This window comes from Capricornis sumatraensis, chromosome 8 (assembly GCF_032405125.1).
Source record: "Capricornis sumatraensis isolate serow.1 chromosome 8, serow.2, whole genome shotgun sequence".
NCBI lineage: Eukaryota > Metazoa > Chordata > Mammalia > Artiodactyla > Bovidae > Capricornis > Capricornis sumatraensis.
In genome coordinates, this window is record NC_091076.1 from 23,699,669 (window position 1) to 23,825,603 (window position 125,935).

Consider the following 125,935-nt stretch of genomic DNA (forward strand, 5'->3'; position numbering starts at 1 on the left):
AACATATGGCAACAAAGCGGTCATAGGCCATTACCGTGTACAGGAAACACTCGGTGCAACCCAGGAAGTGGTAGAAGAAGAGTTGGGACATGCAGCCTGCATAGGAGATGGCTCTGCTGTTCCCTGCAAGGTAGAAGAGCATCTTGGGGGAACTCACAGAGGGAAAAAACATGTCACACACAGACAGTTTACACAGGAAGAAGTACATGGGAGTGTGCAGCCGAGTGGAGGAGACAATTGCCAGTAGGATGAGCAGGTTCCCCATTAGGGTGAAGATGTAGAAGGACAGAAACAGGACAAAGAGCATGGTCTCCAGGTCCTCTGTGTGCGGGATGCCCAGCAGAATAAACTCAGTCACTGCCGAGGCATTCCTCATAGCTGTGATGAAGTCAAACCTTAAAAAGGGATCAGGAACACTGAAGTCTGAACACCAATATCAAATTATTAAGCTTTTTGACGATGAGCACATTGACTGTGTTTTTAACAAGCAACAACCCACCTTCCTATGAATGGCAGGTTAAAAATATCATGTATTAAATATATCATATCTTAAAGTATCATATATTAAAAATATCATGTATTAAGAAAAGGCTATTTTACAACCAGTCTATCAATCTCTTGGAAGGAATGTCTTGAGAGGCTGATGGTTGTTTATGACAAGACCAGAAGTTCTGAGATATATTCAAGTCATTTTCAGGTCAAGTTAGAAACCACCTTACAGTTGTATAATTCATGGATTCACTCTTTTCAGGCACATTTATATTTTGAAATCTCACAATATCTTTGAGAGGCAAACCCCCACTATGCATTACCCTCTGAAAAATAATCAGGAAAAAACTGTGTTAGGAATCAGAACATTTAATTTTAATTCTGGCTTTGCCACTTATTAGATATAGTAGTTCAAACAATTTATACAATATCTTCCATAGACATAGTTTTGTCATACACAAAATGAAACTAACAATTACCTTAGCAAAAACATCAACAACAAAGATACTCTGGTGTTATAGTAAAGTTAATGCAATTTCTATGAAAGTATCTGTGGAAAACATAAATCTTAATGAAAAGTGTATTTTTATGTTTCTTAAATATATGTTTAAATACCTTTCTTCAATGTTGGCATTATAAAATTATTTGCAAATACATGTTTTATGAAATAATATTATTAAATAGACTTACATCACATCCTCTTCAGGTTACATCCTTCCAGACTTGGGAGGTACAATGTCCCCAACTCTATCAGGAGATGCTGCTCTGGTTCTTCTAGTCCTTTTAACATTTTCTGAGTGGACTTAGAAATATTAAGTCCTAAGGTGACTTTGGAATATTAAATAAAAGAAAGAATAGCAGCAAGTAGAGTACCAAATACTACAATAACATATGATTCTATAATACTGTTTGATTTTTAAAGTCCATTTCAGGAAAAAGAAGCCTCAAGGACCAGGAAGGTCCCTTTATGTGGTCCCCAAGCATGTGTCGGGGAGCAGAAGCTAATGATAAGATATGGCATGGGCAGAGGTTGAAACACTCACATAGTCCACCTGAGAATGGAGTCACATTTTCCAGCGTTATAACAGGACCTCATGTTTACTGCCTCTGACCAGAGAACAGAGTGCTCCAGCCAAACAATCTTTAACTCTCCTACTTATAAAAATGGAGTCTCTTAGGGTTTGTGCATTCGAGACCTGTACACACCCCTGCTTCCAGGAGTGCTTCCTTGGAAGTTGATTCAGATCCCCTGAAGCCCTATTTGGGAATGAGTGATAGCTCTGAGGGAGCAATTAGTTTGTCGATCTATTCATCATCCAGATATGAAATAATAGTAGTGCAATCATCAGAAAAGAATTCTCTGAAGTGGAAATATCTGTGTTCCTCCAGGAGTATTTGCATGGTAGCATGAGTTCCAATTCTAACCTTAGATCACCTGCAGTGCTATCTCTTTTTTGGTTGTCTTTTACACCTTCAAACTTTTTCTTGTGATATCCTTTGTCTACTTTTTTTGAAATTATCTATACATCCATGCAACTACGTGGTTATCTCTAACAAATATCACTTCCAGGTAGAAACTTCATCAGTTATTATTCGCTTTATATCTACTATCATTATTCGTCCTTCAGGTCAATACTTCTAAAGACAAATGTACATTCATGGAGGGTGATCAGTGTAAATAAAGGGGTTGGCTGCAAACCTTCTCCAAAAAAAAATAATTGACTAAATAGCTAATGTTCAGTTAAAGACTCACAGTAAGCCTTTGTCACATGCTAAAGAAAAGTGAAAGTGTTAGTTGTTCAATCATGTCTGACTCTTTGCAACCCCATGAACTGTAGCCTGCCAGGCTCCTCTGTGCATGGAATTCTCCAGGGAAGAAGACTGGAGTGGGCTGCCATTTCCTTCTCCAGGAGGTCTTCCTGACCTAGGCATTGAATCTGGGTCTCCTGCATTGACAGGCAAATTTACTGTCTGAGCCATCATGGAAGCTCTGACACATTCTAAGTGTTACGTTAATTCTTAAAATTTATTACCCCATTTATTCTCCCAAAGAAACCATATAACAAAGAAACTGAAAAGCAGATTAAATAACTGATCACACAACTAAAAACTGACTGCACTGAGACTGTAATTTTAAAGCCAATGTTTTTAAGGTCAACACTATGATGAACTCCAGAGATTTGAATTTTGTACCCAGACAGATTTGGGAGAATGGCACTGAAACATGTATAATATTATATAAGAAAAGAATCGCCAGGCCAGGTTCAATGCAGGATACAGGATGCTCGGGGCTAGTGCTCTGGGATGACCCAGAGGGATGGTACAGGGACGGAGGTGGGAGAGGGGGTTCAGGAAGGGGAACACGTGTACACCCGTCATGTATACATGTCGATGTATGGCAAAACCAACACAATATTGTAAAGTAATTAGCCTCTAATTAAGATAAATAAATTTAAATTTAAAAAAAAAAAAAGGCTTCCAGGGCTGATAAACTTTGTATGCACTCTTCCATGTGATGATTCAGGAATCATGGGTGTATCTGGTAGAAAGATTTATTTTCGATGCAGAAAGTTTAATTATTAGAAATTGGACTCAGAGCAACTGTGACTTTCCTAAAGTTAGACAGCAGAACAGTCATTTCCAAGCTTAGCCCTCCTTCACTGCATCATCACTGCTTCCCAAAACAACCCCATGCAGAAAGCAGCTGGCCCTGTGTGAGAGTTATTAATAGATTCACTTGAGGGTTTTGGAGGAGTGTTGTGTATGCCCTTAGTGTATGCCTTATTACCATTTTTATTGTGTATTCCATGGCAAGATTTTATGAGAAAGAGAAAAAGAAGAGAACCTGATCAGAATATGTCTTGTTTCATAGGAATCAAGTCTCAGAAATTTCAGTAGGTATTTCTCAAGGGAGCAGTCTTGCTACAATTTATTTGTAGGAAATCTTGCCTTATTTGGATCACTTTTGTTTTAATCAGAAAAAAAAAGCCCTGCCTTGTTCAATGCCTTTTATCTTCTCTCTGAAATTCAAGTAAGTCACTAGTACATTCTTGCAACAACTGATTTCTCAACTAATCATTCAGCAGAACTTTCTGATTATAAATAGCAGGGCTAAGTCCAGGCATTCTCGGTCCAGTGACAGGTGCTTTATTGTTTGTTGGTAGGGCTGGGGTCTGGCATGAGTAACCAAGTGAAAGTTTCTTCTTTCATCTGCAAAAACTCAGCAGTGAAGAAGTGGACTGTGAGCCAAAATGGAAGAGTAAGATATGGCTACTTACTGGGTCATAAATTTCTTAATCTGTTTTCCCCCTCCCTTTCTTTTTCTTTTTTTCCTTCTGGTAAGAAAGTATTCAATTGCTTTACTGGGCTCCCTAACAATTTAATTGTTTCTATGGAAGAGGTGGAACCCAGTTAATGGAGGAATTAAGTTAATAAATACAGGAATGAAACATACTTTCTGCATTTTTGTTGGGGAGAGATGGGTATGAGAGAAATATCAGGGACTTGAATCCCAGGAAACTCTCTTGAGTGGCTTGGTGTCCTTAGTTATTACCAGTTCTTAAGTGATTCCTCGCATTTCTTTGTGGTCCCCATTCCCATGATGAGAGCTGGTCAACTGCTGGGATATGGTTCAGGTATGCTCAGAAGGCTACAGTACTGAAACAGCCCTGTGTGTGATAGAGCAGACCAGGTACTAGCAGAAAGATGACTGATCTAGCAGGTTTGAGATATAGCCCAGTCTGTCAAGCAAACTACAGTATCCAGTTTCCAAGGCACAAGCAGACAAGTAGGCCATGGTTCAGAAAGAATAAAACTTTTAGTAACCGCTATCCTGAAAGATACAGTAGAGCATCCTTACAAAAGAAAAAAAAATGTATAAAAAGATGCACCTTTGTGTCACATATATGTAAATATATGTGTGTGTGTGTGTGTAACTATATATATTCAGGGTTCAATTGCTAAGTTTTTTATGTTTATATTCATTCCTGTTTTGCTCTCTTTCATTCTAACAATATTAAATCCTGCCTTCATTCACATATTTATATTTCTAGCCCAGGTTTCCCCCCTTGAATTCTAGACTTGTTACTCAATATCTCCATGTAGGGGTCTGGATGTTAGGCATCTCAAACTCACTGTAACCAAAGAGGCACTATTGTTTTTCCATTCCAAGCTTTCCCACAACTAACTCTTGCTTAGTAAATAAAATGCTACAAGAAACAAAAACAGAGAAAATCTTGAAAAAAGTCAGAGTCAAGCAAAACACTTCATCCACTAAATAAAAAGGATAAGAATTACAACATATTTATTGCCAAAAATTATACAACCAGGAAAAAGTGGAGTGAAATGTTTAAAGTGTTGAAATAGATAAGCACAGAATATTGAATTGAATAGCCAGTAAAATTATCCTTCACAAGTGAAGGAGAAACAAATACTCTCAGACAAACAAAATCTGAGGAAATCTATTTCCAGGAGAACTATTCTGCAAGAAATGTTAAAAGGAATTCTTCAGAAAGAAGGAAAATAACATAGGTCAGAAACTCAGATCTACATAAAGAGAGAGTGTCAGAGAAGGAATAAAGGTGAAACAAATATTTTATTTTTCTTAGTCTGAAACATAACTTTTTAAAGTAATACTAATGCATGGGACATCATGAGAAATGCTGGGCTGGAAGAAGCACAAGCTGGAATCAAGATTGCCGGGAGAAATATCAATAACCTCAGATATGCAGATGACACCACCCTTATGGCAGAAAGTGAAGAGGAACTAAAAAGCCTCTTGATGAAAGTGAAAGAGGAGAGTGAAAAAGTTGGCTTATAGCTCAACATTCAGAAAACGAAGATCATGGCATCTGGTCCCATCACTTCATGGGAAATAGATGGGGAAACAGTGGAAACAGTGGAAACAGTGTCAGACTTTATTTGGGGGGGCTCCAAAATCACTGCAGATGGTGAATGCAGCCATGAAATTAAAAGACGCTTACTCCTTGGAAGAAAAGCTAAGACCAACCTAGATAGCATATTCAAAAGCAGAGACATTACTTTGCCGACTAAGGTCCGTCTAGTCAAGGCTATGGTTTTTCCAGTGGTCATGTAAAGATGCGAGAGTTGGACTGTGAAGAAAGCTGAGCGCTGAGGAATTGATGCTTTTGAACTGTGGTGTTGGAGAAGACTCTTGAGAGTCCCTTGGACTGCAAGGAGATCCAACCAGTCCATTCTAAAGGAGATCAGCCCTGGGATTTCTTTGGAAGGAATGATGCTAAAGCTGAAACTCCAGTATTTTGGCCACCTCATGTGAAGAGTTGACTCATTGCAAAAAACTCTGATGCTGGGAGGGATTGGGGGCAGGAGGAGAAGGGGAAGACAGAGGATGAGATGGCTGGATGGCATCACCGACTCGATGGACGTGAGTTTGAGTGAACTCTGGGAGATGGTGATGGACAGGGAGGCCTGGCGTGCTGCGATTCATGGGGTCACAAAGAGTTGGACACGACTGAGCAACTGAACTGAACTGAACTGAATGCGATGGATAATTATAAATAAATGAAGAACAATGCCACAATGAATGGGATGAAAGAACTATGAAAACTCTGTAACTCATCAAGGTACCTGAAGTACATGTAAAGTAAGATAGCGCTATTTGAAGGTGGAACTGATATTGCAAATTCTAGGGAAACAACTAAAAATTACATATAAAGAAATATAATTGATATGTTGAGAGTGGAGATAAAATGAAATCACATATAATGCTTAACTGAAACCAAAAGAAGTGGGAAAATGTTTAAAAACAGATGTAAGAAATAGAAAATTTAGTAAATATTAAGCCAATTATATCGCTGATTACAAAATGTGCTAATTAAAACTCAAAGATGGTCAGAGTAGCTAAAAACACAAGTGAAGTGAAGTCACTCAGTCTTGTCCAACTCTTTGAGACCCCATGGACTGTAGCATACCAGGCTTCTCTGTCGATGGGATTTTCCAGGCAAGAGTACTGGAGTACTCTGAAGCCATGTGTCTACTCGCCCTTGTAGAGCCAGTGTCCCTTGGTCTCTATGCCCAGCCCATGCCGTCTGCCCTGGCTCCAGTATCCCTCGAAGGGATACTGCCAGTGGTTAAGACTCCATGCTCCTAAGAGGGCACAAGTTCACTCCCTAGTTGAGATTCTAAGATCCTGCATGCTATACAGTGTGGCCAAAAAAAAAAGTGTGTGTGTGTGTGTGTGTGTGTGTGTGTGTGTACCACTAGAAATCCGATTTACTTATAAAGACTTATGTTAAAAGTAAAGGAATAGAGAAAATTATATATCAGGCTAAAACTAATCAAAAGAAAGCTGGACTAACTATATTCATTTTAGACAAAGCAGATTTCAAAAAAGGGAAAATAATCAGAGATAAAGGTGCATATTACAACATAATCATTATGTATCATTATGTGCATAATGTACATCATTACATAATGATAAAAAGTGCATATTACATAATGATAAAATCCAAAATGTGTATGTGCCTAATAAGAGAACATCAAAATTCATGAGGTAAAAACTGATAGAACTGAAAGGAAAAACAATATATGGGGCATTGCATGGAGTTTTTTTTCTTGTCAATCAGGTACTTCAAGCAGATGGACTGATTTTAAGGGAGCCATGGCTGAGTTGGGAGAGAAACAGCAGATGCTAAATAATCTCCAACATGACTATGTTGTTGTTGCTAAGTCACTTCAGTCGTATCCAACTCTGTGTGACCCCATAGATGGCAGCCCACCAGGCTCCCTCATCTCTGGGATCCTCCAGGCAAGAACACTGGAGTGGGTTGCCATTCCCTTCTCCAATGCATGAAAACGAAAAGTGAAAGTGAAGTCACTCAGTCATGTCCGACTTAGTGACCCCACGGACTGCAGCCCACCAGGCTCCTCCGTCCATGGGATTTTCCAGGCAAGAGTACCGGAGTGGGTTGCCATTGCCTTCTCCAAGAGGATCTTCCTGACCCAGGGATCCATCCCTGGTCTTCTGTATTGACAGGAGGATTCTTTACCATCTGAGCCACCAGGGAAGCCCTTAGTAAAAATACCAATGGGTTTACTAATAAGTCCCTGTAGAACAGCGTACCCTGCCCTGAAGGCACTAGACTCAGTCTGAGTGGGAGAATCTCGAGGCCATGTTGTCTGCCTTCCCTCTGGCCAAGTCTGCAGCAGCCAGGAAACAGCTACAGGCACAGGGTGAGGAAAACCAATATGAGAGCAGCTTCCTTCCCAGGCTCCTTGCCCAGATCATCAGTTCCTGACAGCACAGATGGTGTTTTGACATTTTTCTAAAACATGAAGCACCACCCTTGAACGTGGGCTTCAGTGCAGGTGATAAAATATCTTTGTTGGTTCTGAAGATAGACACTTGTTTAGATCTGAGGAATGTATAGTTGGTACAACATTCTATAACGCAAGAGCACAACTAGAAAAATAAAAGCATGGGTGTTTATAGTTTATACTTTAAAATGGGAGTTGATTCTGCAGTTTAAAGAAGACGTAAGTAAGATTATCCTTTGTTTTGTTTTTTTGGTTTTTGCTCAGTTGCGCAGTCCTGGCTCTTTGCAACCCCATGGACTATAGCCCACCAGGCTCCTCTATCCATGGGATCTTCCAGACAAGAATACTAGAGTGGGTTGCCATATCCTTCTGTTTTTTTGTTTTAGAAGTTCCTAAGTCTCAAGTCTGGAAACTGAGGGTGAGCAAAGGAGAGATGAACAATGAATGGAATAGTCTATGTCCTGCACGATAAATGTAAAGGACTGTCATTTTGTGGAAGAGGGTAATTGTGCAAGTGCCATGGTCCTTAAGAACCTGTCTTTTCTGTCATTACATTGATAGGGACTATCTAGATCATGGGTCTCCAGCTTCTGGGATCTAATGCTTGGTGATCTGAGGTAGAGCTGATATAGTAATAATAGAAATAAAGTGCACAATAAATATGCTTGAATTATTCTGAAATCAACTATTCCCATCCCCATCACCCCAGGTCCATGGAAAAATTCTTCCACAAAACTGGTCCTTGGTACCCAAAACTTGGGGGACCTCTGATCTAGATGACAAACTTGAACGCAAGCCTATTTTATGAAAAGACTAAGCCCTTATTTCTCTATGTTCAATGTGTGTACAGATCACTTGGTGAACTTGTGAAAATGCTGGATAAGCAAGCTGTGGTATATATACACAATGGAGTATTACTCAGCCGTTGAAAAGAATACATTTGAATCAGTTCTAATGAAGTGGATGAAACTGGAGCCTATTATACAGAGTGAAGTAAGCCAGAAAGAAAAACACCAATACAGTATACTAACACATATATATGGAATTTAGAAAGATGGTAATGATAACCCTGTATGTGAGACAGCAAAAGAGACACAGATGTTTAGAACGGACTTTCGGACTCTGTGGGAGAGGGAGAGGGTGCGATGATTTGGGAGAATGGCATTGAAATACGTATACTATCAGGTAAGAAATGAATCGCCAGTCTATGTTCGATACAGGATGCAGGATGCTTGGGGCTGATGCACAGGGATGATCCAGACAGATGATATGGGGTGGGAGGTGGGAGGGGAGTTCAGGATTGGGAACTTATGTACACCCGTGGCTGATTCATGTCAACGTATGGCAAAACCAATACAGTATTGTAAAGCAAAATAAAGTAAAAATAAAAATTTTAAAAATAAAGAAAATGCAGATTTTGATACTGTAGTTTCTGAGGTTGCCTAAAATTCTGCATCTCTAGCAAGCTTCTCAGTGATGTCAGGGCCATATTCCATGGGTTGCACTCAGCTGTAGTAAACTTGGAAGAAAGTCTTGGGAGGTGAGTCACCACTGTGCAAGTCAGGCAAATCTTCCTAATGCCAGTTCATGCAAGAGCCAAACAGGACTCAGCTCTGGGCCATTCTCCACCTAAGTGAACAGATATTGTGGTCTTGCTCAGAATGCTTGAATAATCAAGATGAAAGTGATAACAGAATTCTAGTTTAATCCCTTAGTTGTAGGATGGGAATTCTAAGGTCCTGAAGGTAAAATCATTTGTCCCTCCTCACATGACTATTTAAATGTGTGGTCAGGATTCCAACAGTAGTTTTCTTGCCAGTGCTCTTTACCTGCCTCATATAAGATAGGAAGCCAGAGACTTCCCTGGTGGTCCAGTGGTTAAGAATCCACTTGTGATGCAGGGGACACAGGTTCAATCCCTGGTCAGAGAACTATGATCCCATATGCCTCAGGGCAACTGAGCCCACGCACCACAACTAGAAATTCCATGTGCTGCAACAAAGATTACACACGACACAGTAAAGACCTGCATACCATAACCAAGACCCAATGCAACCAAAATAATATATATATATATACATATATATGCAACAAGGATTACACACGACACAGTAAAGACCTGCATACCACAACCAAGACCCAATGCAACCAAAATAATATATACATATATATATATACATATATATATACATATATATATATACATATATTTGCAACAAGGATTACACACGACACAGTAAAGACCTGCATACCACAACTAAGACCCAATGCAACCAAAATAATATATATATACACATATATATGCAACAAAGATTACACACGACATAGTAAAGACCTGCATACCACAACTAAGACCCAATGCAACCAAAATAATATATATATATACACATATATATGCAACAAAGATTACACACGACATAGTAAAGACCTGCATACCACAACTAAGACCCAATGCAAAAAAAAAAAAGATATGTATATATATTTATATATATTTCTCATTTTAAAAATGACAGGAAACCAGCCTACAACAGAAGATAGGAGGAAAGGACACAGCATGAACAGTAGAAGCACCAGAAAAGTTGGCTGGAAAAAACAAGGGATAATAAAAACTGATGCAGGTTCAGTGGGTAACTCTATAAATAAAGACCAAATACAACAGAGTGCAGGGTAGAGATAGCCATTTTAATATTGATATGATAGCATTTTAGGAGGCAACACATCAAAAAGGGTCATTTCCACCAGGATAGAGTATATGGGACATAAGTTTCAGAAACACGAGGAGCTTCTTTCTTCCTCATGGGGTGAGTGGTCTAGGTGGAGGTCTCAGAGGAAACTGCCCTTCAACTTGCTTTTTCCTATATTATATGAGGTCAGATCTGGACTTAGAAGCTTCATGAGTTCAGACTAGGACTAAGGAGTCCATTAGTGATTTCTTACTAAGATGTTTAAGCATTAAGGAAAAACAGGTCTCTATCAGACATAACTCAACCCAAGTCACCAAGGCAGTGGGAGGAAAGGCATGTAGCAGAGGCAAACAAAGCCCAAGCAGGATCAATCAAGAAAGTCCCCAAGAAATAAAGGGTGGGATGAACTGGGATAGTAGCATTGAAACATACATATTACAATATGTAAAACCAATAGCTAGTGGGAAGTTGCTGTATAATGCACACAGCTCACCCCGGTATTCTGGGATAAGCTAGAGAGGTAGGATGGGGTGGAGGGTGGAAGGGAGGTTCAAGAGGGAGGGGCCATATGTATACTTATGGCTGATTCACACTGTTGTATGGTAGAAACCAACACAACACTGTAAAGCAATTATCCTCCAAATTAAAAAAATTTTTTTTTTAAAGAAGCTCCCCAAGTGCCAGATCTCACAGTGGACCCCTGAGTCTCCCTCTTTGTGATCTTAAGCTTATATTTATCCCAGTGTTGGCTTTCTACCTCCCCTCCAACTCTTCTTCCTATCTAAAAATAGAAAACTGCATAGTTCTGGTCCAGTCTGGTCCTGATAAGTACCTAAGAACAAAAACAGACAGAAAAAAAGTGCAGAGAATTCTCTAACTCAAGCATTCCCTGAACATGATTGCTACAATCTTTAGTCTGGAGTCCACATCACCTGTGTTCCATGTGGTCATTCTGGAAAATTAAGGAGGAACGTTATAGCCTGGGAATGCTTTGAATTCCTCTAAGAAAGGGAACAGATTCTGGGACCCATGACACTCGGCTGAGAGTATGAGCTGGGGAAGGAAAAGCACATTCGAAGAGAACCTGACACTAAGAGGCAAGAGGGTGTGGCCGCCCACTGCTCGTGTAATAAGGAGCTGCCAGGACAGGTGTAAACTACAGAAACTTCAGAGAAGAGACGGTGAAGGCAAGGACTGTAGCGTAGCAGAGGCACTTCTTCTAGACAGTCTCCTCAGGGGCCGAAGATGGCAGGATCCACAGAAGATTTCACGAAAGCAATTGCAGCTTTCACAAGCTCATGCCTGACGGACCCTGGTAGAGGAGGAAACAAAAATGAGGGCTGAGGGACAGCGATGAGAGGACAGGCTCTTCTCCCAGGCTCCCCTAAACTCTTCAGCATCTTCCCTGAGCCCTACTTAGCAGTCTTCAATACCCCTGACTTTTTTCTCCCTAGTGCCCAGGCTCCCTTTAATCTTCTCCGGCCCCAGAAATACTCAGCAGCAGTGAAACGATAAATACCCAAGGAATAAGGGCTCCACATCCAGTCTTACACTCAGTACAGCACATTTTCACTACACGTCCTTCTCACAGCTCACACTCCCCACCCATGTCCCCTTCCCTCTACACCCACCTCCTCCACTCCCCTAATTTCAGATTGCACCCTCATCCAACCAGTTGGGGCATCAGGAAAGGTCTGAACCAGGATGGTCGGGAAGGGAAACATGGGGACCCTATCTTGGTAACCCTCTATCAGGCTTGGAGGCTCAATGCCTGGGATGATGGCTAGCTTCCTAAACACGGGGAAAGATGGGGTCTTAGGACTGGGTTCCTACCTGCGTGGATGTGAATCCAGGCCACTGCCTTCCTTTCCAGAAGCTCCCACTCACAATCCATGTCCTTAGCGTTGTCATGCAGCCAGAGCACTGCCAGGACTGTGGCCCAGCTTGAAGAATTCGCATCCTGTACCACAGAGAGAGATTTCCCTGAGGCCCCCAGGTTACGTTCAGGGACTGCCCTCATGGCCCAGTGGTTAAGAATCTGCCTGCCAATTCAGGGGATTTGGGTTCGATTCCTGGTCAGGGAACTAAGATCCCACGTGCTGCGGGCAACTAAGCCTGTGCGCCCCGCAGCCAGAGTCTGTGCACTGCATCGAAAGATCCCTCATAATTCAACTAAGACCCAACACAGTCAAATAAATAAATATTTTCTAAAAATTGAGATTCCTTGTTGAAGGACTCTTCATTCCCCTGATTTATTGATCCAGTTACCACGAGAAGGAAGGAAATGTTAGTCAGACACATCTTGTTCTCAATGAAACCAAGTTAGAACTTCATGATTCTCATATCTTCTTCCACTTATTCGTAAATTATCCCTTTAATTATTTGTTTTAGAATAATTATTTCCAGAGAAATATAATGCTAGACACATATATAACTTTAAATGCCCAAGCAGCCACATGTAAAAATAAAGACATTGAATTATTTAATATATTGCATTTAACAATATATTCAAGTATTATTTTAACATGTAATCACTCAGCCGTTAAAAAGAATACATTTGAATCAGTTCTGATGAGATGGATGAAACTGGAGCCGATTATACAGAGTGAAGTAAGCCAGAAAGAAAAACACCAATACAATATACTAACACATATATATGGAATTTAGAAAGATGGCAATGATGACCCTGTATGCAAGACAGATGTGTATAGCGGACTTTTGTACTCAGAGGGAGAGAGAGAGGGTAGGATGATGTGGGAGAATGGCATTGAAACATGTATACTATCATGTAAGAATCGAATTGCCAGTCTATGTCCGACGCAGGATACAGCATGCTTGGGGCTGGTGCACGGGGATGACCCAGAGGGATGTTGTGGGGAGGGAGGTGGGAGGGGGGTTCATGTTTGGGATCACATGTACACCCGTGGTGGATTCATGTCAATGTATGGCAAAACCAATACAGTATTGTAAAGTAAAATAAAGTAAAAATAAAAATTAAAAAAAAAACATGTAACCAATTTAAAAATAATTATCAAGAATGGTTTACATTTTTATGTTGTCTTTGAAATCAGTTTGTCTTTTACAACTCTAGCACATTTCAATTCAATGGAAAATTTAATTTCTCACTTGCATTTGTCACAGCTCAAGCTCTTAGAGGACACAGGTGACTAGTGGATACTATATTAAATGAGGCAATTATAGAATATTTAAAATTTAGTTAATCACCTTCCACATTTTGAAAATTCAGCATGATGGGTGTCCTTCAAGTTTTTGGCATTTGTCTCATATGTCTCATTTGGTGTATATCTCAATATTCAACAGTTTCTCAACTAGAAGATTCAGTAAGTTACCTTGAAATTCTTGAATATAATTTGTCCTCATCAGCATACTTGAACACAATTGAAATAACTAAGTTGTCCCTATTGATACTTCACCTATCTTAACTTTGGTAAAATTCTGTTAATTTCTGGACCACCCTGTTTAGTAGAAAGAACATAGATTCTGAAGACAGATAGTCCTAGATTGAATCCAACTCTGCCACTGACTAGCTGAGTATACTCAAAGATATTGTCATACTTCTTTGAACCCTGGTTTATTCATCTATTAAGTACGGCATGAGTAGGATATACCATATTTAATTGATTGATGAATAAATAAGGTCATGAAGGGAAGTGCAATGCACAGGGGCTGGCATAGAGTAATTGCTCAATAAATATAAGTAATTATAACTAAGATGACTGGCAGAAAATGTAGTTAAAGAGGATTTTTGCTTTCCCTCTGTCATCCATCAACTCTAAACCATCAACTTCTACTAGCACACTAATTCTTTGTTCTTTCTGCTCCAACCCAGCCAGAAAAATCTTCAACTTCTATTTATCAGAAATTAGCCTATGACCTCTTGTATTCTCCTTCCTCAGGTGATTCATGATTCACCCCAATTCTCATTACTCACCTTAACCTCACAAAAATATACACACTCTCTTTTCTTCTCTGAATCTCACCTTGTCAGGAAGTGCAGCCTGTATGTCTTCCAACTTCATACCCAGGACCAAAGCCAGACCTTCATTCAGATCCCAGGAACCATCTGCCTTTTGAAGGGAAATCAACTGTGCAAGACGATTATCTTCAACAACTGTGCGGGAGAAGAAAAAAGAGGATGGGAGATTATGGCGCTAATGGCCCCTGAGCATCCTGAGAGACAGGTCTGAATTCAGAGACAGGATGCAGTGAGAGCCCAGCACTAAACAGATACCACAAGATCCCCATTTTAATCTTGTCCCCTAGGACACATGCCCTCTCTCTGTGACAATGCAGGCCACTCCAGTGACACACTGACAGCACTGAAACATTCAGTGACAAGGGAAAGATACAGGCCACTAAAGAACCCACATAATGGTGCTGTTTAGGTCTTACCCAGTCCTGTTTATTTTATTTTTATTTTTTTAATTAATTTTTATTAGCATGTAGTTGCTTTACAATGTCATGTTAGTTTCTACTCTACAGCAAAATAAACAGGACTGGGTAAGACTTAAACAGCACCATCATATGGGTTCTTTAATGACCTGTATTTTTCCCTTGTTGAATTTTGAATTTCCTTTCCATGTAGGTCACCACAGAGCATTGAGTAGAGTTCCTTGGGCTATACATTTGGTTCTCACTAGTTATCTATTTTATACACAGCATCAGTCATGTTTAAATGGGCCTTAAAACTTTAGGTATATTAAAAAAATTCTAGACAAATGTGGTTTGGATTTCAATTATCAAAATTTCCAAAGAAAGCAGATATTATGGAAGCTCTCAACAGTCTACCTCAAAGAATAGCCTAGTGTCCAATCCTGGCGGTATGAAAATTGCTTAAAGGCCACAAAATTTTCATAGAAAGTATCTCACATCTGGCTATCAATCCTATGAGATGATGTACTTACAGCAACTTAGAAAATTAGTAGGTAAGAAAAACTGTAACCAGAGAAACAGTTCCACTCCAATGGAAAAAGAAAAAATACCTAAGGCTCTGATTTCAACAGTCTTAGTTTGAAACTCAGCACTGTTAACACTCAAAATGTAACAGTTCTTTAACAGGAATCTCAGCCTTCTCTGTAAATTCAAGACAATAGAGCCTAACACACGACAAAGAATGTGAAGTACTTGGAAGGCCACTAATTAGCTCTCTATAAATAGTAATCGCTAATTAATTCATAAAAACCAGCAGCTTATTCTCCTGGGTAATTTTTCTTTCTACTTTGGTAAAAAGATTCATAAGTGAGAAAGCTCAGAGCAGGGATATTCTAAGTTACTGAGATAGTAGGACACTACAGACAACCAACACAAACTAGTGGTTTGTCCAAAGAGTTTTCCAAAAGATCTTATGGAAAAACCCAAATGAACTTTGTGGACAACCCAAGAAGGTTCTTGTGACAACCCAAGGAGGTGAGGAGCTGTGCAGATGAGCGAGCTAGCTAGCGCTAATAAGTGAACTAATTTGCCTAAAACTCCACAACAACTGGGAGTACAGAGCTCTGAATCCACCGTAGACCCTGAAGCTGTGATAACTGAATGAGAATGAGTCCCAAATAAGATTTTAAAGAATGAAATAATTGTATAGCACAAACTCTGGCTACAAAACTGGGGAGACTAGAAAGAAATGTCCTGTTAGCCTATTTTAATAGAAAAGACATCTCTTCATGGTGAAATGTACTTAGATTCCATTTGTTATGTACATGTAAAGCCAGCTACTTGAAACAAAAGGCAATGAGCAAGGAACACTCTTTAGTGACAGACAATCATCAGACAGTATCTGGAAGACCCATTTGTAAACCCAGTCTGTACAAGAATGGCAGTGTAGCAGGAGCCCACACATGGTGAGTTGTGCGGGAGGAGGGCCCCAGCCCATAGGCAAGGAGTGTGAGCTGAGATGGCAATGTGGTTTATCTATCTAGGGCTCAACTCAGACTCTACTGGGTAGGCTTCAGGGTCATAAGCTGTAGGAACTGACCCTGGCAAATATAGGGACTGGACAAATCTCACCCTCTGCCTGCTGCTTTTAAAATAGGTAACTTCCTGGTAGAGAAAGTCACAGGGCTCCCCTGGTGGCTCAGGTGTAAAGAATCCACCTGCCAATCCAGGTGACACAGGTTCGACCCCTAGGTCGGGAAGATTCCGTGGAAAAGGAAATCGTAACCCGCTCTAGAATTCTTGCCTGGGAAATTCCATGGACAGAGGAACCTGGCAGGGTACTGTGCAGAGTCAGACATGACTGAGCGACTAAACAACAATAACAAAGAAAGCCACAAGATAGCAGAGAATTGAAGATCTGCTCTTCAGTTCCCATAGAAAAGAGGGTAAGACTGAGGCCCATCTCACCTGGACCGTGAGTTTCAGCATTGGTCTTTTTGGCAGAAGCACGAGACTTTGGCTTCTCAAGACAGGCCTCTGACAGGCATTTCTTCTCTTGTCTATGACCAAGACACAGCCATGATCTTCGTCCTATACAGGCGGTAGACAAACACTGGTCAGAAAAAGTCCCTGGAAAGATCCTCAGGTAGAAAGAACAGGCTCTGTTTAATCAGAGGCTTAAAAGGATCAGGATCACGACTATTCTGCTGGTGGGACACCCCTCAGTAATGAGTGATCATCAGTGGGCCGAGAAGGAGGATGGAAGCGGGAAAAGGCCTCTGAATGAGCTGAAAAACACCAGTGTAGACATGGAGACCAAGGCGCCCTCTATGCTCGAGTGTAGCCAAAGGCCCTGGATAATTTGAGACCCTCCTATCCAGATCAGTTCCGCCACTGGCTCTATTGTGCATTGTTTTCTTCTACCACGAGCCCACAACCTGCACACAGTGTCACCCTCTGAGTGCTTTGTACTTTGTCTTCTGGAACTCTTGACACAGGACAAAGACCTCTTCTGCATCGTGAGTTTCATCACAAGAGGCTTCTTCAGACTATTTATCTTAACTTAAAACTGTTAAAACCTGTTCCTGCCCTACCCCTCAAATTGCTCAAAGTGCCATATCCCAAGTCCCCAGGTTTGGGAGGTGTGTGTGGAAACCACTTCATTTCCAATTGCTGCAGCCAGCTCACCAGCCTGCCAATCTCACCTGGGTTACCCTCCTCATATCCTTGCTGCTGTCAGCCTCCAACCTCTCTGTCACTTCCCATCACCCACTGGAGTGTCTGAAAGATCACAGACTTGCACTTCATTGCAGGCTGCATCCCCTTGAGAGACATCAACACCTATCTATGCAGATAACCTGTCCAACACCCTAATTTAAAACTTCGGGACTTCTTCAATCAAATGGCTTCAGCCTCCCCTCTACTTCACCACTCCCTCTCAAGTCAGAATCTTATTATCAAGCAAATTGTTCCACTTATACAAAATAAACTTTTAAAATATTCTACTTTTAAAATACAGGATCCCCTTCTCCCAGTTTCTTTTCTTTTTTATTGGTTATGTTTTTTAATTGGAGAATAATTGCTTTAGAATGTTGTGTTGCTTCCTGCTGAACAATTCAATCCCGTGGTGTGTGTGTGTGTGTACGTGCATAGCTCCTACATCTGGAGCCTCCCTCACCCACTATTCCACCCCTCTAGGTCATCGCAGAGCACCGGGCTGGGTTTCCTGGGCTATGCAGCAGCTAGCTATTTTACACATGGTAGTGTATATAAGGCAATGCTACTTTCTCAACTTGATCCACACTCTCCTTCACTTCCTGCGTCCATACGTCCATTCTCTACGTCTGCGTCTCTATTTCTGCCCTGCAAATGGGTCCATCAGAACCACTTTTCTAGATTCCACATATATGCATTAACAGAGTGATATTTGTTTTTCTCTTTCTGACTTACTCCACTCTGTATAACAGGCTCTATGTCTTTGACCTCATCTGGATTCTAAATCTGTTTCCTCTATTTTTTTTTTTCCTATGTAACACTTCCTTCTATCTCAACTTTCTCCCCTAATTACCTTAAATCTCAGGTCCAACAGTACTACTCTCTTATCAATATCAACTCCATGTCCCTAATGTCCTTTTCATCACACCCATCTGACAAAACCCCAACCTCAGTATTAAGCCAACACTCTACCTGCTTCATTCTTATACCAAAGCTCCTGATTCCTTTTAGTAGTTTGGTGCCACTAAAAAAGTCAAGGAATCAAAACTAAACTGGACTTTCAACATCATGCTGGGTCTCCATTGCTGTGTGTAGGTTTTCTCAAGTTGCCGCAAGCAGGCTTCTCATTGCAGTAGTTTCTCTTGTTGTGGATTCCAAGATGAGCAGGCTTCAGTGGTTGCAGCACATGGGCTCAGTAGTTGCAGCTGCTGAGTTCTAGAGCACAGGTTCAGTGTTGCCACTCATAGGCTTAGTTGCTTCACAGCATGTGTGATCTTCCTGGACCAGGGATCAAACCCGGGTCTCCTACACTGGCAGGTGGATTCTTAACCACTGAGTCATCAGAGGAGCCTCACTTATACCCTTTGTCATCCTGTAATATGGACTGTTTCCTGATCCAAGCCAATAAAACTGTTCTTCATTAGATTGGCAAGGGCTTCTTTGATATTTATCCAGTAGCTCTTTTTCAGCTTTTACCTTGACTTTTCTGCAGTATCTAACATTTTGATGAACCCATCTGAATATCCTTTGTTTTGAATATACATTCATTTATTGTCTTCCCACTTCATTTCTTCTTAATTTCATATGGAAAATCCTCCACCATCTATCCCTAGATACTTGGGATACCTAGTCCATGGGATTGCAAAGAATCAGACATGTCTCAGCAACTGAACAACAAGGACCTTTCACAAACCTTTGCTTTAAATGCTGTGTTCAGATGTCCAGAGGCCCTTCTTTTGCATGAGTTTGAGGGGGGGTAAAACTTACCAGTTGCACACCTCTGTGGTGACAAGGATTGCTTCATTGGGGCAGCATACAACAGCATTGGCCTTGGAACATCCCGAGGAGCCAGTGGCCCCTGAATTGGCTTGCTGAGATCCTTGTTGACAGCAATGAAAGCTGTGTGGGAGCTTATGACTCCACACTCCATGCTAACTTTCAACACATCTTTTTTATCACCTGCAGGAGTTTCCCTGAGGCCCATGTCCTTGGTCTGCAGAAAGGATTTGGCTGCAAGTCGGTGAATGGTGAGGCTAAAAAAAAAAAAATAAATCCTGTGACTTAGAGACTCACACAAAAGTCAGTTGTATGGGACCCTCAAAAGTTAAGGCTGAAAAGGAGGGGAAAACCAGATTAGGGGAAGAAAAAGAGATAAATGGGTTAGGAAGGAGACGTGATGGTAGGGCCACTACTGAACCCCAAAATAAGAGAAGGAAATCAACCCTGAAGGATGGCAGAGACCAAACAAGAAAGAAAGAAAATAGCAAAGGAACACTGAATTCTCACTTGGCATCGAGCTTGGGTTGTAGGGAAAATGTCACTTTATTCTCCAGACTCTCTCCTTGGAGTGTGTACTTGAGGCAAACTTCTCCTGTTGCCTCTGCTGGCTACAAATTAGAGAAGGGTAAAAATGGCAGAGGAAGAGGTTACCAAAAGAAAGGATAGATATGGGGCAGCTCCCCAACCCAACCCATTAAATTTCTGACAGGGAACCAGGCCACTCAAGAAATCAGAGACTTGAAATAATAGAGAAGGGCCGGGCTGACTCTACCTGGCAAGGGAAATCTCCTGATGAGACTCTACCAGCTTTCATGGAATTGCCCAGAGCAGAATTTAGGACAATAGCTACTCTGACTAGAGGAACAGACAAGAATGAGAACTCACCGGCATTGTCCCGGTCAACTGGGCATACAGGATTAATCTCTGACCCCTAAAGAGGACAGTCTGTTCTGGGGAAAGCATTTTAGCAGACAGACCATCAGGCAAATCCCAGCTGAGAGAAACATTGTCTACCACGGGCTGCAGAGAACGTTTAAGGGCTCTAAGTGCCTGGTGAAGGAAAAAGACCAGAATAAGCACAGAACATAGAAACAGCAACAATACTACTACAAACTGAATATCACATACCTAGTGTTAGGCAATACAGTACATGATACACCTATTCCTTGATACTATCTGCACCAGGACATGGGCATTATTACTCTTGCTTTACAAATGAGGAAACTAACATTGAGAGATTGAATGACATAATTATGAAGGAAGGAAGGAAATGTCTGGGAAAGGAAACCCAGGAGAGGTAGGGATTGGATAAGAGATCTGGCAAAGAGGAATTTAGAAATATAACGAGAGGTGGAAGATGCCTTCCCTTGTGTATAGGAAGCAAATGGACTATCATTCTACCACCTCTTCCAGTCTACCAGACCTACGACTGCTGTTCCTTCATCTTTACTTTGTAGTATTTGCACAGAGGATGGGGTTCAATACCAAAAGAGGCCCTAAAGCAAACACCTGGAATCTCAATCATGACATTCAAAATTCAGTTTCTCTGTTTCGGGTCTTAAACCCAAAGCCCTAACCTATTCCAGCATCTTGGCTCTGGGCCTCCAACTACTAGAACCAGATGCCATTTCTCCCCAAACTATATACTGGGCTCCTTCTGCATAAGGCTGAAAGTAGTCCCATTAAGTATATAGCCCAAGTCCCTGGGGATATAAGAAAATGAATGCTGGCAGGGAGTTGTTGCCCCACTCTGCTCCACACTCTTCTTATATTGCCACCTCTAGACACAAGGCCTGTCCCTCACCTTGGCCTGCATTCTCTCCTTGCCTGTGATCAATTCTGAAGTGCCCCGTGACACCCGGGCAATGCCTTTTACTAGGCTGGTGGAGACTCCTTCACCAATACCAAATGAAAAACATCTGGAATTATAAAAGAAGATGTTAGAGACAGGCACTATAAAATTAACACAAAATGATCAAAAATACATAGTTTTCTTCCTTGACCAAAAGTATGAGCTACCATTTATTGAGCATATTTCAGGAGACCAGATGTCTTAAATTAATGATGCAATTTAATCATCACAAGGTTCCTAAGACATAGGCTAATATCTCATCTTCGCAGGTAAGGAGCTAAGGCCCGAAGGACTTAAAAAATATGTCCAAGATCACATATCTACGAAAAAGCAGAAATTGCATTGAGCACTAGTCTGATCATAAGATGCCCCTGGCAAACCATTATATATTACACTGAATCTAGAAGCAGAAAAAAAATAAAACAAACTAATAGGACTGCATCCTCATCAATTATTTTAATAATCAATCCAAAGAACTAATCAGAAATCAGAAGTTAGGAAAAACAGACACTGCCATCAGTGTTTGACTAACACTGTAACGAAACCACATCTGCCCTCAAAAGGCCAGTCTTACGAAAAGTGAAAGTGTCAGGTGTTTAGTCATGTCGACTCTTTGCAACCCCATGGACCATAGCCCACCAGGCTCCTCTGTCCATGGAATTCTCCAGGCAAGAATACTGGAGTGGGTTGCCATTCCCTTCTTCAGGAGATCCTCCTGATTATTCAGGGATCAAACCCTGGTCTCCTGCATTGCAGGCAGATTCTTTACCATCTGAGCCACCAGAAAAAAAGTGCCTCCTGCTCTTTTAACTAGAGGGTCATCTCCCCACCCTTGTCGATGTGCACCAAATAGCTTTTAAACCACAAACAGATTCCCAAATAAGACTGTCTATAAGCAGAGATACTACAAATATAAGCATTTTTAAGAGCATGAGAAATAGTTTTCATTATATGAAATTAATACACTATAATTTTGGCCTATAAATCCATCTCTTTTTTATCAGGTTAATGTGAGTCATCATCCCCATATCTAGTGATATCAGCCTCAGGATTAATGCTCTTAAACATGGAGAGCTAAGAACCTGACATCCAACTGTAGGAACCTAACTGTGATCAAGTCCTCCAGAGACCACAGCCTGCCAACATACTGGTATTATCTTCTTCAAATTCTCAACAAGATCTCTAAATTGTCTTTTTGTTGTTGTTTTTGGTAAGAAAAAAAGAACATATTCATAAACAAGAGATAAGTGAAAAAAGACACAGGAGCAAGTTAAAAGGGCTTCCACTGACCAAACCTAGAAATTCTGAAAATCTAAATAGATAATGAGAGCAATGAATCTTTAAAAAATGAAAAATATAGAAGAATCCAAAAGTACACATTGACACAACAACAACAAAAAAGGTTGGGGGGGGGGCGGGACAGAGGTAGTCAGGAAGAGAAAATTCCTCTTTACAGTAGGATGCCAAGTAATAAATATGGAAACGTTGACAGAATTGGAAAAAAATCACCATTTTGTAACCACTAACAGCAATCTGGGCAATAATCGTCAGTGAATGCTAAAACTACTGGGTAAACATTGGCTGAAAACAAGATGTTTACAAAAATGTCAAAGTTATATGTCAGATACCATCTTTAACTAAGTGACAAAATTCACAGCCAGGCCCAAATTCACTTTGGAATATTTTTTACAAAAATATTTTACTATTAATCTAAACATAAACTTAAATAGTCAAACAAACATAATTGCAATTTTACAAAAATAACTAGCTAGTAATCTTTTAAAATGTCAGTGTCATTAAAGATAATGAAAAACCAAGAAACTACTCTAGAGGAAGAGAGATTAAAGAGGCATAATAACTAAATAAAATGCTTATTATTGGATTTCCTCCTGAAGAAAAATAAAAAAGCAAGCAAAATTCTATATGACATTACTTAAAAATTGGCAAAATGACCTATATTTAAATAATGTATTATATAAAAATTAAATATCCTGAATTGAGTAGTAGGTTTTTTTAATTTACTTATTTCTTTTTGACTGTGCTGTCTTTGTTGCTATGTGTACTTTCCTCTAGTTATAGTGAGAGGGGGCTACTCTCCAGCTGTGGTGTGTGGGCTCCTCACTGGAGTGGCTTCTCTTGTTGTGGAGTGCAGGCTCTAGGGCACACAGGCTTCAGGAGTTGTAGCTCCCGGGCTCTAGAGCACAGGCTCAATAGTTGTGGCCCATGGGCTTAGTTGCTCTGTGGCATGTGGGATCTTCCTGGGTCAGGGATTGAACCCATGTCTCCTACATTGGCAGGTGTATTCTTTACCTCTGAGCCACCAAGGACACCCAAGTAGTTTTATTCTGGCTATTTGTCAGATACTCTTAGTTCTTAGAAGATGAATGCAAAATGATATGCATAAGAAAGGTCATGGCATCTGTGGCTTGCTTTCAACTATTTCAGACCAAAAAAATTAAGTGAAATCAATATGTTAAAACGTTGATGACTGCTGGATGTGAGTGAACGGTATATGAACATCTATTGCTTTATTCTTGCAACTATTTGCTAGGTTTGATAAATATTTCAAAACAATATATAGGAAACACATATTTAGAAAAAATGAAGAAAGACCCAAATGAAAGGAAGGACATTTCATATAGAGGAAATGTTTGATACAGCAAATATTAAAGTTCTCCCAAAACTGACTTACAAAGAGAATACAATTCTAGTCAATATCCAAACATGTTTCCTCTTTTGGTAAAAACTGACAAGCTAATCATAAAATACAAAAAAAATCCAAGAATGACTAAGTCTTGAAAAAGAGCAAAGCTGAGGACTTACTCTACTAGAAATGAAAATTTATCAGAAAGTAACATTAGTTTATACAGTGTATTGCTGGCACATGTCCAAATAAACAGACCAACAGAATGCAACAAAGGATCCAGAAACAAGCCACACATGGATAGATGCTTGTTTGTGACAAAATGGCTCTGTACATCACTGAGGAAAGGACAAGCTTTTAAATAAAAGGTACAAGGTCAACATAATATCCACATGAAAACAAAAAAGAGAGAGAAAAAAGAACCCTGACCCCTAACTCATACAATTCACAAAAATAAATTTCAGATCAACTGTGATTCTAACTGTGAAAGAAAATACAATAAATCTTCTAGAAAATGACAAAGGCAAATAGCTTGAAGACCTTGGATAATGGAAGACTTTTTAACAGAATAGAAAAAAATACTAACCGTAAAGCAAATTACTAAAAGAGAAAACTATATCAAATTAAGAACAATTATTAATCAAAAGATACCCTCTTGAGGGAAAGCCATAAAACAGAATACTATATTTCTAGAACATCTCAGAAACTGTTTGTACCTAGACCATAGAATGAACTACAGATCAATTTTTAAAAAAAGAAAATCTAACAGAAAAAAATTGGAAAGAGACTTGATCACAAAAGGACATCCAAGTGATCAATAACTATGAAAATGTGCTCAACTTCATTACTTAGGAAAATGTAAATTAAAACTATGATGAGCTAGTACTACACACACCCACAATATTAGTTACAGTTTTAACAGACAAATGCCAAATTTTGGATAAGTAAAGCAGCAACTGGAACCCTGATACAATGCTGGTATGTATTATATTAGCACAGTAACTTGGAAAACTATTTGGTATACCCCCAAAATTTCACAACGATGTCAGTGTGTTTAAATTCTATATTATATGAGCATAGATATGTATGTATATATTCATATATATGTATACACATGTTCATGTCCAAAAAATGCATGTACAAGAATGCAAGAAGATTCACAGAAGTATAATCAAAGACCATCAGCAGTAGAATCAATAAATAAATTATGGTATAATCACCCTATGGAATACTATATACCATTGAAAATTATGGTTCCATGAAAAATACGCATGAATCTCAACATATAGCTGAGGGAAATAAGCCAGATACACAGAAACAAAAACATGCTGCATAACTCATTTATTTTCATTCAAAAACAAGCAAAAATAATCCACAGTGTTATTTTATTTCCTCTTTGGAGAGGAAAAAAATGAGTAGAGATTAAAATTAGGATGTGATGGAAATGGATAGAGAAGTCAGAACCATTCTGGTGCTAGACTTGTGTGGTGGTTACACATGTGTGTAACTCTGATAATTCACCCAACTGTATATTTAAAGTTGCATAGTTTCTGTATTATTTTGATTGCAATGTTTATAGTAAAGAAAAAATCTTACTGGTCAGTTTTTGTTTCCATTGTGGTTTAGAGACACCACAAGATAATGATTTCCTTGTGTTGTTGATATTATTTAGAAAACTACTTTTTTCTTTTAGTAGGAAGTGAAGATTATATAGAAAAATATTTTCAGTATTAAAACTAAAATACTTGAATCATTCTGTTGTCTGAAAGGAATATGAAGACTGTTATCAGGTGGCACTAGATTGCATGTGACATTATGTGAGTCCAGACACACTAACTCATACCTGTGCCTTAGACAGTGGCTCTTAACTTCTCTAACGACAGTAAATGTATCAGTAACTTCTCCATCTGTGAAGACAAAAAGCTGTAGAAAGAAAACATCCATCAAGTCTCTGAAGTATATTTAAAGACATCAGAACTTGCCCTTGAAAAACCCCAACTATTTCATTTCAAAGACTCATGTCACTTCAGACAGGTCAGTTCAGTCGCTCAGTTGTGTCCAACTCTTTGCAACCCCATGAATCACAGCACGCCAGGCCTCCCTGTCCATCACCAACACCTGGATTCACTCAAACTCATGTCCATCATGTCAGTGATGCCATCCAGCCATCTCATCCTCTGTCGTCCCCTTCTCCTCCTGACCCTATCCCTCCCAGAATCAGAGTCTTTTCCAATGAGTCAACTCTTCGCATGAGATGGCCACAGTATTGGAGTTTCAGCTTCCACATCAGTCCTTCCAATGAACACCCAGGACTGATCTCCTTTAGGATGGACTGGTTGGATCTCCTTGCAGTCCAAGGGACTCTCAAGAGTCTTCTCCAACACCACAGTTCAAAAGCATCAATTCTTCGGTGCTCAGCCTTCTTCACAGTCCAACTCTCACATCGATACATGACTACTGGAAAAAATATAGCCTTGACTAGACGGACCTTTGTTGGCAAAGTAATGTCTCTGCTTTTCAATATGCTATCTAGGTTGATCATAGCTTTCTTTCCTTCCAGGGAGTAAGCGTCTTTTAATTTCATGGCTGCAGTCACCATCTGCAGTGATTTTGAAGCCCAAAAAAATAAAGTCTGACACTATTTCCACTGTTTCCCCATCTATTTCCCATGAAGTAATGGGACCAGAGGCCATGATCTTAGTTTTCTAAACGTTGAGCTTTAAGCCAACTTTTTCACTCTCCTCTTTCACTTTCATCAACAGGATTTTTAGTTTCTCTTCACTTTCTGCCATAAGGGTGGTATCATCTGCGTATCTGCAGTTATTGATACTTCTCCCAGCAATCTTGATTCCAGCTTGTGCTTCTTCCAGCCCAGCGTTTCTCATGATGTATTCTGCATATAACTTAAATAAGCAGGGTGACAATATACAGCCTTGACGTACTCCTTTTCTTATTTGGAATGAGTCTGTTGTTCCATGTCCAGTTCTAACTGTTGCTTCCTGACCTGCATATAGGTTTCTCAAGAGGCAGGTTAGGTGGCCTGGTATTCCCATCTCTTTCAGAATTTTCCAGTTTATTGTGATCCACACAGTCAAAGGCTTTGGCATAGTCAATAAAGCAGAAATAGATGTTTTTCTGGAACTCTCTTGCTTTTTTGATGATGCAGCGGATGTTGGCAATTTGATCTCTGTTTCCTCTGTCTTTTCTAAAACCAGCTTGAACATCTGGAAGTTCACGGTTCATGTACTGGTGAAGCCTGGCTTGGAGAATTTTGAGCATTACTTTACTAGCGTGTGAGATGAGTGCAACTGTGTGGTAGTTAGAACATTCTTTGAAATTGCCTTTCTTTGGGATTGGAATGAAAACTGACCTTTTCCAGTCCTGTGGCCACTGCTGAGTTTTCCAAATTTGCTGGCATATTGAGTGCAGCACTTTCACAGCATCATCTTTCAGGATTTGAAATAACTCAACTGGAATTCCATCACCTCCACTATCTTTGTTTGTAGTGATGCTTACTCACTTGACTTCACATTCCAGGATGTCTGGTTCTAGGTGAATGATCACACCATCATGATTATCTGGATCATGAAGATCTTTTTTGTATAGTTCTTCTGTGTATTCTTGCCATCTCTTCTTAATATCTTCTGCTTCTGTTAGGTCCATACTATTTCTGTCCTTTATCGAGCCCATTTTTGCATGAAATGTTCCCTTGGTAGCCCTAATTTTCTTGAAGAGATCTCTAGTCTTTCCCATTCTGTTGTTTTCCTCTATTTCTTTGCATTGATCACTGAGGAGGCTTTCTTATCTCTTCTTGCTATTCTTTGGAACGCTGCATTCAGATGCTTCTATCTTTCCTTTTCTCCTTTGCTTTTCACTTCTCTTCTTTTCACAGCTATTTGTAAGGCCTCCTCAGATAGCCATTTTGCTTTTTTGCATTTCTTTTCCATGGGGATGGTCTTCATCCCTGTGTCCTGTACAATGTCACGAACCTCTGTCCATAGTTTATCAGGCACTGTCTATCATATCTAGTCCTTTTAATCTATTTTTCACTTACACTGTATAATCATAAGGGATTTGATTTAGATCATATCTGAATGGTCTAGTGGTTTTCCCCACTTTCTTCAATTTAACTCTGAATTCGGCAATAAGGAGTTCATGATCTAAGCCACGGTCAGCTCCCGGTCTTATTTCTGCTGACTGAATAGAGCTTCTCCATCTTTGGCTGCAAAGAATATAATCAATCTGATTTCGGTGTTGGCCATCTGGTGATGTCCATGTGTAGAGTCTTCTCTTGTGTGGTTGGAACAGAGTGTTTGTTATAACCAGTGTGTTCTCTTGGCAAAACTTTATTAGCCTTTGCCCTGCTTCATTCTGTACTCTAAGGCCCAATTTGCCTGTTACTCCAGGTCTTTCTTGACTTCCTACTTTTGCATTCCAGTCCCCTATAATGAAAAGGATATGTTTTTTGGGTGTTAGTTCTAAAAGGTCTGGTAGGTCTTCATAGAACCATTCAATGTCAGCTTTTCAGCATTACTAGTTGGGGCATAGGCTTGGATTACCATGATATTGAATAGTTTGCCTTGGAAATGAACAGAGATCATTCTGTCATTTTTGAGATTGCATCCAAGTACTGCATTTCAGACTCTTTGTTGACCACAATGGCTACTCCATTTCTTCTAAGGGATTCCTGCCCTCAGAAGTAGATATAATGGTCATCTGAGTTAAATTCACCCATTCCAGTCTATTTTAGTTCGCTGATTCCTAGAATGTCGATGTTCACTCTTGCCATCTCTTGTTTGACCACTTCCAATTTGCCTTGATTCATGGACCTGACATTCCAGGTTCCTATGCAATATTGCTCTTTACAGCATTGGACCTTGCTTCTATCACCAGCCACTACCACAACTGAGTATTGTTTTTGCTTTGGCTCCATCCTTTCATTCTTTCTGGAGTTCTTTCTCCACTGATCTCCAGTAGCATATTGGGCACCTACCAACCTGGGGAGTTCCTCTTTCAGTATCCTATCATTTGCACTTTTCATACTGTTCATGGGATTCTCAAGGCAAGAATACTGAAGCGGTTTGCCATTCCCTTCTCCAGTGGACCACATTCTGTCAGACCTCTCCACCATGACCCACCTGTCTTAGGTGGCCCCACACAGCATGGCTTAGTTTCATTGAGTTAGACAAGGGTGTGATCCATGTGATCAGATTGGCTAGTTTTTCTGTGATTATGGTTTCTGTGATTCAGACAGGTATGAGGTTCCTAAAGTTCACATCTCTCACATGGTCTGATCAGAACCCTGAGAATAGCATCTCCTCTGCTAGTTTCAGGCAAGGCTTCTGTCGCACTTCCCAAAAGAGCTTCCTTCATCCATAGTCCATAGCATGGAGCTAAGGGAGAGGAATTCCATCAAATGCCTCTTGTCTTAGTCTCTTTATTATAGGACGTAAAGCTAAATTTGTGTTCTTGTTTAGTCGTCATGTCATGTCCGACTCTTTTGTGACCCCAAGGATTATAGCCAGCCAGGCTCCTCTGTCTACAGGATTTCTCAGGCAAGGATACGGGAGTGGGTTGCTAATTCCATCTCCAGGGCATCTTCCTGACCCAGAGATTGAACCCGAGCCTCCTGCATTAGCAGGTGGATTCTATACCGCTGAGGCTATACCACCAATGATTCTATACCACTTCACCTGGGAAGCCCACGGCTAAATGACTACCACATTTCAACAATCCTGTGAAGAAGCCCAGAGCTATGTATTCTTGATCAAGGATTCTATTCCACCCCTTTTTTGAGCTCTGTTCCAATTCTTACCTGCAGGGGGTGGCCTGGGACAGAAGGCTGCTTGTAAATGTGTTGGAGTGGTGTCAAGATTTCCGTACCCCCGAGGTTAGCCCTCATAAGCTTAACTCTTCGCAGTGCCTCCTCCACAGTACTCTGAGCGTACTTCACACTATTCCTGAGAAAAACGAACACTCCCCAGTGAAATGAAGGCTACTGGACATAGCCCAGTATTAAGTCCCTGAATTGTACACAACTTTAACTTGAAATCTCCAAAGCCAAAGTCAATTCTGCAGCAACCCCTTTAACAATCTAGTCCTTTCTTTAAAGTAGCCTTTTTAAAATTTTTATTTATTTTATTTTTTGATTGATGGAAAATTCCATTGATGTTGTGTTGGTTTCTGACATCCGACATGAATCAGTTATAGTTTTATATATATATATCCCCTCCCTCTTAACCCTCCCTCCCCTGTCTCCATACCAGCCAGAGTGCCAGGCTGGGCTCCCTGTGTGACACAGAAACTTCCCACTATTTTACACATGACGCTGTATATACTGTCAGTGCTACTTTCTCAATCCATCCCACCCTCAACTTCCCTCACTGTGTCCACAAGTCTGTTCCCTACTAGGTTCATCAATATCATTTTTCTAGATTCCATATGTGTCAATATGTGATACTTGTTTATCTGACTTACTTTACTCTGTATAAGGGAAGAGAGCAGTACTGACTCAAATCTGTTCCTTTTCCTGATTAATATTTCATTGTATAAAGTAGCTTTTTGAATTCTCTATGGACTTTCTGGAAACTTACGGAAAGAATGCCTCATAAGTAGATCCAAATTCATAGATGTTGAAATAACAGCCTAGAGGCAAACTCTTCAGAAGCAAAATCAGTGTTTCCTGAAGGAAGACCATGTGAGAAGACAGTGAAAAACGATCCTCTCAATCACATGACCCTGCTAATCTAACTCAGGAATGGGTCTTCACCCCTTCATTCCCCCAGACCCTTCTGTTCCAAGGCTAACCTCACAGTAGTCATGTTAACTGTAACTCAGATGGGGAACAGACCTATAGCTCCAATGGACCCTAATTTAATCCCCAAGATTCACTCCCACTTGAGCAGGTGACTAGGAAAAGAAAGAAACTACTTTTACCTTGGCTACATCTATGCGCAGCTGAGATTTCCTCTGCTTACTTATGGGGCTCTGCATGCTTCCTGAGCAGTCCATGAGGAAGATGAATTCTCCACAGGCAATTGATGCCTGAGCTTCTGGGATGTTCGGGTAGAAAGTCACCATTGCAGCTGGATCTCCCAACACACCATCTACTCAGAAAGAATAAAGACGTGGTAAGAAAAAGGGAACTCAAGAATCAATTGTAGTGAGTTACCTAAGGAGCTAAGAAAACACAAATCTAAAACAGCTTAATCTTTATACGATATCTGCTGGCAAAGAATTTGAGGTGAGTTACAAACATATAAAAGATATAGATGTATTACAGATATGAAAGAGAAGAAAGAGGGTAGAATTTACTATATACAAGCAATATTAAAATACTATATCTGGATGTTAATCGCCTAGCAGTTGGCAGTGAAATACGTCATTAAAATGTCCCAGCATTTGCCAGAGGAATCAAGCTAATTTATTTGATATCTTCACATCAAATCAAAGGGAAATTTATTTACATGGGGTCTTAATTCTATTTTTTCTAAATAACTTTTTTATTTATTTTTGGCTGTGATGGGTCTTGGCTGCTGCACGTGGGCTTTCTCTAGTTGTGGTGCATGGGCTTATTGCAGTGGCTTCTCTTGTTGCCCAGCATGGGCTCTAGGGTGTACAGGCCCAGTAGCTGCAGTTTCCAGGCTCCAAAGCACAAGGTCAATAGCTGTGGCACATGGGCTTAGTTGCTTTGTGGCTTGTAGGATCTTCCTGGACCAGGGATCAAACTGGTATCTTCTACACTGGCAGGTCGATTCTTTCACTGAGCCACCAGGGAAAAGAAACTGTTAGTCGCTGAGCTCTGTCTGACTCTTTGCAACCCCATGGACTGTAACCTGCCAGGCTTCTCTGTCCGTGGAATTCTCCAGGCAAGAATACTGGTGTGGGTTGTCATTTCCTTCTCCAGGGGATCTTCCCAACCAGGAATCGAACCCAGGTCTCCTGGCATTGCAGGCAGAGTCTTTACCATCTGAGCGCCCAGGAAAGCCTGTCCTTAATTCTTAATTACAGCTTTGAAAAAAAAAACAATGATGACTGTGTGGGAATTTTTATGCTGACAATTTACAAGAGCTGAGAGTGTAATGAGTGTCATACAGGACAAGGAAATCCATCTGTGCTTCATTTGGATACAAAGCACTTATGATACTCTTCAGAACAAAGAAAGAGAAGTACTTAAATGCGTGTTGCACTCTAACACTAGCATCATCCAAATAATGGTATGGAAGAGATCATGGGCATCTAGCCTATGTTACCAAGTTGCAAAAGCCAGAGCTGTGATTCTATTTTGAGGAACAAGTGAAAACAGATACAGGAGATGAACTAAGAATGGCTGGGTTATACCAACTCTAGCTTTACTGTTCAGAGAATATAAAAAGACACAGAATTAAATTCCAGTATCCCATTTTTATAAAGTGATTCTAGGATTACAGCTTTAAATTATCAGTACCCCTGGGATTCAGAATGATAACAAGATCTGGTTCAGTTTAACCTCTTACCTCTGAGATATCTCAATAACCAAAATGGCTTCCAAATAAAATGGGTGTGGCTCTGCAAATATTGGATAGAGCACTGATTCAAAAATAATTTTTATACAATCCAGGATCTCTGGATATAAAGGAGTAGCTTTTTTTTTTTTAATGAGCAAGGTAGATAACTTTCCATTCTGAGACAACTCGTTACAGCGGGACTACCACTGTGCTAGGAGGTCAGAGAGGTTGCCACAACAGTGAAATGAATCCATATATAACTTTAGAACAATGCCAGACACATAGGAAATACTATATATGTGTCATTCACCATTATTCTTTTGTCATGACCCAGATTATTTTCATCTCCAGAGTCTCCACTTGCTCTTTTTTAAATGAGGCATTTCAAACCCTAGCTCCTCTGCTTGCTAGCCTGTTTCCTGTGAAATCAAAGTAGTAATACCTGCCTCAAGATTATTTTAAGAAACAGAAGTAGATGGATGTAGGAAACAAACTTATATCTACCAGGGGATAAGGTGGGGGAGATGGATAAACTGGGAGACTGGGATTGACACCTACGCACTACCATATGTAAAATAGACAGCCAGTAAGAACCTGCTGTACACAGGGAAATGTACTCAGTACTCTGTAATGGCCTACATGGGAGAAGAATCTAAAAAAGAGTGGCTATATGTACTTGTGTAACTGACTCACTGTGCTGTATACCTGAAACACAACATTGTAAATCAATGATAGGCCAATAAATTTTTTTTTAAATATTATTTGGAGAGTTAAGTGAGGGAAGTCTGATACAGTACCCTTGAGAAACTCAGTCTGTGGCTCAACTTAAATTAAGAATCGTTTTATAAAATTATTTATAAATTGTTTTATGTGATTATTTTTATTAAATTATACATACCATTTTTTAATATGGAAAGTACAGTCTAAGTTTTTGAGAAACACACTATGCATTTCTCTCATGTAGTGGTATGCTTCATTTGGTCGAACTACAAACTGTTTTCGTGAATCAAGCAGTCAGCTGTCATTTGCTTCTTTGTATGGATGGAAATAGCAAGTCATCTTGATCAAATACATGATCTAGAAAGCAAGATGTGAATGACCCTGCTGGACGGGATTCTCTAGATTTGTAAGGGGTCGCCTGAAGTCCTCCTAAGGCTAATAGAGCTTGCAAGAAGAGGGCTTGACATCTCAATCCTTACCACTTGAGATTCAACATCATAGAACTTTCTCCAGAGGATTAAAGTAACTGAGTAAAGACCAGGTCCAGCTTCCCAGGTGGCTCATTGCTAAAGAATCCCTCTGCCAACACAGGAGTCATGGGTGGGTTCAATCCCTGGGTCAGGAAGATAGCTTGGAGAAGGAAATGAATTTCCCAGTATTCTTGCCTGGGAAATTCCATGAACAGAGGAGCCTGGCGGGCTACAGTCTCTGGGGTTAAAAAGAGTCAGACACAACTGAGCATATGAGCACACACATACTCACACAAAGACCAGGTCACTGTTGCAGGAGAATTTCAGGGGCACTCGAGGGGGAACTCCCCAAAAGGAAAGGACAAAGCCAGGCAACTAATGTACAAAGACAAAGCATGGGGCTTCCTGGAAGAGGGGCTGTTATAGACCTCTTTGAGGTCCCTGCAATCCAGTGGCCTGACAGCCCAAGAAGGCCCCACAGAACGAGAGATGGATATGGGCTATACCAGTTATAATTATAAGGAAACTACACATATATTAAGAAAAACTTAGAAAATAAGATAAATTGCTATTAATATTTTTTTAAAGTTTTTTTTGATGTGGACCATTTTAAAGACTTTATTGAATTTGTTACAACATAGATTCTGTTTCATATTTCTGTTTTGGGGGCACAAGGCATGTAGGATCTTAGCTCCCTTACTAGGGGTCATACCCACAACCCCCTACATTGGAAGGCAAAGTCTTAATCACTAGACCACCAAGGAATTCCCCCCAAAAAGACACATTAAAGAAATTACAATAATAATTTGTATATAATATATTATAATATAATAATAATAAGCTAAGCAGTAAGAAAGTAAACATAGTCTCAGAAATTAAGTAACTAAGACAAGATGAAAAATATCTGCAGATGGATAGTGATGATGGTTGAACAGCAAGGTGAATGTATGCAAGGCAATGGGATTTTATACTTAAAAATAGTTACAAGGGTAAAGTTGATGTATATAAATTTACTACACACACAAAAAAAGAATTCCAGGTAAGATTACGTGAAGGTATATGAATCAAGACCAACAGAAATTGTTAGATTTAAAAAGTAAACTTACTTTGAAACTAATCCCAGTTACTTCTTGCATACTTTCTCTGTTTTAAAGTGGTTTTTCCCCATGCATAGATTATTTTCTAGTGGTAATCTACTTCTACAACTCATTTTTACCTTAACAATCTTTGGAAAACTTTTTCCCATATTGTTTCAATCTGTTAATGTATATTATTTTAGTAATTACATGGTAACTCATCAAATATACCTAGCATAGTGAATTTAACCACTGTAAGACATTTTGATTGCTTACTGGTCTTTGATATGATTAAATTAAAAGAGAAGAGAACTTTTCAATCCATATTCTTACCTATATTTAGATTCATTTTCATTTGTAAGATTCCCAAACCTAGAATTACTAAAATAAACATTTATTTTGACACATGTAGCCACATTTCCCCTCAAAAGCTTGATACCGAATTATTTTGGTTCAGGCAACCTCTGAGTACCAAATTCACCACACTTTTTAAAGCATGATTTGGAAATCTCTGATAACTTGAAAAATGAAAATGTCACATTATTAGTTTTATTTTTATTTGCCTTTGTAGAGACTGATCATTGTCACATGTTTGTAAACTAGTGTTTCCTCTGGTGAATTATTTGCTCATGTCCTTGGTTCAATCATCTACTGATGCACTTAGATTTGCCTAAAAGATATAACCACAAGATATTCATTGAACTTAACCATTTCTTTCACATCATAATGTAAGCTGTTTCAATGTTGCACCTACTACTGGATAGAAGGAAATAAAACTGAGGATAATTTGAAGATAATTCCAAATCAGAAAGTTACTCCTCAGGAGGTAACCACAGGGGAGAAAGACAATACCTGACTTTGTGGTAGCTTCTCCCATCTCCACGACTACACTAGGGGTGTGCACTGCTCTGTAGTAAATCAGGAATTCCACATCCCTGTCAAACTTGTGTCCATCGGCCAAGGAAACCTGAATTGGGAACAGACAAAGATGCCATGTTAGAACTATCGCTGCCTTTGCCCTGCCTTTAGATAGAGCTGAGGGCTACAGGCTTCTTCCATGAAGGAGAACAGCCAAGGGCAGGAACAAGAACAGAGAGGAGGCTTGGGAAATTAAAGGTGGGGGGGTGAGGAGGGAGCACAGTGTGATCCCCTCTGGGTTAATAAGAAAAAATAAGGAGGGAGAATTGAGTGAGGACCAAGGTCAGGATCTAAAGGAAAAGGGTACCAGCAATGATAATGCTCTCCTGTGAATTACCTGAGCAGAAGTCTTGTTATCTCCAAGGTACTCAATAGGACTCAAGGAGCAGTTGGATTGAATCCTGTCAATACCATGCTGGGAACTGATGGTCACCACCATGCTGATTGTGTAGGGCAGGTCCTCCAAAGAGACTATAGGAGTCTTCATATTAAGGCAACTGTCCTCAGAACATCCTACAAAAAGTTATTTTAGTTCTACGTTCCCTTCCCACTCTTTCTAGCACCCTACAGCCTTGAAGGGGTTTCCCCAATTACGTCAACTCCCCCAGGAGTATTTGGAGGGAGAGGAGACTGACCAGAGAGTTGGTACCGAGGATTCAGGACAGCAGGGAGCACGTAGCGCAGAGCCCCGTCTGCTTCCAGGGGCAGCTCCTGCACGTACTTCAGGGTGAGCTCCGCCTGCGACCCGGGGAGGAGGTTCCCCACGTTACAACAGAACACATCCCTGGAGCACATGTCCTCCTCTAACAGGAAGGCTTGGTGGCCCCGGATGATGGCATTCTCATAGTTGGCATGTGCCTGAGGACAGAGAAGGAAAGCCGACACAGTCGGTGGAGGTACGCAGGGTACAGAAAACAAAGACTAGCAGGGAGAAACGGTGGCTGGTATTGCCAAGTTCACACCCGCACTTTATTTTTAAATTGTATTATTTGCTTTTATTTTTGGTTTCAGTGGGTCTCTGTTGCCTGCTCGGGCTTTCTCTAATTGTGGTGAGCAGGGCCGACTCTTCACTGAGGTGCTTGGGCTTCTCAGGGTGGTGGCTCCTCTTGTTGTGGCGCACAGGCTCGCATGTGGCCTTCCGCACTTGCATCTTGTGGGCTTAGTTGCCCCGTGGTGTGTGGAATCTTCCCAGACCAGGGATTTAACCCATGACCGTGCATTGGCAACCAGATTGTTATCCACTGTGCCACCAGGGAAGTCCCCACAGCTGTACCTTAAGTGACTCTGATTGACTTTCCCTCCAAATGATTTTAGGAAATTAGCAGTTAGAGGGGAATAAAGGAAAGAGCATTCAACATCAGCATATTTTGTGAAGTTGCATTTGCTGGAGATCCTGAAGAGTATGCATTAGGGAAAGGAGAAAGGAGGTAATGTACTTATCCGCAGTACCGTCATCTTGTCCTGTAATTCTGCTTTAATATTCTTTCCATCCACCATGGCCTCGAAGCTGTAGACAGCTGAGTCTTCATCCATGGGGAATATAAAGAAAGCCTCCAAGGGAACTTCCTCCTCATTCTTGTAGTTCAAGGTTGCAGACACACCAGCCACAAACTCACAGAAGGACAAGGTCACAGAGATGCTCTTCAGTGGCACTGGAGATAGACCAGAGTCCAAGAGTTCAACAAAATGTAATTGAATACCTCCTATAGGCCAGGTTAGGTATGAAGGCAAGTAAGAGTTATGAGTCAGACTTACCTGGCTTCTCCTGGGGGGTTAGGAGACCTCCTGGGTACACCATGGTGACACAGGGTTACTGTGGAGAAAACACATGATGAACAGAGTAACATGCTGGGAGCTATTCACTCAGAAAATTAAAGTGAAAGTCACTCAGTCGTTTTTGACTCTTTGTGACTCTTTGTGACTATATAATCCATGGAATTCTCCAGGCCAGAATACTGGAGTGGATAGCTGTTCTCTTCTCCAGGGGATCTTCCCAATCCAGGGATCAAACCCAGGTCTCCCGCATTGCAGGCTGATTCTTTACCAGATGAGCCACCAGAGAAGCCCAATCACTCAAGTACCAGCATTTTATTTGCTTCTCTCTGGCATAATGGTGGAGGAAGGAACCTAGAAAAAAAGACTGGATAGGTGAAAAAGTTGCTAATAGTAAGAAAAAAGTCAGTTGCACAGTTGTGTCCGACTTTTTGTGATCCCATGGACTGCAGTCCACCAGGCTGCTCTATCTATGAACCCTTCAGGCAACCCCTTCTGGAGTGGGTTGCCATTCCCTTCTCCAGGGGATCTTCCTGAGCCAGGGATGGAACTCAAGTCTTCTGCATTGCAGGCTGATTATCTACCATCTAAGCCACTGGAGAAAACCCGGTAGTAAGGCTCCTTCTAAACGCCAGACCCAGGTGGGGAACCTGCAAGGTTCAGTAAGTATATACTAAATAGGAAATCTCTGAAAAACCCTGAGGTTTGTTCAAAGGCTGGCTCCAGTTTTTTCAAAAGCATATTTAATACACCACTTGTTACATATATTGAATCAGTGTAATTAGTTTAACTCCTCTGAATCTCAGTATTCTCTTGCTAAAATGAAAACCATAATAGCTGTATATCATATATGCATATATGAATTAGTACATGTGAAGTTCCTAGAACAGTGCCTGACTTATAGGAAACAGTTAAGCAATGTTAATAGACATAAGTATTGTTCCCATTATTCCTTTTACTATTATTAAATAGACCTCTGGTGTCACTTTGATCATGCTATTCAGACAAGTAGGAAGCTACCAAATTCAAAATGGACCCCCTTACAATTTGGAGCAATTATCTTGTAGCTTTTCTTTTGTGGTTCATAATTGAAATTGCTGATGGATTCTCCTGTTGAAGATATATTTATATATGTGTGTGTGGTTTGTACACAAGTATGTGTCCAGCGCTCTGGACTGTAGCCTGCCAGGCTCCTCTGTCCATGGAATTTTCCAAACAAGAATACTGGAGTGGGTTGCTATTTCCTTCTCCAGGGGATCTTCCCCACCCAAGGATCAAACCCTTGTCTCCTGCATCTCCTGCAATGATAGGGTGGAGCCTTTACAACTGAGCCACCTGGGAATCACCTATTTGCACTGTGTGTGTGTGTGTGTGTGTATATATATATGTATGTATGTATGTATATTACATGCTACATGTAGCATGTCCTCTATTTTAAATCATGCCATTCTAAACATATCTTCCAAGTTTTACTATAACCCTAGACAACCATTTCATGTGACATATTAACAAAGAAATCAATGTATGCACATATACTGTGATTTACATTATGATTCCTTTATGCAGAGAAGTAATAGGTGGAGCTGGTCCTACCCATTGAAGATGCCCTGGGACTTTTCTGAACCCAAGCATTTGTGAGATTGCCTCTAAGTATTCTAGACCATCTATGCTCATCCCAATCACCATTTAAGGTATATCACACACTATCCACACTCCAGAGCAAAGTCCAGGTTGCTCCTCCAGATGATGGCAATCCTGTTTCTTATCGCAGTGCCCCTCCTCACAAATCAGAGCCAATAAAACAGGCTCTTCCTTCCGTGTCTGTTTTTATTTTGAGCAACTGAGTAAAACCTGAGTGTGGTAAAATGGCACACTATCTGACAGAGAAACACAGAGCACAGTACCAGCTGTAGGGGAGGAGAGGTTTCCATGCAGACTCCTAACTGGGCTAAATTTCCTGCTAGAACAGGCTGGAGCTGGGGACAGGAAGAATTGCTAACCACACCAGCAGGGCGCTTAAAGCAGGAGGAGGACACCGACCCGGGTACAACAGCTGAAGAAACTGCGTCACATGTCAGGCCACCCATGCTCCAAATTAGGTAATACTCACCTAGGGTGGTTTTCAGATGGGGTGAGAGAAGCAGAGGGACGTCTCCTATAAAGAAACAACCCTATTTATTTCCTGATTATGACCCAGAACAAATCCCTCTTTGCCCGTCATTTGATTTCCTGCACCCTCTCCCCTACCCTTTTCAAACAAATGATGCTGCGTCAGAATTAGTTCTTCCTTCAAGAAGGCACTTCAGAAATGCAGCCAGCAACAGGTAGGCAGACTGGCCACAGCGGCTGGCCAAGGTCAAAGCCTTGAATCCCAGGCAGCAGGAAGAGCAGAAGATGGCTCACTGAGCCGGGGGCGGGGGGCCTCAGTGCTAGGCTGACCCTCAGGAATGCAGGCGCCCCGGCAGAGCGGGGCGGGAAGGAGCAGCTGGGGGTGGCGCAGAGGATCACACCCCTGCAGCCTGCTGCAGGGCAGAAGTGGAGAACCCGGAATCCGGAGGAGTGGGTGAAAGCGGGACTCCTCTAGAAACGGAAAGTGACTGAGTCTTTATTCAGTCCGAAAATTTCAGCATCCAAATACTAACGGAAGGGATCTGAGTCAGTCCTCAATTTCTATATAGACACCTTTAGGGGCTGCAATCCGACTGGGGAGGGGGTTGGGGGTCGGGGGTGGGGGGATTTGGAGAGAGAAGGCTTGAAGCTCCATTTCCCCAGCATAAAATCACATAAAATTGAGAAACATCAAGTGTCCACAGGAAACAAAGGAAGGAAGAAAGAACGAGAGAAGTTGATCAAAAGTAAAATGAATTAAGAGAAGTGAAGTAGAAAGAGGGGTCTTGGGATTATCCGGAGATGGCTACACCCTCCTTCCACATTCAGCAAGATTCCCCTGACCCACCAAACCCGCAGATACCCTCTGGGCATCGCACTCCAGGACTGAGGTCCCTACCCTGGGCTTGCAGTTAAAACGAGCCCCGAAAGATTTAAAGACGGGGAAAGGGAGTTGTAAGAGGCAGGTCTCAATCCTCAGGAGAAAAGGGTGCCATTCAGCGCCGGCGCGGGCACCCTACTCACTTACCTCCAGCTGTTCCCAGCACTCTGCGTCGCTGCAGGCAGAAAACAGCTGCAGACAGAATTTCCAGAAAGCCACGCCCCCTCTTAGGGACCGGATGTAAGGTAGTGACTACGTGACTAAGGGATCGACGGAAAATTCTTACACAGAATATTGAAAATTTCACTTCTCTCTGGGTCAAGTCCTCAACCCTGGGACGTTTTTGTCTTTGTTTTTGTTTTCCTTTGTCTGGTCTCAGTTAAGGAACAAACAGGAGAGGCAAAGGGAAGGGATTTTTTTTTTTTTTTTTATGAAAACACTGTAAGAAACTACATTAACATCAAAAATTACGTGTTTTTGTAATAGACTGAATTAGCGTTTCTTCATTCTTACTGTGCTAGACCCCAAACTCTATTGGCTTTATATCATTGATTCATTTCTCATTTGAGTCGTTTGTTCCAAGATTGTATCCCTTCCTACAATATGTGAGGAAAATGAGGAGCCAAGGAAAGGCACCCACAGACCAAGTCTTCCAGTCATGAGTCACTTGTGGGTTTTTCATTCCGGCTATAAAATCAAATGATGGGGGCTAACAGTGCAAATAACTGAGAATATTTGTGCTCATTCAGGCCTTAGGTGCATTTTGGAATTCAAAATCAGTTTAGCAATTTAAAAGCTACGTTTTTAAGCATTTCCATGAACTACATACTACTATTAAAACTATGAGAATTGAAAGTATTTTTTCAAAAGTAAAGTCTAGGGGAAAGCGGAATCTACACCTTCCCCGCCAGCGGAAGCAATTGCAGAACTGCAGGAGACAATCTTTCTAGACAAGGCAGTTGAGGAGCAGGGAGCGATTTGAAGGGGGGGTTGACTTGGTGTGCACTGCACCCCTCGGGAACATTATTGCGCGTGGAACGGCTGCTTTTGGAAGGCTATTGCCCAAAAGAAAAGATGTTTGGTTTTCACAAGCCAAAGATGTACCAAAGTATAGAGGGCTGCTGAGCTAAATCCTCCAGTTCTCGATTCACTGACAGTAAACGCTATGAAAAGGATTACCAGAGCTGTTTTGGGTTACATGAGACTCGTTCAGGAGATATCTGTAATGCCTGTGTCCTGCTTGTGAAAAGATGGAAGAAATTGCCAGCAGGATCAAAAAAAAAAAAAAACAAAACTGGAATTATGTGGTAGACGCAAGGGCAGGACCCAGTCTAAAGACTACACTGAAACCAAAGACAGTGAAAACTCTATCTAGAAACAGAATAAAAAGTAACCAGATCAGTAAACTGCAGAAGGAATTTAAACGCCACAATTCTGATGCTCACAGTACAACCTCAAGTGCCTCTCCAGCTCAGTCTCCCTGTTACAGTAACCACTCAGATGATGGCTCAGATACAGAGATGGCTTCTGGCTCCAACAGAACGCCAGTGTTTTCCTTTTTAGATCTCACATACTGGAAAAGACAGAAAATATGCTGTGGCATTATCTATAAGGGCCGTTTTGGGGAAGTCCTCATCGACACACATCTATTCAAGCCTTGCTGCAGCAATAAGAAAGCAGCTGCTGAGAAGCCGGAGGAGCAGAGGCCAGAGCCTCTGCCTATCTCCACTCAGGAGTGGTGACTAAGCTTTATGTAGAAGGGGAGCAAAAACATTTAAATTTTGGAAAACAAAGCAACAAAATGACCCTCCTATTTTTAATTTGGATACCTGCTATTCTGCCAAAAGATGGATTTGTAAAGTAGTTTTGAATGGGTTATTTTTCCTCCAGTTCCACAAGAGTTTGTGAAGCCAGTGAAACTTACTAAGAGATAAAAAAGAAGTGTACATAATATTTAAGATGCTGAGTATTTCATAGGAAAGCCGAATGCTGCTGTAAAGTGCTCTTTAAGTCTTTTTTAAAAATCCCCTTCTAATGAATGAAACTGGGGGAATTTTCAGGGGACAGAGATGGGATTTGTTGTATGATAAACATATGTAGTTTTAGTCTTTCTATTTTGAGAAGCAGTGGTTGGGGCATTTTTTAAGATGGCTGGCTACACTTGTTTTCCTTCATTATAATAAATTTGTCATAACTCAGTAAACATGGACTTGCCCCTAGAGGTAGTTGTTAATAACTGAAATATTAAGGTCTTCCCAAGGTTCTGGTGATTCAAACCTGTACTACTGAATATTAAACAGGACAGGCAGCTCTCTGGTGTGAATATCTTGAAGGAGTAATTTCTAAATATGCAGAGATAACTTGACTATATATGTTGCATCCTATGTCACCTCCCTCCATATTGATATTCGATACAGATTTTAATTTATATGAAACTTGAAAAGCAGAATCAAAACTTAAAGCAGAATTAAAGTTCCTCTTGGGGAAATGTCAAGTCTTTAGGATAAGCAATCCTATATGAATAGTACCAAAGCATTACCACTTGGTAGAGAACATTCTCTATTAAAAATGTTAGGTTATCTGAAAAATAACAATGTGCAAGTCTTTAGGATGGCACACGAGAAAAACAAAGGTTAATGCTTCTTGGGGCATGTTTCTTAGAGGGCTTGCAAGTGTGTAAATAATTTGTTTATGTTACGTGACTGGTGACTTCACTGAAAATCTGCACAATTTAGTTTTAGCTCTGGATTACTTCAGTTGACCTTTGTGAAAGTTTTATCTGTGTAGAATGGTTGTTTGACTTGTTTTAACCTGTTAGGGTTTGGGGATTTTTTTTTTTTCATTCTATATTAAAGTAAAATTCTACTAAAAGAAAAGAGGTGTGTGTTAATGCTGAGTGGGTTGGTTTTGGTCTGGCTTCTTTTAGTCAGGCTTTCTGAACACTGAGGTGTTAGATGATACATCCTAAATGTGGAGCTCTTCCATTCTAAAACCTTCATTAAAAGCCTTTTACTTGAACCCAAACCAAAGTACTATCTATTGCCTCTTGTCTAAAAGTACAGGGAAGTATGCAAGACAGGAAAAAAGACACAGCGGTGTATAACGGACTTTTGGACTCAGAGGGAGAGGGAGAGGGTGGGATGATTTGGGAGAATGGCATTCTATCATGTATACTATCATGTAAGAATTGAATCGCCAGTCTATGTCTGACGCAGGATACAGCATGCTTGGGGCTGGTGCATGGGGATGACCCACAGAGATGTTATGGGGAGGGAGGTGGGAGGGGGGTTCATGTTTGGGAACACATGTAAGAATTAAAGAATTTAAAATTAAATTTAAAAAAATTAATAAAAAAATAAAAATAAAAATAAAAAAAAATAAAAGTACAGGGAAAATATATCACCTGTTTTCATAATGAGGAAGCATCGTTTACCTCCCTGGTAAAACATGACTCGGTACTTATTTTTAAAACTGGATTTTAAAGATTGGATATTATACATAACAAGAGAGTGAGCCACTTTTTATGGGCACCCTACAGTTTTATAGTTCTTAATCGAAACTTTAAGTTTTATATTTCTTCCTTTGGAAAAAAACTACAAGCCACCGTATGCGCAGACTACACAGTGAGTTGGGTCAGTGCTCCCGCAGACTTTGAGGTGTATTACAAGAACCCCAGCCATTATCATCTTCCTCCTGAGTTATTTTGAAATTCTTTTTTGTACATTTTGGCTGCAGTATTGGTGGTAGAATATACTAGAATATGGATCATCTCTACTTCTGTATTTATTTATTACTAGACCTCAACCACCGTCTTCTTTCCCCCTTCCACCTCTCTTTGCCTGTAGGATGTACTGTATGTAGTCATGCACTTTGTATTAATATATTAGAAATCTACAAATCTCTTTTGTAGTTTTTATACTGTTGGATACTTATAATCAAAACTTTTACTAGGGTATTGAATAAATTTAGTCTTATTAGAAAATTTAAAAAAAAACAAAAGTGAAGTCTAGATCATCATTGCTTAATAGAAAGATAATGCGGGGTCTTTCCTGGTGGTCTAGTGGTTAAGACACCACCCTTCCAGTGTAAGATGTGCAGGTGTGAACCCTGGCAGGGGAACTAAGATCCCACATACCACATGGCCAAAAAACTAAAAAGAAAAAAAAATTTTAGAAAAGGAAAGATAATACATTCACATGAGTGATTATAATGTCCTAGAAGCCCATTTTTTAAAAGCAAAGAAAAAAAAGTAGCTGAAATCAATTTAATGCTGTATTTAATATGATATATACCAAAACTTATATTTTAACATATAATGATGTAAAACTCCTTATGAAGCATTTTGCATTTTTTGTATGAATTTTTGAAATTAATAATGTATTTATATTTACACTACACCTAAAATCATACTACATTGCAAATGCTCAGTGACCACATATAACTAGTGGCTATAATATCCCACAGCATGGGTCTTGAATATAATATTTTAAAAATCAAAGTTGACTGTCAAATAACTGCCGCCTTTTAAAGAAGGGAACCATTAACACAAAAGTGGCAGAAACAGCACTGAATCATGAGTCAAATACATTTTGTTTCAGTGCCAGCTCTAACACAGGGTACCATCTGATCCATCAGAGAGGCTCTCTGAGCTCATGTTTTAACCTGTAAAAAAAAAAAATTAAATACTTCTAAGAATTGCCATACAAATTAAACAAGACATTTTGTGCATTGTCCATTGTGTATAAAAATATTTCTAGTATTAAAATTTCTATTTTAGAGGCTGATGATGTCACAGACTAATTCACACACTAGACTCTATGTGACTTAACTAAGCATTAAGCAGACACTACACATCTGAGTCTAAGATAGGTGTCCACAGGCTCTTCTCTTCACTTCCGTGGCTCGATGGCCTGCAAACATCAGAACCTCTAGCTTACGGGAAAATCAGAAGTTAATTTAGAACCTGTTTGTTTTGATTCCTATACAACATAAACATTGTGACTGAAACTCACCTTCCTCCTCTGAAACTAGCTGAGTATCTTTTCTTTCCCTAATCTCATCATTTTGAGAGGAAAGATGTCAGTTATTCCTTTTCATCTTTACGTTAAGAAGAAGCAGGTTTAAATGAATGTGACTTCTGTTCTCAGTTCAAGTATTTTATGCCAAGAAATATAAAAGCAAGTGTCCATCAAGGAATTCTGATCTCTGGGGTTTAGTGGCCTAAATATTTGTAAGAATATATCTTAAAATATTATTTTTACATGTGGAAACCTGTGTAATATCATATTTCCAGAACAATCCAATTAATATAACCTAATATCAGATACATATTTAGAACACAATGATCAAAAAATAGAATGTGTAAAAGAAAGAATGTAATATTCTCTTAAGAAGTGTTTTAAACTATAGTGGTAGATTTTCAGTCATATTTTTAAGTAACACATGGATAAAGTTTTAATTTAAAAATATACGAATAATTCAAATATTATATAAATTTATTCCTACTCCAGAATTATATAACTACTCTTTCTCCTTTAAAAATTTTTATTGATTTGTAGTTGATTTGCAATGTTGTATCAGTTTCAAGTGTACAGTAAAGTTATTCAGTTATATATATATATATGTCTGTATATATGCATTCTTTTTCAGATTGCTTTCCTTTATAAATTACTACAAGATATTTAATATTGAATATAGTTCCTTGAGTTACATGGTAGGTCCTTGTTGTTTATCTATTTTTATATGTAGTAGTGGGTAGCTATTAATTCCAAACTCCTAATTTATCCCTCCCTCCCTTTCCAAACCTTTGGTAGCCGTAAGTTTGTTTTCTATGCCTATTTCTGTTCTGTAAACAAGTTCATTTGTGTAGTTGTTTTCGATTTCACATATAACTGATATCATATTTGTCTTTTTCTATCGGACTTACTTCACTTAGTGTAATAGTCTCTCAGACCATCCATGTTGCTGCAAATGGCATTTTTCATTCTTTTTTAATGAATGAGTAATATTCCATTGTATATATTGTATATTCCAATCTTCCTCATATAGTCATCTGACAATGGACATTTAGGTTGCTTCCATGTCTTTTTGTTGTTGTTGTTTAGTCACTAAATCATGTCCGACTCTTTTGTGACCCCATGGACTGTAGCCTGCCAGGCTCCTCTATCCATGGGATTGCCCAGGCAAGAATTCTAGAGCAGGTTATCGTTTCCTCCTCCAGGGGATCTTCCCAACCCAGCAATCGAACCCGCATCTCCTACTTGTCAGTCGAAATCTTTACCACTGAACCACGTCTTAGCTATTTTTAATAGTGCTACTATGAGCATGAGGGTGCATATATCTTTTTGAATGAGTTTTTGTCTTTTCTGAATATATGTCCAGGAGTGGAAAAAATTCAGTTATATAATTGTAAGTGACAAATGATGGAATTTTTAAAATTTATTTATTTAGTATTTTGGGGAGTTCTCTCACAGTCCAGTGATTAGGACTCAGTGCTTTTACTGCTATGACTTTTGGTTTCAATCCGTGGTTGAGGAACAAAGATCCCACAAGTTACAGAACATGAGCAAAACAAGTATTGAGGATATCTGTGATGTGATGTGAAGTCGCTCAGTCGTTCTGACTTTTTGCAACCCGATGGACTGTAGCCTACCAAGCTCCATCCATAGGATTCTCCAGGCAAGAATACTGTAGTAGGTTGCCATTTCCTAGATAGCATATTTAAAAGCAGAGATATTACTTTGCCAACAAAGGTCTGTCTAGTCAAGGCAATGGTTTATCCAGTGGTCATGTATGGATGTGAGAGTTGGACTGTGAAGAAAGCTGTGCGCCAAAGAATTGATGCTTTTGAACTGTTGTGCTGGAGAAGTCTCTTGCAAGTCCCTTGGACTGCAAGGAAATCCAGCCAGTCCATCCTAAAGGAGACCAGTCCTGGGTGTTCATTGGAAGGACTGATGCTGAGGCTGAAACTCCAATACTTCGGCCACCTCATGCGAAGAGTTGACTCATTGGAAAAGACCCTGATGCTGGGAAGGATTGGGGGCAGGAGAAGGGGACGACAGAGGATGAGATGGCTGGATGGCATCACTGACTCGATGGACGTGAGTCTGAGTGAACTCCGGGAGTTGGTGATGGACAGGGAGGCCTGGCGTGCTGCGATTCATGGGGTCGCAAAGAGTCAGACATGACTGAGCGACTGAACTGAACTGAACTACAGATGAGCTCACTGAAAGATGATGCAGCCTCATTCTCTTCACAACCTTGCAGTCTAGTGAGGAGAGGACTGGCCAGCACATGCCTCATGCTGACCAACTGCTGGATGAATGAATCACCGTATCCAGTGCTCTCTTTGACTTAGAACCATCACTCCTAATATATCAAATCCATCCCTGAGGAGACCAGCAAGTCATTATAAAAAGTGGTAGGAACTGGTTGAGTTTCAGAGATGAGGCAGAACACTACTGTCTATAGCGATAGTAGCAGTCTTTCGGGAAGGGTAGATTTTAAACTTTCAGAAGTAGGGAGAATTCACTTAGGCTGGAGGACACAAAGCTACATTCAGATGAAAGATAAAATAATCACCGCCAGATTCCTAATTCAATCAGAATACTTTGTTTTTCTCCAGCTTAGAGATTCATGGCCTGAAAACGAGGTAAGATACACTAATTTATACAAGAAGTTTTTCATTTCCTAGAAAAATCACAAAATGAGATTGGGTGTATCCCCCAGATTTACTGACATATAACTGACAAATAAATATTGTGTACGCTTAAAGTATAAGCTTCCCAGGTAGCCCAAGTTTAAAAGTATCCACTTGTCAATGCAGGAGATGCAAGAGTCAGGGGTTCAATGTACAGGTTGGGAGGATCCCCTGGAGAAGGAAATGATAACCCACTTCAGTATTCTTGCCTGGAAAATTCCATGGACAAAGGAACCTGATGGGCTATGGTCCATGGGATCTCAGAAAGTCAGACAAGACAGAGCAATTGAGTACTCACACACATACATACTTAAAGTGTACAAACTGATGATTTGATATAGTTTGAGATGATTATCACATTAACACATTAACCACCTTATATGGTGACTGTTTTAAAATTTTTTCAGTTATAAGATAAACTCATGGAATCTGATGTACAGCATGTGAATCTTATTCATAATACTATTTGTATACTTGAATTTGGCTAAGAGATCAACTTTTAATGAAAAGAAATGAGTCCTCAAAGATATGGATTATGGTACTAAAAGAGTAGACATTTGACACAGTATTCTTGCTTATCCTTAAAATACTGCAGATAAACATCTGTTCTCCTTATATATGTTCTAGCAAAATTATTGCATAAGGTCTACTAGAGTCAATATTTCATTTTTTATTTTTATTAAAAAAATTTTTTTTGGAGTTAAGTATTTTAAACACAAAGTTCCAAGCATACCCAAGACCTATATGAGCCCTCCACCAGCCCATGAATCACGCATATTGTGAATAATGTTTAGTAAAATAAATCTCAAATCAGACTATTATGATCCTGTGAGTGTGAGTGTGTGTATGCGTCACTGTCTCACCATGCAAGTAGTTTGTTTGGAACTAAAAATTATTTGTAATTTGCTGCAAAATTATTTTGAGGGGTGATACCAGATTGCAAAAAACAATAAATGTAATTCAAAGGCAAGGAGAAGTGTTCGAACTATCTCATATTCTTTTTGTAACACCGATAAGTCAAAGTGAAATGAACTAAAGCAATGTCTTCACAGTTATGCCAGGCATCCCTCCTAATGTGAAAGAAGATAATTTAGGTGATTCGCTCTGTGTTCTAACTTCTGCTTGTTGAATTAAAGGTGAGCTGAGTCCCTATATATAATTGTCAATGTGTTATTTGACTTAGAATATATATTTCAAATATATCAAATCCTTCTCTGTGGGGCAAAGCAAATCATTGATCTTACTCTCATACAGATAATTACATAATTTATTTTCCACCATGGTTGGAAATTCTTCTGGAGGAGGGCATGGCAACCCACTCCAGTATGCTTGCTTGGAGAATCCCATGGACAGAGGTGCCTAGCAGGCTACAGTGCATGGGGTTGCAAAGAGTCAGACATGACTGAGCAACTGAGCACATATTCCAGCACTGGCATGGTGCAGTCATCCAAGAAATACTAAGGGGTACATGTACCTCTAGGAGATGTTTTTCTTTAATCCTTAGACAGAAAATAATATAAGACTTTGGTTATTAGAATTATGTGAAATAACATGTGAAAATCAATTTGTCTGCTGCTTTGGGGATATCAATATAGAAGATTTTATTGACTTTATACCTGTCACTCTCCTTTGCTTCCTTGGGGAAAGTTTCTGAAGTGGAATAAAACTTTGAGATCAAGAAGTTACACAGAGAGACAAGCACTAAGAGTAAACACAGAGAATGACTTGGATGCCGTCTCTCTTCTTCCTCTTTTCCTTTATCCAAAAGCCATGGTTTAGGTGCTGTCTAAAGGTAGAGGAAAGAAGAGTCATGTGAGCTAGTGAAAAGCCTGGACACTAGAGAGGTGGTTTTTGTTTTTTCATCTTCCTTTCAATTTTTTAGCTCTTTTTAATCTATATCTTCTGAAGTTTTCTGTTGGGGCGTTCGGTTTGGAAAGAACCGCTGCTCCCTCCAAACCCTGCTCTCACTGTCCTAAGTACAAGCCACCTGGGAGAGTGTCCACTCCACCACCCCCAACAGTGCCTGGCAGCCCCCATGGGCACCCTGGGCTTGCTGCTGCTCCACCAGACATGGCTGCTTTAGTCTGAAGGGAGCCGTGGTCAGTGGAGTGAAGACATGTTCTTACACTTGGTCTGCATGACTGTTACGCTTTGCTGGTATTTATCCAACAAATGGTAATGTGCAGCAACATCTTGTAGAGATTTCTACCAAAATCAAGTGTGGGTTTTTAGATCCCTTAGATACTGTGAAAATATGAAAAGGAAATGGTCCAGAGTCCAGTCTCAGTGAGAGCTTCACACTGTCCTCAGGTTTTGCCTGTTGAAGGGGAGATAGAGCTAAAGTGGCTCCCTCTAATTCTAGTTGTCTGATTATGCAAATCGGGGGTTGGAAAATGAAATTTTTAATTTCAGTAGCATTCCAGTTCAGTTCAGTCACTCAGTCGTGTCTGATTCTTTGCGACATCATGGGCCGCAGCACACCAGGCCTCCCTATCCATCACCAACTCCCGGAGTTTAACCAAACTCGCGTCCATTGAGTCGGTGATGCTATCCAACCATCTCAGCATTCCAGAGAGGTACATAATCAAGAAATCCTTGGCTATAATGTAGCAAAATGCCACCGTCCAGTTCTGCAAATCAGAGTCTGTCCTGAAGGTCAAAGTCCACACCTCAGAAAGACATCTGATAAAGAAGGGAATGGGGAAGCCAAGTGACGTGAAAAGTATCTGAGTGGAAGCACAGACATAGACCATAGAGATGCTGTATAGAGACTCTCCACCCATAAACACTGCAATCATCACCTTTGCTAACCTCCAACAGGCAGAAGGGGATCTTCTGCCTATATATATATATGCTCCAGCGTTCGGGTTGACCCTCTATGCCTTTTTCTTCAAGATGATGTTAGGAGGAGCTGTTTCAGCTAAAGGGATCATGATAAAGAGCTATGTATTCATTTGCCTAGAATACGTATCCCATGGGCAGGAATCAGACCATCCAGACTGTTAGCCTATGGTCTCTCACTCCCAAGCTGAAGGGTATTCCAAGTATAGTAGAGGAAGGTAGCTACCATACTTACATTTAGAAATAAAGGAAAACAAATATCCAGGAGAGAGACCCAGAAACAACACAGTCCCAGACTTGTCCATGGTACCCTAACCCGGGGGACGGAGTCTTAGAGGATACTCTTGTCTTAAAATTGTTTGGCTCACAGAGGCACCTAATCAAGCTGATAAGTGACAGAGACACTGCTTTAGAGCAATAACGATTCCATTTTTCTTTTTGATCTCCAGTGTTCCTGGTGTTTAAGAAAAGATTCTGTTTTTTTGAGGGGAAGTGGGAGGGGAGCTGGGCTCCAGGGAGGTGGTGGCGAGGGACACAGAGAAAGGCAGAGAAGAGAGGCCCAGGTAGCCTGGCCACTGATCTTCCTGCCTGGCTGAGAACCTGCATTCATTCCTGCCCCTCAGGTGTGTGAGAGGAGCTGGTTCCTTTCTTTCTTTTTTAAAAATAATTCATTTACTTTATTTATGGCTGTGATGGGTCTTCCTTGCTGCATGCAGGCTTCCTCTAGATGCAGCAAGTGGGGGCTACTCTTCATTGCAGAGGACGAGCTTCTCATTGAAATGGTTTCTCTTGTTTCAGAGCAAGGGCTCCGGGTGCAGGGGCTTCAGTGGTTGTGCTGCACTGGCTCCGTAGTTGCAGCTCACAGGCTCTCGAGGGCAGCCTCAGTAGTTGCGGCTCACAGGCTTAGTTGCTCCTCAGCATGCAGGATCTTCCCAGATCAGGGATCAAACCCATGTCCCCTGCATCAGTAGGAGGATTCTTAATCACTGTACCACCAGGTAAGTCCCAGGAAAAGCTTTAATTGCCCCAGATGGGACTATGTTCAGTTATTTACTAGTGAATCTTGCAATCATGAATGCTACAATACTATGGTTCCTACTTTCCAAGATACGTTCAAGTGGGAAACATTTGTACATGTGAACACAGTCCCAAATAGATTTCAACGGTGAAGTCAAAATTAACATTAAGAACTGTCTAATGTGGAAATATATGAGACATAAGCCAAGAGTGAACCCTCACAGTAACCATGGACTTTGGACAACAATAATACGTCATTGTAGGTTTATAAATGTAACAAATGTACCACTTTGGTGAGGATGTTGAGAACAGGAAAGGCTGTCCCTGTGTGGGATATACAGGGAGTATATGAAAAATCTCTGCATCTTCTGCTCAATTTTGCTGGAAAAACATAACTGCTCTTTAAAATATTATTTTCTTAGACTTGTTTAAATAGGAAAAATTATATGAGATATAGCAAACTCTGTGCACAGATAAATATGGGTGACCTTAAATCCTGGCATATTAAAGAAGTTTTAACTATTTTAAGAAATTGGAGGGATAAAAAATTAATTGGAAAGGGAAATAATGAGGTAAAAACTTAAAGTAGTAAAATCTATTAAAAATAATATTTTCAAATGGATAAACATGTAAAGGGATCTTGAAAATTATCAACAAATTGATAACCCTTTAATAAACCAGATTAAGAAAACAAAGAGGGAGAGTAAGTAAATCAATGAGGAAAACTTAGTCCTTATCTTTTAGTGATACCAACAAATATTTAAGGATGAGATTCTCTGGGTTTGTTTCAGAATAACTCTGGGATGAGCACTGAGGCAGGGTAAAGGGTACACAGGAATCATCCCACCAATCTCTCCTTTTTCAAAATTGCATACTTACCTTTTGAAACTAAAATTATGATTTTCTTTTTCCATTTATTGTTATTTCTTTAATCTAGTGGTCTATTAAAAAAAAAAAGGAAAACATAAAACCTAACAATCTCCCTTCTACTTTCACTTCTCCCGTTGTTCTGCAGAGAATCCCATGCCCAGAACCACCAGTGACATTCTAATCATCAAATCAAGTGACGTATGTTCAGCTTCCACCTAATTAGATTTCTCTGCAACATTAGGAATCTAATCTCTCCTCAAAACTCAAGCTTCTTTAATTAGTCAGCAGCATTTGTATTTTTCTAGGTGGCTTTAGTGGTAAAGAACCCACCTGCCAGTACAGGAGACATAAGAGACAGGAGTTCGACCCAGGGTGGGGAAGATCCCCTTGAAGAGGGCATGGCAACCCACTCCAGTATTCTTGCCTGGAGAATCCCATGGACAGAGGAGCCTGGCGGACTACAGTCCATAGGGTCGCAATGAGTCGGACATGACTGAAACGACTTAGCACGCAAGCACACACACACAGCATTGCTCTGACCTCTCATTCTTTCCTCTTTCTCAAACCTACTATTAAGTTTCAAGACTAATTCTAAGCAAGAGTACTGGAGTGGGGTGCCATTGCCTCCTCCATCATATGCCTTCAAGGCACCTTAAATTTAACCAAAACTGGTACTTACTAAATTCTTTCTCACAAGCAGACTTGTGCTTGCTCCCATGGCTTACATCTTATTTAATGGCATCTTGACTCCTGTTTTCCCTAACTACATACATAATTTCTTCTCTGACCTGTGTCTCACTAATCTCTCTCACCTATCTTCAAAATACCCCAAATAATGAGTGGGCATTCTCTTTTGTGATGCTAGCTACCTGACATCTCACGTAATGGTCCAATTACCTTCTTCATTTCCTTGATCCTTATCTAATGTTCATCAGTCCTGGAGCATATAATCCTAATGTCTTCCATCACACATGTTTAACTTCTTTCAGGACCTCTAGTTGCTCTTATAGCTGATAGTGTTCTCTCTGTGTGTGACATCATATCTCCTTCTGTATCTGATTCCTCTTTCAGGGCCTCTAGGCCCCTTGCTGATTCCACTGTAGTAGGTCTCAGGGTCAAGGGTCAGACCAAGATGATCCCATGGCAGTTGGCAGCCATGACAACAGACTAGCCCAAATGGAGGAGTCAGAAACAGTAGGATTTATCTGCTCTGTTCCATAGGCTACTTCCGTTTCTGCCACTGCCACTGCGTCAGCAATCACTAAAAGATTTTGCCCTATTTCTTGTGATTAATCCTATCTGAGAAGAAGCATGTGAGATATTCGTGACAGTCTCCGCTTGAAAACCCCAGTCACAATGGTGCACATACTGGCCAGAAAGGTCGAGGCCACCAACATGTTCTTCTCCTCCTGGGTCTTAGTCTTCTTGGCGATAGGACTCATCATAGAAGAATGGGCTGAATTAAAGTTGGGACCCCAAAAACCTACAATAACCCACAGTTCGTGGATATGTTGTACTTCCCTGTGGCCATCAGGTCAGAGCTATTACATGGAAAGAAATGTGTGGAGAATGAGGGTTCATCCTTCGTTGACTTCCGTTTATCTCACCATTATCCTCTAGTGCAACCACCTGTAGCCGCAGTGTGCCCACTTTCATAATCAACACAGTCAAGGCTACCCCAGAAGCTCAGTATTAGCATGTTTTGGAGAAAGGCTTAGAAGCTCACAGGCTTACCTGATGGATCTCTGAGAAGCCCTGACAGTAGCAACAGGGAATCTAGCACATCTAGAATGTGAGGATATAAAAGAAAGGTGACTGGCAGCAAAGAAATCACGTTACACTGCCACTAGAGGAAGCCAAGAGTGTTTAGCAAGAAATACATTTTGAAAAAAATAGAAGAGAAAGAAGCTTACAGAGATACAAAGATAGAGAACAATTTCTTTTGGTTCCATCTCCCATTTAGCTTAAGACCCCTACCTCTTTCATTCCCTACCTCTGCTCTTTATTACTTAATCAAATGTTTCACTTCATCCATGTTTACCTAGAGATTTGTGTGCCCCAGGTAGAAATGAGCCAGAAGAAATATCTGTCCTTGCCTCAATACAGCTTCTTCTTTTCAACAGATGGCCTGGAAGTGGTCAGGAACATTCTGATTGTGGTGTTCAGCTTTTCCTTCATGCATAACTTGCTCCTGGGTTTTGAATTCACCTATATGATTCCTCAAGCCAAATATACTCTCATGACTTGCCTGCCTCTCTTTCCTCACAGGTAACTTCCTGTCTTCAGCCACCAGTAACTTCCTGTCTCCCCTGACATAGGATCGGAGGCATACTTGGTTTGTAGGTCCAGGCTGTGGTCTCTGACTAACTCAGCCCTCCCAGTTCTTTGGCTTAGATATGCAGCTGCCAAATTGGATCCATCACTCAAGTGGCTTTGGCCTCTGGACAAGGTGCAGTTGTGCATGGTAGGGGTTTGGAAGTCAAGCATATCTCTGGTTAAGACTTAAGTACGAGTGCCAGGGTGCCTCAGAAGGGACTTTTCTTTCTCCTTTTGTCTGGACATCAGGCATCCTTCTGCTCATTGCGCTCCTACTGTATCACCACATGCTCAGGGTGAATCCGCGTACTACTCGAGTTACAAGGTCTCCTGGATCATTTTCACTGCATACTTGAACACTTTATTGTTATTTGCCTCTGATGAGTATCTTCAGGGCCCTGAGCTAAAAACCAATCTCTGATAGGCCGGAGAGTGAGAGGACGGGAAAGAAGATAGAGGGAAAGTTACCAACCTTTCCATTTTAAAGGGCTATTGGGGGAGTTAGACTCACTCTGAAGATGGTTCCTACAAGGATGTGGGCTGAGTGAGATGTTCAATACGCTTGCCACCAAGGGAACCCTTCCTTTCCGCCTTTTCTTTCACACCTGCCCCATTCAGAGTGGAGATAACCGCTAACTTCAAGACTAAAGAGCTGGTAGGGAATGTTCACTCATGTGGAGGCAGTGACCCTAGGAGCATAGTTGTCCTGCCAGGAGAGCCTGAGGTCAGAGAGAATCAGTGTCTGATGCACAGTGACCACTTACAAACACCAGAGACTCTTCTAAGAAGCCTTTAAAATTTCCCTTGGAACTAAACTTCCTAACTCAGAAGCATGTCCTCTGTCAGAAAGAATGCTCAATTGTGTTGAGCACTGCCTGTGTGTGTGCTCAGTCACTCAGTCGTGTCTGACTCTTCTGCGACCCCATGGACTGCCAGGTTCCTCTGGCCATGAGATTTTCAGGCAAGAATACTGGAGTGGGTTGCCATTTCCTCCTCCAGGGGATCTTCCCAGCCTAGGGACTGAACCCAAGTCTCCTGCATCTCCTGCATTGCAGATAGATTCTTTACCTGCTGTGCCCTCAGGGAAGCCCCAAACCTTGTGCATGTGTGCTCAGGTGAGTCCAGCTCTTTGTGACCCCATGGATTGTAGTTGGGCTGCATTTAAGCTATTCTGCACACACTTTTAAAGTGAAAGAAAGAAAGTGAAGTTGCTCAGTCGTATCTGACTCTTTGCGACCCCATGGACTGTAGCCTTACCAGGCTCCTCCGTCCATGGGATTTTTCAAGCAAGAGTACTGAAGTAGGTTGCCATTTCCTTCTCCAGGGAATCTGCCCGACACAGGAATCGAACCCGGGCCTCCCGCATTGTAGGCAGAACTGTCTGAGCAACCAGCACTCTTCTGCTAAAGCACCCCCCTCCTGAATGGCTTGGGACTGTTCAAAGGGAACCATTAGGCTTTAGAGCTGGGCCTCGTGGCCCATAGGGAGGGAAGTGTTTCTGTGACTTTTCTGTTGTTCCTTCATCACCCTCCCCTGGCTTCTCTTTTTCCCAGGATTCCTCTCTCTCTTACAGTACAAGCAGTCTATTAATGGTTCTGCTAGCCTGATCACCATCCCCAAATCTGCCAGAGAAAGTCAGGTTATGGAGCAACATGGAGTTTCAAAGTTGTCTCGTTACCAGCAGGTACTGCATTGCCTCATAGTATTGTCGGGATACACTCTGCCCACATGAAAGAAGATTCTCCAAAAAGACCAAACATCCAAGCACGTCGTGTAACCAGGGCTCTATGATTTAACAATTTATCTTTCTGTATATGTTCATCTTAATGGCAACATCTTGTGCATATGTGGTGTGTGAAGGTCCAGCTGTATGGTCTGGTTTGGAATTATGTAAATGACTATAACTGGATTGGGGTCTACAAGAAGATCCAGAAACCTTTAAAAAAATTGTTTTACCCTGACCAGCTTTTATTTGCTCTCACCATTTAATAGCATCTGTTATTAATATAGTAAATATCATCATATAACTGATACTTGCTGTACTACTAACTTTATATATCACAATGATTTGGAATAATGTATATTACCTTTAGTCTCATTGATTTTATTGTAAAATATTTCAACCTTTCAGAAAAAAATACAAAACAACATGATAAATACCTGTGTATACATCACCCAACTTTCACATTATAGACATAACTGATATTCCCTTAATTGTTTTTTCTAATCTTAATTCCCTCATTTGTTTTACTGTAAAACACCTTTAATGATGCATTGTTGATAATTGTACATTCATGTCATCTTTCCTACAACTTTATACATCTATAAAAATTGTAAAGATTAGCTATCGAAGCATTTAAAGATCATTAAATATTGTACTTTACAGATCATTTTTAGTAAGTCACCTTTTTCACTTGACTTTATGGTTTTGTAATTCATTGATAAGTTTTGTTCTACTTCATTGATTCAGACTACTGTTAAGTTTTTCCCTTTAGGGATATAATGTGAAATACTCACTTTCCAGTTGATTAAAAGCTAGCAGTTTTCTTTTGTTGTTTTGTTGCTAAGTCATATGTGACTCTTTTGTGACCCTATGGATGGGGGGTAGCCCACCAGTCTCCTCTGTCCCTGGGATTCTCCAGGCAAGAACACTGGAGTGGGTTGCCACGTCCTTCTCCAGCGCATGAAAGTGAAGACTGAAAGTGAAGTCGCTCAGTCGTGTCTGACTCTTAGCGACCCCATGGACTGCAGACTACCAGGCTCCTCCACCCATGGGATTTTCCAGGCAAGAGTACTGGAGTGGGTCTCCATTGCCTTCTCCTGCTACAAAAATAGCACTGAACAAAATAGACAAAATCTATGCCCTTATGGAACTTAGATTCAAATGCACCTGAGCATATCAATGTGTGTGTGTATGTGTTGTGAGAAAACAAACTAAGTAAACAAATAAGTGACTAGTATTTCACAGAGGGGTAGGTGCTGTGTATTCAGGAAAGGTCACCTGCTTTTCTATTTGAGGATGCGCCCCATATGGCAACAAACAAAAATGTATGCAAAATGGTTTACCTCCAATACATCACTGTTATAGTGAACTCAGCTTAAACACAGAGTAATTTCCCTTTGCTACATATCATGATCTCTAGGGAAAGCACAATGAAAACCTAAGACTTCTAAGTTTTAATCAGGTCCCTAGGATTTCCCATTCACAATAACCCTTGGGTCATATTATCAGGTGGCTCCCTGGGCACCAGCAGATGCTATTTCCACCCCCCTGGACTGGAGAGGACACTCTGGCAGAGCCACCATCAGAAATCATGACCTGTAACTCATGTCACCTTAGAGCCTGGTGTACTGAGGTCTGTGCTCTGACTCAGTCCAAACACACTCAAAACAGAAACAATAGCAAAGAAGAATCTCTGTTCTGGGCTGTTCATCTCTAAAATTCATCAGAGCCACTTGCTCTTCCTTGAGAATAAGGAAGCAGAGGTAGCAAGTCCCAACGCTGAAGTCTCCATACAGAAGGGTGAGTGTTGAGTTTTATCTGCCCTGTTACTCATCTTCCAAACCTCATCTGTGGAAGCCAAGAATTCCTTAAAATGACAGCTTTCTCTCTGCTGAGATAACTACTGATCATTGGGTAAGTCTGGTAAACTGTCAGAGCAGAAGTGGAAAAGAGATGCTGTTGTCATGAGTCCATGGGTTACTGAATTTTATCCCTGTAGAACTTGCCCAATAGTGTTTTTGATACACTTCTTTAAAAATTTCCTCAGCCTTTATACAGAGGAGAAAACAAAGGTACACAGAAGGGTGGGTGGGGGTTTCTTCTCAAATTCTGGGACTGTCTCAATAGACTGGGATTGAGTGGAGAGAGCGGGGTACTCATTTTAACATTACCCTCTGTCCTGTTCCCACAGGTATGTCCTAGGGAAGAATGGCCCCAGGGAATGAATCTTCAGTGACCGAGTTTATCCTGCTGGGTTTAACACAGCAGCCAGAACTCCAGCTGCCTCTCTTTTTCATTTTCTTAGCAATTTATGTGGTCACTGTGGTGGGGAACGTTGGCCTGATTATTCTTATTGGTCTGAACCCTCACCTGCACACTCCCATGTACTACTTTCTCGTCAACCTTTCCTTCACTGATCTCTGCCACTCCTCTGTCATTACCCCTAAAATGCTGATGAGTTTTGTAAGCCAGAACATCATCCCTTATGCAGAGTGCATGACTCAGCTCTGCTTCTTCTCCTTCTTTGTTATTGATGAGTGCTATATTTTGACGTCAATGGCCTATGACCGATACGTGGCCATCTGTAAGCCCCTGCTGTACAAGGTCTCCATGTCCCATCAGGTCTGCCTCATGCTGACGGTGGGTGTATATGCGATGGGTCTTGTGGGTGCCATGGCCAACACTGGGTGCATGCTGCGACTCTCCTTCTGTGATGGAAACATCATCAATCACTACATGTGTGACATTCCTCCTCTCCTCCAGCTCTCCTGCACAAGCACCTCCATCAATGAGCTGGAGATTTTCATTGTGGTGGGTGTCAATGTCATAGTGCCCAGTATCACCATTTCCATTTCTTACACCTTGATCCTCTTGAACATCCTTCGCATCCGTTCTACAGAGGGCAGGTCCAAAGCCTTCAGTACCTGCAGCTCCCACATAATTGTGGTATCTCTTTTCTTTGGATCATCTGCATTCATGTATCTTAAGCCTTTTCCTGCTCGGTCTCTGGATGAAGATAAAGTGTCCACAATTTTTTACACCATTGTGGGGCCAATGGTGAATCCTTTCATCTACAGTTTGAGGAACAAAGATGTCCAAATTGCATTGAGAAAGACCTTGAAGAAAAGAGTATTCTGAACTAAAATTTTGTTAGTTATTGATGCCACATCTTAGTATGGATACACAATGTATAAAGACATGGAGAACATAGAAATTAAAGTAGAAATGTAAGTGATTTAAATCATAGCATATATTAAGTTCATTATATAAATCACTTCATAAGAAAAAATACTGTATGGAAAAGGGGGATCAACCCTTCATCCTTTCATAGAAAATAGGGGAAGTAGTCATTGTGTCATTGTTCAGCTTATTTTCAGAGACTATAAGGTTTTAAATCGAGAAAGTTGAATGATAATGTATCAAGGAATGGTAAGATTGTCAGGTTTTTCATGGGAAGTAGGGAAGGAGAGGGTAAGGAGAATAGAGAGAGTATCATTGATATATATACACTACTGTGTGTGAAATAGATGGCTAGTGGGAAGCTGCTGTGTAGCACAGGGAGCTCAGCTTGATGTTCTGTGATGACCTAAAGAGGTGGGGTACAGGGTGGGAGGAAAGCTCAAGAGAGAGGGAATATATGTATACACATAGCTGATTCATGCTATTGTACAGCAGAGACTAACACAACATTGTAAAGCATTTATACTCCAATTTTAAAAAATAAATAAAGTGAAATAAAATTTTAAATAAAGATTTCAAAAGTTTCTCTTTAGGTATCCCCCGGACATCAGGTACAAATAATATAGTTTAGTTAATCAATAAATTGAAACTGAGCACCTATTCTGTATCAGTTTGTGTTTTTAAACAGCAGAGATACCATGGTGAACAAGGCAATGTTTGTGCTTTCATCAGGCTAATTATCTATGGGAAGGTGGAGGTGGGGTGCAAGCTGGAGGAGTCAAATTATGAGCAAATAAACATGTACACATGTATAGATGGAAAATGCCATGTAGAGTCTTGAATTAAGGAGATGGTACAATAAGTAACTATGGTTACTTCAGACTGGGTGTTCAGGAAGGATTTTTCTGATAAGCAAACATTCTAACTGAGAAGAGGAAAACTGGACACAGAGAGATAAGAATATTCTTTACAGGGGAAAATCCACATGGGGACACTGGAACAGAGTGGCCATCTGCAAGCCAAGGAGAAAACAAATCTGCCAACACCTTGATCCTGGATTTAAAGCCTCTAGAACTGTGACAAATAAATTCCTATTTTTTAAGCCACCTAGTATGGTATTTCTTTATAATAACCCTAACAAACTAATGCATGGACTATTTACTGAACACTATGAAATATTTTTAAAAGAGTTGGGACTCATGATATAAACATCTCTTTTTAATGCTAAATATAGTCACATAAAATTTGATGGTCAAAAAGCCATACCTAACAAACTTACTTTTACTGAAATACTAGTCTCTCTTTACTTGAGTCTTTGCCTTAATTCACTGAGTTTCAAAACTGTATTAAAAATAATATTCATCAAGATGTCAGGAAGCGAATAGTTTTATGCTTGTGCAGAATTAGTGCTTTTGGAGCAAATTTCCCTGGAATTCAGGTCATAGGACAAGTGTTGGAAAGGTCAAGATGGAGGAGGCAGGCTCCACTCCACCCCCGATTTCCTGGGGGGAAGGCTAGTCTCAGAGCCAGCAGGCTGCAGCAACCTCTTTACTCATTCTGCTCTTCTTAGCTACCACAAGCATCCAGGCTGTGGTTGAAAGAGAAACCCATTCGTTATTCCATGTGAGCTTGAGAAAAATATACATACTGCTGTTGTCAGATACTATTCCATCTCCCAATTTCAGCTAGATCCTTACAGTGCTTCTGCCTGCTTAATTATTAACATTCTGTAATTCCTCTTCTTTATTAAAGATTAAATGTCCCTCGTAAGCTTCCTGTGTCCTTAATGTAAGTTTTCTGAACTTGATATAGTGACTCCAGCTTTCTTCTGAGTGTTACCATGGTATGTATTTCTCCATCCTTTTACACCTAACTTAAATCTTTACATTTAAAATGAATTTCTTCTAGACAGTGCATATTTGGTGTTTTTTTCATTATCCACTATGAAAATTTCTGTCTTTTTAATGTACTTGAATTTTTATTTTTTTTATTTTACAATATTTTATTGCTTTTGCCATACATCAACATGAATCCCCCACAGGTATACACGTGTTCCCCATCCTGAACCCCCCTCCCTCCTCCCTCCCCGTACCATCCCTCTGGGTCATCTCAGTGTACCAGCCCCAAGCATCCAGTATCATGCATTGAACCTGGACTGGCTATTCATTTCATATACGATATTATACATGTTTCCATGCCATTCTCCCAAATCATCCCACCCTCTCCCCCTCCCACAGAGTCCAAAAGACTGTTCTATACATCTGTGTCTCTTTTGTTGTCTCACATATAAGGTTATAGTTACCATTTTTCTAAATTGCATATATATGCATTACTATACTGTATTGGTGTTTTTCTTTCTGGCTTGCTTCACTCTGTATAATAGGCTCCAGTTTCATCCACCTCATTAGAAATGATTCAAATGTATTCTTTTCAATGGCTGAGTAATACTCCATTGTGTATATGTACCATCGCTTTCTTATCCATTCATCTGCTGATGAACATCTACGTTGCTTCCATGTCCTGGCTATTATAGACAGTGCTGTGATGAACATTGGGGTACACGTGTCTCTTTCAATTCTGGTTTCCTCTATTTCCAGGTTTTTAAGGAATCTCCACACTGTTCTCCATAGTGGCTGTACTAGTTTGCATTCTCACCAACAGTGTAAGAGGGTTCCCTTTTCTCCACACCCTCTCCAGCATTTATTGCTTGTAGACTTTTGGATTGCAGCCATTCTGACTGGCGTGCAATGGTACCTCATTGTGGTTGTGATTTGCATTTCCCTGATAATGAGTGTTGTTGAGCATCTTTTCGTGTGCTTGTTAGCCATCCGTATGTCTTCTTTGGAGAAATGTCTATTTAGTTCTTTGGCCCATTTTTTGATTGGGTCATTTATTTTTCTGGAGTTGAGCTGCATAAGTTGCTTGTATATTTTTGAGATTAGTTGTTTGTCAGTTGCTTCATTTGCTATTATTTTCTTCCATTCAGAAGGCTGTCTTTTCACCTTGCTTGTAGTTTCCTTTGTTGTGCAGAAGCTTTTAATTTTAATTAGGTCCCATTTGTTTATTTTTCCTTTTATTTCCTTTACTCTGGGAGGTGGGTCATAGAATATCCTGCTGTGATGTATGTCGGAGAGTATTTTGCCTGTTTTCCTCTACAAGTTTTATAGTTTCTGGTCTTACATTTAGATCTTTAATCCACTTTGAGTTTATTTTTGTGTATGGTGTTAGAAAGTGTTCTAGTTGCATTATTTTACAAGTGGTTGACCAGTTTTCCCAGCACCACATGTTAAAGAGTTTGTCTTTAATCCATTGTATATTCTTGCCACCTTTGTCAAAGATGAGGTGTCCATAGGTGCATGGATTTATCTCTGGGCTTTCTATTTTGTTCCATTGATCTATATTTCTGTCTTTATGCCAGTACCATACTGTCTTGATGACTGTGGCTTTGTAGTAGAGCCTGAAGTCAGGCAGGTTGATTCCTCCAGTTCCATTCTTCTTTCTCAAGATTGCTTTGGCTATTCGAGATTTTTTGTATTTCCATACAAATTGTGAAATTATTTGTTCTAGCTCTGTGAAAAATACCGTTGGTAGCTTGATAGAGATTGCATTGAATCTATAGATTGCTTTGGGTAGTATACTTATTTTCATTATATTGATTCTTCCGACCCATGAACATGGTATATTTCTCTATCTATTAGTGTCCTCTTTGATTTCTTTCATCAGTGTTTTACAGTTTTCTATATATAGGTCTTTAGTTTCTTTAGGTAGATATATTCCTAGGTATTTTATTCTTTTCGTTGTGATGGTGAATGGGATTGTTTCCTTAATTTCTCTTCCTATTTTCTCATTAGTGTATAGGATTGAAAGGGATTTCTATGTGTTGATTTTATATCCTGCAACTTTACTATATTCATTGATGAGCTCTAGTAATTTTCTGGTGGAGTCTTTAGGGTTTTCTATGTAGAGGATCATGTCATCTGCAAACAGTGAGAGTTTTGCTTCTTCTATTCCAATTTGGATTCCTTTTATTTCTTTTTCTGCTCTGATTGCTGTGGCCAAAACTTCCAAAACCATGTTGAATAGTAGTGGTGAAAGTGGGCACCCTTGTCTTGTTCCTGAATTTAGGGGAAATGCTTTCAGTTTTTCACCATTGAGGATAATGTTTTCTGTGGGTTTGTCATATATAGCTTTTATTATGTTGACGTATGTTCCTTCTATTCCTGCTTTCTGGAGAGTTTTTATCATAAATGGATGTTGAATTTTGTCAGAGGCTTTCTCTGCATCTACTGAGATAATCATATGGTTTTTATTTTTCAATTTGTTAATGTGGTGAATTACATTGATTGATTTGTGGATATTGAAGAATCCTTGGTGTATCTATACGACATACATTTAATGTGATTGCAGAGTTTTCTCAGCTCATGACAGGGTTCTGGGGTCATGTCATGATTTAGCCTAGCCTACCTTCAATGTATTCAGTGTACTTACATTAACCGACAGTTGGGCAAAATCATCTAACATAAACCTAGAATGTTGTTTTGATTAAAATATGCAAAGAAAAAATGTCATTTATAATAAAGTGTTACATACCTCATGTAATTTGTTGAATACTGTACTGAAAGTGAAAGGCTTTGCAATTGAAAGAGTATGGGCTGTTTACCGTCATGGTCAAATGATTGATGGGGAACTGCAGGTTGTGGCTTTTGACCCGTAATTATTTTAGGCCCATGGTGAAGTTGAAAAATCATAAATCAAACCGTCCTAAGTCGGGGACCAGCTGTATTAATAAACTTGAGTTAATATGTTTATAAGTGTTTTCTACTTGTGCACATGTTGTATTCTTTGTTTCTTTATCTTCCCCTTTGTTTTCTTATTCTCCAGATTTAATTGAGCATTTTCTATTATTCCATTTTATCTCCTATCTTAATATATCAATTATCCTTCTTTTAAAATATTTACACTGGTTATCCTAAAGTTTACGATACATGTTTTAATTTAATCAAATAACTTTCAAATAACTCTATTCGACATCATCTGTTGTACAGGGAGCTTGGACAGTTTCTACTTATTTCCTTCTGTGCTTCTATGACACTGATGTTATTCATTTCACAGAACCATGTTGTAATTACTAATGCATTGTTGCTACTATTATTTTAAACACTCAGTTATCTATTAGATAAATTAAGAAGAATAAGACAAACTTTTTATGACTATTTTTCCCCTCTGATGCTCTTTTTTAAATGTCAGTTCATGTGTCTGACATATATTCTTTCTCTTTTGCCTAAAAAACTTCTTTTAGTATTTCCTGCAAAGCAGTTCTGTTGACATCAAACTCTCTTAGATTTTGTTTGTCTGAGAATGTCATCATTTCACTTTCAAGTTGAAGGATAATATTATTGAATTTAAAATTACAGATTGGTGATTTTTTCGTTTCAACACTTTAAATATTTCACTCCATTATTTTTGTTTGCATGGTTTCCAATGAGAGTCTCTCTGTAATTTTTTTTTTCATTTTAAAAATAATTTATTTGTAAAAAATGCTAACCATCATCTGTGCCTTCAGTGGATCATAATCATTTAGCTGCTGGATAATCTTGCCTTGATGTTGATGGCTGTGGCAATTTCTTTTTTTTTTTTTTTTTTTTTTTCAATCTTTGTCCTTATGGGTAAAACACTTCTCGCACTTTGCTTCTTTAAGATTTTTTTTGTTGCTGTTTTGTTTTGTTGAAATATACTTGATGTACATATTGTATTATTTTCAGGTGTACAACATAGTGATTCAATATTTAAACACATAATGAAATAATCACCATGACAAGTCTGGTAACCATCTGTCCTCATACAAAATTATTATAGTTTTTTTGACCATTTTTCTTATGCTGTGTATTCCCATGACATTTATTTTATAACTAGATGTTTGCACCTCTTAATTCTGTTCACCTATTTCTCTCATCCCCCACACCATCTCCTCTGGCAACTGCTCACTTGTTCTCTTTATGTGTGAGTCTAATTTTTGTTTTGTGTTTTAGAGTTCACATATGAGATCATACATTATTGTGTTTCTCTGACTTATTTCACTTAGATGCATCCTTAACATAAATGGCAAGATTTCATTCTTTGTTATGACTGAGAGACATTGCAGTACTCCATACGAACTTTATCCATTTGTCTGTCAGTGGACACTCTGTCACTATCTTGTCCTTTTTTCATTTTAAACTTCTTAATTTTATATTTTACATGAGTACCTATGATTCATTTTGTGACAATTTTGTTAATGTTGTGAGGTACACATTGAATATCTTTGTATATTTGTTTGCTTTTTGTGTATTTAATTATTTCTGCCACACTGTATTAAAGGCCTGTCATTTCTCCTTTAGATTGCCTTTGTTTTTTTGTCAAAATTATTGTTTCTAATGTATATGGATCTATTTCTGGACTCTGTATTTCATTCCACGGAACTATGCATTCTTTGGACTATTTGCATTTTTTTATTATTGAGTGAAAGAGTGGTTTATGCATTTTGGATGCTAAAAACATGTGCATGCATGCTCAGTTGTGTCCCACTCTTTGCAACCCCATAGACTATAGCCTACCAGGCTCCTCTGTCCATGGGATTCTCCAGGCAACAATATTTGAAGGGGATGTCATTTTCTCCTTCAGGGGATCTTCCTAACCCAAGCATTGAACCTGTGTCTCCTTTAAAAAAAAAAAAAATGTGCTTCCCAGGCTACACTAGAGGTAAAGAATTTCCCTGCCAAAGTATTTTGGATACTGTGGTGGTTTAGTAACTAAGTTGTGTCTGATTCTTGTGACCCCATGGACTGTAGCCCACCAGTACCGACTAAACTACTAGGGAAGCCCATTTGGCTACTAGGTCCTTATCGAACATATTTCTCTCATTCTATTTGCTGTTTTTTGTTTTTTTAACCATCTTGATGATGTGTTTTGGAGGCACTCGTATTCTGAGCAGTGTAAAGAGTTAAAGAGCCTGGTACTTCCAGACTAAGAAGGAAAACTTCTCTATTTAGTATAGTATCTCTCTCACTTGACTTTCTTTACTTTTATGCAAAACTTAATCATAGTTTTGATAGTTATATTTTTATTACAGTGTTCCAGTGTGCCTTTATTACAGTGTTTCAATTGCCCATTAGGTTGCTTAAGATCATGGAACATTTTAAACTAGGAAGGAACAGATCTGTGCTTTCAGAACTTATTCCAACAGCTGTGTACATAGCGAAATAAGAGGGAGTATGTGGAAAAATCTAGAATAACAGCTGAAATCACCATATTTCAGCATGTAGTTCAGTGATTCAATAAAAACCTAAGGTCAGTGTGGCTGTAGACCCTAATGCTGAGCATTGTGAGAAATGTGAGAAACACTCAGGAGGCTTTCACCAAAGAACAACATAGCTTATTTATGTTATTTATGCAGTGCCTACTGTGTATTCTGCACTATACACAGCACTGTGAGAAAAGTAATAAGACAGAAGACATGTTTGTCCTTATAGAACTTATAGTGTCTAAGAGGACACAGGAATTAAAGGAGAAAATGCCTGGTGAGTGTTATGACAGAGGACCTATTGGAAGTTTTGACCACATATATAATGACAGCTGATACTGTTTGACTATATACCACTTGACTATTCTAACCAATTTTTGTACAGTTTTTAATTTCATCATCAAGACAATGCAATGAAAAAGATGCTATCATTATCATCACTATTTTAGAAATTATGAACCTGAGGCATGGAGTTTAAGCACTGTGCTCAAGTTAGTAAGTGTGGCAGTAGGACTCAAAGCCACACCCTAACTCTGTATCCCCTAGTAGTTTCTATGATGAGAAGGAATTGATGACCTCAGTTAATGAAATAACTTAATACATTTAAGGGCTCAGCTAGATCCTCAGAAATTTCCAGTAGGGCTTTAATCATAAAAACTTTAGAAAGGAGAAAGTCACAAAAATTTTTGAGATAACCCATGAAAGACAGTAACTGAAATTAGTTACTAGGGTCTTTGCAAAATTTATAGTGAAGATGTGAAGAAACCTATAAACACTCTCTGGAAATTTTCCATTTAGGATGTGGAAAAACACAGAGTAAGAATCTGTAAATAGATTTTTCTAAAGTAATGAAGATGATAGAAAGATGGGAGTCTACTTTTGCCTCTGCCTTGGGGGATGTACAGTCCCTGGAGTGATGTGTAAACTGGATTCAAATACTGAGTCCCTAAAGAACTAAACAGAGAATATGGTCCAGAGTGTAAAATCAATTCCCTTATTTCTTTGCACACATATAAACTCTATTCCCTGAGGAGAGACTGAGTAAGCTTCCACCCTGTTTATAATCAAGAGCCACTACATCATTAAACCACATTCAATCTTCTGTGTCTTATCAAGTGGCAAACCGGATAACAATGCTGTTAATTTTTTCCTGATTCTTGAGAAGACTCAAAGTCATAATCTGAAATTAATATATGTAGGTCAGGAATATTTCCAGGGCATGTCTGAAATTCAGTCTGGGCTACATCCTTTTAGAATTTAAGGAACCTCAAACCTGAAACTGCCTTTCCAGGACTACAGGGGTAAATACCAAGGGAGAGCACCAAAGAGGGTGAGTTTATGAATTTTGTTGATTTAATGTATGTTCTGTTTTGAGATGGAAGGCCAGGGGTATCAGATCTGCCACTTTCATTCCCATTGTGGGCAGTCCTGAGATTTAAGTGAAACTGTCAGGGGAGTATGTTCATGGGAGATCAAAGTGTTCAGAGGTTAAGAGGCTCAAAAAATGCAGTATCTCAGTCAGTAAGTTCCTTCTCCCTGAATGAACTCTCACTTTTCTACATTTATGGATTTTATTCTGTGAAATAGAGCAGTAACTTAACCTCCTCTGGCCTTTTGTCCCTTAGTTTTTGTTCGGAGACAATGTGGTTCCCATTCCACCATGTATTAGTGCTCTAACATATTCATCACCAGGGAGCTAGGGTCTCTGTCTTCTAATTTTACTGGTGAGGGGAGGGCTTAAGTGAATGAAGAAACGATGAGATGTGAGAAGGCAGATTCTGTCCTGGCACATTCCTCTCTTTTCACTTTAGTTTGTTTTTTTTTTGTTTTTTTTTTTTTTTTAATTTTAAAATCTTTAATTCTTACATGTGTTCCCACACATGAACCCCCCTCCCACCTCCCTCCCCATAACATCTCTGTGGGTCATCCCCATGCACCAGCCCCAAGCATGCTGTATCCTGCGTCAGACATAGACTGGCGATTCAATTCTTACATAATAGTATACTTTTTCCGGCATATTTTACATATGGCAGCACTGCCCTCTCTCTGTAGGCTATTTGTGATGTTCTTTGTGTAATTAACATCTTAAGCCTCCAGTAAGGGAATGTCTATGTCACTCACTATCATGATAATGATAAAGGCAGATTCTATGGGTCCAGGTTGGCTAGTCTCAGACATGTTCGGTATATACACTTTCATGTAGGATAAGATATTGTCAGAAGGGCTGAGTTGTTCTCTAATGTCCCCCTTTTCTCCTGTGTCAACAGATTCCCTTAGCGAAGAATGACTCCTGGAAATGGTTCTTTTGTGACTGAATTCATTCTGGTGGGGTTAACAGACCAACCAGATCTTCAACTTCCCTTGTTCTTCCTGTTTCTAGTAATGTATATGGTCACTATGTTGGGAAATTTTGGCTTGTTAACACTAATTGTGCTGAATTCACACCTACACACCGCCATGTACTTTTTCCTCTTTAACTTGTCCTTCATAGACCTGTGTTATTCTTCTGTATTTACACCCAAAATGCTGGTAGATTTTTTATCAAAGAAGAATACGATCTCTTATATGGGATGCATGACTCAGCTCTACTTTTTCTGTTTTTTTGTCGTTTCTGAATGCTATGTGCTAACATCAATGGCCTATGATCGGTATGTGGCCATCTGTAACCCACTCTTGTATAACATTGCCATGTCCCCTAAAATGTGTTCCAGCCTTATGCTTGGTTCCTACTTGATGGCATTTTCTTGTGCCATGGCTCACACTGGATGCATGCTGAGACTGACCTTCTGCGATGCAAACACCATCGACCACTATTTGTGTGACATCCTCCCTGTGCTCCAGCTCTCCTGCACAAGTACTTACGTGAATGAGCTGGTAGTTTTCATCGTGGTGGGCATCAATATCATTGTGCCCAGTCTCACGATCTTTGTCTCTTATGGTCTCATCCTCTCCAACATCCTCCAAATATGCTCTACAGAGGGCAGGTCCAAAGCCTTCAGCACCTGCAGTTCCCACGTAATTGCTGTTTCTCTGTTCTTTGGTTCAGGGGCAATCATGTATCTTAAACCGTCATCTGCTGGGTCCATGCATGTGGGGAAAATCTCTTCTGTCTTTTACACCAATGTGGTTCCCATGATGAACCCCTTAACCTACAGCTTGAGGAACAAAGATGTTAAACTTGCTCTGAGAAAAACCCTGGGGAGGGGAAAATTTTAATTAGAATCAATGTCTCTGTGCAAGTTGTCATAAGACAGGAGATTCCATGTGTTTATTTTTAATAATTTTAGTGGCAGCTTTCTCATCCTATTTCTCACCATGGGAAAGGAAATCTGACTCTTCTCTCAAATTGTTCCTATTTTTAGGCCTTTTTATCTCCATTTTCACAATTTCCTTATGTTTTCCTTGTTTCTCATTTAAGAAAAGCATTAAGAAACAAGTTATTCTCTTTTATTTTAAAATTATCATTACGGATTTTTTTCACTTGGAAGATGAACGGTACTGCTAACAATCAATAAAGTAACACTAGTATGAGTTTAAAGTCTTTTTAAAGTCTGATTTTGAATGATCAATAAAGTAACACCTTGTACTATGGGGATCTCTTAAATGCCACTAGGGCCAGCAGAAGCATGAATCAGATAATCTGTCCTAACTCTTTTCTTTCTCCCTACTGTGGTCAGTACTATGACTCAAATGCCAGTTTCACAATTATAGCAGATCCATAAAAACTATGTAATATACCCCATTTTGTAGCTGTGAACATCATTCATTAAGCTGGTTTCATATTTACTTCAGAGATTTCATATTTACTTTCTAAAGTCAAAGAAGCACAATAGATTTTTAATATATATTTAACATATGGATAGAATACTGAGAGAAATATCATTCATTTAGTTAAAATCACACAGCTGCTTTATTTTTTAAAAGCCTCATATTTCAAATCTACCACTCTTTATATTATACTATTTGTATAACACGTATGAGAAAAAAATTGCTTTGAAAGTTGACTTTTTATATAAAAATGAAATATTTGGGGGATCTTGTAACTTAGAGAACAAAGCATGGGATGAAAATTTTTCATGAATGTGTCATTTGTCCACGGTCCAAAGAGACACAGTCAATAAGTAAGAAGTCCCTCAAGAGAATGGACAATGAGATTTAGAAGCTGTATTTCATTCTAAATCTGTATCTTGAGCTGTAGAATACTGTAATTATCCTCCACTGTCCATAAAGCTTCCATTAAAACTTATAATACACAATGACCACACATTAACAGTGATTTTTAGAATTAAGACTAATTTGTGGGGAACAAGAAAGAGAAAGGATGACCTTTTAAAAAGATAACATAGTTACTGTTAATCAAAACTCAAATTAGGAAGAGTGAATAGAAAGTAAATGGTAAAGAAAAAAACAAACTTTTTCTATGACTCTCTTCTTTCTGGAAGATTCTCAAAATCTTATGAGAGTCATAGGATTTCTCTAGATAGGATGAAAGCTTAAGTTATTTGATATTAAAAAGTTAAACTGAAAGGACTTGTGGGACCCAGGAAAAATAAAACCATTCCTTGTTATGTTGGCTTATTTAAACTACCCTTATATGGATTTTTTTAGTACAAAATCCACAAATGGCACCTGGAAGAGCAATGGCAATTTGAAAGAAGTATTTAATGAATAAGCTAATTTTTACAACATCTTTTTTTAGAATTAGATGGTTTTTTTTTTTCTTTTGAGAAAACAAGCAAAAAGATGAAAAATCAAAAATCCATATTATGATGCCAAGGGAAAATTTAAACATGTAAGAAGTCAACACTGAATATTCATTGGAAGGGTGGATATAAAGCTGAAGCTCCAATACTTTGGCCACCTGATATGAAGATCCAACTCATTGGAAAAGACCTTAATGCTAGGAAAGATTGAGGGCAGGAGGAGAAGGGATAATAGGGGATGAGATGGTTGGATGGCATCACCAATCCAATGGAGGAGTTTTGACAAACTCCAGGTCTTCCCTGGTGGCTCAGATGGTAAAGAGTCTGCCTGCAGTGTGGGAGACCCAAGTTCAATCCCTGGGTCAGGAAGATCCCCTGGAGAAGGAAATGGCCACCCACTCCAGTATTCTTGCCTGGAAAATCCCATGAACAGAGGAGCCTGGCAAGCTACAGTCCATGGGGTTGCAAAGAGTCAGACATGACTGAACAACTTCTCTTGAGCAAATTCTGGGAAATGGTGAAGAACAGGGAAGCATGACCTGCTGCCATCCGTGGGAGTCACAAAGAGTCAGACACAACTTAGCAACTGAACAACAACAAGAGAACATAATAACATTTATTACTTTGTTGTTTTTCTAGTTTCCACTCAATATTTAGATATTTTGAAATTTAGCATATTTGGATTGTTGGCTTGGTTACTTGTTTTTAGATGTTCAGCACTGCCAAACCCTTGACTTCTGGTTCTAAATGACCACTCATATCTCATTCCCTGACTCCAATATTAATATGCTTGATTTTCACTTAACTAGTTCTAGGTATACGAAATAGTTCATCTTGGTTTGATTTTTTCATTTTGCTTTTCTTTTAGTAATTGTTCTGAAAAAAAATATTTTCCAGATTGAAAGAAAAGTGTATCTCAATAGGCAAACAGTTGTGCTATTTGAGAACCTTGGTAGATATCACAGAGTATGTTCAATCTGTCATATAATTCATTAGTATTTGAAGTGACTCAAAGTGTGGGTTTAAGTTGTCATTAATCTTTTATTTGATGAGACTCAAAATACAAATGAAACCTATTTAATCTCAGAAAAAAGTTTTTTCTTTAAAATTAGGTTTCATTCTTTTGGATTATTTTGCATAAAATTAATCAGAAAAACAGACATGCATACAGATTAAAAACTAAGGGATGGCAAAGTTTCAGCAGAGGCAGTTTGATTTTTTAGTGCATATAAGTACTATATGGCTATTTGGACTTCTTTCAAAAGGAAGGGATGTGTCAGGGAAAAAAAGGTCAGTTTTACAGGCACAGCATAAAACTGTCATTTGCAGAGCATTTTTTTTTTTTTTTTTTTGCTCTTTTATAAAATGGGAGTAAAGGAGCTATGGGGGAATATATGATTCTGTCAAAGTTGGCAGAGCTGAGAATCAAGCAGGTATGACATAGGATCCTCCTGTGCCTATGTACCAGCCTGGTCAATTTGAAAGCTCTGGTTTTCAAAACATAACAAAGTCTTCCTCCTCGTTAAGGACCAGAAAATTCCCTGAGGATATTCTGAATGTGTTTAATGTTCAGTAGCTCTAAGTGAGCTATTGTTGTTGTCAGGATCTGCTTTAGAATGAGTATGACCAGAGTGCACTGTAGCTAAGGGCTGAAGAAAACCGGAAGTAAAAGGCATTCTGACTCCTATGTCCCTTTAGTTCCTGAACTCCCAACTTTATTGAACCCCATTATACTCTCCTCCTTATTCTGCTTCCCTGCACACATGCACACACACACACACTCAGTGTCTTCAAACCTTGCATTTTATTAGATCACTGCCTAACATCAATTGCATGGCACACAACCCAATTTTTCCCTTTTATTAAAATTTATATTTTAATTGAAGAAAAATTGCTTTACAATGTCGTGTTGGTTTCTGCCATACGACAATATACATCAGTCATATATACATCCACTCCCTCTGGAGACTCCTTCCCCCTTCCCATCCCACCACTGTAGGTCATCACAGAGCTCCTGGTTGAGCTCCCCGTGTACTATGGCAACTTCTCACCAGCTATCTATTTTACACATGATAGTGAACACATGTCTATACTACTTTCTCCATTCGACCCACTCTCTCCTACCACCACTGTGTCCGCAAGTCTGTTCTCTATGTCTGTATCTCCACTGCTGCCCTGAAAATAGGTTCATCAGCACCATTTTTCTAGATTCCATATATATGTATTAATATACAATATTTGTTTTTCTGTTTCGACTTACTTCACTCTGTGTGATCTTCCTTGGTGGCTCAGATAGTAAAGAGTCTGCCTGCAGTACGTGAGACCCAGCTTCGATCCCTGTGTCAGGAAGATCCCCTGGAGAAGGAAATGGCAACCCAGTCCAGTATTCTCTAGGCTTATCCACTTCACTAGAAATGACTCAAATTTTTTTCTTTTTTGTGGCTGAGTAATATTCCATTGTATATATGGACCACATCTTCTTTACCCATTCATCTGTTGATGGACATCTAGGTTGCTTCCATATCCTGGCTATTGTAAAAAGTGCTGCTATGGACACTGGGGCATGTTGCTTTTTCAGTTATGGTTTCCTCAGTATATATACCCAGTAATGCAAATGCTGAGTCATGCTGTAGCTTTACTCCTGGTTTTTTAAGGAACCTTCATACTCTTCTCCATAGTGGCTGTATTAATTTATATTCCCACCAACAGTGCAAGAGGGTTCCCATCTCTCCACATCCTCTCCAGCATTTATTTTTTGTAGATGTTTTGATGATGGCCATTCTGACTGGTGTGAGGTGATACCTCATTGTAGTTTTGATTTACATTTCTCTAATAATTAGTGATGCTGAGCCTCTTTTCATATGTTTATTAGCTATTGCTATGTCTTCTTTGGAGAAATGTCTGTTTAGGTCTTCTGCTCATTTTTTTATTTTTATTTTTCCTGGTATTGAGCTGTATGAGCTGCTATTATATTTTGGAGGAAAATCCTTTATCACTTGTTTCATTTGCAATTATTTTCTCCCATTTCAAGGGTTATCTTTTAATTGTATTTGTTGTTTTCTTTGCTATGCAAAAGCTTTTAGGTTTCAAGGTCCCATTTGTTTATTTTTGTTCTTATTTTCATTACTCTAGGAGGTGGGCCAAAGAGGATCTTGCTGTGATTTATGTCAAAGAGGACACACAACCCACTTTTAATTTTTGCAAGCACATTTAAGTACATGGTTCTTGGTTTCAGCACCTGAGGAGAAAGACCAAGCAGGAAATATTCATTGAATCCAACGATAAGAAATAGCTATTGAGTCAACCATCCATTTAATTGTGTAGTAGCTACAACAAATGAAACACCCATTTTGTATGCATTTTTGGTGATTTGTGCACTGGGCTGAATGTCACAGCTGAGAGAAAGCCATCAAGGTATTTTTTTCTCATTACAGCATAGTGGAGTTGCCTGCAACCCATAAATAGAATCTAAAGTCAGTCATATTTACTCAAAATTATTACTATATTCTGAAAATTTTTACTGAAATTTGACTCTGGTGAATTGATGTCCATGTTGAGGACAGACACAGTGTTTCCCCAAATCTGGCACAACTGACTTTTCTCTCAAGCAGCAGGACATTTACGTGTAATATCACCCTGGCACCAGATGAAGTTGCAGCTTTATATGCTGGGTTTGGTATACAAAATAAGTTCAGTTCAATTCAGTGACTCAGTCATATCCAACTCTTTGTGACCCCATGAACTATAGCACGCCGGGCTTCGCTGTCCATCACCAACCCCCAGAGCTTGCTCAAACTCATGTCCATCAAAATAGGCACCTTTAAAGATTAAAAGCTTGCTCAATGGAGAAGTTTTACGTTCTAAGGCAGAGACTCCCTCTTCCTCAATAAGTGGGAGACTGGTGGAATCACCTGGGCTGTTTGAAGCCCCCCTGTGGCATGAGGTTTAGTAGACCCACCTCACACATTAATAGACAGAATCCATAGGGTGTCACGATTGCTCTTAGAGGTCGTGTTGCAGTTTCCTCTACACTGTTGCGTCTGTCAGGCTGTGTGTTCCTCAGGGAAGAATAGTGAGGGAATTAAGGAAGGGGATCCTAGTTCCCATCTCATGGATGATGAATTGAGGCTCAGAGATGTTCATGCTTGCTCCAAATTATGATTTATAAGTGGTAGAGACTTGAGTATTTTGATTCTAAATGTATAAAGTAAATGATTTCAAAATTCAGTGAAACATGAACAGCAGTCTTAGTGAATGAAATGACTCAACTCAAAGGCAATGTTCTAAACTAAGAAAAATATAGGTACTTCCCTGCTGGTCCAGTGGTTGGGAGTCCAAGAGAGGATGAAATCAATGACATCAATCAATGAAACCAATGACAGCATTGGCAACACAGTTTTGAAAGGCAGGGCTGACTTCATGACAACAGGGATTTAGGGGATACTTGTGGTGATGGTGGCCCTCTGTGGGGCTGAGCTCCATGGAGACAGCAGTGGACCTGCACCAGATATTCATTAGGTGTGATTTTGGAATAATTCTACCTGATTCCTGTTCCTTTTACAAGTTTGGTCTTTGGCTTTTCTGGATTGTTTGTTATGTGGGTGTGTGTGTGTGAAAGAGTATGTTTTAACTGAAATATGAGATTTTGTTTAGTTTACTTTTTTCACTTAAATTCTGTATTATGGACTTCCCTCCAAGTCAGTAGATCAATATACAATTCTTATATTTTCTGATTGCTTTATGCATACAGCAATGCACATGATTTAAAAGTAATTACATCATTAATGTTATATTACTATTTTTGTATGTTTAAACTTTTTTTAGTCACTCACACACCTCAACCCCAGATTAGTTTTATAAGCTCATTTATATCCTTCTACTCCTGACATAGAGAACAAACATATGGATACCAAGGGGAGAGGGGAGGGTGCAGTGGATTGGGAGATTGGGATTGACATATATACACTATCAATACTGTGTATAAAATAGATAACTAGTAAAAACTGACTGTATAGCTTAGGGAACTCTACTCAACACTCTATGGTGACCTAAACAGGAAGAAAATCCAAGGAAGAGGGGATATATGTATAAGTATAGCCGGTTCACTTTGCTTAACAGCAGAAACTAAAACAACATTGCAAAGAAACTATACTCCAATAAAAGAAATAATATATCCTTATGCTTCTTTCTCTATGCTTTGATGACACACAAATTGTCTTTCTGGCTTTACAAAAATGGCACAATCTAACTACACTTCTGTATATCACATACCATACCCAAAGAAAATACCATGGTATCTACTGAAAACCACTCAAAGTTAACTACTGTTGTTATATTTCAGTATTTTAAATAACTGCTTTGTATTTCATGATGTAGCAGTACCATATTTTATTTACCCATTTCTCTTTGGGAATATTCACTAGATTTTCAGTTGTCTTGTTATCATAAAACATGTGTTAACACAGGAGTTTGAATATATCTACTTATGTACTGCTGCTTTTGTTTTCATGAGATAGATTTCTGGTGTGAAATTACTAGATTTGAGAGTGTATATAAATATATTAAAATTTGGAAACTATCATCATTTTTTTTCCAAAGAATAACCTACAAACAGATGTCAGAGGAAACGTTTCTTTCATCTAAGTCAGTAAGATGTTGATATTTATAACTTGAATTATTACTTTCAATTTGAAAAAATTCAGATGAATCAACAAAATGATTATTACTCTAAAAGAAAGTTCATGAAAACCTAATTTGCAAAATAAGATACCCTTAAAGAATATCATGTGTTTTAGTCATGCTTGTAAAAGCAATGAAATGACAGCAATAGAATCTGATTATTAATTGTAAACTTGGAAATAATTAAACTTCTTTAGATTTCTTTATGAAAAGCCACACTAAAATTCTATGTATTAAAAAAAGAAATTTGGAAGATGTTTACCTGAAGGTGTTTACCTGAAGAAGATGGTGGAAGAGAGTGACAGTGAGACAGAGAGTGGCAGCTGGGGATGAATATTATGGATGCTGGGCCACTTGAAGTTGAGAGGAATCTGTTATGAGTCTACTTGCATTACCTTTCTTCTTAGATATAAATGTTAGTTCCAGAACGACACGAACTCAAGAAGGTTCAAATAACAAACTCTTAGGAAATATAAGTATGATTATTAAAAACCTTTTATTAATCTCTTTCTTTTTTTTTTTTCTGCTCATCAAGGGAACCTGAAGACCCAAGAGTAATTCTATCCCCTGAGACACTAAATCAAATTAATCTCCTACCCATCTAGCTGTGTTAGTTTCCATTCTCTGCACATAAACTAGTTGGGGCCTTGAACAGAGAGTAATCATTCTTTCTCACCAAGCAAATAGAACAGTACCTGTTCTTCTATTAGTAACCTGCAAACAAATACCACAACATAGCATATAGAAAGCTTAAAATTTTGGTTAAAAAAGAACTAAAAAGGGACATGAGTTTTATGTTGAAAGACATCACATACTGGAAGGTAATTTCTTAGAAAGGTAGATTTCTTTTGTTTCCCCTTATTTTCCTTCTTAAGCTTTCATTCAGAGATAAGTTACTTGGGGATTATTAGACTTCCACCTAAATAAGGCTATCAAGTCTCTCTCTCTCTGATATATACATACAGTTGACCTTTCAGTAACACAGGTTTGAACACTGTGATCTGTTTACATGCAGACTTTTCCAATAAATATATTGGAAATATTTTTGGAGATTTTCAACAATTTGACAAAAAATCACAAGTAGGATAGCCTAGAAATATTGAAAAAAATAAGGAAAAGGTATGTTACAAATGCATAAATTATATGTCAGTTCAGTTCAGTTCAGTTCAGTCGCTCAGTCGTGTCCGACTCTTTGTGACCCCATGAATTGCAGCACGCCAGGCCTCCCTGTCCACCACTAACTCCCAGAGTTCACTCAGACTCATGTCCATTGAGTCAGTGATGCCATCCAGCCATCTCATCTTCTGTCGTCCCCTTCTCCTCCTGCCCTCAATCCCTCCCAGGCATCAAAGTCTTTTCCAGTGAGTCAACTCTTCGCATGAAGTGGCCAAAGAACTGGAGTTTCAGCTTTAGCATCATTCCTTTCAAAGAAATCCCAGGGCTGATCTCCTTCAGAATGGACTGGTTGGATCTCCTTGCAGTCCAAGGGACTCTCAAGAGTCTTCTCCAACACCACAGTTCAAAAGCATAACTTCTTTGGGGCTCAGCTTTCTTCACAGTCCAACTCTCACATCCATACATGACTACTGGAAAAACCATAGCCTTGACTAGACGGACCTTAGTCGGCAAAGTAATGTCTCTGCTTTTGAATATGCTATCTAGGTTGGTCATAACTTTCCTTCCAAGGAACAAGCATCTTTTTATATCATGGCTGCAATCACCATCTGCAGTGATTTTGGAGCCCAAAAAAATAAAGTCTGACACCGTTTCCACTGTTTCCCCATCTATTTCCCATGAAGTGATGGGACCAGATGCCATGATGTTCGTTTTCTGAATGTTGAACTTTAAGCCAACTTTTTCACTCTCCTCTTTCACTTTCATCAAGAGGCTTTGTAGATATTCATATATAGGCATAGGGCTTCCCTGATGGCTCAATGGTAAAGAATCCGCCTGCAGTGTGGGAGACTCAGGTTCAATTCCTAGGTCAGGAAGATCCCTAGAGAAGGGAATGGCAATCCACTCCAGTATTGTAGCCTACAGAATACCGTGGACAGTGGAGCCTGGCAGACTATAGTCTGAAGGGTAGCAAAGAGTCAGACATGACTGGGCAATTAACACTTTCACTTTCGTATAGGCATAAGGTGAGAGATATTTAATATAAAGCTAACATTGTGGAAACCTGTTAGTTTTGAACCATATCATAACTTTGCTTTCAAAGACTTACATTACCATACAGAATGCCTCTTTCCATCATCATGGAAGAAACTGTATTAGCCTATCATCACAGATAAGTGGTTTAAAAAAAAAAAAGAAGTAATAATGTTTTTAATACTGTGTAGTGGTCACATATGGATGTGAGCATTGAACTGTGAAGAAAGCTGAGCACCGAAGAATTGATGCTTTTGAACTGTGGTCTTGGAGAAGACTCTTGAGAGTCCCTTGGACTGCAAGGAGATCCAACCAGTCCATTCTAAAGGAGATCGGTCTTGGGTGCTCTTTGGAAGGACTCATGTTAAAGCTGAAATTCCAATACTTTGGCCATCTCTTGTGAAGAGTTGACTCATTGGAAAAGACTCTGATGCTGGGAGGGATTGGGGGCAGGAGGAGAAGGGGATGACAGAGGATGAGATGGCTGGATGGCATCACCAACTCAATGGACATGAGTTTGAGTGAACTTCGAAAGTTGGTGATGGACAGGGAGGCCTGGCGTGCTGCAATTCATAGGGTCACAAAGAGTCAGACATGACTGAGTGACTGAACTGAACTGAACTGAACTGAAGGGATATAACTGTAATACTGTATGACATAAGAATTTTCTAAGAATCCATTCATTCATATATGAGCCAGGCTACCTTGAAGCAATCATATAGCTGCTTCTTTCTTATTAATGCATGAATTGTTACTGTTTTGTTTGTTGTTTAAGTCACTAAGTTGAGTCTTACTCTTTTATGATCCCATGGATTGTAGCCTGCCAGTCTCCTCTGTCATGGGATTTTCCAGGCAAGAATACTGGCGTGGGTTGCCATTGCCTCCTCCAGTGGATCTTCCCGACTTAGGGATTCAACGCGTGTCTCCTGCATTGGCAGGTGGACTCTTTACTGTGAAGCCACCAGGGAAGTCATGAGTTGTTACAGTTGTAAATAAATATAAATCTTTTCACTTTATCTTTTCATTTTTGAGATGTAGTGTTAGTAATATGTATAACATCTACAGTGTCATCTATTCTGTAAGACAATATTGATGTACACGGTGACACACACATGATTCTCTTTGTAAAGAGTTGACATACACTTATAGTATCCATAAACACAGTACAGTAAGTGTATTTTCTCATCCTTATGATTTTCTTTATAACATTTTCTTATGTTTCAGTTCAGTTCAGATCGGTCACTCAGTCATGTCCGACTCTTTGCGACCCCATGAATTACAGTACGCCAGGCCTCCCTGTCTATCACCAACTCCCGGAGTTCACTCAGACGATCATTGAGTCTGTGATGCCAGCCAGTCATCTCATCCTCTATCTTCCCCTTCTCCTCCTGCCCCCAATCCCTCCCAGAATCAGAGTTTTTTCCAATGAGTCAACTCTTCGCATGAGGTGGCCAAAGTACTGGAGTTTCAGCTTCAGCATCATTCCCTCCAAAACATCCCAGAGCTGATCTCCTTCAGAATGGACTGGCTGGATCTCCCTGCAGTCCAAGGGACTGTCAGAGTCTTCTCCAACACCACACTTCAAAAGCATCAATTCTTCAGGGCTCAGCTTTCTTCACAGTCCAACTCTCACATCCATACATGACCACAGGAAAAACCACAGCCTTGACTAGACAGACCTTTGTTGGCAAAGTAATGTCTCTGATTTTCAATATGTTATCTAGATTGGTCATAACTTTCCTTCCAAGGAGTAAGTGTCTTTTAATTTCATGGCTGCAATCACCATCTGCAGAGATTTTGGAACCCCAAAAAATAAAGTCTGACACTGATTCCACTGTTTCCCCATCTATTTCCCATGAAGTGATGGGACCAGATGCCATGATCTTCGTTTTCAGAATGTTGAGCTTTAAGCCAACTTTTTCACTCTCCTCTTTCACTTTCATCAAGAGGCTCTTTAGTTCCTCTTCACTTTCTGCCATAAGGGTGGTGTCATCTGCATATCTGAGGTTATTGATATTTCTCCCGGCAACCTTGACTCCACCTTGTGCTTCTTCCAGCCCAGCATTTCTCATGATGTACTCTGCATATAAGTTAACTAAGTAGGGTGACAATATACAGCCTTGACCTACTCCTTTTTCTATTTGGAACCAGTGTGTTGTTCCATGTCCAGTTCTAACTGTTGCTTCCTGACCTGCATACAGATTTCTCAAGAGGTAAGTCAGGTGGTCTGGTATTCCCATCTCTTTCAGAATTTTCCACAGTTTATTGTGATCCACAGAGTCAAAGGCTTTGGCATAGTCAAGAAAGCAGAAGTAGGTGTTTTTCTGGAACTGTCATGCTTTTTCCATGATCCAGTGGATGTTGGCAATTTGATCTCTGGTTCCTCTGCCTTTTCTAAAACCAGCTTGAACATCTGGAAGTTCATGGTTCACATATTGCTGAAGCCTGGTTTGGAGAATTTTTAGCATTACTTTACAAGCATGTGAGATGAGTGCAATTGTGTGGTAGTTGTAGTCTGAGCATTCTTTGGCATTGCCTTTCTCTGGGATTGAAAGGAAAACTGACCTTTGACAGTCCTGTGGCCATGGCTGAGTTTTCCAAATTTGCTGGCATATTGAGTGCAGCACTTTCACAGCATCATCTTTCAGGATTTGAAATAGCTCTACTGGAGTTCCATCACCTCCACTAGCTTTGTTCGTAGTGATGCTCTCTAAGGCCCACTTGACTTCACATTCCAGGATGTCTGGCTCTAGGTGAGTGATCACGCCATCGTGATTATCTTGGTTGTGAAGATCTTTTTTGTACAGTTCTTCTGTGTATTCTTGCCACTTCTTCTTACTATCTTCTGCTTCTGTTAGGTCCATACCATTTCTATCCTTGTCACAGGTAGTAGGTTTTAAATATGCATCAGGTATTTGATGGAGTTGTCTTCTGTTGTGAGGTCATCACTTGATTTACAAGTATGAGGAGTGGAAGATGGGGGAAGAGATATCATCTCTAATAATACTTTCATATTTAAGACTGAAATACATGTTAGAAACCAGCCCCTACCTAATGGATTGTGGCTGGGAAAATACATATGAGCTCTGTTCTTAGAGCCTCATAAAGCATAGTCTCACATAAGACAAGCATGATAACAGCAATCTTATGAGGGTTGGTATTTTGTTGATTGTATTGGAGATTGTAGAATTCTCTATTGGAGTTTGGATTCTTAACCTGCTCTAACAGTATTTCTTCTATAAGCAGGAAGTGGTATTAATGAGACACAAGTACAAATACCAGTGATTAAATTTTCTTTGAAGTTGTAGCTTTTGAAACTGAGAAGTCTCTATAGCACAATGAGAATTTATTTATTTTTTCTCTATATATATATACACATATATGATATATATTATATACATGTATAATATGTATTATGCATACATATATATCATATATTATATATATGTGGCAATTTTGTAATAAAAAGCACAGTGCTGTGTGGTTCACTATCATTTAATGATCAGCCCCAAAGTTTCAGGGAACTAAATAACAACAACCTCAATAAGTTTGCAAGTGGATCGTGAGCCTCAGACAAGATTTCAGACTCACCCAATACCTTGATTTCAATGTGGTGAGTCCTTGAGCAGGGAAACCCCGCTGACTTGACTCAAAAAACCTTTAAGACAGTAAATTTGAATTGTTTTATGCTACCGAATTTGTAGTAATTTATAATACACCAATAGATGAATGCATAGAATTTCTCGACTTCCTTTTGCATATCTGTGTGTGTGTGAGAGAGAGAGAGAGAGGATGGTGATGAAATTATTCCATTACTTTTTTCAAAGAAGCTTCATGATAAACAAAGTTGAGTATGACTCTAGAGTTATCAACATTGAATGATGCAGCTTCTATCTAGAGAATGGGTTCTCAGTTCTCCCTTAATGCTGGGTGCTTTTGATATTCCCACAGAGAGCAAAAACGTGGAGAAATGACAAACGTGAGCCTAATGACAACTTTCATCCTCACGGGCCTTCCCCATGCACCAGAGCTGGACACTTTCCTCTTTGGAATCTTCCCGGTGATTTATGTCTTCACTTTGGTGGGGAAACTTCTCATCCTGCTGGTGATTATAGTGAATCTTCTCCTGCACACCCCCACGTACTACACTTTCTGACTCATCTGTCCTTCATTGAATGTCATTCTCCACAGTAACTGTGCCCAAAATGCTTATGACCCTTGTGTCCCCAGAAGGCAGTCCTATCTCCTTTCCCAGCTGTGTGGCCCAGCTCTACTCCTTCCACTTCCTGGGCAGCACCGAGTGCTTCCTCTACACCGTCATGTCCTATGACCGCTTCCTGGCCATCAGTTACCCGCTCAGGTACGCCAGCATGATGAGTGAGAGGATGTGTGTTCTCCTGGCCACAACCACGTGGCTCGGTACCTCTGTGCACTCTGCTGTCCAGAGTGTCCAGACCACACTGACGTTCCGTTTGCCCTTCTGTGGGCCCAACCAGATCCAGCATTACTTCTGCAATGCACCACCCATCCTCAAACTGGCCTGTGCAGACAAGTCCATTGTGGAGATGGTGATCTTTGTGGTGGCTTCAGACTGCTTTCTTCTGATAGTGCTGTCTTACGTATCCATTGTCCATTCCATCCTGAAGATCCGCACCTCAGAGGGGAGATGGAGAGCCTTCCAGACCTGTGCCTCCCACTGCACTGTGGTCCTTAGCTTCTATGTTCCCCTTGTTTTCATTTACCTGAGACCAGGCTCCAAAGAGGTTGTGGACAGGAGAGTGGCTGTTTTCTACTCTGTGATGACGCCCCTTCTGAACCCTGTGGTCTACACCCTGAGGAACAAGGAAGTGAAGAAAGCTCTGGTGAAGCTTAAAGACAAAGTAGCATATTCACAGAGCAAATAATCTCTGCACTGTACATATGCTTATTTAAAAAATAGTAATAAAATAGTATAATAATAATAATATAATAATAATAATAGTAATATAATTTCATCAACATGAAATGTACTATGTATATAGTTCTCAGTGTTAAATTTTATTCAAACTACTTAGACATATCTGTTTCACAGATTTCGAGAATTTTTTAAAACTACAAATTTTTATTTACAATGAACATGCTTAAATTTTGATCTATGAACTCATTTCTCTGCAGTACATTTATGTTACATTTTTGTCCCACTCTTATTGACATATAGTTGACATATAACATCTTTTCTGCCTTTTTAAGGGCTTCCTTGGTGGCTCAGATGGTAAAGAATTTTGCCTGCAGTGCAGGAAACCTGGTTTGATCCCTAGGTCGGGAAGATCTCCTGGAGAAGTAAATAGCAACCCACTCCAGTATTCTTACTTGGAAAATCCCATGGATGGAGGAGCTACAGTCCATGGGGTTGCAAAGAGTCAAACACAACTAAGCAACTTCACTTTCTACCTTTTTAAAAAGTAAATATTCAACCTGGATCTCCGATGCAGAGGAGTGATTTATTTAAATATTCTTAAGTTGAGAATATGCTTATCTGTTTATGTCTTATGCACATAAACATGGAGGTTTAGAATCTGGGGACACTGTTAACACTGTTCAAGGACAGCAACAATTATCAGAGGTCATTTACTACGGATGCAGCAGTGCACCTGCCTCCTCAGTTCTTTTTGTGGCTGCATGTGTGTGTGGGTATGTGTGTGTGGGTGTGTTTGTCTGTGTCTATGTGTGTGTCTGTTTGCATGAAAGCCCCAAGGTAACTAGTCCTGTTCCCAGGACATCTTGACCCTGATCAGTACTGCCACACTGAAAGTCCCAGACTTCTGAGCAACTTGTCTCTCTAGATAGGTCTGCCAGGATAAGCTGCGGCTCTGAGAGACTCCTTTCAGAGACTGGGGACCATCACCATCTTCAGAGAGCCCTGCGGTTTCTCAGGTTTGGTCAGTGTGATTAGGAGGAAGCTACCGTCAGATACCTTCAGTCTCCATCACACAATCTGACTTTAAATTCTTGTATTACTGGACCAGATGCCCATATTCAGGACAATCATTCTATGCTGGGTTATTTCACTATTGGTGGTGATGACAGTCATGCTGCCCAGAGAGCTCCTTAGATTCACCAAACTTCAGCCTCCTCTGAGACAGGGACACCATACATTGCAGGCTGGAGCCAAGGGTGCTTCCTATTTAGAAAGTAGGATAATTAAAGTGTAATTAAGTCACTTAGTATCATGAGATTTCAACATATTTCTTTTACAAGTTAGAAAAATAAGACCTAGTAAAGACAAAACACCCTAAAAACAAAACAAACAAACAAAAAAAAACACCAGTGCAGAGCTACACAGCCCATACTAGTGGACTTCCACGTAGTGATGAAGATGTGACTGTATCTCAATTTCTCATCTGTTAAAGACCTTCTCTAGCAATACTGTTCAGAGGATTAAATGATTTAGTGGAAGTAAATGTACTTGAGCAATATCAAATCACAATAAATTCTTAAAGTTTTAAAATTAAAACATGTGACCACCAGCCAGATAGCCTGATTCTCAGAATCTTTTCTTCTTCAATTTATTTCAGTGACTCTCTAGCCACTGACATAATATTTGGTAGATGCATGAATGTAGCTTTCTTTAAATCACTGATAATAAATTATAGTCATGATTATCACCATTATTCACAATGCAATTATCCTGATTAGCTATTTTGATAAATTTTATATGGTCATATTTACTAGTTTTCAAGGAACTTAATAATTATAAAATCAGCAAAAATTACATTATACCAAATTAAATTATTCTAGAACAATTCAGAGGCAAAAATATAAATATTAATGAGCTTAGGATATACTGGACACTTTATAATTTAATCACTACAAGAACCCTATGAGATCTGTACTGTTGATATATAAGGTGAGAAAACTAAAGATGATTAAGTTGCTTACTCAAGTATGCAGGTTTAGCTTAACCCCAGATATCCTGCACCAAAGCCCATGATGTTAAACTTTACCCTACATTGCTATTACTAACTATGAGGAAACTTTTTAAGTATTTGGGGAGGACAATATCAATGAACATCAATAATCATTGAAATAACAAAGCATATAAATTTGTACAGTATTTTATATACCAAATGCAATTTCTTAAAAACTACTTTTTTCCTCACATACTATGAAAAGCTCCCTAGCTACCTTACCTTTGCCTGATTTAGATTCTAAATGCTTCATCACACTGTTTATTTACATGCTCCACATTAAATTGTGGAGTTCTCAAGGAAAAATATTGTCTTATCCTGTAGTAATCCATCTTTATAAATGTTTGTCTCCTTTCTTTAGGATTCTTTCTCTGCTATAGGCCATTTTTATTTCCCAATATATTTTTTTACTTTCTTAGGGACCCAATTTCTGATGCACATTCACAATATTAGGTATCCCTCCTAAACAGGGGCCTTCTCTTTCTCTCCATGCTGTTCCTGCTTTCCTTGTTCAAGTCCTTAATAACTTTAGTTTGTCAGATATTTCAATTAGGAGATAAAGGTATTGCATCAAATTTTACATGTCTAAACATTTCCCCCATTCCTTTGACATTTGTCTCTTATGTGATATGATTATCCCAGTATAAAGCTACTCTGAAACTCAGTGTCTGCCCATAATCCTTCCTTCTACACTTCTTCTTCATACAATTGAAAGGGGATAAGAGAAGAGATAAATAGAAAAAAATGAGAGAGTTCAAATGGCATGAAAAATCTCTGGAAAATAAAGAAGCACAGTGGATAATTTTAATACTTCCATAATCAATTCTTCATATCTTCAAATATTAATTGGGAAAACTTTATTTTATAAATACTTCCTTATGTCATTACTATGCCCTAAAAGTTATCAGGCCTATTTTCAAAAGGGAAAATATTTTTTTAATTAATAAAATAATTTCAGAGTTGATGTTTCCATTCCAGTTGAGGAACGATGAAAACTGAGAAAAACTTTCAACATCCTGTGTCATATATTCATGTATTCTCTTGGGTCTTTCCTTGCAGTAACAGGTATAGAGTATTGAACTTGCCCTTGGAGACTCATTATTATGCTATCATTCCCCTGTTAACCCAAAATTTTAAAACATTGTTTGTAATAGCATGATGTGTCTAATTCATTCCTTGAAGTTATAGTTTCTGAGTTAACTAGTAGCCAAAGGGATCTTAAATTATAGAAAGTACATAGTTAAATTAGGAGATGTAAGTAGCTAGCATGGAAAGAGCCTGGCCAAATCCAAAAGGAACAGAATGACTTTTATAATAATCTTAATGTTGATACTGTTCATCCATTCAATCCTGCATTCTCAATTAATTAATCAATGCAATAATTCCTTTAAAATTTTTAGTTTAATGACTATTATATTTAAGGCCCTGTGTGCTGCAGTTCATGGGGTTGCAAAGAGTCAGACATCACTGGGCATCTGAACAACAGCAACAAAATATTTAAGGCACAGGAAATACAGAACATCAAGACCGTAGTCGTGTTCTAAAGGTCCAGCATCCATACCTGAAACACATAGGTAAACAAGTGAGTTTTAGAATGTCATAAAGTATATATCAGGTGAAATGGTAAACCATATGGCATCTAACAGAGGTTAGGCAGTTGAGTGCGTCACAATCTGAAAATATATAAAGCTACACACACAAATAATAAGGATTTCTCCAAACATGTAATTCCTATTAATAACATGTAAGTGTAAATAATATGGACTTCTCTGGTGACTCAGTGGTAAAGAAACTGCTTGCCAAAGCAGGAGATGCAGGTTCAGTACTTGGGTAGAGAAGATCCCCTGGAGGATAAAATAGCAACCCACTCCAGTATTCTTGCCTGGGAAATCACATGGACAGAGGAACCTGGCGGGCATTAGTCCATAGAGTCTCAAAGAGTCAGATACATCTGAGTACACGTGAATAATATGGAGATTATTTCATCTCACGTGTTTTGGAGCCTGCCCCAGATTCTCAGAGATTTTGCTTCTCAGCCCAGGCCACAATTCATTTTGAGTCTTTTAGTTCTAACGAGAAGAAATTTTGGACACAAGAGACTAAATGCAAAACTTTTCACCTCTGTTTTTATTCTCTGATAGTCTCAATGCCCAGGCCATGCATACATATTGGCCCAGACATACCTACTTCCAATCACAAAAAGGCCAGAATATGCATTCCTTTTGTGTCTCTGTGGTGGTGATGTGGAAATATTAGGCAGCCTGTGGTAAGATATTACAAGGAGTAACATAGTAAAAGAAGGAGATGGCAGAGTATGAGATGGTTAGAATAACAGACTCAATAGATGTGAATTTGAACAAACTCCAGGAGAGAGTGGAGGACAGAGGAGCTTGGCATGTTGCAGTCCATGAGATTGCAAAGAGTCAGACACAACTTAGTAAGTGCACAACAAAACAAAAGTTTCAGTACCACTCTATGCATCTATTTCACCCACAGTCAGCAGGGGCAGTGGAAAGCCATAAAAAGAATTTTGAAAATACATTTGAAATTTGTGCAGAATCAAGTCTGAAGTGGTCAGATGCCCTAAGATCATTAGATACATAGAGAAGACAAGGACTCTCCTGGATTGACATATTAGTGGACAAGAGATATAAGACTTTCCATCACTCCTCTAAAGGATGTCCACTGGATGTATATTTGCATGTCTGATGATGTAATATTAGGGTGTTCTGAAATTATTAATGAAGCATGACAAGCCATTCACAGGTGTTCACAACTCCAAAACTGCACTCAAAAGAACAATGTCATAACAGGCAATCTGCCATATGTTAACTAAATATCACTGTTGGAGGCCAAGCTAAATTCTAAACAATCCAAGACCTTTACAGTCATTTAAGTACATTTATCAGCTTTCTATACTTTTTATATTGTTGTCCTCTATTTTATTTCCAACTGTGTTGTAAACTTTGCAAGATGTTGTCTCTGTCCATGGGATTCTCCAGGCAAGAATACTGAAGCAGGTTGACAGTCCCTTCTCCAGGGGATCTTCCCAGCCCAGGAATCAAACCCAGGTCTCCTGCATTGAAGGCAGATTCTTTACTGTCTAAACCACCAGGGAAGCCCACTTTAAAGATCAGCAGTGTTTTAGGTCTACCTACATATTTACCTTTTCCAGCGCTATTTATTCCTTCTTGCACTTCCATCTGGGATCATTTTATTCAATTTAGAATTGCCTGTGGTAATTTCTATATTGAAGGGCTGTATTTTATATTGTTAATACTTGTTAATAGAGGCTATTTTGTCATGGTTGTGTAGAAAGTTTTCCTCTTTTGTTTTTAATTTGTAATTTGACTTTTTTGTTTGCCTGATTTTAAAAGCAACTTTAGAGAGGTATAATGTGCATACAGGAGGAGAAGGAGACGACAAAGGATGAGATGGTTAGATGGCATCACTGACTTGATGGACGTGAGTCTGAGTGAACTCCGGGAGTTGGTGATGGACAGGGAGGCCTGGTGTGCTGCGATTCATGAGGTCGCAAAGAGTCGGACACGACTGAGCGACTGAACTGAACGGAACTGAACTGAATGCGCATACACTAAAATGTATCCATTTTGGGCATACAGTTTGACCTGTTATGACAAATGTTAACTTCCACCAAAATCAGGATTAAAAAACCTCTCCATCACTGTATAGAACACCTTGAATCCCTTCTTGGTCATCTCCCACCTTCTGAGACCCAGACTCGACTGCTTTCTCTCACTGTAGATTAGATTTAACCTAGTTTCCTATATATGGGATCATATATTACATATACTTTTGTGTTTCATTTATTTTTTAATTGAAATATAGTTGATTTATGGCATCATTAGTTTCTGGTATACAGTATATTGATTCAGTATTTTTACAGATTAAATGCCCTTAAAAATTACAATTTTTTGTAATTCCTTGTGCTATACACTATATCTTTATGGCTTATTTATTATATATAGTGGTTTGTATATCTTAATCCCATTTCTATTGTTCATCTGCCTTTTCCTCATTAATCTGTGTATTTGTACATAGCAATAATCCATTTCTCAATGAAGGGTTCAGTTCAGTTCAGTTCAGTCGCTCAGTCGTGTCCAACTCTTTGCGACCCCATGAATCACAGCATGCCAGGCCTCCCTGTTCATCACCATCTCCCGGAGTTCACTCAGACTCATGTCCATCGAGTCAGTGATGCCATCCAGCCATCTCATCCTCTGTCGTCCCCTTCTCCTCCTGCCCACAATCCCTCCCAGCATCAGAGTCTTTTCCAATAAGTCAACTCTTCACATGAGGTGGCCAAAGTACTGGAGTTTCAGCTTTAGCATCATTCCTTCCAAAGAAATCCCAGGGCTGATCTCCTTTAGAATGGACAGGTTGGATCTCCTTGCAGTCCAAGGGACTCTTAAGAGTTTTCTCCAACACCACACTTCAAAAGCACCAATTCTTCAGCGCTTAGCTTTCTTCACAGTCCAACTCTCACATCCATACATGACCACAGGAAAAACCATAGCCTTAACTAGACGGACCTTAGTCGGCAAAGTAATGTCTCTGCTTTTGAATATATCATCTAGGTTGGTCATAACTTTTCTTCCAAGGAGTAAGCGTCTTTTAATTTCATGGCTGCAATCACCATCTGCAGAGATTTTGGAGCCCCAAAAGACAAAGTCTGACACTGTTTCCACTGTTTCCCCATCTATTTCCCATGAAGTGATGGGACCAGATGCCATGATCTTCGTTTTCTGAATGTTGAGCTTTAAGCCAACTTTTTCACTCTCCTCTTTCACTTTTATCAAGAGGCTTTTTAGCTCCTCTTCACTCTCTGCCATAAGGGTGGTGTCATCTGCATATCTGAGGTTGTTGATACTTCTCCCGGCAATCTTGATTCCAGACTGTGTTCCTTCCAGTCCAGGGTTTCTCATGATGTACTCTGCATAGAAGTTAAATAAGCAGGGTGACAATATACAGCCTTGAGCTACTCCTTTTCCTATTTGGAACCAGTCTGTTGTTCCATGTCCAGTTCTAGCTATTGCTTCATGACCTGCATACAGGTTTCTCAAGAGACAGATCAGGTGGTCTGGGATTCCCATCTCTTTCAGAATTTTCCACAGTTTATTGTGATCCACACAGTCAAAGGCTTTGGCATAGTCAGTAAAGCAGAAATAGATGGGTTTCTGGAACTCTCTTGCTTTTTCCATGATCCAGTGGATGTTGGCAATTCAATCTCTGGTTCCTCTGCCTTTTCTAAAACCAGCTTGAACATCAGGGAGTTCACAGTTCATGTATTGCTGAAGCCTGGCTTGGAGAATTTTGAGCATTACTTTACTAGAGTGTGAGATGAGTGCAATTGTGCAGTAGTTTGAGCATTCTTTGGCATTGCCTTTCTTTGGGATTGGAATGAAAACTGATCTTTTCCAGTCCTGTGGCCACTGCTGAGTTTTCCAAATTTGCTGGCATATTGAGTGCAGCACTTTCACAGCATCATCTTTCAGGATTTGAAATAGCTCTACTGGAATTCCATCACCTCCACTAGCTTTGTTCATAGTGATGCTTTCTTAGGCCCACTTGACTTGACTTTCCAGGATGTCTGGCTCTAGATTAGTGATCACATCATCATGATTATCTTGGTTGTGAAGATCTTTTTTGTACAGTTCTTCTGTGTATTCTTGCCACTCTTCTTAATACATCACAATTTATCACCTATCATTTAACATTTGTGTTGCTTTGATTGGGTATATTATTAATGGAGATGTTATGTACACTTATTTTCAAATATTTGTGGGCATTTGTTTTCAATATTCCTGGGTAAACATCAAACACAGAACAGCTAAGTCAGATGATAAGTCAAATTACAAGTCAGCTATACCATTTTATATATCCACTAGCAATATATGAGTTCCAATTGCTCTGTATCCTCACTAATATTTGATGCTGTCACTTTTAAAACTTTAACCAATTGAGTATGTGTGATAACACTTTATTACAGTTTAATTTTACATTTTACTGTTGATTAATGATAGTGAGCATTTTTCATCTTTGACCATTCACTTATTTCCTTTGTGAAGTGTGCAGTCAAGTCTTCTGTCCATTTCTCATTGAATTGTTTGCTTTTGATTATTGACTTGTGAGATATCTTTACATGTTTATTACAAATATTTGCATCCAGTGTGTGTCATACCTACCAATGTTTTCATTAACATCATTTGAAGAACACAGTTTCTAATTTAAGTAAAATACAATTTTTAATTTATTTTTATGTCCCATGCTTTTCTGGCCTTTGTAAGAAATCTGCACCAACTCTATGTTTATGAAAGTTTTCTCTCACGTTTCCCATGGAAATGCTTTTACATTTAGGTCAACAATCCAATTGAGAAGGTAAATAAAATAGACAAACCATTAGCTAGACTCATCAAGAAAAAAAGGGAGAAGAGTCAAATCAACAGAATTAGAAATAAAAATGGAGAAATCACAACATACAACACAGAAATACAAAGGATCATAAGAGACTACTATCAGCAATTATATGCCAATAAAATGGATGACTTGGAAGAAATGGGCAAATTGTTAGAAAAGTATAATCTTCCAAAACTGAACCAGGAAGAAAAAGAAAATCTTAACAGACCCATCACAAGCACAGATATTGAGATTGTAATCAAAATCATCCAGCAAATGAAAGCCAAGGACCAGATGGCTTCACAGGTGAATTATACCAAAAATTTAGAGAAGAGATAACACCTATCCTATGCAAACTCTTCCAGAAAATTGCAGAGGAAGATAAACTGCCAAACTCATTCTATGAGGCCACCATCACCCTAATATCAAAACCAGACAAAGAGGCCACAAAAAGAAGAAAACTACAGGCCAATATCCTTGATGAACATATATGCAAAAATCCTCAAGAAAATTCTAGCAAACAGAATCCAACAACATATTTAAAAGATCAGACATCATGGGCTGGGCTTTACCACAGGGATGCAATGATTCTTTAATATCTGCAAATCAATCAATGTGATACACCACATTAACAAATTGAAAGATAAATGCCATATGATTATCTCAATAGATGTAGAGAAAGCCTTTGACAAATTTCAGTATCCATTTTTGATAAAAACCCTCCAGAAAGCAGGAATAGAAGGAACATACCTCAACATAATAAAAGCTATATATGATAAACCCACAGAAAACATTATCATCTATGGTGAAAAAAATGAAAGCATTTCCCCTAAAGTTAGGAACAAGACAAGGGTGCCCACTCTCACCACTACTATTCAACATAGTTTTGGAAGTTTTGGCCACAGCAATCAGAGCAGAAAAAGGAATAAAAGAAATGCAGATTGGAAAAGAAGAAGCAAAACTCTCATTGTTTGCAGATGACATGATCCTCTACATAGAAAACCCTAAAGACTCCAGCAGAAAATTACTAGAGCTAATCAATGAATATAGTAAAGTTGCAGGATATAAAATTAACACACAGAAATCTCTTGCAGTCCTATACACTAACAATGAGAAAACAGAAAGAGAAATTAAGGAAAAAGTTCCATTCACCATTGCAACGAAAAGAATAAAACAGTTAGGAATATATCTACCTAAAGAAACAAAAGACCTATATATATAAAACTGTAAAACACTGATGAAAGAAATCAAAGATGACAAATAGATGGAGAAATATACTATGTTCATGGATCGGAAGAATCAATATAGTGAAAATAAGTATACTACCCAAAGCAATCTACATATTCAATGCAATCCCTATCAAGCTACCAGCTATTTTTCAGAGAACTAGAACAAATAATCTCACAATTTGTGTGGAAATACAAAAAACCTCAAATAGCCAAAGCAATCTTGAGAAAGAAGAATGGAACTGGAGGAATCAACCTGCCTGACTTCAGGCTCTACTACAAAGCCACAGTCATCAAGACAGTATGGTACTGGCACAAAGACAGAAATATAGATCAATGGAACAAAATAGAAAGCCCAGAGATAAATCCATGCACCTATGAACATCTCATCTTTGACAAAGGAGGCAAAAATATACAATGGAGAAAAAACAATCTCTTAAACAAGTGGTGCTGGGAAAACTAGTTAACCACTTGTAAAAGAATGAAACTAGAACACTTTCTGACACCATACACAAAAATAAACTCAAAATGGATTAAAGATCTAAATGCAAGACCAGAAACTATAAAACTCCTAGAGGAGAGCATAGGCAAAACACTCTCTGACATAAATCACAGCAGGATCTTCTATGACCCACCTCCCAGAGTAAAGGAAATAAAAGCAAAAATAAACAAATGGGACCCAATTAGACTCAAAAGCTTTTGCAAAACAAATGAAACTATAAGCAAGGTGGAAAGACAGCCTTTGGAATGGGTGAAAATAATAGCAAATGAAGCAACTGACAAACAACTAATCTCAAAAATATACAAGCAGCTCATGCAGCTCAATTCCAGAAAAATAAACGACCCAATCAAAAAATGGGCCAAATAACTAAATAGACATTTCTCCAAAGAAGACATACAGATGGCTAACAAATACATGAAAAGTTCAACATCATTCATTATCAGAGATGCAAATCAAAACCACAATGAGGTGTCATCTTACACCAGTCAGAATGGCTGTTTATCAAAAAGTCTATAAACAATAAATGCTGGAGAGGGTGCAAAGAAAAGGGAACCCTCTTACACTGTTGGTGAGAATGCAAACTAGTACAGCCGCTATGGAGAACAGTGTGGAGATTCCTTTAAAAATGGAAATAGAACTGCCATACCACCCAGCAATCCTACTGCTGGGCATACACACTGAGGAAACCAGAATTGAAAGAGACACGTGTTCCCCAATGTTCACCACAACACTGTTTACAATAGCCAGGACATGGAAGCAACCTAGATATCCATCAGCAGATGAATGGATAAGAAAGCTGTGATCCATTTTAAAAAGACGGTAATGATGACACTATATGCAAGACAGCAAAAAAGACACAGATATAAAGAACAGACATTTGGACTCTGTTGGAGAAGGCAAGGGTGGGATGATTTGAGAGAAGAACATTGACACATGTTTATTAGCATATGTGAAATAGATTGCCAGTCCAGGTTCAATGCATGAGACAGGGCACTTAGGGCCAGTGCACTGGGAGGACCCTGAGGGATGGGATGGGGAGGGAGGTGGGAGAGGGGCTCAGGATGAGGGACACAGGTACACCCATGGCTGATTAATGTGTATGGCAAAAACTGCTACAATATTGTAAAGAAATTAGCCTCCAATTAAAATAAATTAATTAATTTACAAAAAAATTAATTAATTTTTTTATAAAGAATAAGTTAACACTCAAAATTTGGTTTTTACTTATGGATAGCTAGCTTTTTCTGCTTTATTTGTTGAAAGCACTATTCTTTCCCCTTTGAAATGCTCTGGCATTTTGATTAAACATTGTCTGAGTGACATGTGCAGGTGTGGTGCTCCATTGACCTACTTGTCAGTACTTATGCCAGTTGTGCAGACTCTTGATTCCTATGATTTACAGTACTATCGCAGTTTTTAAACATGTGGGTTTTATGTTTAAAGCCGATTATATGCACTGATGCTAAAGCTGAAACTCTACTTTGGCCACCTCATGCGAAGAGTTGACTCACTGGAAAAGACTCTGATGCTGGGAGGGATTGGTGGCAGGAGGAGAAGGGGACGACAGAGGATGAGATGGCTGGATGGCATCACTGACTAGATGGACCTGAGTTTAAGTGAACTCTGGGGGTTGGTGATGGACAGGGAGGCCTGGCATGCTGTGATTCATGGGGTCGCAAAGAGTCGGACACGACTGAGCGACTGAACTGAACTGAACTGAACTGAACTGAACTGAACTGATATGCACCTTCACCCCCAAATCCTCCAGCTGCCCCTTTTTTATTCAAATGAATGTTTTCAATTCCTCATTTCCATTTAATTGCCTACAGATATTCCATGGAGGATGTTTATATGTCATCTCTGCAGTGGAATAGTTCAGTGGCATGAAGAAACTAGAAGAGCAACAGCTTTGGTCCCTGAATCCTCTGCTCCTAGGACCATGTCACTGAGAAGTAGCCACTTTCATACACACCTTCTTTGGGACTCCTTAAATTTACAGTCTCTGTAAAGGTCTTTTCTTATTGTGAGAAATGATTCTGTAAGGTTCAATAGCAGATTTGTATAAATCTTCTTGGACTTGCTTTGGAAACATAGGAAGGACAGTGGTTTCCCTTTACTGATCTGGCCCCTTTATTCTGCTCAGTAAAAGCTTTCTTCTCCATGTTTAGGAAATGGATGTTTAAAAAGCCACCAGAAACCAAAAAATGTTGTGGCTAGTCTCCTTGCTTACTAAGTCTGTAGGCTTTTCCTGCCTTGTTTCCTAGGCTACACTATCAATCAGGTGATTTTACCTGAAACTTTCACGGGTATTTCATCCAAGTAATTCCGGAGCTAGATGTTTCATTCTATCCTAAGAATTTACCCTTATTACATTCTCTGTGTATTGAGTTTTATCACAACTACCAAAGTGTATTAATCTTCTCTAGCAGTTTTACTTTCTCATGAAGTTGGCCCTTCACCATTCATTGCACCATCTTAATTCTTACTACTACTGCCTGAAGGTAAAGAATCCACCTGCAATGCAGTAGATGTGGGTTTGATCCCTGAATTGGGATGATCCCCAGGACAAGGGAAAGGCTACCCACTCCAGTATTCTGGCCTGGAGAATTCTATGGACTATATAGTCCATGGGATCACAAGGAGTTGGACACGACTGAGTGACTTTCACTTTCACTGCCTGAACCTGGGCTTTCATGTGTGTGTTTTGTTTTCTTTTCTTTTCTTTTCTTTTTCTAATATACCTTTGAAAAAGCTCTTTAGTTGATCTTTCTGCCTTAAGGCTAACTGTCCTCCCATCTGTCTTAACACACTAATTACATCTCTAAATAAGAATGTGGTCATATGACATTTACATTGACTATATTTCAATTAGTCTCCCAATTTTAAGAGATAAGAATCCTTCATCCTAGTATTGTATATATGTTCCTTCTTAATAAGTCTGATTTTTATGACCATTTCTTAAACACCTTATTCTTCTTATGTAGTTATAAAGACTACAAGCTCCTAGAGGTCTATGTCTGTTTAGTCTTTGTACTCACAGTTCATACCACATAGTAGCCACTAAATACATATTTATGTGTTGAATACTGATTCACTCAGAAAAGCAAAACACACACACACACAAACTGTAAACAAAAAACCCTCAAAGTTGTTTTATATAATTCTTTAACAAAATAATAATATTTGATAGCTTTATTCAGTGGTCAATATTCACATCAGCTAAAACATCATCACATAAGAGATCCTTATGGTCTTGGAACTGTTCAGTATATTGACTGTGATGGTGGATACACAAACCTACAGGATTTAAAACTGTGTACAACTTAACATACAAACACATAAATAAATCTGGGAAAATCTGAATAATCTGTGGCTTATATCAATGTCCAAATCCTAGTTGTATATTATGGTGCAGTCTGCTAATCATTACCATTGGGGGAATCTGGGCAAAGGTTCTCTCTGTATACAAGGGATCTCTCTCTGTATTATTTCTTACAACTTTGTATGACAGTTACCAATAAAATTTTCAATTAAAAAAGACACTGACTTTTATTTATGTTTTGTGTATTTTAAAATAAATAAATTTATGTTTTTAAAAACTTCTAAATAACTTTCAAGATGGTTTTGTTTCATACATATTATTACAGTATTTTTAGTCTTCCAGTGAATTTCCAAGTTAAAACAATTAATGAGTCTCTTCCTGGGCACCCATGACACCTATCTCAATGTACCTTGTTTTATACTGCATTTGTTTTTCTCCCTTACCCAATGATGACCTTTGTGAATGTAGAGATTTTGGTCTTTCTGTGTTTCTATTGTTTATCATGTGTTTTGTGCTATATATGTGTGCTCTGTGCTAAGTTGCTTCAGTTGTATTGAACTCTTTATAACCCTATGAACTGTAGCCTGTCTATGGGATTTTCCAGGCAAGAATACTGGAGTGGGTTGCCATTTCCTTCTCCAGGGATCTTCCCTTAAATTATTGACATTAAAGGTCTGCTTAAGCTGGAACTCTGCACAGGGAGAAACAGTAAAAACTTATTGTTTTCATTAAAGAATTAATTGAAATGTCCCTTAAAAGTATAAATTCTTCTTTTTTTAGTTTAAATTCTTGTTGGTGTTTAACTTTATTATAAATAAAAGTTAGCCATATCTGGTCTGTGTTGATTCTTTATTTTGAGTAAATACTGACTCACTTTTTCAGTTTCAACAGAGCTTTCTTCACTTCCTTGTTCCGCAGGGTGTAAACCACAGGGTTCAGAAGGGGCGTCATCACAGTGTAGAAAACAGCCACAATCCTGTCCACAACCTCCTTGGAGCCTGGTCTCAGGTAAATGAAAACAAGGGGAACATAGAAACAAAGGACCACAATGCAGTGGGAGGCACAGGTCTGGAAGGCTCTCCATCTCCCCTCTGAGGTGCGGATCTTCAGGATGGAATGGATGATAGACACATAGGACAGCATAATAAGAAGAAAGCAGCCCAAGGCCACCAACCCAATGTTGACAAAGATCACCATCTCCACAGTGGACGTGTCTGCACAGGCCAGTTTGAGGATAGACGGTGCATCACAGAAGTAATGCTGGATCTGGTTGGGTCTGCAGAAGGGCAAACGGAATGTCGGTGTGGTCTGGGCAGCAGAGTGCAGAGAGCCACTGAGCCATGTGGTTGTGGACAGGATGCCACACGTCCTCCCACTCATCATGCTGGCGTACCTGAGTGGGTAACTGATGGCCAGGTAGCGGTCATAGGACATGACAGTGTAGAGGAAGCACTCGGTGCTGCCCAGGAAGTCAAAGGAGTAGAACTGGGCCACACAGCTGGGAAAGGAGATAGGACTGCCTTCTGGGGACACCAGGGTCATCAGCATTTTGGGCACAGTGACCGTGGAGTACCACATGTCAATGAAGGACAGGTTGGTTAGGAAGTAGTACATGGGGGTGTGCAGGTGGGGATTCACTATAATCACCAGCAGGATGAGTAGGTTCCCCATCACAGTGAGGACATAAATCACCAGGAAGATTCCAAAGAGGAGAGTGTCCAGCTCTGGTGCATGGGGAAGGCCCGTGAGGATGAACGTTGTCACTAGGCTTGCATTTGTCATTTCTCCTCTGAATGGCACTCTGTTCCTACAGGAAGGACTACAGCAAATCCAACACTGACATATTTCATGTGAGAACATATTTCAATATGAAATATACCAACTACATCTTAGCTCATAGAGAAAACAATGGATAAATTTTTACAAAGATAGCAGATAGCACTTTTGCTTCATCATGGGGCTCTGAGGAGGAATGGTTGTTTCTCTTTTGTAGAACCTAAATCGCCCAATAGAAAAGAATCACCCAAATTAAAAAGAGGACTAAATTCATATAAAATCAGCTAAATAGACAAGAGGAGTAAATTTTATACTCTATTTTCTGTGGAATTAGGAAAGATATACCCAAACTAGCTACTCTTCAGAGTTGGTAGCTACTCTAAGAATAAAGCCTCTCTCTCTCTTTCTCTTTTTTTTTCCTCTTTCTATTTTTCTCTAACACACATGCCTATATAGACACCATAGAGACAGACAGAAATATACCCCACATACACACACACTTTCAAACATATAGATTTTGCCTCTTGATCATCAGAGAATTTCCATGATAAATATAAGATCCTAAAGATTTCCCCGGTGGCACAGTCAGTAAAGAATCCGCGTGAAATACAAGAGATGTGGGGCTTGATCTCTAGGTCAAGAAGATCCCCTGGAGGAGGGCATGGCAACCAACTTCATTATACTTGCCTGGAGAATCTCATGGACAGAAGAGCCTGATGGGCTACAGTCCATGGGTTCGCAAAGAGTCGGACACGACTGAAGCGACTGAGCACAAAAAGAAACCTTCATCCTTGATTGTGGAGAGAAAACTACTTTCCTAAAGCTCTCTGGTCAGCCGTAGATGTGTCAAGACAGAAACCCAATACTGGTCCAGCATTAGTTGCAGCCAGATTCCTCCGTCACACCCTAGACCATGCTCTCCTGTTTCTAAGTGAAATCTGGCACCAAACCTATGCACTGGTGGTCAGAATATCACTGCTTTCCTCAGCTCCTCTTATACAATGTTTATTTGTATTTATAAATTTTTATTGTATCTCCTTTCCCTCCAGGATTTTAAGCAATCAATCATCCTCCTTAGAAAGTGTGATCAAATCATCTCACAATGTATTTAGAGATGGCCCTGAAGGGCTCAATTTACTTAAATAGTAATGAACAGAACTAAACTATATCTATGGGAATTGAGTTCTTAAGACTGAATATTTATATCTGCTATAAAACAAACACAAATGTGCTTTTCAAAGTAAAGGATAATAGGTAGTCTGAAATCCGGAGAAGGCAATGGCATCCCACTCCAGTACTCTTGCCAGGGATGGAGGAGCCTGGTAGGATGCAGTCCATGGGGTCGCTAGGAATCGGACAGGACTGAGCGACTTCACTTTCACTTTTCACTTTCATGCAGTGGAGATGGAAATGGCAACCCACTCCAGTGTTCTTGCCTGGAGAATCCCGGGGATGGGGCAGCCTGGTGGGCTGTGGTCTATGGGGTCGCACAGAGTCGGACACGACTGAAGCAACTTAGCAGCAGCAGCAGTCTGAAATCATTTTTATTTTTTCTAGGATTTCTATTATTCCAGGACTCATGCAATAAGTATTTTTATTTTGTTTTGTTTGAGTGATCTGAGTGAACAATTACATATTCAAAGAGAAAAGGAATAAAATGAAGAAATGAAGAGAAATTTGGTTGGACACCTAGACCCCTGTAATAGAAGAGGACCATTTCTCCATGAATTTCGAAGATGCTAATGCCACAAAGAGTCATATCAGCATCACACTTCTATTATGGAGCATGTGATAAAACAGAGTTTTTCTTTTGTCAAAAATGTAGAGTTGTAAGGCTATGGTGTATAGAGAAAGCACTTCACTGACTTGTAATTTTATGGAATTTTGCATTGTTTTTTATAAAGTGACACAAAGTTGGTTCCATAAGCCATGACAAAAGCAGTATCTGCTTATGCTTAAGATGTAAAACAAAACTATGACCATAAATACATTGTAATCACCCCAAAATTCCAAGCAATGAAAAACACTAATATTTTGCCAATGTTTGCTACTTACCAATCTTACAACTGGCGTGCTGCTATTCATGGGGTGGCAAAGAGTCGGACACGACTGAGAGACTGAACTGAACTGAACGGAACTAAATCTTACAACTAGGATTTGGATAATTAAGTAAAATTCAAAATTTAAAGAAACTGTCCATCTTTGATGAGTAGAGGGCTTCTTTTTCCCTTCATAGACAAAACCACAAGAGGAAAACCTAGAGAAACATTGATTTTAAATAATATAACTTTAGATTGATTTGATATCTCAAGAGATATTGTTTTGGCCCTTGAATCCTTGTGGATGAGAATGTTCCACATTATGATAAATAATTAGTTTTTTTTTTTTTCCAAATGGTTTCTTTGCATTTGATGGGCCATCATTCCATAAGACTTTTTACTTAGCCCAAAATTAAATTCCCAGTTAAATAACTATGACACTCTTGGTTTAAAAATTCCTTGTTGGAATGATTTCATTGTACTGTATTGGGTTTTGTTTTCTTTGATTTCTTCTTTAAATTCAAGGTGAAAAATGTGGGCTTTAAACCCCAAAAGAATAATTCTCTGGTGAGGTTCATTGTCTCTTTGATGACTCTTGCACTGTCTGGTGATTAGGGTCATCACAAAGAGAAGTTCTGGGGCTTCTTTGCTCTGGGAATGATTTGAGACTTACTTCTAGATAAACAGCTTGCTAATTAAGCTTCTCCCTTTTGGGACCTAGCAGACTGCAGACTCCTAGTCCAGAATGGATGATCTCTCACTTGGTCTGATTCAGAGACTTTCTCTCTTTTCAGAGATTTCTGCCTTTGTATCTTTTATCCTTTTCTTGTTGTTCAGTTGCTCAGTCATATCGGACTCTTTGTGACCCCATCCCCATAGCATGTCAGGTTTCCCTGTTCTTCATCATTTCCTGGAGCTTGCTCAAACTTACATCCATTAAGTTGGTGATGCCATCCAACCATTTTGTCCTCTGTCATCCCCTCCTCCTCCTGCCTTCAGTCTTTTCCAGCATCAGGGTCTTTTCCAGTGGGTCAGCTCTTCACATCATGTGGCCAAAGAATTGGAGCTTCAGCTTCAGCATCAGACCTTCAAAAGAATATGCAGGGTTGATTTCCTTTAGGATTGACTGGTTGGATCTCCTTGAAGTCCAAAGGACTCTCAAGAGTCTTCTCCAATACCGCAGGTCAAAAGCATCAATTCTTCAGCATTCAGCCTTCTTTCTGGTCCAACTCTCACATCCATACATGACTACCAGAAAAACCATAGCTTTGCATAAATGGACCTTTGTCAGCGAAGTAATGTCTTTGCTTTTCAATATATAGACAGCTTACCCTTTCAAATTATAATGTAATTGTATATTTATTTACATGAAAACAGAAACGTGAATGAAATAATTGGGATAGAGAGCGACCATATACACAATTTAAATATATATTGTCATTAAAGTTAAAGATATATGAACGTTGAATCTGAATGAACTCCAACAATATTTCTCAGCTCCTAAATCTGTGTTGCAATGACTGGTATTGCAAAAAAAATTAAAGCAGTTTAAATCTTTGCTGTATTTAAAACTTTAGTATAGCACATAACATAAAATTTTACTTATAACACATGTGCACACACCCACATGCACATACCAATTCTTAAAATCTTACTCCATAAACAACAAAAACAAGAAATAACTTGATTAAAAAGAGTGTAAAGGGCTCATATGGACATTCTACAAAGAAAACACAACAAGCATATAAAAAGACGGTCAATATCACTAATCATTAGGGAAATTCCAATCAAATTCACCAAAAGATATCACCTCACAACCAAAGGAAAAAAGAAAAGAAGTGTGGAGAAAATGGAATCATTGTGCATTGTTGGTGGGAATTCTAAAATGGTATAACCACAATGGAAAAATCAGTACCGAGATTCTTCAAAAAATTTAAAAATAAAATTACTGTATAATTCAGCAATTCTACTTCTGAGAATACACCTCAAAGGATCCTGAATATTCATATTTATAGAATGTTAACAGCAACATTATTCAAAATAGGTAGCAGGTGGAAGTTAAATGTCCATTGATGATGAATGGATAGTCAAAATGTGATGCATACATACATGGAACATTACTCAAACTTTAAAAGGGAAAGGGAGTTGACACAGATGGATGCTTCTAGATGGATGAAACTTGAGATTGTGTTAAATGATTTAAGAAGCCACAAAAGACAAATAATGTAGGAATCAAATTATATGAAGTTTTTGTAGTAGTGAAATGATAGAAAAAGAAGGTAGAATTGTGGTTGCCAGGGGCTGGGGAAGGGGAAGATAGGTAGCTGTTTAATGGATATAGAGTTTCCTTTGGCTATATGAAAAAGTTGCAAAGTTTGGTTGCACAATTGCATGAATATACTTAACACTACTGAATTGTATACTTAAAATGGTTAAGGTGGTAAATTTAAGTTTTGTATTGCTTTTTCACTGTTTAAAATGAGGCTCATTTGTTATGGACATGTACACACTGCTCTATTTAAAATGGATAATCTTTTTTTTAATATAAATTTATTTTTTTATTTTACTTTACAATACTGTGTTTGTTTTGCCGTACATCAACATGAATCTGCCACGGCTGTACACGTGTTCCCAATCCTGAACCTCCCTCCCACCTCCCTCCCCATACCATCTCTCTGGGTCATCCCAGTGCACCAGCCCCAATCATCCCGTATCCTGCATCGAACCTAGACTGGTGATTTCTTTATATGATATTATACAGTAAGCCAGAAAGAAAAACACCAATACAGTATACTAACACATATATATGGAATTTAGAAAGATGGTAACGATAACTCTGTATGCGAGACAGCAAAAGAGACACAGATGTGTAGAACAGTCTTTTGGACTCTGTGGGAGAGGGAGAGGGTGGGATGATTTATTTGGGAGAATGGATTGAAACATGTATAATAAATATAAATTTATTTATTTAAAAAATAAAATGGATAATCTACTGTATAGCACAGGGAACTCTGCTCAAAGTTATGTGGTAGCCTGTATGGGAGGGAAATTTGGAGGAGAATGGATACATGTATATGTATGGCTGAGTCCCTTCTCTGTTCACCTGAAACTATCACAACATTGTTAATCAGCTATAATCCAATATAAAATAAATAAATAAAAAGAGCCTCCTTATCTGGCTCTCACATATCCTGGAATTTTTGAGTTTGCTAGTTCTCTTCTTTTTCTTATAACTTCATCTACTCTTGAACCCACTCAAATTACTGTTAAATTGTTGAATACCTCAGTTTGCTGTGGGCAGAGAAGAGTCTGAGAAATGCAACTTTAGGTAGGCTTCAGGGAGTCTGCCTGGAGTTATCATTTGTGTCCTTACTCCTTACCAGACAGAGTGTAATTCAATTGCTTTACATGTTATATCTTGTTTATCTACAAAAAATGCTGAGATCGCTTTACAGAAGGTGAAACAAGGCTTAGGGATATTGGGTAGATTTCTGTAAATTATAGTTTGTGCATAGAATTAAGATTCCATCTCAAATCTTCATGCAGCTCTACTCAATATAGCATTTTTGCCAAAATTTTGAAAATAAACATATGACCTTCTACATACACACACCAAAACCTCAGCTTTTTTTCCTTTCAATATCTCTGACATATGAGTGTTAGTCACTCAGTCGTTTCTGACTCTTCAATCCCATGGACTGTAGCCTGCTAGTCTCCTCTGTCCATGGAATTCTCCAGGCAAGAATACTGGAATGGGTTGCCATTCTCTTCTCCAGATGTATGAGAGTATTCCCATATTATTTCTTATTTCTATCTTCAAACCCTGCAAACACCCCTCCTGTTTTTATCCCTTCTTTTTCTTCTACAAGTAAACTTACCAGTAAACAATTAAACTTCTATAAGTTACTCCATGTCTTTTCTACTTTTTATTTATTTATCTTTCCTAGCCCTAACTCTGAACACACTTTTATAGACCAAGGTCAATTCAGTAGTGTTTATTTCCTAATCAAAGGCATGTTTATCTTTTTTTATTAATACAGCCTGTACAGGTTTTTCAAGTAGGTCATCATGCTCCAAAGTATTAAAGATAATCAAAGATAAATAGGGTGGTAGAATCATTAACATTTTTTACAAGTTTCTTAAAATAATTTTGGGTATTTATAGATTGAGGTCAGGAGGAGAAGGGGATGGCAGAGAATGAGATGGTTGGATGGCATCACCGACTCAATGAACATCAGTTTGGGTAAACTCCGGGAGTTAGTGATGGATAGGGAGGCCTGGTGTGCTGCGGTTCATGGGGTCGCAAAGAGTAGGACATGACTGAGCAACTGATAGATTTATTTGGCTGTGCTGGGTCTTCATGGCTGCTCCAGCTTTTCTCTCATCATGGCTAGCAGGGGCTACTCTCTAATTGCAGTGGTCAGGCTTCCCAAGATGGTGGCTTCTCTTGTTGCAGAGCATGAGCCCTAGGGAATGTGGGCTTGAGTAGCTGTGGTGCATGGGCTCAGTAGTTGTGACTCCTGGGCTCAAGAGCACTGACTCAGTAGCTGTGGTGCACAGACTTGGTTGCCTCACACCACGTGGAATCACTGGACCAGGGATCCAACCTTGTGTCTCCTGCATTGGCAGGCAGATTCTTTACCACTGAGCTACCAGAGAAGCCCTAGAATTATCAACTTTTACATTTATTTTTAGGGGCTTCCCTGGTGGCTCAGAGAGTAAAGCATCTGCCCACAATGCGGGAGACCTGGGTTTGATCCCTGGGTTGGAAGGATCCCCTGCAGAAGAAAATGGTCACCCACTCCAGTATTCTTGCCTGGAGAATCCCATGGATGGAGGAGCCTTGTAGGCTACAGTCCACAGTGTCGCAAAGAGTCGGACATGACTGAGTGACTTCACTTCACTTCACCAGGGAAGTCCTAGAATTATCAACTTTTACATCTTTTTAGCATTAGTTAGATGTGCAACAAAAATAATGTTTACATTTTAAATAGAAATTCTAGATGTACTTGGAATAATGTAACTACCTCAGTGCTCCTTAAACCCTGAAATCTGATGATCAGAAATTTTAGGGCCACAAGTTCTAAAGAGAACAAATTCCAGTTCCTTCGGAGTAAACTCCATAATTTTGGGCAAATAAAGTTCTCAGATCCTAACGTTCCTTATCCGTAGAAGACTTCATAAGAGTTTTAAAAGGTTTAAATAAGACTGTCAAGTACTCTTTTCCTTTCGGATAAACTCTAAGTTTGAGCAGAGGGGCTATAATTAACCACTCTGCCCTCCTTAAACTTTCTGACTCTTGGAAAATAATTAATGCCCTGCCTGATATGATTGGGACTCAATATTTGTGCAAATAAATGGATCCATGTATACATAAATAAGCAAGTTAATGAATGTATTCAATAAAAACTTTGAAATCTATCCCCCCAAATACTTGTTGAATATTCTAGGCATTTAAACATTTGAACAGATATCAAGTACTAAAAGACACACACTTCAAGTTATAGCTAAAAGTTCTTTGACTTATCAGCATGTTTCCTACCACTTCTCCCCTAACAACAGGGCTTTATCTCCCCTACACTTTGGAGGACTTTCAATCTCTATCCCATTGCACCCTGTACCCTGGCCATAGAGATGGGCAGGTGATTCAGCCAAGGAAATCAGATTTGAATCTGGAGCTGAGGCTCCCAGAAACAATGAGCAGCTGAGGCTGAATCACCTGACAGCAGGGCCCTGAGGATGTGCCACCTGTTCTTACTGCTGAGGAGCTGCCCTAGTTCTAGCCTTCCATGAGCCTAGTTTTTCATCAGTTCATTCATTTTCTGAGCTGACCCAGTTACTAGTCCTTGCAATAAATCAATCTTATTGACACAAATAGTAAAGCAGTTATTTGATTAAAACAATGCATACACATGAAGAAACAGTAAATATATAAATGTACCTATAAATATGTGATATATGTGCCAAATGGGGTCACAAAGAGTCCTACATGATAGAGCGACTGAACTGAACTGAACTGAATATCATTCCACTGAAGTATATTTTACAAAACTTATCATAAAAGATTTTCTGTTTAATCAGTTTCCTCCTCTCTCTCTCTTTCTGTCCATTGCTAAGGGCTGATTATATTAATTGCTCCCTTGTTTAATAAGGTCCCTGACTTGTGGGACTAGTACCCAAAGGAAGACCAAGGTTACTAAAGCTTGTTCGAGAATCATTGCAGTTCCTAGAGTCAGAGAAGAAATTACTATAAGAAAGAAAAGCACACTGAGATTTTTGACGTTCTATTTGAAAGTAATCAGAAAACAGAACTCTGGAGGTCTACCCGCAGACTGCAAAATCTGATGGGAATTCAGCAGGACAGGACTGCTTCCTTCTCCTGCAGAAGGAGAGAAAAGCAACATTCAACTCAATAGCACCAGCCAATTATGCTGCCTTGTAAGTGCCCAAATTTTATCCTTCATTTAAAAAATTACTCAGCCATTAAAAAGAATACATTTGAATCAGTTCTAATGAGGTGGATGAAACTGGGGCCTATTATACAGAGCGAAGTAAGCCAGAAGGAAAAACACCAATACAGTATACTAACACATATATATGGAATTTTAAAAGATGGTAACAATAACCCTGTATGCGAGACAGCAAAAGAGACACAGATATATAAAACAGTATTTTGGACTCTGGGAGAGGGAGAGGGTGGGATGATTTGGGAGAATAGCATTGAAACATGTATAATATCATATATGAAACGAATTGCCAGTCCAGGTTCGATGCATGATACTGGACGCTTGGGGTTGGTGCACTGGGACAACCCAGAGGGATGGTACGGGGAGGGAGGAGGGAGGGGGGTTCAGGATGGGGAACATGTGTATACCTGTGGCAGATTCGTGTTGATGTATGGCAAAACCAATACAATACTGTAAAGTAATTAACCTCCAATTAAAATAAATAAATTTATATTTAAAAAAACAGTAATTTGACTCTCATGCTCTCCTTCTCAGTGTAATCACCAACATAAAAGTAAAGCAAAAATAAAAATAGAGCTAGAGCTAGATAGGGTCTTAGAATTCATGGGTTGATTTATGATTTGAAGACCTCACTGTGTTGGAAAAGTTAAAACAAGTTGAAAAAGATATGAGAAATATTTAAAAGATGAAAATTAGAAAGGAGCCTCTACCATGCCTACCTCAGGGCTGTCTGCTGCCATAAAGTTGTTGCTTAGCTTCTCTGTCATGTCTGACTCTTTGTGACCCCATGGACTGTAGCCCTCTAGGCTCCTCTGTCCATGGGATTCCCAGGCAAGAATACAAGAGTGGGTTGCCATTTCCTTCTTCAGGGAATCTTCTCAATCCAAGGATTGAACTCACTTCTCCTGCACTGCAGGCAGATTCTACACCACTGAGTCATGGGGGAAGCACTTACTAGACCCTCAATATTCTTGGCAGAATTTCTTATTCTTATTTTCAACATCATCTTTATATTTAAACAGAGGTGGTGGTGGTGGTTGTTCAGTTGCTAAGTCGTGTCAGACTCTTTGCCATCCCATGGAATGCAGCATTCTTGGCTCCTCTGTCTTCTACTAACTCCCAGAGTTTGCTCAAATCCAAGCCTATTGAGTTGGTCATGCTATCTAACCATCTCATACGTTGCCCACCGCCTTATCCTTTTGCCTTCAATCTTTCCCAGCATCAGGGTCTTTTCCAAGGAGTCAGCTCTTCATTCAGGTGCCAAAGAATTGGACCTTCAGATTAGCAACAGTCCTTCCAATGAATATTCAGGGTTGATTTCCTTTAGGAGTGAATGGTAATGAATGTATCAGTATTGTGTCTGTCACAGTCAGCCTCCACATTCATGCTTTCTGGTCTTTTGTCTCCCTTAGACCTTCCTCCCAGGAACATGAGGAACCACACAGAGCTGAATGAGTTCATCCTACTGGGAATACCTCAGACAGAGGGACTGGAGACTGTGCTCCTTCTCATCTTCTCATTTGTTTACCCCTTGACCTTGCTGGGAAATTTGCTCATCCTTCTAGCAATTGTCTCCTCCTCAACCCTTCACACTCCCATGTACTTCTTCTTGGGACTCCTATCGGTTTTGGACATGCTGTTCCCCTCTGTCACCTGTCCCAAGATGCTATTCTATCTCTCTGGCCAGAGCCGAGCCATATCTTATAAGGGATGTGCTGTTCAGCTCTTCTTCTATCATTTCCTGGGTTCTACGGAAGGCTGCCTCTATTCTGTGATGGCTTATGATCGCTTTGTTGCCATCTGTCACCCACTGAGGTATATGCTCATCATGAGACCTGGAGTCTGTGTTGGTTTGGTCTTGGCTGCCTGGTTGCTAAGTTATCTTCATGCCACCGTCCTGATAGCTTTTGTCTTTCAGTTACCCTACTGTGGCCCCAATAGAGTGGACCACTTCTTCTGTGACATTCCTGTTGTCTTACCCCTGGCTTGTGCTGATAGCTCCCTGGCCCAGAGAGTGAGTTCCACTAATGTTGCCTTTCTGGTTTTAATGTTTTGGTTGTGTGTTTGTGTCTCCTACACATGCATTGGAATTGCCATTTTGAGGATCCGTTCAGCAGAGGGCAGGCAGAAAGCTTTCTCTACCTGCAGTGCCCACCTCACTGCCATTCTTTGTGCCTTTGGACCTGTAATCATTGTCTATCTGCAGCCCACACCCAACCCCTTGCTAGGTGCCACAGTGCAAATATTAAATAATACTGTCTCACCCATGCTGAACTCTTTAATCTATTCCTTAAGGAACAAGGAAGTGAAAAGATCCCTAAAAATGGTTTTCTACAATGTAGTATTTACTGCTCTGAAATAAATTGTGAATTTTGTAAAGGATCTTAGAAACTTCTTGTCTTTTAACATCATTCTCTACTTCTTTTCAAAACAATTTTTATTCCAATATAGTTGCTTTACAATGTGTTAGTTTCTTCTGCACCATAAAATGAATCAGCCATACCCAACCATATATCCCTTCTTGTTAGTTCCTTCCCATTTATGTCACCACAAAGCATTGAGTAGAGTTCCCTATGCTACCCAGGAGATTCTCACTAGTTATCTATCTTACATATAGTATCAATAGTGTATATATGTCAGTCCCAATCTCCTATTTCATCCCCTGCTTTCAGGCTCAATATCCATACTTCTATTCTCTACTCAATAGACATATTTCTATTCTCTTCTATTCTCTGTGTCTCCATTTCTGTTTTGCAAATAAGATCATCTATTTCTTTTTTTGTTGTTGTTTTTATTTGTTTAACTTTTATTTTGTATTACTAACTAGAGCATAGCCAGTTAGAAATGGTGTGATGGTTTCAGGTGAACAGCAAAGGGACTCAGCCATGCATATACATGTATCATTCTCTTCTAAACTTCCCTTCCTTTTAAATGATAGATAATAGAAAATGCTTTTTCTACAGCATTAGATTTTTGTTTACCTAATAAGGCTTCCTATCATTGTGTGTAAACCCTAGAGCCCCAATAGTAACTCTATAACTAATACTATCCTTGGTACCTTAACCCTAGGAAAGAAGTCCAAGAGGCATACCAAGGAGCTGGAGACAGGTTCCTTGTCCTTAGAATGGGCAGTCAGTGTTGCCTGGCTGCTCATAGTGAGAAACTGTGACAATCCAAGAAGGATCTTTAACAGCCATCTCTGTGCCAAACCACTCTTCATTCCTTTTTTTTTTTTTTCCTCCATTTAGGATGTAATTATTCCCCTTTTCTGGCTATAAACATTTCACTTCCTCCATGTCGCTAATAGTTTTTATTACCATTGACAGAACATGATCTGTTTTCCAGGCTCTGTGATGAATGTTGCACAGATATCATCTCATGTATTCTTCACATCATGATCACCCCAATAAAGTAGTTTTCATTTTGTAAACAGAACTTTGAAGATTAGAGACTTCAGATGAACCCAAGGTTGCGCATTAAGTTGAAAACCAGGCCTGAAGCTCAGGTCTTGTTAATTACATAGCTCTCACCCCATGACTGCCCTAAAGGACTTACTTGGCAATTTACTCGCCCTCATTACCGCTCTCCAGGGTTCATGATACTCAGAGAGTGTTCAGTAAATAACTGGTAAAGCATGCACAGACACAGGTCGTGTTTACATATTGACTTTATTATTATCTTCACTAATTCTGTGCCACTAATTCTGTACCTCTCTGTACATGGTGGCACTGAGTTATAGCAATAAGTACCTTGCCATTCATAACACATGCTTAGTTATGGTAAAGCCAAGTCTAGTCCCAGACCTCAGCTCCTACTGCCCCTTTTTCCTACTCTACCATACTGACAACATCCCAGGTTACTCTCTAATGTAAAAGGATTAGGGAAGCCCTCCTGTCCAGGTTGTTTGAAGAGAAGATGTCTTGATTACTGAGTTCAATTACCATACTTATCTGGTTCTCCCACCAAGTTACAGCTTCCAACTTAGTCCCCAACAATATTTCAGTTGATAATTATTTCTCAGTTTTCTCCAGAATCCATGGAGAAAGAGGGGGTAATATTTGCTGAAGATCCCACAGACACATCAGCTCTTAGTTTTTATAACATTTTAGTGATTTGTAGTCTCTGTATTCCACTTTTACTCTCAAAAGTTTCCAAGCTATTTGAAACCATTAAAACAAAAAAGTAAAAATTTTGAATAAAATAAATTGCTGCCATTACAAAAGGCCTGAGACAAAAGAACAAAATGAAGTTCACTTAAGCATAGATAAATATGATAGTTCTATGGCCTTCTTAAAATGACTTGCAAAATCTAAGATCACCTAGAATTTTATTCTTGTGCTATGGGAGTGTAACCTAGACAATATGCTGGATTTAAGTAGTATTGGTTCCAATGGCACCCCACTCCAGTACTCTTGACTGGAAAATCCTATGGACAGAGGAGCCTGGTGGACTACAGTCCATGGGGTCATTAGAGTCGGACTGAGCGACTTCACTTTTCACTTTCACGCATTGGAAAAGGAAATGGCAACCCACTCCAGTGTTCTTGCCTGGAGAATCCCAGAGATGGGGGAGCCTGGTGGGCTGCCCTCTATGGGGTCACACAGAGTTGGACACTACTGAAGAGACTTAGCAGCAGCAGTGGCAGCAGTTCTCTATTCACTTAATACTGGACACAGCTGGAAGAACCCATACGCTCTGAGATCTGGTAAAGTCTGGAGACTGATTACAGACAGATACTTTTCACACTAATACTTAAACTTGCTCAGGAGATGGAAAATTCCATAACATTTGTCTTATTCACTGTTATGCCCACAGGACAAGGCCCAGTGACCTAATAAGTATTGAGTTTGTAGAATGAATGAATGAATCGATACCACCTCGCCTTTCAAATTATGATGCAATTGTTTATTTATTTACATGAAAACAGAGTATATGCATATATGCTTATGTGCTCAGTCCTGTCTGACTCTGCAACCTTGTGGACTGTAGCTTGCCAGACTGCTCAATCCATGGGATTTCTCAGGCATGAGTACTGGAGTGGATTGCCATTTCCTTGGCAAAGGGTCTTCCAAACTCAGGGATCATACCCTCATCTCCTGTGTCTCTGGCATTGCAGAGGGATTCTTTACTGCTTGACCCATCAAGGTCAAGTGAAATCAGAAACATGAGTGAAGTAATTGGGATACAAAACAACTACATTAATTTTTAAAATATATTCTCTTTAACGTTGAAGATGTAAGAAAACCAATTCTGAATGAACTCCATCCACTTTTCTTGACTCTTAAATCAGTGTTGTGATGACTGGAATTGCAAAAATAAAATAAATAAACCAGTTTAAATATTTTATGTATCTAAAACTTTAGCATAGCACAAAACATAAAATTTTACTTATATGTGCACACACACACATGCAAACACCAATTATTAAAATCTTACTCCATCATCAACAACAAAAACAACTTGATTAAAAGGAGGGTAAAGATCTGAAATAGACATTCTGCAAAGCAGACAACAAGCATATGAAAAGACGCTTAATATCACTACCATTAGGGAAATGCAAGTCAAGTTCCGAGGAAATGTCACCTACCATCCACTAAAATGGCATTCACTGACAAAAATGGGAAAAGGGGAAAAAAACGGTGAAATTAGAACCATTGTACACTGTGGGAACTATAAAATGGGGCATTCACTATGGAAAATAGTATGGAGATTCCTCAATTAAATTAACATTACCCTATGATTCAGCAATTCTACTTCTAATATACATCCAAAAGCATCCTGAGTATTCATGTTTATAGCATGTTCATAGCAGCATTATTCACAATATGTAAGAGGTGAAAACTATTTTCATCCATTAATAATAGAAGGATAGTCAAAATGTGGTATATACATACATAGAATATTACTCCCACTTTGAAAAGGAAGTAAATTGACATAGTTGGATGCTACTTGATGGATGAACCTTGAGAAGGTTAAGTTAATTGAAATAAGCCACCACAAAAAGACAAATACTGCAGGATTCCAGCTATCTGAGGTTTTTGGAGTGGTTAAATGATAGAAAAAGAAGGTGGGAAGGTGGTTTCAGGGAATGGGGAGGGTAAGATAGGTAGTTTAATGAATATAGAGCTTCCTTTTACAAGATGAAAAAGTTCTGAAGTTTAGTTGCACAACAGCGTGAATATACTTAATACTACTGCACTATATACTTCAAATGGTAAAGATAGTAAATTTTATACTTTGTAATCTTTGTGTGTGTTTGTGTGTGTGTGTGTGTGTGCATGCTCAGTCCTGGTCAACACTTTGCGATGCCATGGACTGGGGCCCTCCAGGCTCCTGGGTCCATAGAATTTCCCAGGGAAATATACTGGAGTGGGTTGCCATTTCCTACTCCAGGGCATCTTCCCAATACAGGGATTGAACCTGCATCTCCTGCATTGGCAGGTGGATGCTTTACCACTGCACCACCTGGGAAGCCCTTTCATATGCTTTATCACTATTTAAAAATAAGGCTCCTTATCTAGTTCTAACATATCCTGTGATTTGTGAGTTTGTTAACTTCTCTCTTTTTTTTTTGTAATTCCATCTACTGTTGAACCTCCCCAATCATGTTTAGTTGTTAAATACCTCAGTTTCTAATACCTTAGATTCAAGGGATTAGATCTGATAGACTGCCTGAAGAATTATGGACAGAGGTTCATAACACTGTATTTGAGTCAGTGATCAAAACCATTCCCAAGAAGAAGAAATGCAAGTAGCAAAATGGTTGTCTGAGTAGGCCTTACAAATAGCTGAGAAAAGGAGAGAAGTGAAAGCCAAAGGAGAAAGGGAAATGTACACCCTTTTGAATCCAGAGTTCCAGAGAATAACAAGAAGAGATAATAAGTTGTTCTTCAATGAGCAATGCAAGGAAGTAGAGGAAAAAAATAGAAAGGGGAAGGCTAGAGAGCTACTGAAACTAATTGGGGATACCAGTTGCAAATTAGTATGTGTTATGTTGTTTATGGGATGTGTTATGTCGTGTTATGTTGTTATGCCTTATGTTGCTGACTATAAAGAAAGCAGAACACCGAAGAATTGATGCTTTTGAACTTTGGTGTTCGATAAGACTTTTGAGAGGCCCTTGAACTTCAAAGAGATCAAACGAGTCAATCCTAAAAGAAACCAGCCCTGAATATTCATAAGAAGGACTGATGCTGAAGCTGAAACTCCAATACTTTGGTCACCTGATGGGAACAACTGACTCATTGGGAAAGACCCTGATGTTGGAAACGATTGAAGCCATGGGAAGAAGCGGAAGACAGAGGGTGAGATGGTTGGATGGCATCACCAACTCGATGGACATGAGTCTGAGCAAGCTCTGGGAGTTGGTGAAGGACAGGGAGGCCTGGTGTACTGCAGTCCATGAGGTCGCAAAGAGTCAGACACGACTGAGCAAATGAACTGAACTGGTGGTGTTTATAAATCATGCCAAAACTAATTTTCAAAGTTCTAATCTCAAAACCTGAGGTTCTATTATCCTCATTCTCATCTTGTTACTCTCCTTTGTTGGTTCCAATCTTCTGGGTGTTCCCAGGAGATACTTGAGAGGGAGGTTTACCTGATTAGGGATCCTTAGTGGCTTAAATGGCAAAGAATCTGCCTGCAATGCGGGACAGCCGGGTTCAATCCTTGGGTCAGGAGGATCCACTGGAGAAGGGAATGGCAACCCACTCCAGTATTCTTGCTTGGAGAATTCCATGGGCAGAGGAGCCTGGTGGGCTACAGTCCATGACATCGCAAAGAGTCGGACATGACTAAGTGACTAACACGTTCACTTTCACTTTCACTTCATTTTACCTGATTACTGGAATCTAAGTCCAGTTCTCAATGTACATCCAGGTACAGAACCATAAATGCAAAAATGAAGTTCCGTCCTGATGTTATCAGATTAGGCTAAAGCAGGACGTTAATCCACATACATTCCCAATAGCATTTCTCTGACCTTGTTACTATCTTTTCCCCTTTTCCTGACCAATGATCTCAAAGTTCTATAGTTCAAGCATCTTCCTTATTTGGCTCCCTTAATGTATTCTAGATCCGCCAGCCACTCTCCCCATGATAGCCAGAATTTTCTCTTCATATGTCCTCTCTCCCCTAAATACTCAAGCACGTTGCTACTGAAAACCCTCTTAACTTTTCTTAAACCTCCTAATATGGAGATCAAAATCTTGACAGTGACCAAATGGACCTTAGTAATCACGTGTTTTAGGGCCTCTCCAGTTTTATCTCACAGTTCTTTTCCTCTCTTTCTCAAGTTTATCAACTGTGCTGTGCTCTCTTTCAGATCCTGTGCACTTGTTGTTGCCACTGCCTAGAATGCTTTCTCCCTTCCCTTCCCTACACTCTTAACCTCTCTTTGGATCTCAACTCAGATAACAGTTTCTCAGAGAAGGTCCCCTGGACCTTCAAGGAACACTACCTAGTTCTTCACATAACAATAATAACAGATATTAATGTGGATACTTCTCATTGGAAAAGATTGAGAGCAGGAGGAGAAGGTGGGGGACAGAGAATGAGATGGTTGGATGGTATCATCGACTCAATGAACATAAGTTTGAGCAAACTCCAGGAGATAGTAAAGGACAGGGATGCCTGGAATGATGCAGTCCATGGGGTCACAAAGAGTCAGACACAACTGAGCAACTGAACAACAAATATTTATACACATGAAAGAGAAACATAATTTCTTTGAATACAAACACTCTCCCATTATAACTTTTGATACATTGAACTCTTCTTTCTAGCATTTACTGCATTAAATAATTATAACTTGCATGCATGATCATTTGATTAATGCCTTTCTGGGTCTAGACTGCAAGCTCTATGAGAGTTGAGACCATGACAATTTTCTCCTCATCAGAGCATAGCAATTTTGTACATCACAGCAGCTGTGAATAAATCTGGGAGAAATGAAACTGCTAATTTGTTCACATCACTTTCTCCTCTGTCAGCCTTTTATTGTCTTTTCTTAGCTTCCTATCTAGTTTAGATTCTTTTGACCATTATTATAATTAGTTTTAAATCACTCAAATCCTCCTCTCCATCATGTCTTCCTGCCAAGTCTTTGGTTCACCCACGTGCATACTCCATTCCTCCACCTGTTCTGTTAAGCTTTCCTGGAGAAAAACCACAAGTCAAGCAGCAATAAATTCATCATCACCTACTTCAAGTGATGCTGCACTCTTAGGACTTTTCTTCATTAGGATTGTGCTCATGGTCTATTGGAATGAGTGTTGACATGGAATTGGTACCTGGACTTCTACTCAACTCCTGGGGTCTGAATCATAAGGAACAAAAGCAGGATTCACCAGCAAACTGAGGACTGAAAGATCAGTAAGATCTCAGTATCTCCCACCACAGGACCCCTTGGTAAGTCAAGTGGAAACTGAGCCTGGGAAGACTCTTCCTCTTTACTGGCTGATTTGGTGATAGTCAGGCTTCCCAGGTAGTTCTAGTGGTAAAGAACCCATTTGCCAATGCAGGAGACTTAAGAGCCGCGAGCTCAATCCCTGGGTTGGGAAGATCCCCTGGAGGAAGACATGGCAACCCACACCAGTATTTTTGCCTGGAGAATCTCATGGACAGAGAAGCCTGGATGGCTCTAGTCCATAGGGTCACAAAGAGTCGGACACAACTGAAGTGACTTAGTACACATGCAAGACAGCCCAGGATCTGCCCGAATTATCGTCTCCTCACCCCCACCCCCATCATAGGAGGGAAAGCTGAAATAACGAGCACAAGGGAGAATGGCTTGCTTCTCCTACTAACGTTTCTGATTCTTCAGACTCTCTCTGCGCCATACTGAGAATCCAGGTCAGTATGTCATTCTACCATTTAGTTTTCTGCATGACCTTTCCTAAAAACACAGTGATGCATGCCTTGCAAGCCATTTGGAACAAATGTTCAGTTCAGTTCAGTTTAGTGTTTGTATTTAGTGTTATGTATTGAGACGTTCCTATGTTGGGTGCATCAGTTCAGTTCAGTTCAGTCACTCGTGTCCGACTTTTTGTGACCCCATGAATCGCAGAACGCCAGGCCTCCCTGTCCATCATCAACTCCCAGAGTTCACCCAGACTCATGTCCATCAAGTCAGTGATGCCATCCAGCCATCTCATCCTCTGTCGTCCCCTTCTCCTCCTGCCCCCAATCCCACCCAGCATCAGAGTCTTTTCCAATGAGTCAACTCCTCGCATGAGGTGGCCAAAGTATTGAAGTTTAAGCTTTAGCATCATTCTTTCCAAATGAATCCCAGGGCTGATCTCCTTCAGAATGGACTGGTTGGATCTCCTTGCCATCCAAGGGACTTTCAAGAGTCTTCTCCAACACCACAGTTTGAAAGCATCAATTCTTCAGCGCTCAGCTTTCTTCGCTGTCCAACTCTCACATCCATACATGACCACTGGAAAAAACATAGCCTTGACTAGACGGACTTTTGTTGGCAAAGTAATGTCTCTGCTTTTCAACATGCTATCTAGGTTGGTCATAGCTTTTCTTCCAAGGAGTAGGCGTCTTTTAATTTCATGGCTGCAGTCACCATCTGCAGTGATTTTGGAGCCCCAAAGCATAAACTCTGACACTGTCTCCACTATTCTGCTATCTATTTCCCACGAAGTGATGGGACCAGGTGCCATGATCTTTGTTTTCTGAATGTTGAGCTTTAAGCCAACTTTTTCACTCTCCACTTTCACTTTCTTCAAGAGGCTTTTTAGTTCCTCTTCACTTTCTGCCATAAGGGTGGTGTCATCTGCATATCTGAGGTGATTGATATTTCTCCCGGCAATCGTGATTCCAGCTTGTGCTTCTTCCAGCCCAGCGTTTCTCATGATGTACTCTGCATATAAGTTAAATAAGCAGGGTGACAATATACAGCCTCGACATACTCCTTTTCCTATTTGAAACCAGTCTGTTGTTCCATGTCCAGTTCTAACTGTTGCTTCCTGACCTGCATATAGGTTTCTCAAGAGGCAAGTCAGGTGGCCTGGTATTCCCATCTCTTTCAGAATTTTCCAGTTTATTGTGATCCACACAGTCAAAGGCTTTGGCATAGTCAAAAAAGCAGAAGTAGGTGTTTTTCTGGAACTCTCTTGCTTTTTCCATGATCCAGCAGATGTTGGTAATTTGATCTCTGGTTCCTCTGCCTTTTCTAAAACCAGCTTGAACATCTGGAAGTTCACAGCTCACATACTGGTGAAGCCTGGCTTGGAGAATTTTGAGCATTACTTTACTAGAATGTGAGATGAGTGCAATTGTGTGGTAGTTTGAGCATTCTTTGGCATTGCCTTTCTTTGAGTTTGGAAGGAAAACTAACCTTTGCCAGTCCTGTGGCCACTGCTGAGTTTTCCAAATTTGCTGACATATTGAGTGCAGCACTTTCACAGCATCATCTTCAGGATATGAAACAGCTCCACTGGAATTCCATCACCTCCACTAGCTTTGTTCATAGTGATGCTTTCTAAGGCCCACTTGACTTCACATTCCAGGATGTCTGGCTCTAGGTGAGTGATCACACCATCGTGATTATCTTGATCATGAAGATTTTTTTGTACAATTCTTCTGTGTATTCTTGCCACCTCTTCTTAATATCTTCTGCTTCTGTTAGGTCCATACCATTTCTGTCCTTTATTGAGGTCATCTTTGCATGAAATCTTCCCTTGGTATCTCTAATTTTCTTGAAGAGATCTCTAGCCTTTCCCATTCTGTTGTTTTCCTCTATTTCTTTGCATTGATCACTGAGGAAGGCTTTCTTATCTCCCTTGCTATTCTTTGGAACGCTGCATTCAGATGCTTATATCTTTCCTTTTCTCCTTTGCTTTTTGCCTCTCTTCTTTTCACAGCTATTTGTAAGGCCTCCTCAGACAGCCTTTTTGGTTTTTTGCATTTCTTTTCCATGGGGATGTTCTTCATCCCTGTCTCTTGTACAATGTCATGAACCTCTGTCCATAATTCATCAGGCACTCTGTCTATCAGATCTAGTCCCTTAAATCTATTTCTCACTTCCACTGTAAAATCAATCATAAGGGATTTGATTTAGGTCATACCTGGTCTAGTGGTTTTCCCTACTTTCTTCAATCTAAGTCTGAATTTGGCAATAAGAAGTTCATGATCTGAGCCACAATCAGCTCCTGGTCTTGTTTTTGTTGACTGTATAGAGCTTCTCCACTTTGGCTGCAAAGAATATAATCAATCTGATTTCTCTATTGAGCATCTGGTGATGTCCATGTGTAGAGTCTTCTCTTGTGTTGTTGGAAGAGGATGTTTGCTATGATCAGTACATTTTCTTGGCAAAACTCTATTAGTCTTTGACCTACTTCATTCTGTATTCTAAGGGCCAATTTGCCTGTTACTCCAGATGTTTCTTGACTTCTTACTTTTGCATTCCAGTCCCCTATAATGAAAAGGACATCTATTGGGGGTGTTAGTTCTAAAAGCTCTTATAGGTCTTCATAGAACTGTTCAGCTTCAGTGTCTTCAGTCTTACTGGTTGGAGCATGGACTTAGATTACTGTGATATTGAATGGTTTGCCTTGGAAATGAACAGAGATCATTCTGTTGTTTTTGAGACTGCATCCAAGTACTGCATTTCAGACTCATTTGTTGACTATGATGGCTACTCCGTTTCTTCTAAGGGATTCCTGCCTGCAATAGTAAATATAATGGTCATCTGAGTTAAATTCACCCATTCCAGTCCATTTTAGTTCGCCAATTCCTAGAATGTCGACATTCACTCTTGCCATCTCCTGTTCAATCACTTCCAATTTACCTTGATTCATGGACCTGACATTCCAGGTTCCTATACAATATTGCTCTTACAGCATCGGACTTTGCTTCTATCACCAGTCACATCCACAAGTGGGTATTGTTTTTGCTTTGACTCCATCCCTTCATTCTTTCTGGAGTTATTTCTCCACTGATCTCCAGTAGCATATTGGGCACCTACTGACCTAGGGAGTTCCTCTTTCAGTATCTTATCATTTTGCCTTTTCATACTGTTCATGAGTGCAGTTGGCTGCGATGGCGCACAGAGAGCAGCCGAAAGGAGCTACCCCACATTCGAGGTCAGGAGCAGAAGCCGGGAAGACCCCATGCCTGAGGGACAGTGGCCAAGAAGAGCTACCCCACGTCCGAGATCAGGGGCATTGGCCTGGAGCAGCTACCCCATGTCCAAGAAGCAGAGGCTGCATGGGCGCAGGAGGGCCTAGAGGAGTTATTCCAAGTTCAAGGTCAGGAGGGGTGACGGTGAGGAGATATCTCTCGTCCAATGTAAGGAGCAGTGGCTGTGCTTTGCCGGAGCAGCCATGAAGAGATACCCCATGTACAAGGTAAGAGAAACCCAAGTAAGATGGTAGGTGTTGCAAGAGGGCATCAGAGGGCAAACACACTGAAACCATACTCACAGAAAACTAGTCAATCTAATCACACTAGGACCACAGCCTTGTCTAACTCAATGAAACTAAGCCATGCCCATGGCACCACCCAAGATGGGCGGGTCATGTTGAAGAGGTCTGACAGAATGTGGTCCACTGGAGAAAGGAATGGCAAACCACTTCAGTATTCTTGCCTTGAGAACCCCATGAACAGTATGAACAGTATAAACAAATGTTAGTCTTTAATAAATTAAATTTCCTAAAGGCTGAGATGCTTCTTTGTATAATTGCTTTTAGATGTGCTTCTCATCAATTAAAGAAAATTAAAATGTTGAGTACTTGGCTTTGCTTGGTAAAATGTAAATAAAAAACTAATACTAAAAGCAAAAATAAACAAATGGGACCTAATTAAACATAAAAGCTTCTTCACAACAAAGGAAACTATAAGCAAGGTGAAAAGACAGCCTTCAGAATGGGAGAAAATAATAGCAAATGAAGCAACTCACAAACAACTAATCTCAAAAATATACAAGCAACTCCTGCAGTTCAATTCCAGAAAAATAAACGATCCAATCAAAAAATGGGCCAAAGAACTAAATAGACATTTCTCCAAAGAAGACGTACAGGCGGCTAACAAACACATGAAAAGATGCTCAACATCACTCATTATCAGATAAATTCAAATCAAAACCACAATAAAGTACCATTTCACGCCAATCAGAATGGCTGCAATCCAAAAATCTACAACCAATAAATGCTGGAGAGGGTGTGGAGAAAAGGGAACCCTCTTACATTGTTGGTGGGAATGCAAACCAGTACAGCCACTATGGAGAACAGTGTGGAGATTCCTTAAAAAACTGGAAATAGAACTGCCTTATGACCCAGCAATCCCACTGCTGGGCATACACACCAAGGAAACCAGAATTGAAAGAGACACGTGTACCCCAATGTTCATCACAGCACTGTCTATAATAGCCAGGACATGGAAGCAACCTAGATGTCCATCAGCAGATGAATGGATAAGAAAGCTGTGGTACACAATATAGTATTACTCAGCCATTAAAAAGAATACATTTGAATCAGTTCTAATGAGATGGATGAAACTGGAGCCTATTATACAGAATGAAGTAAGCAGAAAGAAAAATACCAATACAGTATAGCAACGTATATATATGGAATTTAGAAAGATGGTAATGATAACCCTATATGCAAAACAGCAAAAGAGACACAGATGTATAGAACAGTCTTTTGGACTCTGTGCGACAGGGAGAGGGTGGGATGATTTGGGAGAATGGCATTGAAACATGTACAATATCATATATGAAATGAATCACCAGTCTAGGTTCAATGCATGATACTGGATGCTTGGGGCTGGTGCACTGGGATGACCCAGAGGGATGGTACAGGGAGGAAGAAGGGAGGGGGGTTCAGGATGGGGAACACGTGTATACCTGTGGTGGATTCATGTTGATGTATGGCAAAACCAATACAACATTGTAAAGTAATTAACCTCCAATTAAAATAAATAAATTTATATTAAAAATAAAAATAAAATAAAATTTCTATTTATTAAATGTAAATATTTAATATATTCAAGACATGCATAGAATCTACATTTAACACAAATAACTTGGGTATAAGGCTTTGTTTACTCAAAATTAAGAAATTCTATAGAGATGATGGGCAGCATGTCGACTATAGTTAACCATACTGTATTGAATAGTTGAAGTTTCCTAAGACAGTGTCTTAAGTGTTCTCACCAGACACAAAAAAAAGAGAACAAAAAGGAAAGAAAAGAAATATGAAAAAGGAAAGGAATTGGTTACTCTGCGAGGTGATGGTAATGTTAATTATCTGATTGAAGTGATCATTTTACATTGCATACATATATGACAACATCAAGTTGTACACCTAACATACGGACAGTTTTTAACTTTCAAATATATTTTAAGAAGCTGCTTTAAAAAATGGATGACTGGACCCTGGGAGGGCACAGTCCAGGCTGTCCCGCCCCAGATGGCCCATGTGGGGCAGTCCAGAAATTTTTTAAAAAAAAAAAAAAAGGATGACTGAAAGCTGCCTTTACAGGTTCAGCTTCAAGGCCAAGAATTAATGTATTAGTGACCTACTGATTCATGAAATACAATCACAAATCTTAGTGACTTAAAAATAACAATTTATTAGTATAAAAGCAAATTGAAACTTTGATGAAAAATGCAGATAAAATACAACTTGCCATTCATTTTTTGTTGCTTGTGATAATTCTGGAACATTTTTGTACTTTCTAGGGGAAATTTATTTTTTTTTCTTTTTTTTTAATTTTAATTTTTATTTTATTTTACTTTACAATACCGTATTGGTTTTGCCATACATTGACATGAATCCACCATGGGTGTACATGCGTTCCCAAACATGAACCCCCCTCCCACTTCCCTCCCCATAACATCCCTCTGGGTCATCCCCGTGCACCAGCCCCAAGCATGCTGTATCCTGCATCGGACATGGACTGGTGATTCGATTCTTACATGATAGTATACATGTTTCAATGCCATTCTCCCAAATCATCCCCCCTCTCCCTCTCCCAAAAAGAAAACTTATTTATTGAACTCTGCCCTCTTGAGATCTGATAACTATTTATTCTGCACAAAGTATCTTCACTGAATGTAGACTATTTGCGTTTTCAGTTTGACTGTGATGTTGATTTAGCACATGCAACCTTGATTCTGAAACATCTGGCTTGGTTTCTAAAATAGTCCATGACTTATATCTCCTTTGAAAACACTCTTATAGACCAAGGTCAATGTCATGGTGTTTACTTCCTAGTCAAAGGCAGAGTTTTCATTTTTTTAATTTATATAGTCTCTACAGTTTTTTTCAAGTCATTAATCACTAGCTAAAACTTTTAAAGTAATTAAGGATAAATAAGATGGCAGAATTATTAACTTGGACATTCTTTTATTATTAGTCAGATATGAACAAAAATATTAAGCTTACTTTTTATATTGAAATCCAGATATACTTGAAATAATCTAACTACCTAGATGCTCCTTAAATATTGAAACTTTGTGATCAGAAACTAGGGGCAAAAGTCCTAAATAAGAGACCAAATCCTAGTCTCTTTCAGAGTAAACTCCATGATTTTGGGCAAATTAAGTTCTTGGACCCCAACTTTCCTCATCTGTAGAAGGTGTCATCAGAGAATTACAACGTTTAAATAAGACTGTCTATAAACTCTTTTCCTTTCAGATAGACTCTAACTTTCTTGAACAGAGGGACTATGTTTAACCACACAGCCTCAACAACATTTCTGGCTCTCCTGGAAAACAATTAATGCCCTGCCTGATATAATTGGTATCCACTATTTGTGAGATAAATGGATCAGTGTATGTATAAGTAAGCAAGTCAATGAATGTATTCAATGAGGAATTTGAAATCATCATCCCAAATATTTATTGAGTATCCCAGGCATTTATCCAAGAAACTTGAACAGATGCTGAGTACTATAAGACACATATTTCAAGTCACAGCTGAAAGTTCTTTTTGACCTCGGTTTGTTTCTTACCCCTACAGTGAAAGTCGCTCTGTCATGTCTGACTCTTTGAGACTCCATGGACTATACAGTCCATGGAATTCTCAGGCCAGAATACTGGAGTGGGTAGCCTTTCCTTTCTCCAGGGAATCTCCCAACCCAGGGATCAAACCCAGGTCTCCAGCATTGAAGGTGGATTCTTTACCAGCTGAGCCACAGGGAAGCCCAAGAATACTGGAGAGGGTACCCTATCCTTTCTCCAGCGGATCTTCCTGATCCAGGAATTGATCTGGGGTCTCCTGCACTGCAGGTGGAGTCTTTACCAACTTAGCTATCAAGGAAGCCCTTACTCCTGGCAATAGGCCTTTATTTCCCCTACCCTTTGGAGGACTGCCCATCTCTAATCGACTGTACCATGTACCATGGCCACAGACATGGACATGAGATTCAGCAAATTTGAATCTGGATCTGAGGCTCTCAGAAGCAATGGACAGCTGAGGTTGAATCACCTGCTGGCAGGGCCCTGAGGATGCACCACAAGTTCTTAGTGCTGAGGAGCTGCTCTAGTT

The 125,935-nt window shown here is 39.5% G+C and overlaps 5 protein-coding genes and 4 pseudogenes across 5 annotated transcripts in view; 6 read left to right on the forward strand and 3 right to left on the reverse strand.

Moving 5' to 3' along the window:
* The window catches only part of LOC138083925 (olfactory receptor 10D1B-like), a 936-nt gene extending 560 nt beyond the window's left edge, over positions 1 to 376 (reverse strand). The window contains exon 1 of the mRNA XM_068977915.1: positions 1 to 376. This exon is cut by the window's left edge and continues 560 nt beyond it. Coding sequence (XP_068834016.1) covers positions 1 to 376 — 376 coding nt within the window.
* Positions 377 to 10,507: 10,131 nt separating this feature from the next.
* On the reverse strand, positions 10,508 to 39,451 carry VWA5A (von Willebrand factor A domain containing 5A). The gene is made up of 18 exons (XM_068977109.1): positions 39,405 to 39,451; positions 37,277 to 37,334; positions 36,971 to 37,173; positions 36,157 to 36,379; positions 35,859 to 36,034; positions 35,456 to 35,570; positions 30,788 to 30,957; positions 30,445 to 30,533; positions 29,667 to 29,811; positions 25,695 to 25,774; positions 21,160 to 21,274; positions 20,241 to 20,405; positions 19,863 to 19,963; positions 19,344 to 19,609; positions 16,830 to 16,952; positions 14,471 to 14,601; positions 12,303 to 12,429; positions 10,508 to 11,781 (listed from the first exon to the last, which is right to left on the reverse strand). The coding sequence occupies exons 2-18, from the start codon at positions 37,317 to 37,319 to the stop codon at positions 11,702 to 11,704; spliced, it is 2,352 nt and encodes a 783-aa protein (XP_068833210.1). The 5' UTR covers positions 37,320 to 37,334; positions 39,405 to 39,451; the 3' UTR covers positions 10,508 to 11,701.
* A 1,752-nt stretch (positions 39,452 to 41,203) lies between these two features.
* LOC138084593 (SIN3-HDAC complex-associated factor pseudogene) lies at positions 41,204 to 42,025 on the forward strand (annotated as a pseudogene).
* Positions 42,026 to 54,066: 12,041 nt separating this feature from the next.
* LOC138082627 (transmembrane protein 225-like) lies at positions 54,067 to 56,817 on the forward strand (annotated as a pseudogene).
* Positions 56,818 to 58,942: 2,125 nt separating this feature from the next.
* LOC138082905 (olfactory receptor 8B3-like) lies at positions 58,943 to 59,887 on the forward strand (annotated as a pseudogene).
* Positions 59,888 to 69,491: 9,604 nt separating this feature from the next.
* Positions 69,492 to 70,424, forward strand: LOC138082969 (olfactory receptor 8B8-like). Its single transcript, XM_068976491.1, has one exon. It carries the CDS (start codon positions 69,492 to 69,494, stop codon positions 70,422 to 70,424), a length of 933 nt encoding a protein of 310 aa, XP_068832592.1.
* Positions 70,425 to 83,708: 13,284 nt separating this feature from the next.
* On the forward strand, positions 83,709 to 84,642 carry LOC138084490 (olfactory receptor 10G9-like; annotated as a pseudogene).
* Positions 84,643 to 99,022: 14,380 nt separating this feature from the next.
* On the reverse strand, positions 99,023 to 99,934 carry LOC138084332 (olfactory receptor 10G9-like). Its single transcript, XM_068978557.1, has one exon. The coding sequence runs from the start codon at positions 99,932 to 99,934 to the stop codon at positions 99,023 to 99,025; it is 912 nt and encodes a 303-aa protein (XP_068834658.1).
* Positions 99,935 to 109,863: 9,929 nt separating this feature from the next.
* Positions 109,864 to 110,796, forward strand: LOC138084062 (olfactory receptor 10N1-like). The gene has a single exon (XM_068978143.1). It carries the CDS (start codon positions 109,864 to 109,866, stop codon positions 110,794 to 110,796), a length of 933 nt encoding a protein of 310 aa, XP_068834244.1.
* Positions 110,797 to 125,935: the final 15,139 nt, after the last annotated feature.

Excerpts from the sequence above, each read along its gene's own strand:
- LOC138084332 (XM_068978557.1), bottom strand. The coding sequence starts at position 99,934 with ATGACAAATGCAAGCCTAGTGACAACGTTCATCCTCACGGGCCTTCCC.
- LOC138084062 (XM_068978143.1), top strand. The coding sequence starts at position 109,864 with ATGAGGAACCACACAGAGCTGAATGAGTTCATCCTACTGGGAATACCT.
- VWA5A (XM_068977109.1), bottom strand. The coding sequence starts at position 37,319 with ATGGTGTACCCAGGAGGTCTCCTAACCCCCCAGGAGAAGCCAG. Across the intron at positions 19,964-20,240 it reads AGTTGACCGGGACAATGCCG|CCAGCAGAGGCAACAGGAGA; the intron begins GTGAGTTCTCAT and ends TCTAATTTGTAG. Across the intron at positions 12,430-14,470 it reads AGGCTGCACTTCCTGACAAG|GATGCGAATTCTTCAAGCTG; the intron begins GTGAGATTCAGA and ends TCTGTGGTACAG.
- LOC138082969 (XM_068976491.1), top strand. The coding sequence starts at position 69,492 with ATGACTCCTGGAAATGGTTCTTTTGTGACTGAATTCATTCTGGTGGGG.